Source organism: Haliotis asinina, chromosome 8, assembly GCF_037392515.1.
Source record: "Haliotis asinina isolate JCU_RB_2024 chromosome 8, JCU_Hal_asi_v2, whole genome shotgun sequence".
Classification (NCBI taxonomy): domain Eukaryota; kingdom Metazoa; phylum Mollusca; class Gastropoda; order Lepetellida; family Haliotidae; genus Haliotis; species Haliotis asinina.
The window spans coordinates 24,483,716-24,610,782 of NC_090287.1; the positions used below are offsets into that span (position 1 = coordinate 24,483,716).

The 127,067-nt window shown below is 40.0% G+C and overlaps 3 protein-coding genes across 4 annotated transcripts; all 3 read right to left on the bottom strand.

The window, feature by feature from the left end:
- Positions 1-3,360: 3,360 nt before the first annotated feature.
- Positions 3,361-69,855, bottom strand: LOC137294556 (protein cappuccino-like). Its single transcript, XM_067825601.1, has 20 exons — positions 67,870-69,855; positions 67,170-67,339; positions 49,234-49,378; positions 44,511-44,572; positions 36,963-37,638; positions 36,381-36,474; positions 34,137-34,278; positions 33,496-33,583; positions 33,032-33,093; positions 32,386-32,465; positions 31,859-31,988; positions 31,057-31,129; positions 30,650-30,723; positions 30,086-30,269; positions 29,701-29,796; positions 29,016-29,067; positions 28,025-28,174; positions 27,729-27,819; positions 25,381-25,424; positions 3,361-4,184 (listed from the first exon to the last, which is right to left on the bottom strand). The coding sequence occupies exons 1-19, from the start codon at positions 69,755-69,757 to the stop codon at positions 25,389-25,391; spliced, it is 4,293 nt and encodes a 1,430-aa protein (XP_067681702.1). The 5' UTR covers positions 69,758-69,855; the 3' UTR covers positions 3,361-4,184; positions 25,381-25,388.
- Positions 69,856-73,878: 4,023 nt separating this feature from the next.
- On the bottom strand, positions 73,879-79,098 carry LOC137294904 (C-type lectin domain family 19 member A-like). Its single transcript, XM_067826074.1, has 4 exons — positions 78,954-79,098; positions 77,916-78,124; positions 76,807-76,899; positions 73,879-75,489 (listed from the first exon to the last, which is right to left on the bottom strand). Exons 1-4 carry the CDS (start codon positions 79,025-79,027, stop codon positions 75,308-75,310), a joined length of 558 nt encoding a protein of 185 aa, XP_067682175.1. The 5' UTR covers positions 79,028-79,098; the 3' UTR covers positions 73,879-75,307.
- A 10,171-nt stretch (positions 79,099-89,269) lies between these two features.
- On the bottom strand, positions 89,270-115,611 carry LOC137295037 (glutamate receptor U1-like). Of its 2 annotated transcripts, none has more exons than XM_067826297.1 (6): positions 115,427-115,590; positions 96,675-96,704; positions 95,567-95,767; positions 94,748-95,102; positions 92,769-93,505; positions 89,270-89,410 (listed from the first exon to the last, which is right to left on the bottom strand). In XM_067826297.1, exons 1-6 carry the CDS (start codon positions 115,493-115,495, stop codon positions 89,366-89,368), a joined length of 1,437 nt encoding a protein of 478 aa, XP_067682398.1. In that variant the 5' UTR covers positions 115,496-115,590; the 3' UTR covers positions 89,270-89,365. The 2 variants fall into 2 exon arrangements, with proteins under 2 accessions (XP_067682398.1, XP_067682400.1); XM_067826299.1 differs by lacking the exon at positions 89,270-89,410 and adding an exon at positions 91,460-91,696 and having other exon boundaries at positions 115,427-115,611.
- Between the last annotated feature and the right edge of the window lie 11,456 nt (positions 115,612-127,067).

The window sequence follows — 127,067 nt, forward strand, 5'->3', positions numbered from 1 at the left end:
CATAAACCTATTTCCATCACAAGATGATTATACAATTAAATTTATGTGTAAAATAATTATAATATCCCACAAAAATAGACTTTTTCCCTTTGAAGCCTAAGAAAACAAGTAGTCAATAACACCATTCTGCCATTTTTCCTCAAGTTTTCAATGTTAACGAATTAGTGTCGAGATTCCAATGGCTACCTACTAAATCCAGGTTAAATGTCTCAACATTGCTCACTGCCTCCCTCTCTCGTCATGATGGAACTTCCTGGGTGGTCTCACTCAAATTCATTGTTTTGTGACGAAAATTAAAGAGAGAAGATAATTTGTTCCCGAAAAAAGGTACGCTTTATGGGCATGCTCCTTGGAACTTTCAATGGACTTTAAACTGCATCCACGTTATGAGACATAGCTCACAAAAACTGGAAAAACAACTAAATAACAACCTAACAAATACTCATCCTAAAATCATAGAAAACAATGGAGATGTGTTAATCAGAACTTTGTATTAGAATCCTTTCACAGTAGATTGTCTCCAGTATTGACAGGCATCTTTAGAAAATTTCAAATCAAATGAACAGTCGCTCAGACATAAGTGGCTGGACAAACTATGGATGACAATGAAACTGCCCTACCGTAAACAACACAGTAACCATCCTCAGATCGTTAATGTGGACCATTCTCCACTCTCAACATATATGCTGTAGTTTACAACTTGACACTCTGAAAACTAAATCTGAGTAAGTGGGGTAGCTACTTAACATAAGATCAATAAACATTATAAGGTTTAGTTTGCATTCAAAGTATTTAGCATAACTAGTATGATTTTAATCAAAGTGTCTAGGACTGCTAATCCATTTGGTGGTAGTCATCCTGTTTGAAGATAGGAGATAAATCTGTATGGGTAGCAGCTGTTGGGTAGATTACGGTACCAAGTTGCCACCATCACATGTTGGGAGCTCCTGTTTCTCAGTGTTTGATATGAGGGCACCTGTTGGGGACAATACAGCACTATGTCATCACCATTCATGTAGGGGCACCTGTTAGGAAGAATATTGTCCTGGGTTTATTACTACGGTCTCTCATTTTTTAACAGACACACCTATTGGGAAAACTATGGTAGGACAGTTTAACAAGAACAAAGCTGCTTAACTCAACGATTCACCCAGATGGTCAAAGTTGGGATGAAGTGACTATATCAGTGGCGGAGCAATCGAGTCGTTGTCATGTAAATACAGGAGAGTAAACATCAGGGAGCGGAGTGTTTGAAGCCTCAACCACAGTTCCGACTCCCAGTCTCCAGCCACTGACAAAATGTCGACCCAACAAGCTCTGTAATTACAGGAAATTAGCACGCTACAACAACGTAATTTGTACTTTTCTCCCTTCTGCAATCAATTAGTGCATGAATCTATACTGCAGTCAGTGTTTTTATGTGAGGGAGGGTCTTTAAGTAGCACCAACCATTCCCTCTCTCACATCCTTCCCTCTCTCATGACTCCTCCTTCTCTCACAACCCTTCCTTCCATATTTTAAGATTCCCTGTCTCTAATCACATCTTATCTTAAATTAAGATTAGAAAAATTAAATTCATACATTGGTGTTTTTTCTCTAATTAGATAGATATGATATAGACATATAGATAGAATTAGCTTTTTTTCCAAAAAGAGAACTGATAAGTTTTTTTAAAACTGAAAATGAATTTGTCATATTTTCTTTAAGATCCAAGGCAACAGGTATCAACTGAAAATAACATCTGGCAAAAAACCAACATCATAGTCTGACACTGCCCGAACAAACTGATATCATTTTCCATAAGTTCGAAATAAGTCTGAAACAAACATATTTTAAAGGAAAATCAATCACATCTAAAAAAACATCAACAAAGTAAGCACATGGAAAAAGGACAAAGTAACATTTCCCAGATAATTGGCAATATCTTCTTTGGTTTGGAACAGACTGAATGTAGATCTGTGTGATGTTCTTAAGCTGTTAAGGACATAATTATAGAAAGGCCTGAGGGTAATCTGACAAGCCGATAAAACTAACCAGATGAGGCTTCCAACAAAACTTCCACGCTATCTGACCACTTTCATGAAAATGAAGGGTGTCCAATTAAGGATTAATAGAATTTTGTCAGCCTGTTGAGAAAAACATATCTACAAAACATCAGTTCAACACAGGATGCAAGTTGTTAGACTTTTTTTACACACTGGCAAAAGGAAACTCCACACCCTCCTATTACAGAATTTCTTTCTTTGAAAGAATCTATGTGATACTTGAAAAGGGTAAATCACTCCTCTACAGTAGTACTTATCTGTAAATTCTAGTTCACCTATAGACACCTTTCAATGAGGTCTTAAAAATAAAGAAACTAACAGCTGATACTGATAAACATTCCACAGAAAAGTAACAGCAACTAATTCAAAGGAAAGATGTCAAGATTTTGTTGAAAAGTTTTCATGTAAGACGAATTCTGTTCACAATGAAGATAAAATTTGATTATCTCAAAAGCAAACACAACTGAAAATCTAGCACAAGTTGACATTAAGAAAGCACCAGCATAAAAGAAATGAAGTGAAGAGAGTTTCAGACAATTATCTTTCTCTATCAGCACATAGACACATATCTTGTATCATTAATACACTTTCATATACAACTGTTAACGATCTCAACAAAAGTTGTTTGTACAATTTTATTTTACAGATAAATCAAAGCATTCTATCTGATCCTCTCTGCACACAATCTCAGCTGTGAATATCATCCTCCAGCCTCCAGATCAGACTCCAGATAAAACTGTCTGCCATATTTATTTACAAACAGGAAAACATAATCCTGAATTGCCTCCATCCAGTCTCTGAGCAGCCCCTGTTATCTGGTCCCCCTTCATTTGATGCAAAAACAAAACAAGACAAGCAGCAAATTAAAGGGCACTCCTACACAATAGTGAGTCTGCTGAGACAGCCGTGTGTTTGAGAGGGTGATCAGTTGTGAGGTGATCAGCACTGGCGGTATGGGCTCGTTAGACTTTGTTTGCCAACATCCCACCCTTGACTAGCTGGAGTCAGGACTTGCTGATGCTGGCGAGAAGCCCTCTCACCCAGTCCCGTCCCCCTCAAATTCCCCTACTAGCCCTCTCCATTTCTCCTAACACCTCCCACCACACACACACTTCTTATAACACCAACCGGATATCATAACAACTCGTCTATTATTCCATACCCCTTAATGTCTCATATCCCTCTGTTTCGCCTACTCCACTGCTCTCTCATACCCTCACACTCATTTCCATTCGTAAAAACACCACCCAGCTTTTTTCATAGCACCAATTCATCATCCCTTTCATCAGCTCTTGTAAAGCATTCTCTGTTCTTCTTCCTTGAAGCTTCGACTATTTCATATATTTTCTCCTCTTTCAGAAGTGTTCTTTTCTTGGATCATGTCTTCAGCTTAAGCCATTTTTCACAGATCCTCTTGAAACCCTTACTTCTTCTTTCTTCTATGAACAACAGTTTACTGTCAATGTAGATGTGGTTTTACAACAAACTGATGTTTTCATGAAGTTCTACTTACAAGATATAAAGCAGATGTCTATCAGGTTTCCAAGATCTCTCTCTACCTGGTAGAATCCTGAACTGATCTCAGAAGACTTTACACTCATCACCATGCTTCATAATGTGACAACTCCATATCTAAATGTGTCTGCGAAGTATGACTAACATTCAATTTAATATGCATGGGTCAAAATTAAAAAAACAGAGCGTCAGGGAACTGTTCTGTAAACAATACAGAGCATTGTATGTTAACTTAACATCATTCCGACCTCATCGACCTCCCTGTTCAGAATGACATCATCCATCACCCTCCACCTACTCTGTCTCTTCCTCCACAGGTAGTCTCTCATCTCTTCCTCCTTAAGACTCTTCTCCATGTACCAATCAGGTAAAACCATTTGACATCTTCAATCTTCATTTTCCCAGCTTCCCAGTCACGAACCACCTAATCCCTCATCCCAAATCCATGTTTCTGTTGTATCAATTGTCATGAGAATCTTGTCATCACCATCGTTTTGCACTGCTCCCATCTTCATATTCCTCATCTTGCATCCCACCCCCTTCACCCAATCATCACCCTTATTGCCCCTCATCCTCTTCACACCCTTGATGCTCTCTCCTCCTGACTGGAGTCCAGGCAATCATCTGTGAAAGAGAATATAGATCAGTGACTTCAACAAGTTAATGAGGACCAGCTAGGTAGGCCAGGTACAATTAACGGCACACACAAGCTGTGAGTGGCTCCACTCGGCTCTGTCCCGTAGATAAATTTGGCAAGGAGAAGCAAATAACAATAATCACACAGTCTGCCTTAAAAACCCAGTCCCTACTTCCATATAATCAGGAAATCATATCTCATGTTTTAGGGGCACAGCATGATTGATACACAGCATTAATTTACTGATATTGCATGCATGTTCAACACTATCACATATTAGGATCATCATTTCTGAAACAAAATGGGAGTTAATTGGCTGTATTGGTAATAATACAGAGGTAGCTGCAGCCCAGCTTGCAGTCTCCCCTTCCTAGTGCGGAACAGTCAAGTATCAAATCAACTCCTCATCACACAGTGCAGAGAAGGTAATGCATTAAGCGACGGTGCTCTGTTGGGATAACAATGTCTAGAGGAACAGCCCCAGTCCCCTGCAGTCTGCTAATAGGTGAGATGGGTTCAAGTCTCTACTGATGGTATTTCAGTCACAACACAACAATTTACTGTCCATGAACAATATTTCTGCAAAATCTTGTTGTAAATATGCTTAAAAGATTTCGAAATCTCCATATTACTGAAACTCCTTTCGTATCTCAAAATAAAAGAAATTATACATTTTTCAGAGAAAAAGCGTTTATCTCTATGTCTCATAATCAGCAAGTATAATGTCTAAGTTTTCTTTTAGTCTTGGTAACTAAACTAATGTAGTTCAAATATTAAAACTAAAATCTACACAGAGGTCCAGATAAACCTTTGACCATGTGAGTATGATACCCATGCATATGAGTGGGTATCTCCAAGTTCATGTGGGTATCTATACTTTTTACACCCACCATATTTTCAAAATCTGGGTATTTATTTCAAATAAGTATAACAGTTGCAACATTGATTTAATTATTAACTATTAATAGCATAAGACAAAATCCACCCCAAAATGCCAAATAATAGCAATTACAGCTTTATCCGAATGTGCTGTAAGAAACTCTACATCCATAATGGTGTTAAACAATATACCAAGATGGGTATTAGACAACATAACAGCCAAGTCTAATGGTTACTTATTTTCAAAACCTTGTTCCCATCATGTTCTTTCACTTCCCCGCCATGAAAAGCTAAGGTTACAAGTTCATCTAAATATCACCAGCAATTCATTCTGATTGTGTAACACAATACTAAAGCAATGCCTATTAATGCATCTATCACTCCTCTCATGAAGTTGTTATCTGTTTGTAAAATGTAAAAAACTAGATCTTTTCCTTTGAGTGTGTGGAATCTTTCGATGACACTTCTCATCATTATCCATTTGTTTACAGAAAGAAAACAGCTATTTGATTGGTCGCTATTTACAGATGGGTAAAACAGTGAAGTGTTGATAAACCACGTTTGGTATTCTATTTCTGTTGCACATTTTAATTGCGGTTAAAAATTATTTCTTTACAAATTTATCACGAATATTTAGAGATTGAAAAATTTTCCTTTGGATTGATACAATATTCAAGAAGATTTTGATGCACTGGGTAAAAATGCATTGCTATTTTGACATAGCGCAATGCAAAGATTTAGAGTGTTTTGATACCCTGGCATATATATTTCTTGTGTATTTCAACTTTTCCATAGCCTATTTTAAGCAAATACACAGCTTATCTGTAGCCCTGATAAGCTGGTACTGGTTGTTTAACACTGCACTCAGCAATATACCAGCAATATGAAAATCAAGTTGGGACCAGACAATCCTGTGATGATCATTAACTACACAAATGACAAATGGTATACAATGACATGGGTCAACCATGTCAGCGAGTCTGATCACCCATTTGTCTTAGTCACCTCTTACAGCTAGCATGGGCTAGAAGGTTTTATGGGTTTGGTACAGTGAGTGAGTGAGTGAGTGAGTTCCACACTTAGCAATACTCCAGCTATATGGCAGCGGTTTGTAAATTTTGACCAGAAAATCCACATATCAACAACATGAGCATCATTCTAAGCAACTATGATACCAATGACATGTGTCAACCAAGTCAGCGAGGATGGCCACCCGATCCTCTTAGTCGCCTTACAAAAAGTGTGAGTTAATGAAGATCAATTCTAACCTGGGTCTTCCTGGGTAGGTTTGGTACAGATTATTGACAAACACTGCATAGCTCAAATTAAGGGGATCCTAAGGACTCTAAGGTCTTCTATGGTATTTTGGCAACCACCTACACTTCAATACTATGGTGAATATGTGACTTTGGTTCAACATTGCTGGGAACACCATTCCAGTTATAACATGGAGTCCTCTGTCTCTTACTATTGTCGCTATGATGGTGACCCCTATTTCTGATCAGAACTGAGGACCATAATTAGGGTGGATCTGAACACTGCACTGCTGTGAGAAGCACCTGAACCGTACATTGCACAGAGTTTATGATTAGACTGTGTTATGTATTAACAGCGCATAACACTAAGGAGAATGAAATATGACTCTTATCAGAACACATCTGTCTGTGTCTCTATGTAATGCAGAATGACTGTCTAAGACTATTTATTATCACAAGATAATGAATCCTGTAATTTCCCATATGGACCTGTGAAGACACAGTTAAGATTTGGTACAATTCCTACGTTTTCCCTTGACAGTGAAATAACTTAACTCTGCCACAATACCCATGACTTCCTTTGATGTGAAGTAAGTTACCTCTGCCACAATACCCATGACTTCCCCTGATGTGAAGTAAGTTAACTCTGCCACAATACCCATGACTTCCCCTGATGTGAAGTAAGTTAACTCTGCCACAATACCCATGACTTCCCCTGATGTGAAGTAAGTTAACTCTGCCACAATACCCATGACTTCCCTTGTTGTGAAGTAAGTTAACTCTGCCACAATACCCATGTCTTCCCTTGTTGTGAAGTAAGTTACCTCTGCCACAATACCCATGACTTCCCTTGTTGTGAAGTAAGTTAACTCTGCCACAATACCCATGACTTCCTTTGATGTGAAGTAAGTTAACTCTGCCACAATACCCATGACTTCCTTTGATGTGAAGTAAGTTAACTCTGCCACAATACCCATGACTTCCCTTGTTGTGAAGAAAGTGAACTCTGCCACAATAACCATGACTTCCCTTGATGTGAAGTAATTTAACTCTGCCACAATACCCATGACTTCCCTTGTTGTGAAGTAAGTTAACTCTGCCACAATACCCATGTCTTCCCTTGTTGTGAAGTAAGTTAACTCTGCCACAATACCCATGACTTCCCTTGTTGTGAAGTAAGTTAACTCTGCCACAATACCCATGACTTCCCTTGTTGTGAAGTAAGTTAACTCTGCCAAAATACCTATGTCTTCCCTTGATGTGAAGTAAGTTAACTCTGCCACAATACCCATGACTTCCCCTGATGTGAAGTAAATTAACTGCCACAATACCCATGTCTTCCCTTGTTGTGAAGTAAGTTAACTCTGCCACAATACCCATGACTTCCCTTGTTGTGAAGTAAGTTAACTGGCACAATACCCATGACTTCCCCTGATGTGAAGTAAGTTAACTCTGCCACAATACCCATGACTTCCCCTGATGTGAAGTAAGTTAACTCTGCCACAATACCCATGACTTCCCTTGATAGTGAAATAAGTTAACTCTGCCACAATACCCATGTCTTCCCTTGATGTGAAGTAAGTTAACTCTGCCACAATACCAATGTCTTCCCTTGATAGTGAAATAAGTCAACTCTGCCACAATAACCATGTCTTCCCTTGATGTGAAGTAAGTTAAATGTCACAATACCCATGTCTTACCCTGATGTGAATTAAGTTAACTCTGCCAAAATACCCATGTCTTCCCTTGTTGTGAAGTAAGTTAACTCTGCCAAAATACCCATGTCTTCCCTTGATGTGAAGTAAGTTAACTCTGCCACAATACCCATGACTTCCCTTGATGTGAAGTAAGTTAACTCTGCCACAATACCCATGACTTCCCTTGATGTGAAGTAAGTTAACTCTGCCACAATACCCATGACTTCCCTTGATGTGAAGTAAGTTAACTCTGCCACAATACCCATGACTTCCTTTGATGTGAAGTAAGTTAACTCTGCCACAATACCCATGTCTTTCCCTGATGTGAAGTAAGTTAACTGCCACAATACCCATGTCTTCCCTTGATGTGAAGTAAGTTAACTCTGCCACAATACCAATGTCTTCCCTTGATAGTGAAATAAGTCAACTCTGCCACAATAACCATGTCTTCCCTTGATGTGAAGTAAGTTAAATGTCACAATACCCATGTCTTCCCCTGATGTGAAGTAAGTTAACTGCCACAATACCAATGTCTTCCCTTGATAGTGAAATAAGTTAACTCTGCCACAATACCCATGTCTTCCCTTGATGTGAAGTAAGTTAACTCTGCCACAATAACCATGTCTTCCCTTGATGGTGATCTACGTTTACTCTGCCATAATACTTTCTTATATTGACCATGCAACGAGAAGCTGATATGGACACAATATCCCTGATGGCTGGGCAGACAGAGAAGGCAGTTTGATACAGTAATATCTCACAGTGATAGTGTCTGCTAGTGTATCACAATACTGATGAGGGTGTAACTAGCTGCCACTGAATGTGATACAGGAGGTGCTAAACTGCCCTGGGGTTTAACAGATTTGAGTGTGGGGGATTATTCTGCGAGTCTCAGCATCCAGTATGCCAGAAGGCAAGTCACTGAGAAATCTGGAAATAAATTCCTTACATTAAATACAGGATTTATTGGCCTCATTAATTTTCACAGCACTGGCTCGAAGCTATAAACATGACAAAATGCTGATTCCATTCCTCCTCAAGTGAATGAACCAAAAAGAAAGGACATTATATGTGTGCATGAATAAACATCATCCATGCCAACTCACCCTTACATCCATGCAATTAAGAGAATAAAAGTAGTACTCTCATTTACAATTAGAGGATGTAAAGTCATGGTTATCGATTAATATTACCCATCAAATAAACTTATAAAATATTTAGCATTCAGTTACAATATAACTGTGCATGTAAGATATAGATAGTTTAAATACAAGACACACACATATATTGCCAACACTCACAGAGAGATCATCAGGTGGAATGAATGATAATTGATTTGCATAGCGGGTGGTTTCCAGATTAAACATGACTGCTTAACGCTACTTGTTGAAGTAAGTGGCAAAAACATATGTCTTCAGATGAGTTCGAAAAGATTCTTTTGTTTGACAAGTTCTAATTTCCAGGGGTAGAGCATTCCAAAGTTTTGAAGCTGCAAAGGCACTTCACCCATCTTTGTTTTTGCATTAAGAACTTGACCTAACTTATAATTAGCTGATCTTAATGCTAACCTTGTGGATTGGTAGAGAGTACTGAAAGGTTTTAAAAGTTAAGGTCCTGAAATGAGCACAACCTCTAATTTCAGTCTAAGTCAAAATTCTTGCCATGGAAGCGCCAAAATATTATAATCAGAATTAGAAAATGACCAAAAGGCTCCTGTACACCAGTAGACCATGCTATGTACCAAGTTTGGTGAAGAAAAAAGGAACGGTTTTTGAGTTCTGCTTTGAAAAAGAGCACTACCATCAATTTCAGTCAAAGTCAAACTCGTTGCCATGGAACCGCCTAAAATAATTTATTCAGAATTCCAAAACTACCAAAAGGCACCACTACACCACCAGATCTATCTACGTGTCAAGTTTGGTCAAGAAACATTGAATTGGTTTGAGAGTTCTGATCAGGAAAAGATCATTACCAACAATTTCAGCCTAAGTCAAACTTGTTGCCATGGAATCACCAAAAACATCTTATTCAGAATTCCAAAACTACCAAAAGGCACCAGTACACCACTAGACCAATCTATGTGTCAAGTCTGGTGAAGAAATATTGAACGGTTTTAAAGTTCTGGATCAGAAAAGATAAATGTGCATGGACAGAGCACATTTTAATACCCCTGCAAAATGTGTTGCAGCAAATAACTAGTATCAACAGCAATGAGCGACACAAACTGTATCCATACTGGGAATAGAACCCAGGTCTCAAGAGTGAGTAAGACACAAGTATTTGTCACTTGACATAATTTCATAGACTTACATGTACATGTTAATTTAATGTACCATAAATACTTGTGAATTCTCACATTTGAGGACTTAACTCAGCTACAAGCACATAATTGCAGTTCAATTGTTTGTTGCTTATTCCTTGAATAGGCATACAATCAACAAGTTAAATATTTTAAGATCAATGTAAAACATCACCTCATCAGATAGGTAGGCAAAGGATATGTCAATAGTTAAATAACTGACAGAAACTTTAACTAACATTACCTACTTCATACTGAAATGATTCAAAATCAACCTGCAATGTTTAACAGCAATCCAACCAAAATTCAATTAAAGAACAAATTCATGCACGAAACCATCCACCAATCCACCCCGATTCTTGAAATCAAGATATATCAGTTATTACTCCCCTTTGTTTAAGGACTTTTTCTGACATTAAATGTCTTTGAAACTAGATATTGGTGATATTTATATACTCACTTAAATTTTAAATGTATGCTAAATTTTAGTATATCCATGAAAAAAGAAGTTTAAGACTCATTGTTTCATCATGAAAACTGACAACTGGAAGTGAAGAACCTTCAGCGAAGTATTGTGTACGGAACTGATTTGTATTGGTATTATGCAAATCTTGCTAGTGTTGGCATTCCCGTCTTTCTCGATATCTATGGTAGAACACAGCATCATAGAAGAAATGTGACATTGTAGCATTGTTCATGACGTCACTTTAGCATTGTATGAGAAATATGAAGCCCAATATTTTCACCCTTGTAGGTAATGAAAAATGAAATTTAACTATGCAGTAATCATACCACACAAAGTAAATAGGGGGTAGCTGAGTAAGCAACAGTCCGTCCATAAATGAGTCCTTCCCCACAGTAACACTGGAAAAATGACCAATGATGTGTTATGTCCCATGAAATGCCAGGAAAATAAAGGGGGATAAATCACATGTGTATTCAACATGTATAACATCAATGCCACACAATCAATAGCCTTAAAATGAAAACCACATTCAACTGTGCGTAAAAGAAAATAGCACTGAAAATAATATGGACATACTAAAGTACCACTGAAAAACAACAACACAGAGTTAGTAATGAAGTATATTAGATTCAGTGTAACTTTCACTGGTGGCTGTGCAGTAATGGAGCAATGTCTTTATTCCACACACCCACAAAACAAAAAAAGTGTTGTGTTAATCAAAACTACAAAGACCAAGATACACTTTGTTGACAGTTTACAAAAAAACTGGGTAACACAGCTTAGCCAGGTCTTTCTCAACTTTCAAGATTACCTACAAAAGAGACAAAGAGGAAAAAAAAACCAATATCCAAGATGGCTGCTAATAGGTCCCATTGTGAACTCTGAGACCTAAATTCAATCTGAGCTTTTAAAATGGAACCTCAAAGTAATGATGTGCTGAACTTGTTTTCCTAGGTGTATGATCCTCACTCGGTAAATATACCATCGGAACTACAAACAAATACAACTGTCTCATTTCCCGTAGCACCTTCTGGTAATGGTGGCTGCAGACTCCCAGATCATGGTACCAGGATATCATTGCCAAATGCTCAAGGAGGCAAGCTGGTACAACACTCACAATTTTACAAATTTAACCTCTTTTATGACTCTCTTCAGATGTTGACAGCATGACTTTCAAATTGTGAGGCAAATTACATGGAGAAAGACAACACCCTGATAGGTTACCTCTAACTTCATAAAATCATTTTCCATAATCTTCAAACATACTAATTAACTTTTAACAGTCAAAACAATTCATGATGATGAGTGAAAAATAAATGTGTGTCAGCTTCCATATTGACAATTAAGATGGATAAGCTTTTTACAACAGTTATGAAATATGGCAGTTTTACAAGATGGTGGTCACATTCCCTCACCATCAGCATGTCAGCCTTGTATAATCCCCACCAACAAGACACCCACAAGACACCCACTCTCCCTCCCTGTGATCAAGCTGTCGACATATGCTTCTGTTTACATGTGGATGCATGTGGGGGGTCCCATCTCCTCCTCTGTAGTAGGGTGGCGGGGCATAACAGGTGGGATGCTACTCACTCAGCAATTAAGACAGGTAGGCACTTCCAGGCCCACAAGGATCAAATCATTTGCAGAGGCAATCATGTTAATGGTAATATTACTACAAACACAAAATTTGTCAATGACTGGTTTATGTGATAAAGTTTTTCAAAAGTTGATGCTTAAATACAACCTTTACAACCTATACAAACATGTCTTTAAACCTGGAAAAATAAGGTTATGTCTTGTTACTGAACAATAAATAATAGCAGATAAAGCAATCTCATTCAGATTTTCCATATACTGTAGATGTTTGCAAGGGTGGTGATTTTGAGACTTACCTTTTAGTCAGACATGGGTGGGAAAGGTTGTGGGGGCAGGGTACAACATAATAAACACAATTCCATATTAGATCACATCTAGAATCTTTCTGAAAATATCAAACTCATAAATATGAGATTGTACTAGATTTGGAGGACAATAGTGGGTTTGAGGGTCACAAGGAATGAGGATGTGGACGAGGATTGGGGTTGAGGGGCACAGAAGCTGTGCTGGGAACAAGGGTGGGCAACAAGGGTTGGTGTTGGGGGTCAGGGGGACTGAGGGTGGCGGACAAAGGTAGGTGTTGAGGGACAGAGACATTCAGGGTGGGGGACAAAGGCAGATGTTGAAGGACAGAGGGATTGAGGGTGGGAGAAGAGAAGGGTGTTGATGGTCAGAGGTTTTGAGGACAGTGAGGAATGTTGGGGCTGACTGTCACAGCAGCTAATGGTGGGAACAAGTGAGATGGGTTAGGGCTGAAGGTTAGAGCGGCTGAAGGTGGGAATAAGAGTGGTGACGGAGGGTAAGTGAGATGGGTTAGGGCTGAAGGTTAGAGCAGCTGAAGGTGAGAATAAGAGTGGTGACAGAGTGTAAGTGAGATGGGTTAGGGCTGAAGGTTAGAGCGGCTGAAGGTGAGAATAAGAGCGGTGACGGAGGGTAGGTGAGATGGGTTAGGGCTGAAGGTTAGAGCGGCTGAAGGTGAGAATAAGAGTGGTGACGGAGAGTAAGTGAGATGGGTTAGGGCTGAAGGTTAGAGGGGCTGAAGGTGAGAATAAGAGCGGTGACTGAGGGTAGGTGAGATGGGTTAGGGCTGAAGGTTAGAGCGGCTGAAGGTGGGAATAAGAGTGGTGACTGAGGGTAGGTGAGATGGGTTAGGGCTGAAGGTTAGAGTGGCTGAAGGTGAGAATAAGAGTGGTGACTGAGGGTAGGTGAGATGGGTTAGGGCTGAAGGTTAGAGCAGCTGAAGGTGGGAATAAGAGTGGTGACTGAGGGTAGGTGAGATGGGTTGGGACTGAAGGTTAGAGCAGCTGAAGGTGGGAATAAGAGTGGTGACTGAGGGTAGGTGAGATGGGTTAGGGCTGAAGGTTAGAGGGGCTGAAGGTGAGAATAAGAGCGGTGACTGAGGGTAGGTGAGATGGGTTAGGGCTGAAGGTTAGAGCAGCTGAAGGTGAGAATAAGAGTGGTGACTGAAGGTAGGTGAGATGGGTTAGGGCTGAAGGTTAGAGCGGCTGAAGGTTGGAATAAGAGTGGTGACTGAGGGTAGGTGAGATGGGTTGGGGCTGAAGGTTAGAGTGGCTGAAGGTGGGAATAAGAGTGGTGACGGAGGGTAAGTGAGATGAGTTGGGGCTGAAGGTTAGAGTGGCTGAAGGTGAGAATAAAAGTGGTGACGGAGGGTAAGTGAGATGGGTTAGGGCTGAAGGTTAGAGCGGCTGAAGGTGGGAATAAGAGTGGTGACTGAGGGTAGGTGAGATGGGTTAGGGCTGAAGGTTAGAGCGGCTGAAGGTGGGAATAAGAGTGGTGACTGAGGGTAGGTGAGAAGGGTTGGGGCTGAAGGTTAGAGCGGCTGAAGGTGGGAATAAGAGTGGTGACTGAGGGTAGGTGAGAAGGGTTGGGGCTGAAGGTTAGAGTGACTGAAGGTGGGAAGAAGGGTGGTGATGGAAGGTAGGTGAGAAGGGTTGGGGCTGGAGTCCTGGGTCAAGGGTGGTGGAGGTCATGGAGGAACTAAGGGTGAGATCAGATGTAGAGGATGAAAGGTATGAGCAATTCAAAACATTCACAAAACATTTTGTTCAGAATAAACATTTGACATATATCTCAACCAAATCAGAACCTGAGGCATTTCCCAAGCATTTGATAACAAAGGCTGCATATGTGTTGCAAGGAAGGGTTATGTCCAAATGGCTACTTGGGCCCATACAGAGATGGGCTGTGGTGGAGGCGATGATGAATGTATCTAGAAGGTGAACCTACACCTAGCTGACTGATAACAGTAGCAGCAAAATGTTCTTCCTGTTTCATTATCAGCACAAGACAAACATAAACCATTTGGGACTGAAAGAAACAGATAACGCTATATCTCTTTCCACATGGTTCATAATATGTCTCTCTGACACTTTTCTTTGTAAACTACAATACAGGAAATACTACTGGTGTCAGTAAAGATGTTGAATGCTGACGATGAGTTGAATTAAGATAATAGTATCCTGCCCGCAATGTGTTCTGATAAAATGCGGCACTTTTTAAGAATTTGTACTTTGGCTGTTCTTTTTCCCCAAGAAATTGTAACATATTTTGTAACACACCTAAATTAAGTAGATATCAAACCAGCAAGTGTTCCATTAAAAATGTCCAGATTTGTGCATTTCTTAAAAGCATGTTCACAAACTGAATACTTTCACTGATGCTCTATAGAGACACTAACTCAGGGGTAAAAAATAACTCTGGATACGTTCTAATGCATGATGGTCTAATCCAGGCATTTTTGTTTAACTTTTGTTTATCTTCACAAAATCAAGACAAAATTCTATTGGGACCAGTACTGCTGAGGTTACAGGGTAATGGTGTCAAGAAACAGTTGTAGATGGTACTTTAGGTTGACATCAAGATAGAGTTCTAGGTAGGATCAGCACTGTAGGCTGAGACTAAGATAGAGTTCTAGGTAGGACCAGCACTGTAGCTTGAGATCAAGACAGAGTTCCAGGCAGGACCAGCACTGTAGCTTGAGATCAAGATAGAGATTAAGGCAGAATCAGCATAGTAGGCTCAGCTGAAAATTGAGTTCTAGGGGATACCAGGGCTGTAGGGTGAGATCAAGACAGAGATCTAGGTGGAACCAGAGCTGAAAAATTATGGTTACACAGATGTGAGATGAAAAGAGAGTTCTAAGTGGTACAGGTGCTGAAGTTACAAAAAGGTGAAATAGAAAGCGCTGTAAGTGCAACCAGCAGTGGACGTTGAAATTAGAAAGCGGATATCAAGATCAAGAGAGAGTTCCAGGGGGGGACCAGCACTGTAGGTTACATGGAGGAGGGATCAAGATCATTCTAGATGAGACCAACAGTACTGGTTGAAGTTCAACAGAGCTGAAGTCAACATGGAGTTCTTGGTGGGACCAATGATGTACTGGTAGGCAGGGGTGACAGAGCAGTGGGGGCAAAGATGGGGATCTAGATAATGTTGTATGAGGGTTGGGTGAGGCAGTTGAGTAAAATTACCACTTACACTGATTTATGTAAAGATAATCTGATTTTGCTATTGATATACAGAAAGGATGGGAAAATTCAAACACCAACTCAGACATCTTGGCGTATGTCATCCATACATGCATAATAAATGTGGTTTAAAGTATACTTAAGGAGAGTTTATGAGATCTCAGTTTATCAGCAGGATAATTGCATTATGTCAGAAGATAACACATATGTCAAGGATACAGTTTGTTAGCACAATATTTCATTGACTTAAGAGAACATACTCCTGATAAAATGGGAAAATGTTGATAACAGGGACATTTAAGAAGATGGGCAATAAGTATCTTGGGGCATTTGAATTTGACGACTACAGTCGATAAGCCTTGTATTTTAAGAAATACCACTTTTCATGGTTGACGTATCGTTTGATGAAATGTTTTCAAAGAAAAAAAATGCCATTTTGAGAAAAACATCATTAAAATGTTAGTTAATCACAACTATGTGAAAAAGAATAAGATGGACCGATATCTAGACTAAATATAAATACATTTACCTGAACTAGATTTGATAAAATGAATCACTGAATTTGTGTATCTGATCATTATTGGCATTGTACCAGTCAGTGTGTTCAGACCTCTTCATTTTCTTTTGTTGCAGAAGGAAAGGTGCTTGAATTTGCAGTGGCCACAGATTTTAGCATTAGATTTCAAAATATCATGGCCATTAATAGAGTTCTATTCATTGTGTTCATAAAAAATGGGTAAATAGGTGACAAATCATTGCCTCCATTAACTGACTGATAAACAGTATTTTTGGTTGCGCTTTATAATAATTGTTTTTACCTTTCTAATTCTTAAAAACAGATGAGACACACAATGTATATTAAATCTAACAAGTTTCGTTGAATTTTACTGTTGAATTTTCTTGTTGTTGATCAGTTAATCAAGAAACAAAGAGGCTGTCTGCTTGAACAGTAGCAGATGTGCTGAGACTGTTTGCACTTCACAAACCTGGGATGTCCTGGGATCTAGTGCTGCAAAGATACTACTTATATACAGTGATTATGGTAGGTTTTCTACGAGTGTGTGCAGAAATCAAATTATAAATATGCAGTCCAAATCTTTTGCATGCAAAATTTTCAGTATAATCCCAAATCATGTTAAAATTTATTGATTGTCTCTATGTTGCAGCTTTAAGGTACTTTTTGAAATTATGTAGATCAGAATCTATGCGTCCAAAACATACGCACAAAATAGTTTTTTGCGTGATAAGGGCATGTTTCTGTGTTAGTGCGACCACTGATATACCTACAACAACTGTTCATCTGTTGGTATGTACATCACACATCTTATCATATGAAACAGGTCTTGTTACATAAGAACTTTGTAGTGAGCCACTCAGATTGAGACATAATGTAATGAGACGTAACTCATGTATACACCAACCCCTGAGGACAGTCTGTCTCAGAACCCATCCCTTTCTGTAATGTTAAAAAGCTGAATAAAACAAGTCTAAATTTCCTCCGCTTCAGGTTTTCATAATCGTTTAAAAGCTGTCAGCTGGTTCAAACAAACTGATATATACTGAGAGACAAAGCATAAGTCACTGCATGGGGACTACACAGCATTCTGCTCATGACACCAGAGAGTAGTGAAGATACATTACAAGATCAAATATGGGCATGCAGACAACAGAAAACAAGTTTGTTGAAGCAATACATGTGCAACATAATTATTCTTCCACAGCATTAAATAGACTTTGGCTGCATGGGTTTGAATTATCATAAGCCATAAATTCTTTGATGCCCATGCGTTACTAAACTCTATTCCTCACTGTTTCTTTCACTAAACCCATACACCATCTACAAACATCCTTACCAATTTCCAGCGAGACAGGACCTTCCCTAAGAGCAACTGACACATATACCGACAATTTTACCACAAACCACAATTGCAGAGTATTTTGACAAAGCTAATCTCCAGTGATAACATTAAACAAGATTGCACAAGAAGGATTATCAAGATAGCCCTGTTCTATAAACAAATGCTACCATGATAGAGGCTCCAGTTTATGACGGCTGTCTCAGGTTGGGATGTTTTACTTTATATCCACCTCTACATGACAACTTTACATCTGCAGTAATCGGTTAATAGGACCGGTGGCTCCAGTCGGCATTTGGAAGAGCTTGTCTACTTCATACAGGACCCTCTAATGTCTTTCTTTAACCTACTACAAAAACAAAGATTATCTCTTTGTAAATACTACATAATACAAATCCTGTCTCTTTAAAAACTTCCAAAGGGCTGTTCCCTCTGCTATTATGATTTTTTTTACAGATTCTGAGCCTCTAATAAAAATTTGGATATGGATGTCAGACAATTTACTTTTGAAAGTATATGATCAATAAATGACAAATCTACCATCAAAAGGAAGAGCAGATAAGACAGTTTAAATAACTATCCTGTTTTCAAATAAAATAAATGTCAGAGAGGCAGGAATAATCAGCTAATTCACTCAAAGAAGATCTAAATACTTTTAACAGTTCAAGACAATGGCGTGAAGGTCATTTTAAGGGTATTTACTTAATATTATGAAGTTTTAATAAAAGATAAGTGTGTAGAAATGTCAAGAATGTTTCTATGCAGACAGAGGCCTCATTCAGTAGGCTACATTAATCTTGCTGACTGTGAGACAGAGGCATGGGTTTGTGGCTCCTGGCGGGTCATCTAATTAACTTCTGTAAGGACGAAGAGTTCCTCCCATACTGTCACACGGACTAACAGATAAATCAGTTAACATTTATTTATCTGTTAACTCCATTCAATTAATCAAAATCACTAAAGACAGACACAATGACAATGACAAATTACGCATCTGGATGCCACATCTGGTTCAGTTTGATGAAGACTTAAGGAACTGTGGTCTATTGAATGCATTACCAACAACAACTCAAGGGAATTGGTCAGGATTTTGCATGACAAGGAGTACTATATGTTAGATGTGATTTTTATCGCAAATACTCTAAATTGCAGTTACAGCCACTCATACTCTGTATTATAACATTTCAATAAACAGAATGTTCATCAAGGGTTTACACAGAAATTCAAGCTCATAGGTTCTTTCAAGGGTAAAATCTTATATACCTGGTGAATATTTTGAGAAGGAACAGTTTGGAAGCATTATGAACATGAAACTGCCATCAGTTTTTCCATGAAGGAGTTCTTAGACCGCCTGGAGGAAGCATTCTTTGTGAAAGGGATCAAGGAAATCCAAATCTTGAGTAGAAGTGAATGGAAAAAGACAGCTAGCACTCACACATTACTACCACCAGTGATCCCCCACCAGCAGTAAGCTATGATGTCATGACGTCACAGACAGAAAACATCATGTGACGTCACAAACAACACTGCCACTGAGATGTTTCTCTATATAACGGCTCACATGCTCACAGTATCTTTGTCTCATGAGTACACACTATACGAAATGCGTCACGAGATACACCCCATGCCTACCTGGCCTTGTGTAGCCTTTTCTACTAGAAGTGAATGCAGTTAAAATGGGATAATGTGGAAATAAAACAACCAAACAAAACAATTGCATCAACTCCTGCCATCATGCAGGTGGTGGGGGATACCCTTGTGCTACATTTTTACTGAAAATTATGTTTCAATTCCCTATGGGTACAGAGAATGAAGGCGATATTTGGTGTACCTCTGCTGTGATCTTGCTAGAATACTAACAAAGTTGCATAAAACCTTACTCTCTTGTTCACTTACTGACTCACTCAATCTTAGTCTTTTAATGTGTATGTGTGATAATTCAACATTTGTTTTTGGAATAGTCAGTAGTTCTAAAAGCAACATCTAACACAAAACAAGCACCTCATATCCATCTTCAGAACTGAGTGAGTGAGTGAGTGAGTTTGTTTAGTTTAGTTTTACGCCGCACTTAGCAATAGTCCAGCTATATGGTGGCAGTCTGTAAATAATTGAGTCTGGACCAGACAATTCAGTGACCAACAACACGAGCATCGATCTGCGCAATTGGGAACCGATGACATGTATGAACCAAGTTAGCGAGCCTGACCACCTGATCCCGTTAGTTGCCTCTAACGACATGCATAGTGGCCTATAATGACAAGCATGGGTTGCTGAGGCCTATTCTACCAAGGGGCCTTCATGGGTTGATTAAACAGTCAAGGATAACAGGACTAGTTTTGTTTTGTTGCTGAGAAATAACCACATATTTATCAGTTATACAAAAATGACCACAAGCATCTCACACATGCACCTTCCAGGTAAACATGTAACACTGAAGACACATGTAGAAGTGACAGATGAGCACCATGTTCAGAGCAGTTAACTCTATCTCCTGGGGTCTCACAACCTGCTGTCAGAGGAACTCTTACTAATAGAACCGTTCAGACTGATGTATAGTTTGAGGCAGAAAGAATGTAAGTTTGCCTCACAGCCCTTTGCCTGATCAAGACATGACCCTGGCACCCCATCACTTCTCTCACGTTATCAAACTGCTGCTCATGGACCTCTGCCCCATGTGAGAATGATTTGTCTCTGTGTGAAGACTCCCACATTAGGTGATGTTTATGAATGGGAGTGCACTCAACTGCAAGCTAATTAGTCTATCTTTGATGTATCAGGAGCAATACTTCTCCCGATATGCTCCCACCTCCTAGACACTGACTGATCACACCTGCTACAATAGGGGTCAGTGGCGGGCACAAAGGGAGGTAACTGTACAGTACTGGCATATGGAATTGTTCCCTCTGTTACAACAGCCAGTTGGTGGGAGTTGCAAGGAGGGGTGTGAAGGTGTTGGGTTAGAGTAGTCAGGATGAGGAGGGTATTGGTCCGAAAGATGAGGAGTGGGCGAGTTTAGTTTTATGCCACACTTCGCAATTTCAGCTATATGGTGAAAGTCTATAAATAATCAAGTCTGACCAGACAATCCAGAGATCAATAGCATGAGCATCGTTCTGTGCATTTAGGAACCAATGACATGTGTCAATCAAGTCAGCAAGCAAGATCACCCGATCCCATTAGTCGCCTCTTACAACAAGCATAGTCACTTTTTGTGGCAAGTATGGGTTGCTGAAGCCCTATTCTACCCCTGATCATCACGGACTGGGAAGTATGAGGAAGATAGGAAGGATCAAGAAGAAGGTGTAGTTATTAGTCTGAGAGTAGAGGGGAGGGTAGTAGGTGTCATGCAGGGTTAAGGGTCCATAGGAAATAGGTAACAGGAATTTAAGCCCCGGGGCTTTAACAGAGTCAAAGTGAGGACAGTGGTAGGTGTCAGGTAAGGTAGGAATGAGAGTTGTGATCACCAGGTAGGAAGAAGGGTAATGGGTGTACTCATCAGAGTGACGACAGTGGGTGTTAGGTCAGGTCAAGTTGGAGGGTTGTGATCACCAAGTGGAAATGAGGGTAATGGGTCTACTTGTCACAGTGAAGATAGTGGGTGTCAGGTCGGGTCCAGTTGGAGGGTTGTGATCACCAAGTGGAAATGAGGGTAATGGGTCTACTTGTCACAGTGAAGATAGTGGGTGTCAGGTCAGGTCCAGCTGGAGGGTTATGAGTGTATAGGTAGCACTAAGGGTAGTGGGCATCATGATAGGATGAGGATAGTCTGTGTCAGGCAAAAATGAAGGTAGTGGATCTCAGGATAAGAGGAAGGGTGGTGAGTGATTAGGTAGGAATGATGGTATAGATCTAAGGATCAGAAGAAAGGTAGTGGGTGACTGTTTAAGAATGATGGTAGTAGGTCTAAGGATAAGAAGGATTAGGTAGCAGGTGACCAGTTTGAAACGAGGGAAGCGGGTCTAAGGATAAGGAGGAAGATAATGGGTGTATGAGAAGAGCAAGAGAGAAGAAGATACTGGGACTAGGATAAGGAGTAGGATAAGGTATTGTGCGGTTGGGTATGCCAAGAGAGTATTAGGGAATTAGGGTAGAGTACTGGTTGTGAGAATAGGTACAAAGATGTGAAGAGTGGTAGAGAAGAGGAGCTAGGTTACCTTGTATCGGGGAAGGACAGAATACTGGGTGTAAGGAATAAAGGAGGTATCTAGTGGATAAGTGAGTGAGTTCAGTTTTACGCTGCTTTTAGCAGTATTCCAGCAATGTCGAAATGGGCTTCACACATTGTTCCCATGTGGGGAATCAAACCCAGGTCTTGATTCATTGGAATAGAATAGGCAATGGAATAGAAACAGGGACCTTGGAGAAGGGTATCGGGTAGGGACAGGTTCTGAATATAGCACATGGGGGTGGGGCAGGATGTTTGGTGTAGGCAGCGGAATAGAAATAGGGACCTTGGGGCAGGGTACTGGGCAGGGACAGGTTCTGAATATAGCACATGGGGGTGGGGTTGCGGCTGGTGTAGGCAATGTGACACTGGTTAAATATTCGACAGGGTACCTGATGTAGCAAGGGATCAGTGTCTCCAGGTTCCAGCCATTTAAATGAGTGAGTGAGTGAGTAGTGAGTGAGTGAGTGAGTGAGTGAGTGAGTGAGTGAGTGAGTGAGTGAGTGAGTGAGTGAGTGAGTGAGTGAGTGAGTGAGTGAGTGAGTGTGTGTGTGAGTATGGTTTTACACCACATTTATCATTAATCCAGCAATTTCAAGGTGGGAGCACCAGAAATGGGCGTCACACATTGTACCCATGTCTTTGGTAAGATAAGCAAATGCCTTAACCACTTGTCCACCCTTCTACCCCAGGTATTTAAAGGAAACATCTGAATATAAAAAGAAAAGAGAATATATTCATTCAAATATATATGCATAACCTAGATGCTATTATCCTCAAATTCAATGCAAATCAAAATGAGTCCCAAATGTTCCTGGGACAGGACAAATTCAAATGCCAGTAGTTATGGAGATCACATACACGAACAAGACAAACAATCTCTTTGGTTTAGATGCCACTGACATATGCAATATATCCCCTAGTTTCTCCGCTCTGACAGCAATGAGTGGAGTCAAACTGAGAGTTCACTCGGTGCATGTACACTTAATGTGTTTCTCCAGTCCTGACATACCCCACGTACAAAGCCCTCTACATGCCGCAGCATTGTCCTCACTGACATCCTCCCATACACACAAGTCATAATATAAGTATGGATACTTGGTGGACTGACGATCATGATCTGAGTTCAGTGCAATGATTAACACAGCCAAGTCATCCCATCAGTTTATCTGCACTGAATGTACTTATAGTCACCAAGAGGATTTACTTGTACCTAGTAATTTTACTGATGACCCCATTATCCAAACTATCATCATATTCAGAATAAAAATGTTACCTTCCTATTTGGCAAAAGATGACTCAATTAACAATACTGGCATTTTATGAGAATTGGTATTACTTGTGATAAAGGTATTGGGGGAGATGGGAAAAAAGTCATGAGTCAAACCAATTAGTTAGTCAAACAATTCACAGTAATCCATTGATCTCCCCTTCAATCTTTTATTAACCATCTATTAAATATGCCATCAATCCATTCATCTGCACACAGTAATCAATATATCTCCCCTTAAATCTTTCCTCAACCATCTATTAAATATGCCATCAATCCATTCATCTGCATATATCTCACCTTTAATCTTTCATCAACCATCTATCAAATGTGTCATCAATCTATTTATCAATCCATACATCTGCACACCAATCAATTCAATTATTAATTAGGCAATCTATCTATCCATCAATCAAATCATCAATCAGCCCACAAATCACTTCAAACCAATCATATGATCATTCTACTACATAACCATCCATTCAGAATTGAATCATCGATTTACATAACCATCTATCAAATCACTGATCCATGCATCTACACACCCATCGATGAAACTATAATTCAACAAATCAATCTATTAAATCATTTATCCATCTATCTACATAACCATCAGTCATCCTAAATCATTACTCCATCCATCATTACACTCAGCTACACATCTATCAACTGAATCATTATTCCACCTATCATTGAAATCCTTAACTGAGTCATCAACACAAACATCATTGAAATCTTTGACTGATTCATCTACATGCACATCATTGAAATCCTTAACTGAGTCATCAACACAAACATCATTGAAATCTTTAACTGATTCATCTACATGCACATCATTGAAATCCTTAACTGAGTCATCAACACAAACATCATTGAAATCTTTAACTGATTCATCTACATGCACATCATTGAAATCCTTAACTGAGTCATCAACACAAACATCATTGAAATCTTTGACTGATTCATCTACATGCACATCATTGAAATCCTTAACTGAGTCATCAACACAAACATCATTGAAATCTTTAACTGATTCATCTACATGCACATCATTGAAATCCTTAACTGAGTCATCAACACAAACATCACTGAAATCTTTGACTGATTCATCTACATGCACATCATTGAAATCTTTAACTGATTCATCTACACACACATCATTGAAATCTTTAACTGATTCATCTGCACACACATCATTGGAATCTTTAACTGATTCATCTATACACCTATCATTGAAATCTTTGACTGATTCATCTACATCCACATCACTGAAATCTTTAACTGATTCATCTACACACACATCATTGAAATCTTTAACTGACTCATCTACACACACATCACTCATCATTGAAATCTTTGACTGATTCATCAACGCACTCATTATTGAAATCTTTAACTGATTCATCAACACATGCATCATTGAAATCTAACTGATTCATCTACACTCACATCACTCATCATTGAAACCTTTAACCGATTCATCAACACACACATCATTTTTCAACTTTAATCCAAATCAATAATCCATTCATCAGGCAATTCATGGATCTACTCTTCTAAACATTGATTAATTTTTTTAAATGCAAGCATGTACACACCCATCACTTACATCATGAAACCATTCATCTCTACATCCATGAATCAAACTATTATTGTATCAGCGCGTACATGTGCATGCACACGCACGCATGCACACATTTAAACAAAGTATGCATACATGAGTGGTAACTGTCAATACTACTCTTGTCATTATCATAATATTCATTGATCATTTTTACTTCTGTCCACATAAATTACAAAACCAAATCCTACTGTTCGTGAACAAAGTGAATAAGTTAGCAAAGTGACAAAAGTTATCTCCCTTGACTAATTATCGCTCTCTGATCCCCACCCAGTACATCATGTGTAGGAAAATAAAAAGGACATCAAACATAAAGAAAGTTAAAGCCATAGGCTTTGTATGCTATCTAACTTTTTTATGTCCCAGGAATTTCTAAAAAATCAGATAAAACACAAATAAAACCATCAGATGAATTACCTTTTCAACATGGCAGGAATGCCATGAGAAAATGAAAATGTTCTGTGCTGCAGGTAAAATGTTCTGTACTGCAGGTAATGATAATATGTGGAAAAACAACAATAACAACTTAAGCTTTTCAACATATTTGTAAACAATCATTCTTATCAAATAATGTAAGAAGATCTTACCATGAATTTCAACCCAGCAATCCTTTCTGTGCTAGCCTGTCTTTCTGAAAACATAAAACATGTCATATTGTAGAGGGTGGCACCAGGAGTTCCAGACAAAATCCTTTGATCAACAACCTTACACTTGTACCCTGATGGTGGTAACAGATCAAATCATAGCTAAAACAAATCTGGTATTAATACCCATATTCTCTAGCACTGGCAGGACATGGCTCCACACAGCTAGGAGTAGACATATAACCTCTGGGTCAGTTGCACCCCTAAACAGACGGGACTTGTTACAGTTGAAAGTGAAAGTCATTTAGAATGGATTATAGGACACATTTTAGAATGCTTCAAATCAACTACTTCAGACAAATAATATTATCATAACAAGAAATTCATATCTTCTTTGAAAGGCACTTTAGAAGTTGTATAGATGAAGGAAAACCAAGTTCTGTGGATAGTCAACTTCTTTATTGCAATGGATACAACGTTTCAGTGTAGGTACTAACACCGTTATCGAGCAAAGGATGAAAACGGTGTTAGTTCCTACACCAAAATGTCGCATTCATTGCAATAAAGAAGTTGACTATCCATAGAACTTGGTTTTCCTTAGAAAATCATATTTGGTTTCTTTAAAACACAATCTGGTATTGTACATACATTTTGGAACAGAGTCAAGGACTTTGCTTTAAATAATATCCATGAAAACTGTGATTTCCTAATTTCAGCTCATGAATGACCATTGATCTACATTTAGATGAGAACGCATCAACCGGCCTATCTGACAAAGGGAGACAACTCTTCAGGGCATATTACTTCCTGCATCAGGCTTGACATAAACCTTACAAGAAGTTTAAGAATATCATTTATGTCTCATTTTGCTTCACAGATACATGCTGGAAGCAATAAATTAATAGTAACCTTATCTAATGTTTGCCATATATAGCTGTAAAATTTCACATGAGGCATTATACTACCAGTATGTAACCCACTCATTTGTCATGTTGATTAATAAGCAAAATTTAATAAAAATTGGTGAGATGGTCATGAGGTAGCGGAGAGCTATTCTGACCTAGAATCTAGAGGGGTTACAAGCATTGGATACTTGACATCCCTTGAAAGTCCAGTGTGAGTCACACACCTGGTACTGTTAACCTCTTCAGCGTAGGAAATCCATAAAATAGAAATCCACAAATATAGTATACAACATCTTTGATATCTCTATGGCATATGTCTATGCTGAGAAGTTGAGCGAACAAATCACAACGCATTTTTGCTTTCTAAATCATCTACCTGATTAAACGTATCAACACAAACCATGCCGAGGTTCTCTTCTTGCACGCATTTTTAAAAAAGTTTCAGACCTATCAAGTTGTCTGTATTATTTCCCCCAAATCTGATGGGAACTGTGAACAAACTTTCCCAGCTGCAACCGCTATCTCTGTTGATACTCATATATAAAGGCAGCTTAGCAGATTGGCTACTGTGAAATACGGAGCCGGTAATAAAGGGAGGTAATAAAATTATCGGGCCAACCCATAGATGCAACCAGGGTACAGTGGAGATTCATGAGAACGTATACCCTGGGGATATCCAGGATGATATACAAGACACCTTTCCTGGCCAAAATCTGTAATGAGAGGCTAATATGATATGTACTGGAGACCTATCCTGTCATCACATAATAGGGACCTATTTAGACCTTGAAGTGAGAGGATGGGAATCTGCAGCTGGTACCTAAGGACCATATTCCCAAAGAAAACTACAGAGAGGAGACAAATACAGAGTACCAGGGATCTATTCTATCTAAGGACCATATCCCCTAAGGAAACTACAAAGAGGAGACAAAGATAGAGTACCAGGGACCTTTTCTATCTGCACATTTGCAGTATCGGCAGCCAAATCAGAGGGGTTAGGAGCACTAGACACTGGGAACCAATAATATCACACAGTGTCCAGGGCACCTATTCTTGTTTGTATTTTGTGCATTCTCACTTGCCTTCCCAGAGGGACTACAAGTGTTAGTTATAGGATCTAGGGGACCTAAAACACAGCATCAGCAGGTCTTGTTCTTCTCAGCATATTGTGTACTCTTGATGGCTTCACCGGCAGGGTTACACTGAGTTTGGTTTTACACGTCTCTCAGCAATATTCCTGCAACATCACAACATGGGCACCAGAAATGGGCTTCACACATTGTACCCAGGTGGGGATTTGAACTCAGGTCTTCGGCATGATGAACCAATGCTTTAACCACTGGGCTACCCCACTGCCCCAGAGGGGCTACAAGCATTGGGACCTATCACACAGTGCCCAGTGACTTGTATTTTGTATTCTATTTTTGAAAATATCAGTTGTCTTACCAGTCCTCCTGCTTTACGAGCCATCTTCGGGGGAGCAGCAGCTGTTTTGTTTCCCATGATCTTCTGAACCTTATTTTCACTATCTTTTATCCTGGAAAAATACACCCAACTTAACCATCATTTTTGCAAAATCTGATACTTGCGCAATATGCTGAACTATTCACTGACAAAAAGTATTTTCTACAACCTGAATTACTAAATGGTACATTTACTATATTTTCAGGACTTTAGTTTGCATTAGAAGCATCACCAATTGTTGACTATTAATTCCACACAGCATGTGTGTGCATCCTCACCTCTGTTTGATGATACGCTGTTGTTCTCTCTTCCAAAAATCCTTAAATTCCTTGCAGAATCCCAACCAAAATGAAAACAGATATTCAGGGGTCACAGCGGAGTCACCTCCCTTGGGCTTAACACAGAAAAACTGTACCATTTCTTTAAACCTGATAAAAAACAAAAATCCAACTTACTTTGCAAACAAAAACATGAAACACTCATATGTATTTCACCAACTGACGATGGATTCATTATAATTTCAAGTTAAATCAGTTCTATTGCCACCTTAAAGGAACATGAGCAGACACAGCGTATGAAATAGCACCTGCCTGACAGCCTGCTGCTTGCTCATTACATGTTGGGCTTACAACTTTATTTTACAGCCAGCCCGATGGGCCAATACTTTTTCCAAGGGTATATATTTGATCATGTCACTGACTACGGGAAATGTTTCAATAATGATTTACAACAGTGGTTGCTAGAGACATCTGTACCGTTCATGATCAAACCATAACTTCCACATATCAGCCTACCCTAGAGAATGCTTTCAGCCAATTAACAATGTTTTTCCTTTTTGATTCAGATGGCAGTGACAATGAATGAATCAACAGAGACCACCAAGTTATGTTGGGTTTTTTTTCTTTTGTACATGTTGAAGTTTACATCACTACAAGTTATTCCTTAATTACATTATTTTAATAGTAATAACACCTTATCTCTGTTTCCTATTTTAAATAACAGGGCTGGTTACATGTTAATAGGGCCAGCAAGATTTTTCATTTATCAGCGCTGTGGGCTTCCTCTTTTATTTAGGAGTTTCATACACTTCCACTCACCATATAAACCCACAAACAAATTTCATGATGTTGCACATAACTATCAAAATGAATATGCTATTATAACTGTGGAAAATTAAAATATTTCAAAATCTGATCTGGATGGTATAAACCTTCCAAGAGAATCCCACAAACATCCACAGAGGTAAAATGTCAATAGATGTGGACTCACTTCTGTTGACACTCTGAGAGGTTTTCCTGTTGATCCACAAAGTCCTGCTGACCTGTAATGATCAACAGACTGTTCAGTCCTCAGTTGTGTACATATGGATATGTTCCCTGCATGTGTCAGGGACTAGCTAGACCAAGACTCAGTGTTCCAGTCATGTAACAGAGGGAAAACAAAGAGGGACTGGTGTAACAATGTAAGATAAAGAGAAATGATTCCTTTCAACTTGAAAGAGCCCAACTGAGACGGATTGTTCAGAACCTTAGGAAAATGTAGTCTTGCTTCATTTAGGGATTTCACATAGCTGAAAGGGCTGGGTGGAAGAGAAAATACTGTTTATGGACTGTGAGACAAATAATTCATTCCCCCAATGTTCACTGTAAGACTGGCTAGTATTCAGCTCATACAGCTTAAGATGGGCCCATATCTACTTCCTGTCATTTCATGGATCAGTCAAAGATTGCTACACAGGATTTTTAAATAATGGGGAACAAGGAACCATTTAACTTCAATAAAAACAATTACACTGTACAAATGGGGACATGAAGCTTTGTGCATTTTGCTTATCATGCAAGAAAAAAATTCTCCCAGCAATCCCTGAGATGCTCCAACATTATGATGAGGTGACATTATTAAGAACCTGTACTACACATTAATTACCGGTAGAATATATTTGTCTTCTACTAACCTTTGGCAAAGAACTCTGTCATGATATCTTTAAAGGGCTGTTGGTGGTTGGCAGAAGCTTCCGATTTTAACACTTTCTGAAATCTTGTCTCTGCAGCTGAAAAGAAAATGTTACATTAAAATAACATAATTCATTCACCCAGTAACCAGTAATTATGGTAATGATTTATGCTATGTATTAAATCTAACAAATTCAAGTGCCCCTTTAATTTCAAGTACTGGGCCCCATTCCTCAAAGCAGTCGTAGCTCAAAGCAATCTTAGTGCTACGACTGTCATAAGTCTATATTAAAGCATGGGAGTTACAATCATCTTAGTGCTACAATCACTTGGTAGAAAAGCACCCTGCGAATCAGATGGAATACTGGTATCTTACATAATACTTACAATCAAAATCTTTTTTAATTCTCTTGATTTCTTTCTGCAGTTCATCAAAGTTAACAAGGGCTGCCTGGTTGATATCACTGGGGTCAGGGAGAGGTAGCTTGGCTTGGTCAGTGCCTGCCTTGTCGCCCTCCACTGTTTTCACATACTGCATTACAACATACTGCAGCAGGCTTGTCCGGTTGTCCTGAAGATAGGGAGAGAAATCAGAGCAAAACCCAATGAGGAAATGGGTGTGTACCTGTGATGGTGGCGATTTTTTATTTTGATAAGCAAAAATATTTTTTCACACCAAAGCAAAGGGAAGTATGTTGCCAACCTTTGCTCGCTCCGCTCGCATACATGAAGACTGGCCATTTTCTATCTGTTGCGCAACCCTATTTTTGCTACAGTTTGCCTGTGGGTTAACAAAGATCAATTCTAACTCAAATCTTCACAGGATACAACTAAAATTGTCACAAGACATTCTCCAGGATCCAAAAGCTACAAAGATGCATGCATATCTAACAATTACTCAAACTGCACAAGTTTTCAGCTGTAAATAAACAGCATACGGGCATCCATTACCTTTCCCTTGACATCCTTGAGTTTGGGTAAAATCTCCAGGCCAAACCCATCCGCCTGGCCACGCGTTCTGCTGCCTGAAACAAGTGAACAGCAAATCATAGGAAATGACAGAGCAGAATTTGAGCAATTTTAGTGTAATAATACAAACCAATACGTTTGATATGGGAATGGTTACACAGTGGTTGGTCAATTCTTAGAAAACACTTAACACAAACATACAAACAAATGTTTTCGAATGACATTTTTTGACAAGTTATGACAAGTTAGTTCCATTTGTTGATTCTAATCAGCTTGAAGAGCCTTTTTATCAAAGAGATTAGCTATTTAAAGTTCCCTCATGATCTCAGCTGCATATTAAAGATTAATCATTATATGTAAAAGTCAAATGATTCCAGACTCCCACATACCTCCATTCATATAATTCCCAAAGACAAGAATGATGCCAAATATCTGCTTGATATTATCATCTGCTACAAGAGTCTGAAATACAAGGACAGAGGGTAACTTTGTAATCCCAACATTTTGAGCACAGAGGAACACTATTCTACAAACATCATGGCAGGAGAACAATATATGGATGAACATCTTTTATATTGTCACTTTATCACTTGCTTGATAACAGTGTTAGAACCTACACCATGTCACACCCACAGCAATAAAGAAGTTGTTCATCCATATATTGTTATCATTCCTTAGTGTTCCAGCTTCTGAATAACTTTCAAACAAGTTAAACAAGCACCATGTTCATAAGTTCAAAAGCTAAATCTTTCACAACTACTTTTCATACTTCAATCCTTTACTGTTGATTTAACCTTTACAAATTCGAGAGAATAACCAGGATCATAGGTCAACAAAATGTTATACAAATTTCATTTGTATATCTACCCTCAATAACTTCACATACATAATATTTTAAGATGTCAAACTGCTTGAGCATAAAGGAATTATGAGCATAACTTGACTTTGAAGAGTGAGTAAGTTCGGTTTCAAGCAGTTTTTAGCAATGTTCCATCAATTTCATGATGGGGGACACCAGAAATGGGCTTCACACATTGTACCCATGTCGGGAATCGAACCAGGTCTTTGGCATGATCAGCAAACACTTCAACCACTAGGCTACCCCAATACCCCTGACCCGGAGGAAGCAAAGGAAGCTCATCTGAATATCATACAATCTACATGGTTCAGTTTATATAAACTGGGTTTCACCTTGCACGTCATCTTGAGGTTATTCAGCTTGGAATCAATCACAGACATGCTTTCTTCAAAAGTAGACTGGAAGATGAAACAGAAGATCCGACTGTCGTAGTCAGGGATCTGCGTCAGATCATGGAAAAATCTGCAATGGAATTAATCCAACTAATGTTAGCTATCACAGGATGTCTCCTAAGGCAAGGGAACACAGTGCAGTAGTCCTGGTCAGCAAACAATCAAGAACTACAAGGTCTGACAGATTTGTTAATGAATGCTTGTACAGCAAATTCCTTATCAGCTTGCAGTCTGTTTAGAGATCTACTCACTTGGACCAATTCTTTCATATTTCCATTGTTAATCTGTCTTGTCATGACACACATACCCCCCCCAAACCAGTAAACATTAGGTAGATTACCATGGTCAACTTGGATTCTCTTCTGAATGCCTTAGACTCCTACATTACCCAGACTGACCGACCGACTGACCCAGGTTAACACCAAATAAAGCTACAGCAACAATAACTGAAGCATTGCTCCACTCACTGTTCTGGTTTGTCTAGGGGCGCATCAGGATTCTTCTCAAAATGCTTCTTGATCTTCTTCAATTCGTCATCATCTGGTCTCTGAAATAAAAAAAGGATTAATGATTAAATTGCAGGGCAAAGACTCAGCTACATTCCTCACACTGTGAAGAGTAGCATCCCTTGTAAGCCTGAAACCTACAATCATGGGTTCAAACTTTTGTTACCAATAATGGAGTGTCAACAATGTAACTGTGTTTGTGGGTTTCACCAGAGTGGTAAATATCTAGCACCAGAATCACTTTGGGTCCAGACTGGAAAACTCCAGCAAGGTGCATTACACCCAACTCATACTCTCAAACCAAGCTGTCTATAAATACTGACATCACGAGTTTTAATAGAAAGGTTATGCAAACAGTTAACACCACTTTATTAATCATCCAAGCTACCATTTTCTGAAATAAATTGCAAATTCCAGCCATTTCACACAATTCCTGATACTGGCTCCACAATTTGTACACCTGAAGATAATCCTTGTACATGAAGTGTAAGTGTATCTTTATCAGTAAGATGAGTTACCGTTACTGGAAAACATTCATGGACCACTGTTACAAATGACACACACATATGGTTACAGAGCAAGAAAAAGTCTTCAGTTTAATACTTACACTATCATACATTGCTTTGAGTTTCTCTTGGTCTAGCACGGAAGTGTCCAGATTCAAAATGGCTGAAAACAGAATGGTTTAGAAGTTAGCACGTACTCTCAAGTTTCCGCATACATTACATTTTGTATTTTTTGTTACCTTAATTGCAAAATGAATTCTCCATGTTTCTTGCAAACAGTATTGCAAAAATTACCAAACTAAGCAAAGAGGAAATATCTGGAAATTAACAACTTTCTTTAGGTCTAAATCTCATGGAGAACTTTCATTATCCATTGTACGAAGCAAAGCACATGGAACAAGCACCTTAAGAGATTTCTGAAAACAGGACCTGGACTAATTTTTGTTTGATTCTCAAAATCTGGAGCACTCTGAATGAAGATACTGAATCATTCATTCTTGGATATGATGATAAGTTTAACTTGATGAGTATATATCTGGTTCAGACGAAGATTTATGAAACTGACCGTTTTCAATATCCGACATTTCCATTCTGAGACTGGACAGAAATATGCCAACTGCCTGTGACCTCTTGGCATCCAACAGCTTCACCACCTGAAGACATCACAAGGAATACAGTTCAATAACAATCAGTTAGAAATAAACGCAACAAAACCTTCTCCATAACTATGAGAAATCTCTGATAAAAGCAGATTAGATTGCAGCATTATCATAAGTATGTGTTTACGGATCACAGTCAAATCTTGCTAGTGACAAGATACTTGCTAAAAGGTGAGTGTACCTTGCCTTACAACTACCTTGAATCCTATCCAACATTGTATGTGATCAACATGCTAAAACCACAACCAAATAGTTCCAAGGCTTTACATGATGCAGAAGTGTTGGTCTAGTAGTTACAGAATGGAGACAAAACATACAAAAAATATACTAATTGTGTCCTGAAGGATCTAGTAACTATGTACTGCATCAAAATCTTGAAAGAAACATAAGGATCCTACAATTAAAGTACTGGTACTTATGAAATCCTTTCAGTACACTACATCATCTTGTTACTTGTACGACTCTCGCATTTTCTGTAAGTACCCTTGTAGTAAATAACTTCAGGTCCTGTGGCCCAGTTTGGTTCTCATCTAAAACTTGATTTTACCTCTTTCTTTGCCTTTTCCTTTGGTTTGGATGCGGCCTTCTTCTTAGGTTCTAATGGCTTCTTGGCAAACATGTCATCAAAGTCATCAAAGTCCACTTTGGGTTCTTTGACTTTCTCCCAGAACAGATTCCTGTCCTTCAATCTACAAGACAGATTTGAATTAGTACAATATCTCCACTTAGAGGCTGATTGAAGTTACCCACTACTGTCACAAAGCTACGCCAAAGAAAAACAAGTCTCTACATTAGACCAAAACAGACTCTAGTGGGAAAGATTAAAATATGACATTTTGTTCACTGAAAAATTGGCTAAACTGTTAATTAATCTTGTGTTGTTTTTTCTTTAAATTTAGCAAAATTACGAGTTTCCTGAGTTTCATCTTAAGAAACAGAAGCTATGGCAGTGCAGGCTAAATGCACTGCAGGCAAAGGATGCAAACTCAACCTCTTATTGGCAGTACAGGCTAAATGCACTGCAGGCAAAGGATGCAAACTCAACCTCTTATTGGCAGTACAGGCTAAATGCACTGCAGGCAAAGGATGCAAACTCAACCTCTTATTGGCAGGCAAAGGATGCAAACTCAACCTCTTATTGGCAGTGCAGGCTAAATGCACTGCAGGCAAAGGATGCAAACTCAACCTCTTATTGGCAGTACAGGCTAAATGCACTGCAGGCAAAGGATGCAAACTCAACCTCTTATTGGCAGTGCAGGCTAAATGCACCGCAGGCAAAGGATGCAAACTCAACCTCTTATTGGCAGTGCAGGCTAAATGCACCGCAGGCAAAGGATGCAAACTCAACCTCTTATTGGCAGTGCAGGCTAAATGCACCGCAGGCAAAGGATGCAAACTCAACCTCTTATTGGCAGTGCAGGCTAAATGCACCGCAGGCAAAGGATGCAAACTCAACCTCTTATTGGCAGTGCAGGCTAAATGCACCGCAGGCAAAGGATGCAAACTCAACCTCTTATTGGCAGTGCAGGCTAAATGCACCGCAGGCAAAGGATGCAAACTCAACCTCTTATTGGCAGTGCAGGCTAAATGCACCGCAGGCAAAGGATGCAAACTCAACCTCTTATTGGCAGTGCAGGCTAAATGCACCGCAGGCAAAGGATGCAAACTCAACCTCTTATTGGCAGTGCAGGCTAAATGCACCGCAGGCAAAGGATGCAAACTCAACCTCTTATTGGCAGTGCAGGCTAAATGCACCGCAGGCAAAGGATGCAAACTCAACCTCTTATTGGCAGTGCAGGCTAAATGCACCGCAGGCAAAGGATGCAAACTCAACCTCTTATTGGCAGTGCAGGCTAAATGCACTGCAGGCAAAGGATGCAAACTCAACCTCTTATTGGCAGTACAGGCTAAATGCACTGCAGGCAAAGGATGCAAACTCAACCTCTTATTGGCAGTACAGGCTAAATGCACTGCAGGCAAAGGATGCAAACTCAACCTCTTATTGGCAGTACAGGCTAAATGCACTGCAGGCAAAGGATGCAAACTCAACCTCTTATTGGCAGTGCAGGCTAAATGCACTGCAGGCAAAGGATGCAAACTCAACCTCTTATTGGCAGTACAGGCTAAATGCACTGCAGGCAAAGGATGCAAACTAAACACTTTATAGTACTGCTCATATATGGCCAAACCTTTACACAGTACTGTAAAAAGCATGTGACATTTCTCTCTGGAGAAGGAATGTATTTGTATCTCTGAGGCTCTTATCAAAGAATCTGGGCCCGATTTCTCAAAACAAAATTAATTTTTAACTCAAATCTCAAACTGAGTTCAACAATTTGAAACAGCTGAATTTTTATCTTAACTGCATTTTTTAGACTTAAAAAGTCCAAACAACTGAAGAAATCTGTCCATCAAATTCAGATTGTCTACTATCTTTGAACTGGATACCAATTTCCTTTCATTCTGGAAAATGCATGTTCCTGCCTTTTCTCAAATTTGAGTAAAAACTCAAACTTAAGTCAAAACTCAGACTTAAGTTTGTTTTGAAAAATCGGGGCCTGTTCAAACTATAAAGCCAGCTAATCTTGATGGACATGTTCATGTTAGCTTTAATATTCATACATATTACATGTACATGCATTTGATGTTGATGCCATGAGTGGAACATATTTCAAAATATAGCTTCCATCAATACATAAACCAGTACATAAACCTAGTGTATATTGCTGATATCATAATGAGTGGCTATAGTGAACTCATTATATTTGCACATTATCCTATTCATACATACTCCTTGTGTTTGTTCTTGATGTCATGGACCTGTAGTCTCTGCCAGAACAGAGGCTTCATCGGTGACTTTGGGCTGACAACTGGCTTCATCGGACCTGGCCAGGTGGGCATTACAAATTTACAGACTATACACAACAAAAAATTAAGTTATCATGGTAAGAGAAAAGGGTCTTTGAAATTGATTTGAGGTATATTATAACATAACAGACTTCATGAAAAAGTAAGCCCAACATGACCCAGGTGAGAAATGTTATGAAAGTTCATAATATGACTGAAAACAAGATTACCATTCATTTCAACACCTGCATGCATTGGACATTCATTGTAACTAATGTATGTCTGAATCAAACTTTGGAGAGTATACCAATCTTACACATTTTAAGGAAGTATTTTTTCTGTATATCCCAAGTTTCATTTCTTAAGGCATGTCAAAAGTCTTATTGTAACCAATTTATCTTGGAACAACAAGGTGCTAGAGCCAGATTTTCTCTTGAAATCTTTTTTTCTCTCATTTTAGCCATTCTTATTTACGTAATGCCAGATGTCAAAACCTTGTAATTGTAATACAAAAAATTGAACTCACCTTTCTTGATAGCCATTCCAGGAGCTGGGGGTGGGGGTGGAGGAGCCATCCCTGGTCCAGGAGGGGGTGGGGGAGGGGGTGGCGGGCCACCACCTGGTGGTGGAGGAGGAGGGGGAGGTGGGGGTGGTCCACCTACTCCTGGGGGTGGTGGAGGTGGTGGTGGTGGAGGAGGAGGAGGAGGAGGCGGACCCCCAGGAGCAGCAGACGCTTCAGCAGGAGGATGGGGTCTTGGAGGAGTGTCCTCATCTAGTCCAACCCCTTGGGGCGAAGGCACAAGTTCTGATGGGGGGTGTAAGGTTCCAGTGTTTTCTGGAGATGGTTCCGACAAAAACTGCACAGGCTGATCCTTCCCAAGGCACTCAGGTGTAGCTGCAGGGGTGTGATATGTGGAGGGTGTCTGTTGGGGGGTTCCCGTCACAGCAATGATCCTCTCACTCACGCCATCTTCGGGTGAGAGGAAGCCATTGGTGAGATGAAGGCTTGACCTGTCCCCCAAACCTGCTTCCTTCCTTGCAGCCTCAGCCTCGGAAAGAGCAGCCTGAGTGAGTTCTTCAATTCCTGCCAGGACTTGATACTTTTCCACCTCCTGCTGGAGATGTAGGATCTTTGTCTGACACTCCTGAATCTGACGCTCATAGTCATGTTTGAACTTCTCTAGTTCCACTTGGTGCTCCTTCTGCAGAAAAAGCACAAAGTTAGGACAGATGAGAGATTGATGACAAATGCCCAAAGATACCAACTCTAAACAGGTGCAGTTGGGAATCTGAGCTCCTAAGATAAAAAATATTAGAAGTTTTCCCAACAAATTAGCCATCCCTATAAATTGTTTCACTCAAGGAATGAAACATGTCAATGCAATTACACATAGCAATCCTTTTAAAGAATGCATGGAATTTATCAGGCAGGTAGCATGTTATACAATTTGGTTACATTGTAATGCTTTTTGTACAATGTAACAGTGTAAAACTGACCACATAGCCAGCTGACAGCCAGGCAACATGTTCATTAAAACAGTAGCCTGCGTATATACCTGGACGATGTGAAATGGGTCTAATAAGGTGTAACGGCGTGTCGCTTATCATTTGGGCACAAATGAGGTCATTTACAAGGGACTTAAGAAGCCATGGTATGTTCATTATGGACATAGAACTCTTGGGTAAAGTAGAAACTTTGAATCGATATAATGCAAAAAATAAATTAGTTACTTGATATATGTGTTTTGTTTTGGCTATGAAACTACTTGATAAACATTTATTATAATGAAAAAGTGAGAGACAAAAAGTTTAAATTTTAAGCTAGTTTTATAGTCCTAGCTCACTGAGATACCATGCCACAGTTGAGCATAAATATCCCATTCAGACACAATATAATGACTTTGAGCCAACCAGTCCTTCTTGTACCCATTAAAACCAAGCGCCAGACAGTGACCATAAAGTGCCATGTTTTAGCATCGTCTGGTATGATAACTCCAGAGATCAAACCTGCAACCTTCCTCTCTCCAGGCAGATGCTCTAATCAGTAGACCAATATAGCAACATAAGATTCATGAATACTGAATAAGGAAAATAAGGTAAAGCACCTTGCTCAATGATTGAAATGATTGTGTCAGTCACATTCAACAAATGTCATGTGAACATAAAGTGTCAAGTGTTTTATGTAAAGCATTACTTGAACCAAGTTTTTATGAGACATAAAGTAAATGAATGTATTACAACTCTTTAACAATGACCGAACTAGTGAAACTGAAATGTTTGATTTTATGGTCCATTTTCAGCATCTTACTTAAAAACTTATTTCATGTGATTGTTTATTGACAAACTGAATGAATGAGGCTTTACTCTGCTCTAATCAATATTCCAGCAATACTATGGCAAGAGACATGGACTTCATACACTACCTACATATGGAATAAATGCTTTAACAAAAAAGTTACACAACTGCCCTTGACTGGTAAATACACAAATTAATTGTAAACAACATGCCAACATACAGGCCAGAAATTTCCAAATACAAACTGAATCAGTATGTGCGCAGTTAAACATACCTAACACAAAGATTCACTGAATTAATAAACTGCAGAGCTGACCCTTTCTAAATCTGTAACATCCTACAAATCAATACCGAACACGTTCAGCCTGTCCCAGCTGCTGGCATGCTGTGTTGCCCTGTACACGTTGTACACTGCAACTTACTGTTGTCTACTCTCTTTCACAATCACTCAGCTGGAAAAATATACAGCACATACTAATAAACATGGACAGATATTTTGTATCAATGACAGATGTTTAGGTCACCTTGTTTGACTGCTTATCGATGATACACTAAGCAATACTCCAGCTATATGAGAATGGTAAATGTTCCGAGTTGGTTAACAACACAGTGATTGATGCTATGAGCAATGATCCAGACCATGACGGTTATATGAGTTGTAAGGAGGGGCAGCAGGATAGCATTTGCTTAGAAGACCAGGGTTCGATTCTCCACATGGGTACAATGTGTAAAGCCTGTTTCTTGTGTTTCCCAAGATATTGCTGGAATATTTCTAAAACCAGAGTAAAACTGTACTCACTCACATGCAATGACCCAAGTCAGTAAATCTGACCACCTAATATAATCCATCATTTTGGGGTTACATGCCAACAGCTGGCTCACAGTATGAGGAGAAAAAATAAACAACTATCTCCATGGTTACCCAGGGATTTACCTTGAGTCCTGTATTTGAGGATCTATGGGATGCATACTCTTATTTCGGGGGTGCTGGACTACAAAATAGGGGTCCCAGACACTTAAATATTATTAATACTATGTTATAATATTGTTGCAATTCAGTTACTGTTTTTGTATTGTACTGTATGATGGTCATCAGAGTAATTACACTGCAAATAATACCATAGCCAGGCTTGTAGCAGACTCAGTGATAACTTATTGTTACTTGATCAACATTTAAAAAAGAGTATTTGAACCAGGGTAGCCTAGTGGTTAAAGCATTTGCTTGTCATGCCAACTAAACTTAGGCGTGTTGCTGGACAGTGTTCATCAGCATTTCCATGTTATTTTATTACTCAGATAGATCAACTAGTTCGAAAACAACAGGTCCTTGAAGCATACTGGGGCATACATGAGTACAGTGTGAGAGATACCGAGGGCTGGAGTTTCTGATTTTACATGACAATGCTTCATCTCACACCTCGCGATTGGAAAAGTCTGCAGAACATCGAAGAACTTCCTCTTCCTCCATATTCACCTAACCCCAAGTGATTTTCAATTGTTTCCAAAACTGAAGTAACATCTCCATGGAAAACGCTATGCTGGTAATGACTCAAATCTGTTGTACTCGTTTGTATACCCCAGTATGCTTCAAGGACCTGTTGCTTCCAAACTAGTTGATCTATTTGAGTAAAATAACTGGAAATGCCAATGAAGAACACTGTCCAACAACACGCCTAAGATTAAATGGTGTCACCAGTCTAGAAATTATTTAGGCTTAGAACTTTTTGAGCAGCCCTCATAACATCTAGCTCTGTGACAACACAACAGCAATTTTAAAATGTCATCTATATCTGTCAAATCCATCCATCTACGAAAACCCATCAAGATTAAAGACAAAAACTCATCCACAAAAACGTCACCTTAATCTACAAAAAGCTTCCCCCTTAATTCTGTCAGTGAAGATGAAAGTCATAAATCCTCCCCGCATGCTGTTATGTTCATGCACAACCAACACAAACCTGCACAGCCTTTCCCTTCCCACAACACAAGCCCATGCTGGCTGTATGGGAGTACACTCAAGGCCACAGAATCACAGAACTGCTTCACGGGACGCCACCATTTCCTGTAATCTCCTTACTGATTCCAACCTAAATTAAAGATCATCTACAAAGATACATGACTGCCTGTGTAGGACCATATCCTCAAAACTAAAACCGATGGAAAAACTAAACCATGCAGTCTATGCTAGCTCTGTGCTGACTGTACAATAACTTAGTTATAGCTTCTACTGTAGAGGAAATTACACAACAGCGGAGTAATTCCCGAATCTTCTTCTCCTCCCACTGGCACTGACAATCCATTGATCAAGAAAGTCAATAATGATACCTTCCAACTCACAGGACATGATGCCCGCAGACAGAGATTTGTAACCTATCCACGACAAAAAGTCGACCATAATCATGATAATGGAGACTTTCAGAAACATGATACAGGACAGGAAGAGCTTCTATTAACACAGTACACCAAATCATAATGAATTTATAAATAATACAAAATTATATATCAATAAACATACCATAGAAAAAACAAACAACATTGTATTCATGTTTACAGAATCTTGATGGTGATGGTGTTACCATAGTTTAGATTAAGGTCCATCTATTCTGGTTTAGAACCTTCTTTTCAAAATGAAAAAGGCTTGTGGTATACACTTCTAACTTTAATTAACTTTTCATAATATAGTTACATAGTTAAATACAGACAACAAGAAAAGGCCTGACAAAGAGTTACTTCCCTTCCTTTATCAATCATCAACTAATTAAAAGGATTTTGTCACCACTGAAATATATCTACACCTGAAAATAAAAAAATGCTTGTCACAAAATTATAAAATGATCCTTGTAAACGGTCAGCATATTCAAAACATGAAAAACAAAAAATGCCTAAGTAATTAAACAAAACTGAATTTAAAACATGTGGAACACAACCTGAGTAAAATATCAGGAAACCTTACTCCATCCTCACCAACTCTGTTTATACTGAAATATGATATGATAACACACCACCACTAAGAATACAGTGAATCATTCCGCATAACTGTGACCAATTTACTCATTTCAGTGACAACAGACTGTTACTATTCAACAACGGTAAAAACATAGCCGACATACCTGTATCTGGAGAAATTTACTGTTTTGTATTCCCATGCTAATCCTAAACAAGGTTCACGTATTTGACATACAACGGAATCGGACCAGTGCCCTTAGCAATGAAAGTCCAACCCTGGACACAGAACTGTCTGAGGTATAGATAGGATCTGTCATTAACCACATCAGGTGGTAGGCAACAGGTGTTCTGATGCTTCAGATTAACTACATTAACCCTTAAACAGCTCAACCACATATCATTCCAATCTGCATGTATTCACATTTATACAGTTGACTCTTGTTATCTCAAACTTGATTTCTATATCATTTCCAATGATGTTACAGAAGCTGATGCAGCTTCTCGTGGTAGCTTATTACGAGGAGATACATTCTTCATAAACAAAGACATGGTGCACTGAAGGAAGACAGGTACATGTCCGCTGTGATACCTCCCTCCATCATTAAATCCTGATCAGCTTAAAAGATTATCTAATTTAAGGATACATAAAAGTTGGATGATTGAAACAGACTAGCCATCAATGGTTAGACCATATATGGCTTGACATTGTTCGACACAGTTAACATTTTTCTCTCATTTAAATTCAACTATTAGGATTAGTTAGGGGTTTTTTTATCAACCTATCATCTGACAAGCCTGAAAAGACATTCTGAACCAATACATATTATTATCATTATTCATTTAATAAACAAAACATTAAAGTGTACAAAACTCATCCTCTTTATAACGAGTGCTTACATTTCACTAAACATGTATACATCAACTTCCACACCCAGTCCTTTAGTCTCATGATCTGAAATTATCTACTCTTCCATTGGCTACTTTCATTAGCCTTTTTGATTTGCTATGCTACTCAGTTAAATAGACCAATCAGAATTTGAGTTACAAGCGACTTCTGTTGGCTGGTGTTGAGTCCTGCCTGTACAATTTCTGGTTCCCTTATCAAAACTGTGTATTGGTCAGTAAAATGTTGATGCATATCGCACCAAAATGGCAATGAACACTGAAATCTGGCTCAGTCATAGGACAGTTTACAAATAACAGGAGTCAACTGTATATGTCTATATGTATATAATACATCCAAGGCACAGTACAAAAAACAAGAGAACCAAACAGAGCCAAACAAACACAGACTGCTATTCATGAGAACCTACCTGGAAGCACCTCCTACTATGATGCAGGAAGATGTGACACACTAACTCTGTCTATTTAACCATGATCATCTCTAGAACATACCAACCAACACAACAACCCTACGGAAACAATGATCACACAAACAATCCAAGCTTCCACATATTCTGAGTGCAATCCAAACTGTCTCTGCTAATGTTTAATCCAAAAGAACCTTTCCTCAAATTAGTCCTCCCAATCTTCAGAATCAGAGGAATAAATGACAATATTGCCTCCTAGCACCAAGGAAATATGCAAACTCAATGAGATAATTGACATAATGAGAGTTATTAATCTCTGACAGACCAATATATAGTTAATGTCTGCAGTATGAATCATGAAGGGCGCAACAACCGAATTACACTCATTAGGTCACATGACTCCTAGACCTAATTGAACTAGCATGTAACTAAGGCAACGGAACATGGCATTTACATATAGCAATGCAGTAACTTGTCTTGTTTCAATAAATATTATCTGACAAACATTGACTGCCAATATCAAAATGGGACGCATATCAAGATAAAATATTTTCAGTAATTCACACTTAATATAGATATTTCTAGTCCATTTTCACTTTGCCTGGCTGGCTAATTTGTATGAAGAATCCCTTTGTTTTCAGTTTGCCCAATGGTCCAAGCAATGTGATGCCATATTAAACAATCACTGCCCATCTCTGTTCATGAAGTTAGCACTGGTATGTCTATATGTGAATGAAAACACCCATTCACTGTGGAGGACATATCAAATAATATCGTCACTACTTGACAAAATAGATTATTTGCCCCTCATAAAAAATATTCGCTTGAGAAAGTCAAAATAGAATTGTCAACTGCCACAGGGATAGTCTGACAAACATGGAATCAATTAATAACAGAATTCAACTCAAGAATGATATGACAGGTCCAGGTTGAGGTCCATAATTAGGCATTATTCTAAGTGGCATTCAGCTTATGCTTTACATTTTTAAAGATCTTTCAATATGACAACTATCAAGTCAGTCAACTTTACATGAACACTCCTTACACAAAAACAATTTCAATTTCCTTATTTAGTTTATACATTGAGGTTTCTTGAATATCTGTGTCTTCCATCATATTCATGTGTATATGAATTCATTTGTTCTCCTCAGGAATTACTGATAAGTTCAAGAATCATACTAACTCTTTTCAGAACCCTGAGTGCTCAAAGAAGTGAATTTAGTAAACAGGCTAATGCTTTACATGGCAACATGAAAATACAAACAAATATATAATATCCATTTTGCATTGAAAAAGTGTACCTGTGAAAAAATGCTTGAAAATTTATACAACTAGATGACTAATGTGTTAATAATTTGCAATAATAATTTCATATCAGCTGGTAGCCATGGTGATGGTGCATCAACTTGTCACAGCCATCCACCAAGGTGTACCATTACCATCTGGCCTCTATTGTATCAGATGTTCATATAAAACCATAATACACACATCACTCTAGCTAGAGTGTAACAGTGAAACTTACCTTGACCAGTTCTATGTCTTCCTTATAGTCATGACGCATCTGAACCATGGCTGCCTGGTGTTCTGGAACATATAGAACATGACAGCTAGCAAAATCCTGGTTTTAACTGGTCTTCAGCAACCTAGGTTTGTTGTTAGAGGTGACTAAAAAGGCCATGTACAGGCTATGCATGGGATCAAGTGATCACACCGTTGGTTGACAGCATGAACAACAAATCCTTGGTGCTGAAACAACTATAGCCAGTTAGCTGTAAGCAGTTACTAGGCTACTACTCCCCAGGAATTGCCAAGCAGAGATCAAATCAGGATCCCAATGCAAGGTCAGGCTATAGGGTTCAATGCTGCTTTAACAATTAAAACAATAAAATCCCTGCAACTTCATGATCAAGGAATTTACAAATTGATGTAGGATGTAGATGTTTTCACTTGTAATTAGACCCACAAACACTACGATTGTTTGATTCAAACATCCATGGTGCCAAATCCTGGTATCAAAGTGACAAAACTCTGCAGGGTAAACTGCAGTGCTTTACACCATTCGGCCAGTGTCAGGTAACTTTGAGAAGCAGTATCCTAGAGTATAAGTGTGATGAGTATATGAGCGGCAGAAGTTCTGACTACCTGGAGCATCTGGAGGGTCTGGTGGGTCTGGTGGGTCTGTAGTCGCAACGTCATGAACAATCTCATGCACTACCTCACGCACAGACTGTGTCCATTGGATGTTTCTCACTAGAGTCTCTACCACCACCTGGCTGGTCATCTTGACCTCTCCCGGACACCCTGACCCAGTCGCCTGGTTTACCATTGGTGGAGGACTCATCAACAGTCACAGACTGAATACATTCTTCCAATCTTTTGTTTCCGTTTGATCATCTCAGTGTATGAAAATATTTCCCAATCAATTTCATATACTTAACAACTCCTAACAGCTCACACATTACCTAAGAAAACACTGCTTAGGTCAATGCATCAGATTACAGGTAGGCAAATTTCAACAAACTAAAATTATCACTTCTTCCTCACGCCCTTATGTTAAAGTTTTCCTAGTAATGACTATGTAATCAGGATATAATAACAACACATGATTAATTGATCCATATCTAATCTCAGTGTCCCATTCAAATTCTAAATGACACCAGATCTGGATCTCAATAATTAAGAAAGGAAACATATAGGTTGTCACTCAAACACTTCCAAATCCCAGACATGTCTCTGTTATCATAGCTGCAGATCTCATCCCAGTATCCCAGAGTTCTAACACAATGACACTGCACACATCAATTATTCCATGACAACTTTGAAACCAATTACAATTTCCCACAAATGTAAAATTCTCGGCCTTCACATAAAGTCCAAAGACATCCGTAATTTAACTAGTATCAGGAAGTAAGTATGCCCATCAATGACCAGGAACTTTTTGTCTGCTTTCTCACATATCAACAATCAATACAGTCACATAAACTTGTTGCACAAAGACACAAAGTTCCAGAGTACAGTAAATGGTTCCTTGTATGATCCTGTTTTGATTCCTGCTGGTAGTCTCCCAGGTATATAAATCCTACACTGCACAGCCTGCTAGCATATTTCAGGCTAACACAAACAGCACATCTCTGTCATCGTAAACTTCCAAACAACTTCCCGTTTAGTATTGACTCCCCCGCCACGACAGCCATGTACCACAGACAAATCCTACCCAACCTACTATAATTAGGTAAATTACAGCCGATTATGTGCAATTTGTCCCTTGAAGAGCACCGTTACACTGTTGAATGATGGTGTTGTAAGCACTGTTACAGACAAGCTCTGAAATGGGTCAACCACCCAAGAGACACACTCTCACACCACTGGGTGATATATCACTGTGATATGCCCTTTATTGCCTTACCATCCTTGTCTATCATTATTGTACAGTGACTGTATCTTTAAGGGCCTCTGGCTAATTGTTTAACTGCAAAGATTGAAATAAAAGTAAATTCCAGCTGTGGTTCCGCACCCATGACACTGTGAACATCAGTGCTCTTATCATGCACTTTATCTTTGTGATAGGGGAAGTATGAAACTTTTTGTCAATGTCAAAGGCTCTTTTTGTGTATTGGTTGGCCAGATCATGAAGCGAGTGTGTTGGATTTAACCACTTTAAAGAGCATTTCAGAAAAATTGCAGTTTCTCAGTTTAATAAGTAAGGTAGCACTAGGTGAGACCAGTGGTTAAAGTGTTCGCTCACCTTAAAGGCATGGTTCAGTTCCATTTGATTCAATGATTACAGTCTATCACACCCATTTCTGGTGTCCCTCACCTTCATTTAGGTGAAATACTGCTAATATCATACTCATCCACTCACTCACTCACTCACTAATGAGGGAGAAAATCCTGAAGCTAGCATGTCGTGGACATTTTCAGAATATTTTTTCCACTTTATCCCAATACCAATCCCTACCAAGTGATGGATGAACCATATGCTGCTGTTAAGCAGTTGTGAATACAGAACTTTGTGATGAATTCATAAGTATTTGTTACTGGATATCATGTCAGCCGTGGTTTGTACTTATTGTCCATAATACATATTGCCAAAACATAATACATGTTGCCTACACCCTTCCTGTTAACATATACTGTCAAAAGTGATGATTACCCTGAACACACTGCATCCAATTCAAACCATCTATACATTACAGTGAAAACCTACAGGAACCATTAAACCTGCAATAAGCCATAACCCAAAACAACAGGAATCTCTCTTTGTCCTCCAAACTGACAAGCAACAGGAAACCTGTCAAGGTCCCTGGGTAGAATAGGCCTTCAGCAACCCATGCTTGCCATAAAAGGCCACTATGCTTGTCGAAACAGGTGGCTAATGGGATCAGTTGGTCAGGCTCACTGACTTGGTTGACACATGTCATCAGTTCCCAATTGTGCAGATCGATGCTCATGTTGTTGGTCACTGGATTGTCTATTATTTACAGACCGCCGCCATACTGCTGGAATATTGCTGAGTGCAGCATAAAACTAAACTCACTCACTCACCCAAGCAACAGGAAGCTCCCATAGTCCCCCAACCTACCATCTACCATCACCCTAAACAACAGGAATCTTCCATTGTCCACCAACCTGCCCCATCTATCATAATCCCAAACAACAGGAATCTCCCACTGTCCCCCAACTTGCTACCAACCATAACCCCAAACAACAGGAATCTCCCACTGTCCCCCAACTTGCTACCAACCATAACCCCAAACAACAGGAATCTCCCACTGTCCCCCAACCTGCTACCAACCATAACCCCAAACAGGAATCTCCCACTGTCCCCCAACCTGCCATCTACCATAACCCCAAACAACAGGAATCTCCCACTGTCCCCCAACCTGCCATCTACCATAACCCCAAACAACAGGAATCTCCCACTGTCCCCCAACCTGCCATCTACCATAACCCCAAACAACAGGAATCTCCCACTGTCCCCCAACTTGCTACCAACCATAACCCCAAACAACAGGAATCTCCCACTGTCCCCCAGCCTGCCATCTACCATAACCCCAAACAACAGGAATCTCCCACTGTCCCCCAACCTGCCATCTACGATAACCCCAAACAACAGGAATCTCCCACTGTCCCCCAACCTGCCATCTACCATAACCCCAAACAACAGGAATCTCCCACTGTCCCCCAACCTGCCATCTATCATAACCCCAAACAACAGGAATCTCCCACTGTCCCCCAACCTGCCATCTACCATAACCCCAAACAACAGGAATCTCCCACTGTCCCCCAACCTGCCATCTACCATAACCCCAAACAACAGGAATCTCCCACTGTCCCCCAACCTGCCATCTACCATAACCCAAACAACAGGAATCTCCCACTGTCCCCCAACCTGCCATCTATCATAAACCCAAACAACAGGAATATCCCACTGTCACCCAACCTACCATCTATCATAATCCCAAACAACAGGAATCTCCCACTGTCCCCCAACTTGCCATCTACCATAATCCCAAACAACAGGAATCTCCCACTGTCCCCCAACTTGCCATCTATCATAACCCCAAACAACAGGAATCTCCCACTGTCCCCCAACCTGCCATCTACCATAACCCCAAACAACAGGAATCTCCCACTGTCCCCCAACCTGCCATCTATCATAACCCCAAACAACAGGAATCTCCCACTGTCCCCCAACCTGCCATCTACCATAACCCCAAACAACAGGAATCTCCCACTGTCCCCCAACCTGCCATCTACCATAACCCCAAACAACAGGAATCTCCCACTGTCCCCCAAACTGCCATCTACCATAACCCCAAACAACAGGAATCTCCCACTGTCCCCCAACCTGCCATCTATCATAACCCCAAACAACAGGAATCTCCCACTGTCCCCCAACCTGCCATCTACCATAACCCCAAACAACAGGAATCTCCCACTGTCCCCCAACCTGCCATCTACCATAACCCCAAACAACAGGAATCTCCCACTGTCCCCCAACCTGCCATCTATCATAATCCCAAACAACAGGAATCTCCCACTGTCCCCCAAATTGCTACCTACCATAACCCCAATTCACAGAAGACAAATGAACAACCACCCATTGCCCTCCAACCTGCCATCAACTTCAAAAATACAGGAATCCCTCATTGTCCTCTTACCTGGCACCAACTATAACTGTGAACCCAATTCCCCGAGGGAAACAGAAACAATAGCAAAGGGTCAGTGATGGCATCACTCACCTGGCTCTGTATATTTGAGGGATGGCCTTGTGCTGTGGTCACTGTCGTCAGCCTGTGGTGGCCACATGGGCATCAACTTCCCTGGCGATTCAGTCTGGCTGGGGGGCGGGGCCTCCAGGTGTGTCCAGTAGTACATACATAGTGGCTGGAATCAAAAGAAAGAAGAAATTAATGTATGTTCAACAAACATTTCAGTAGGGGAATAAGAGATTTCAAGGTCGTAAACCTGAAACCATAGCACATTGCAAGAGGCAAGAATATAAGTATATCTCATGTACACCAGTGGAGAAGTGGACATGGTCTCACACCTCAAACCATAAGGTATTAACAGAGGCAAGAATAAGAAGAAAGAATGAACTACACTAGTGGAAGCAGTCTAACAGTGGACATGGCCTAAAGCCTGAAGGTGTATCTAGTAGGACATAGACAGAGGTTGAATAAGGAAGACTATTTAGATGATATGCAATCTAGAAGGAAGATTACTGGAGTAGGCAGAATCTTCAAGTTTGTCTGGTAAGACACACCAAAGCTGCATTCAGAATGGATGGAATAAACAGGTGTCTAACTGCATTATATCAGAATCTTGGACTGTGTGAAACGGTATACTGAGTTATGTTACATTCAGGAGTTGTCTAAGTGGTTGGGTAGAGCTAGGGGTTGTCTCTCGATGTTCATACAGTTTGGTTAGATTTAGGCTGGGATTCCTAATTCCTATTCCAGCAATATGGTGGCAGTCTGTAAATAATCGAGTCAGCACCAGACAATCCAATGATCAATAGCATGAGCATCGATCTGTGCAGCTGGGATCCAATGACATGTACCAACCAAGTCAGCAAGCCTGACCACCCAATCTCATTAGTCGCCTCTTCCGACAAGCACAGTCGCCTTTTATGGCAAGCATGGGTTGCTGAAGGCCTATTCTATCCCAAACCTTCATGGGTCTAAAACAAGCAAGCAATATAGATTACATTAACAATTGCATAGATCAAAGATTAGAGCATAACTAGAAAGAAAGTTCTCTTAGCATATGAATCTCTAAAGTTACCATGTTGCAACATTATTCTATCTGTTTCTATGTATAGTAATACTGTTGGCATGGCTACCTTGTACAAAACTTTAACTTGGGGAATATATATCAGTTATTTTCTTATTGACCAATAGCATTTTACCATCTACAATGCATCATCCTGTGTCAACATTGTGTGGTTGAGACTTCAAGTCAGTATTATCATAATGTCGCAAGTGCTGCAACTGTTTTCTCACTAAAATGTTTGGCTCCTAATTTCTATTTTGTTCCATGCTGAAGAAGACCATCCAGATCAATGTGTAACAATTACCTTGAGGTTATCAAGTCTAAAAGTTACTCAACTTAGATGGTATTTTTATAAAAATTTAAACAGAATTACCATGGCAGAGGTAACGAGAAAGGATTAAATCTATTACATGTATGGGTAATACCAAACTTGCCCCAATCTGACAAATGTACTAATGTACCAATGATCAAATATTCCCTTATCCCAGAATCAGGAAAATCATCCCATTTCCTAATATTCTATTTAGTGCAGCAAGTTAACATTCCAACAAACAATTAACATCCCTTATCCTTCATCATACATGTTCTGACTGTGGCATAATTGTCACTTCCACTTCTAGCTGTAATATACAAGCTGTTGCTGACTGTCAGAACATGGCAGCTGTATTCTGCATGGCCAGTCCTGATGATGTGAAGGTGCTCACACTGGCAATGGTGGATAAGTGGGCATATTACCGTGTGATTCATGTGATCACCCTCAAATCGTCTCTAAATGTTACAGGTATGTTCAACTACTATGGAGCATCTAGTTTGACTATAATTGGTATGCCATTTTACAACTAAACATGCTACATGTTAGTACATAGGTACACAGACAGACAGAGAGACAGAGAGATAGACAGGCAGACAGACAGACAGGGACATGTTTGGACAGGTAATTCTGACCTGTGAATATGTCAGTCTATCATTCCTCTACCCTCTTAAAAATGTTTCAATAGATACTACATTACTTCCTAATTTGAATAAAAACCTACATTTTCCATTATTAAGAAACAAAAGCTGTCCTCTGAACAAACTGAAGGCCAAATATTGTGTTTTCCCTGACATGTGTTCCAGCTTCCCAATGAATCAATACACATGGCTTCCATGCAGTGACCACATGTGGTGTTGCTGCACTTGACCCGACTGCCCATAGTACATTACAATGCCTCCCACATGGAGGAAGGTCATGTCAGGTTACACCTAGGGTCATAGTTAGTGGCACTGATCACAAACAAGTGTCCTCAATGAAGTGGTTGAACTAGTCCAGGTACAAGTCTAGTTCTGAACATTTAAAACATAACAATTTTGGAGAAAACAGTAGAGTTTTTCAAGGGTCTGTAATTCATAACAGTTTTAATGACCATGCATGTCTTAGGCACGTAAGCGAGTGAGTAATCCACTCACTCACTCACTCACTCACTCACTCACTCACTCACTCACTCACTCACTCACTCACTCACTCACTCACTCACGAGTAAGTCAGTTTGTCACTCTGGGTTTTCCACAAGGATAAAACACATTCTGACCAGGAAACTCTTAGAAGAAGTCACAGGCATGACTACAGAACCAGATACCTCAAAAGAGTACAAGTTCAAGTCATCAGAAAACTTTATATGTCAGAAAATATATTATATTTCATATGTTAGTAAACATATGAAATATGAAGGGTGCTATGTAATTGCATTGCTTACAAATTTATTACAAATCCTATTTACACATACTCATAAATACATAACACTTTACATCAAACAAATCAATCTAATCTGTATCCTCATACCATTGGATATCTATAGATTCCATCTCCCAGTTATGTGAAAAAAGTTATGAAAATGATATGCAGCATTTATCTCAGTGCCCACATATTTGTATGAGAGTCCAAAAATATCTTCACAAGATAAATCAATAACTACTTTTTTTATGGTATTACTATGAATCATTATCCCTGCATGCATGAACATAAAAAGGGAAAACAGTTTGCTGAATAATATTTCATGCATGGATGACTTTATGTCCATTAAACAATAGCTCTCAGTGCCCCCAGTAAACAAACACAGTGAAATTCTTGTGTTGTTTCCAGTGAAGCATGAAATATTGTATTCCTTAAACAACCACTTCAGCATTCCCGAGCATCACATGACCAACGGTACTGTCACATGATCACAACAGTCCAGTTATGTGCGTGTCTGTCCGTGATATAAAAAACGTATGACCAAGCATAACCTACAAGAATGTTCATGCCAGAAGTCACGCCAACACAAATGTCATCAGGCTCAAATTACACAACATTAGCTGTCCAAATGATAAACTGTAAATGTATATATATACATATAAGTATTATTTTGGACAAAACAAATAGAGACATTGTTACACTAGATTAGTTGCCTTAAACAAAAACAAAATGTCCCATGAATTTCAAAGTAGAAAGTATGGTTGAAACAAATGCTGGATCAATAGAAAATGTGAACAGTACATTCAGGTGCTTGTTTCCAGATATTCGTTTTCTCACAGTAACATTTTTTCACTTCAATACCTTTCCTGACAAACAATCTTTTGCAGGCAAGGTGCTTACATGTATTTCTTGCCTTTTCATCTGTGAAGCACAATGCATCAACCAACATTTTTGTTTGTTGTTTTAAGATGCAATCAACAATAGTCAGGTAATATGATGGTAGTCTGTATATAATTGCAGTCTCGATCACACAATCCAGTGATCAATGCTCCATGTCATCAGTTTATGATGACATACAATTGAACAAGTTTGCATGTCTGACCATCCATCCCTTTAAGTGCCTGTATCACATGCATGTTTTGTAAATTCTAAACTGGACCTTCATGGAATACAAGAAGCAATTCACACTTACTGAAATATTTTACTTAGGATATTATTACTTCAAACACATTAAAATTTGTAAATGTCAGCAATATCTTGCTAACATAATTTGACAAGTAAATACAGGTAATTATTTGGTAATGGGGATATCACAAGCTGCAGCATCCTTCATTCCTGCTGCACTAACATGTCACTGTGACAGCCTAGTCTACCCTGCAAGTCCCCATCACACTGTACGTATGTATGTATGTCATGTGTACAGTCTACATCAAACTGTGTACACACCTTAATTCCAATGTTGTACAAACACCACATGAAAAGATCACTCTCTCTGTCCAAATGTCACGATGACAATCTAAACCTTGACAGTTTCGCCATTACGAGGATGATACACGTATCTCAACAATGAATAACCATGTGCTCTGAAATTCAAAATACACCTGATAATAGAGAAATGATGAGTTTCAGAGTCAAACCTTGTAAGATATCTGACCCATACTGACAAGGATGTTTGCATTTTCCACCATCGCATCTACTGCATTAAGAGTGTTTCAAATCATCATGATGTACCTATGATAATCAGGGTGCAAACTACCTTCAGCAACCCATGCATGTTGTATGAGGCAACTACGACGATTAGGTGGTCAGGTGTGCTGACTTGGTTGAAACATGTCATTGTATCCAAACCGCATGCATTGATGTTCATGATGTTGAACTTATTGTGGAGTGTGCCGTTCAGCAAAGAAAGAAAAACAAACCCATTAAAATGATAAAAATCTAAAGTATATCATACAAGATCTACTACTGTAACTTAAATCACTATGAACACATATTTCAATACATTCAGGCTGTGAACAATCCAAACTGAACAACCATTTCAGGTGATCCAATCCTGGTCATGCTGATCATCAGATCACAAATGATTACAACAAAAACCATTTCATCCTTATGTTCGATTAACAACTGATCAATTCTACATCTGATAATAGATTGGATTTGAGGCTCAACACTACACTAACTAGACTTAAGTGTCTTTGTTGTATATATAAGCAGGACATTCTGAACTGGTTCACTTTAAAAAAAATGCACAGTGCAAATAATAACTACATACATATGTCAGAACACAAAAAACACGTGTCCATCAACATAGTGAATGACTGTAAGTCAACTTTTGATCAAAATGATTAATACAGAAGAAAACACAAAAAGTGAAATTGTCATGGCTGGTGTGCTGGTTGGTATATAACATAAGAAACACCACTGGTTTTTGCTGTGTGAGACATTTCAAATGACACACTCAAATGTTTATGTTAAAATTACTTTCAATAAAACTAATTGTGACTTGCAACAAGTTTTAAAAAAAATTGTCATCAAAAACATCCAGACACTATAATTCCAGAAAGGTTTTCAGATGTAATGTCTTCTGCTCCTTTCTGAGTGCCTGAAGGTCAAGAAACACTCCACTGAGACCCATTTGCAAGCATCAAAGCAGTAGTGGCCTACCCACACATCCCAGGCATCCACTCCAGTGTGTGTCCCCATGTTATAAGTAAACTTATAATTAACTGAGAGGAGACACAAGCTGACCTTGTGGAACAACTTATCTCTGACACCTTCCTCTAAACCTTCTCTCCCCTTAATTAACACAAGCTGATATTTGATACAGCCATTTGTACCTTGAGTCAACCTCAGCACTCTTTCCGTCCACCCTAAAATCCACAATTTCCTCACTGGAATTAATTCAGGCTGATATTGGATACAAACAGTCACACCTTTACTCCAGCCTTGTAGATAAGGTTTCTCCTCCCCCTACCATTCCTACCATCTACAGCTCCCCCCCACCCCCCATGAACTCTCATTTACACCACATCCCATATATCCTCCCATTTTCACTCCTTACCCCCTTGAAAACACAAGAAACCATTATGAGGTACATTTCTCCCATCACTTCCAATCCCACACCTTCTTCTAGTGTGGCCCCTTTATACCCCCTAAAATATTCATTCATTCAAGATCCCCTGTACACCCCCTGTGTCACGTTTATCCTGGCTCTACCTTTGCCCCACCCCCTCCTCCCAGTTATAACAACATAGAACAAGGTTCAGAGAGGGTAACAGTGAAAGCATTTTCCCCAAACTAAAAGCTCTAAAGAGGTAGGGTGGGAATTAACAATTCTCTGGCTGTTATCCATAAATACAGACCAGATCTAAATCCCAATGTGCATTTATACCTTGATAACTTGAAAACATGTATGCAGAGGACCATGTATGTACCTTGAGCATAAACCTGTAACTACTGTCATAGAAACAAGTTATCCATCGTCTACACTAATATTTATTTCACAAGGTTGCACTACACCATGCATGTCTAGAACAAAGGTTATGCTCTATTCACTTTACTGTAACTACAAACAATAAGATGTTAATCCCCAGATGTTAATCCCCTTGCCCAATACATTATACATTCACTTTCAGCCAATGAGGAACAAGATTTACATCAATGTTGTCAATGGCATTGTTTATATGTATGAGTTAATCATCAGCATGTTCTGGGCTTTTTGTGGATGGTGGAGGAGTTCATGTATTTGTATGATATACTGAATGATTCAACATCTTGAATAAATATTTTCCAACAATTAATCCTGCACACTATTCAAGGATAGGATTACATAATGCCATTTAAAAAGTGGTGAAATGTAACGCGTATGTTATATTTCTGATTCTCTTTAGAAAATGTAATTCAAAATTTTATATATGCTATAATCAGTGACTGGTACCTTAATACCATACACTATTTACCTGCTGTTCTGAATTAAAATGGTTCTGGGATCTTCTAGTGACTGAGTGAACAAACTAAGCTTTAGGCTGCAGTCTGCAATATTGCACCTATATGTTGTCCTTTGAGCCTTTTAGTACTACAATGCAATCTCAATTCAGATTTCCCCATTTTTTTTAGATTTTAAGTATTAGGGGCCTGATAATAAATAGGACCCCTACATTTTCCTTTTCTGATTTCAATACTGTAATCAATGCTGTTTCACATACAGTCAGTCATCACTCATTAGAAGTGCATTTAGGTCTCAGTATTCACACACAGACACTAAATCTTTGTAAACAACATATGTATGAGAACACAAAGACTGTTATATATACCAGTCAGGTAGGCAGACATTCCTAACAAGGGATGAATCACAGATGTGTCATCCCTACACAGTGTGGTATAAACTTGTTATCAACCATCTGCTTAACTGTCACTCTGTCTAAGAACCTGATCCTATCTGACTACCACTACTTTTGATAATATGATAATATTTGCTGAAGAAAAATAATCACTACCTATAAAGGCATGATTGACAGAAAGTGGTTTAAAATAACATGATAATTTGCTTTTGTTTACTGTCATCATGGACATTGATTGAATAAAATCTGTGACAATAAACAAAATAACATGACTTGACATGATATGAAAATGTGCAGTGTTCCCTCTTAAACAAGATCAAAGGACTGTCTACACAGGTTATAATGCCATCATTTGCCCAAGAGAAAATATGGTATTTTATCAAGGTGGCATTATAACCAGGAAATACTGTACATGTGTGTTTCATGGGCCAGTGTGTATCATGATACTGTACTATTGTTGTGTTTAGTCAGCATTATTCCAGTTATACTATTTTACAGAGTACTGATATATATTTTAAGTCATGGAGAGGAAATCCAGTGAGTGAAATCATGAGCAGCAATTCACACTGAGGGACAGAGACACGCTATCATCCAAGTCTGACAACAACGTATTGGTTAAGTCTCATCACAGTCCTGGAAACTGGAGAAAACATTGTACTATGTGGAAAGAACAGGAACAAACACGTTTTCTTGTTTTAAAATGTACATACTGTTTTGAGACAGTCCATGTACTAGCTGGAAGTAATCTCATTAATTCTGGTGCCAATTATATCAGTTGTTTTACCTCTCCCTTTGCACCATGTTTACAACAATGTTTAGTCAACTGTAACAGACCATAAGATCAAGAATACATTAGGGAGTTCCACTGATCAATTTTGTTTGACTAAACAAAATGAGAACGGTGTATTACAAGATAGACAGCAGGAAGACAAAATCTATAGCTAGTCATCTACTTGCAGCAAAGTGACTGACCATACATTCTTTTCAATACAGGGAGGTGGGGCAGCCTAGTGGTTAAAGTGTTTGCTCCTCTTGTCAAAGCTCTGGGGTCAATTCCCCATATGAACACAATTTGTGAAGCATATTTCTGGTTTCCCCCAGCGTCATATTGCTGGAATATTGCTAAAAGCGGCGTAAAACCCGACTCACTCACTCTTTTCAATATACTTTTAAAATACAGTGGACAGTAACATCCTTAAGAATCACTTGAATCCACACCCACCTAGCACATTGTGAATAGGGCAGTCTTAAAGAATGATACCCACACAAGTTTTTCATTCAACATAACAAAAGTACAAAAAACTACATTCAAAATGACACAAAATATGAAGACAATATGAAACATTTTTCAAGATAAGAAATGTGGAATTTGTGGGTTATTTAGTTGTCCTCTGAAATATATTAAAAATATCATGTTATTAAATATATAATGACTAAACTGAAAACCTTGAAAAAAGACAGAAAAGAATACTTATTCCATGTCCAAGCACTTGTAAGCAAAATGATATGCTTTTGTATATTCTTGGTGAAGCATGCGTAATAGCATTATATTAATCAATCTTCAAGATGACAGGCTGATATATTACAAATACCTTCAGACAAAGCTACAATGATTACCAGCAGTTATGATTCTTCACTTGGTGTAGTTCAAATTGTCAACTGTTTGTTCATTCATATGTAAATAAGTATAATATTGTCTAAAATTTCAAACTTGTACCTTACACATTTTTTAATTACAAGTCAGTGGAATGCAGACTCAAATTATGTCCAATGTGCTGAAACAATTTCAACACTAAGAAAACACTGGGTGGCTGACAAAGCACTCTGACAGCGATCTGTAAACACTAGGATCATATCAACATTCCACTATCATCTACCCATTAAAGGGGATTACAGGCTTGAGGCCTGAATTCTCTCATAATCAAGATGAATAACCATACCATCTGAGAATGACATGTCATGATGTGAGCCATCACCATGCTATTACTTAAAGGGGCCCTCTGCGGTCAGTATGGCAGCACAGGCTACTTTAAGAAGACAATAACAGCATGAATAACAGGTGGGTCTTTCAGTTTCAGGCATAACCTACAGCAAGCAGTTGTAAGCACACAGCATCATGATGTGAGCCATCATCAAGGTACATGTATCACTGAAATGAGATCTCTGTGCTCAGTGGCACTGGCCAGTGGCAGCATAGTTTACAATAAGGAGATGGTAAAGTCAGTACATTTCAGGTGAGCCATACAGTTTCAGTTGAAAGGTCATGTGGTCAGGCTGGTGGTATAACCTACAGCAAGCAGGTGTAAGAACCTGACAACTGACATCATGATGTGAGCCTTCAGCAAGGCATCACTTAAAGGGACTCTGTGTGGTCCCTGTGTCAGCCTGTTACATTAAGAAGACAATAAGGGCATGGCATTTCAGGTGAGCCTTTTAATTTCAATAAAAAGGTAAAAGAAACAACCTGCATGTGAGGATGTGGCATGAAAATGTAAATCATCAGAATGATTTTATTACAAGAGGATTAACATTAAGGTCCCAAATTTACCTTCCTTATTTACATCAACTAAAAGGTGTCTCAGAGGTGTCGGGAGGGTTAACCACCATTATTTGTATCAAGGGAAAGGGTGTCTAAGAGGTGTCGAGAGGTTATGCAGGTCACAAATTTACCACCATTATTTACATCAACTAAAAGGTATCTCATGCTGACCTCTCATTCCAAAACTATTTGCTGAAATCAGGTTTCTGTCCAAATCAAACTGCTAACATAGTCACAGCCATCTACACAGATACCACTGTAGCGATAGTGAAGATGAGTGACATTTGTCTGTTCCTGCCATGTGTGCTGGTGAGCCCTAAGATAACCATGTACCTTGTTACCATCCCAGTACAGTTCATGAATGGGCAGCATGGCAGGTCTGATAAATATTTGGTACACTATCCTTCGCCTTCTCCTGTAGACTCCACATTAGGAGAAAACTCTTCATAGAAATGTACCAACTGTATGTTCCTCACTCAATAAAACCTCACATAAACAGAGGATACTAAATGACATTCCGTGTAATACCATTTTTATCATATAAGTGAATGATGTGCTACATCTTGATACTAAATCTTTCACAAGTTTAATGGAAGTGTTATTTCACGGAAGCGAGTTTAGTATTCTGTTTATTCCTTCCAACACAAGTTGATAGAAACTGTGGCTACAGTGTGAAGACACCCAGTTTTCCTCAAGTCCAACAAAGCCCGGTACCACTGCAACAGCAGCACTAGCATTGTGACATCATATCTCTGAACCCTTATGACATCATACATCTAGCAGTATTACACTAGTGTAATATTGTGATTACACAATGCCATTTAGAAAGTGGTCAAATGCAACATATGTCAAATTTGGGATTTCACTTTCTTAGTAAAGTACAAATTCTAGTACTTTGTTTTGGTTGAATTTGACAAGAGTAGAATTTGTACTTTACTAAGAAAGTGAAATCCCAAATATGACATATGTTGCATTTGACCACTTTCTAAATGGCATTGTGTAATCATAGCTTTCGGCCATAGGAGCCGTGCCAATTTACACTTATCAGAAGGGTACACAAAGTATGCAGTCTAGACTACCAGTTGCTCGACTTTCATTTTTTGTGGAAGTTGCAGTGGCTGAGCAGGCTAGGCAGCTGACTTTGTGTGTTGGTGATTAGATGCCTGACTCTGAGGGTGCAGGTTTGAATCCCGGATGGGACTCAACCGAAAAAAGTACTAAATATTGGACTTCACGCCAGATGGAACTGATATGTTATAGATATCATATAAAGGTGACATAACCAAGAGACACTTCAAAGCAACTCACTTACTGTATATCAGTTCCTCTAAGTGTATCCATCTGGTTGCCAAGAACTATCTCATCTCTACAAACTTTATCTCTTAACATAGTCTTAAAATTCTCACCATTATCAAGTACCACTGTGGAGAACATACCAAACAAAACAGACAACTTTCTTATGTGAAAGTGAAAACAGGGATCTACAGTTTTATGTGAAGGTAAGCCATAATTCCATCACACTGTCAATAACGATAATAACAAGAGTTTGCTTGCATTATCCATCAGACACTTCCCTTCCTGGTTTGAATCATGAACTATTTATACTCCACTGCACATTAAAGTTGCAAGCACTGAAATGCCCAATAATACAGTTGCTTGTTAACACAATCAATGAGGTAGATGATCAATAATGTGTTAACAAACACCTGACACAGAAAGAATTAATAGAAGATTACTCACTTTGCATTCATGGCTAACTGATTACAATTATGAAGCATTTTCACTCATCCATTTCTTAGGTGGACCAAGAGTGGGGATACAGGGGGTCCATCCTTACCTGCCCTTACACCAATCACTAACCACCATTCAGATACACTTCGGCCTTTATTAACATGTGTGTCAATCAATACACTTCATGTAGCAAATGTGTTTGAACCCCGGTTTATGATACCCGGAATCTACAAAACAGAACAGCAACTAAATATAAGCTCCAAACAAGGTCAGTTTTAGAGCTTCCTCAAATTTGTCTTGCCCAGCATATTACTTACTTGTCATTCATGGCTGGTCCGTTAAAGTTGAAGTTTCAGAAATCCTTATACAAAGGCACACCAAAAGGTCACACAGCTATGTAAAAGTTAATCTTAATATCAATCCTTGAATTTGAAATCATCCATGTCTGTAAACATAAGCCTTGCAATGACAAACCTTATCAGTTTCAACTGTTACTCATTTCCTCCTTAAGACTGTGTCGACTGATTCATTCATCTCCAGGTTATATCTGCACAGGAATGTCATCAAAGTATAATTACTGTTAATATTTCACACGGAAGTCAAGGTCTGAGCATTGTCAAAACACTTGGAACAACAGATCCAAAACACCTGTATTTTCTTCTTTGTGAAAATAATCCCGTTACACACTTCACCTAACTCCTGGAGACAATACATAGTCTGAAAGACACAAATTCCTGTGTAAGCGAGTCCTGTGAAGCTGTATCAGAGTGTCACCCCCGAATATCGCCTTACACCCACACCGCACCACACTCCTTCCTTGCCAATGCCATTAACCTCATCAAATGGGTGTTTACATAGGTAATCATCTTTCATCTCGGCAACATCCAGCCTCAGGCCAATAAGAAAACATCCCTGTGTTCTAGATCCTCCCTCTGCTATGACAGGTAGGCTAGCCCACGCTGCTTTAATTAGACTGCAGGTGACCCGACACGACCCTGCTCGGTGATGGTATCAGAACAAGGTATTTGCATCTGTGAGAGCTAGATCTACCCCTGGGCTGTGGTCATACTGCCCTATATAGGTGGACATAGAGCTGTAACAATGTCAGGTAAGTGGGGAATGATTACTTAGTTGATTACGAGGTATTCATTGATTACAAGGAATCAATGGTTAATGGTTAATCGACTAAGACATTCTTTGTTATGTAGTGGAAGACCCATGTGCAGCCAAGAGAACTGGGATGATGACATTACCTAACCAGGTTTCATTGATTTTAGAAACAGTATTCAGGCTGTAATGTGTATGTCTATGTTTTTTCATGATTCTGAATGCTGCAGAAACAGATCGGTCATATACCATGTGTATCTCAAAGGATATTTATTCAGATTTGTAGAACATAACCGTTTTTGTTGTCTAAGACACGCTGCTATACTACCATGATTATCGGTGTTCAAAATTAGTCAAGTTCTGGAGCAACTGAGCTTTGTTGCTATATGACAAGGCCCTAAGGTCTTTCATGCTTAGTTTCAAACACAAATCACTCTTGATTAGTACTGACCAAGTAAACGGTGCACACCTCCTGATGAACTAAAGCATAGTATATGAAGTACTTTATTTAAGCATTATATTTCTCTAGTATTTGAAAAAAAAAAAATTCTCCATGATGAATTCATGAATAAGAAATACATCTACCTAGACTTGCCAATCTTCATGATGTGTATTAAGTAGATGGGACTTGCCATTCCTCAGTTTCAATGCAGGTCTAACTCCTGCTAACATACAGGCACACTCACATACAAGCACACTCCCAGATGTTAAACTGTAATCCCAAAGGATACAGGGCCTAGATTTTCTCTTAGCACTAAGATAGCCGTAAGTTAATGTTAATGAATGGCACTTACGACTATCTTAGCGCTAAGAGAACTTCAAAAATCTGGGCACAGGTCATCAGCACCCTGGTTTGACACAAGTGTGTTGTTAGAGCTGAACCAAACGTAGGATGTTTCAAATGTGAGGGAGAGAGTTAAGTTTTGCGCCATACTCAGCAATATTCCAGTAATATGGCAGTGGTCTGTAAATAAAGTCTGGACCAGACAATCCAGTGATCAACAGAATGAGCATTGATCTGTGCAAATAGGGACCGATGACATGTATCAACCAAGTCAGCAAGCCTGACCACCCCATCCTGTTTGTCGCTTCTTATGATAAGCATGGGATACTGAAGGCCAATATTCAAACCCAGACCTTCAGGGTAGTTGAAAAAGAAAGGTTGCGTGTCATCATGCTCCAAAAGAAAGGACTGTTGCTCATGCTATCAGTCACTTGTTCAATAGGCCATAATTTAAATTTTACAGATTGCCATGATCATAATGAAGTAGCAGACAGAATATTCATGACTGTTAGTTAACAACTCTCAAGCAACGCTGCACACTTGCTTTCACCTCTAGTATTACATCTGACATTTAACAACATCCCTGTACATGAAGTGTAAACATTGTAAAGTCTGTGTGGTTTTGGTTACTGAGGCAAGTCAACAAGGTGAGAGAAGGGGAATGCAATTGGAACTAAACAAACCATATGTCCAATGTAGTGCTAGCTAAACTACACATTTCACTGTGCTATCTCTAAAAAGGTACAGCTAATGGTTAACATTATCCAGCAAAATGTTGGTAATCATGGTGACATAGAACAGTGAAATGTTATATTGCCATGGATAGCAGAAACAATACTTGTACAATATTACAGTTTTGTCATGACTGCCTAAGTAGAGAAACCTGGTCAAGACCAACCAGGAGATAAAAGAGTGAACATTGCTCCTCTAAACCACAATTACCCCAAAAAGCTTCATCCCACACCAGTCTCATTCAAGGATAAATCTGACTCATACTCAGTAACACAAGAAGATCCGGGCCAGAATTGGTCTTCAGTGACCCATACTTGTCATAAGAAGTAACTAACGGGATCGGGGAGTCAGGCTCACTGACTTGATTGTTGCCACAACCAAGTCCCAGTTCCATAAATTGATGGCCATGATGTTGATGCTGGAGTGTCTGGTCCAGACTTGATTTTTTCGCAGACTGATGCCATAGAGCTGAAATATGGCTGAGTGCAGCATCAAACATCAAACAATGACATGCAACAAGTCACCATGTGAATGTGATGATGACAGACTAAAGAAATAAGTATCAGTTCCACAAGCCTACTCGCATACACTTTGTCTGTAAACTCAACCAAGATACCTTTCAGTTTTAGAAATGAACTTGGTAAGTGATTATATGTAGAATTTTAAAAGTAACGTTTCCATTGAGGCACCAATGGGTATTCCTATGCAGAACAGACTCTTAGGCCTAGATATTCAGAGAATTGATGATGAGGTTTTGTTATTTTGTCTGTTGTTAAACATGGCATTGATTTTGTCAATGACATGCAGGGGGTCGCTCAAGCATAACTGTGACAAGAAGAACATCCTATTCATGTGTTATTCATTATTCTATACAAGAAGACAAAGTCATCAATAACCCCCACAATGGCAAAATATCCTTTATGAACATGTCTACAGGTTACAATTATGCCAAATGTTTTGGTATGCATATAGGAAAGTGGAAGGAGAGTAATGAAAGGTTTTAAAAGATGGCTCCTGAAAGGGTCACAACCACCCATTTCTGTCTATGTCACACCTGTTGCCTGGGAAACCCAAAATATTTTAATCAGAATTAAAAAATTACCAGTACACCACTAGACCAAGCTATGTGCCAAGTTTGGTGAAGAAATAGTGAACAGTTTTGAGTTCTGCTCTGGAAAAGAGCACTACCACCAATTTCAGTCAAAGTCAAAGCAGTTGCCATTCAAACGCCAAAAATATTTCATTCAGAATTCCCAAATTACCAAAAGCCACCATTACACCACCAGATCTGTCTGTGTGCCAAGTTTGGTGAGGAAATATTGAACGGTTTTAGAGTTCTGCTTCGGAAAGGATAAATGTGCAAAGATGGGCAGACAGGTGGACGGATGCACAGACGCACAGGCGCACAGAGTGCAGTTTAACATCCCACATTGTTACCAGATGACCCTATGTTCCAAGAAAAATTTGCTTTGTTTGCTGGGCTTCTCATTTTCAAAACAAAAGGATCACTTTTTTGTTCACTGAAGGTCTCTAAGGTCCCTTTCAGCATACTTCAATGAGCACAACTTACTCACAAAAACAACCAGCTGAACAAATAAAGCACATAGTGTTTTAGCGGTAAAAGTCAACAACTGACTCTTACCATCTTCACACAATCTTAACTACTAAAAAATTACACTTCCCTCTACCTAGAGAAGCATTCACCACCCTGACAAGGACAACTGCCACCACTACAGAGGTGTATAGCTTGTTGACATACCAAGACACACACAGAATGGTCCATCAAGTTAGACAGGGCACACAAATCCAGGGTCAAGCACCTATATACTAGTGGGGCCAATCTCCAGTTTGTCACCTTGGGGAAAGTACAGGCCAGATAGACGCGTGATACGGTCATAGACTACCCAGGGTCAAGCATTTATATCTACTGATGTTGCCAATATCCATTATGTCCCCATGAGAGGTAAATTATATACCTGTCACCTGTGTGTATTATACCTGCAATAAAGGCCATAGGCTACATGTGGTCAAGAGCCATTCTGTGTTGATGTGACACCCTCTACAGATTCTGAAAGGTGTTAAGTGATCTACTTGCACACAGATCATGCTGATCTCAGCATTATAACTCCAAAGAAGATAAGGACAGTGTTATGATAAATGATCTGTAGTAATGTAATTGAAATAGGCGATCCTTTACTTTTTGTGAGTAGCATACATATATGAAACATGTCAAGAGGCACTCCAACCACTTGGAGTAGAATTAATGTGGAGTACAGCAAGTTATTTCAGCAGATATTTGTTCAGTGGATTGTTCAACCTCACACTGCAATATTCAGATTTTGTGGATGTAGAATGGTTATGCCTTGATCAGTCCCAAATCTCTGACTTTACAAACAGTGGCTAAAGAGATGCCATTTATCCCCTGATGAAAAGTTTGTTGAACAGTTGTGTTGTTGTTTACTCCAGAGTCAACGATTTTCCAAGTATGTGGCTGTGGTCTGTAAATGTAAATAATCAAGCCTGAACAAACACCCAGTGATCAACAGCATGAGCATCACTCTACACAACTGGGACGTGATGATATGTGTCAATCATGTCAGTGAGCCTGACCACTCGATTCCTTTAGTTACGTCTAACGACAAGCATGTGTTGCTGAAGACCAACTCTAGCCTGGATCTTCATGAGGCCCCCTGTTAAAAGGAAACCAGCACCTGTATATTTTACTGAGGGTACCAAAAGGATAACAGGAACGCTTGAATTTTCCTGCAACCCTGTATTTGTTTCTCTCAGTATATATCCTGAACCCTGGTCAGTCTCAGTCCTCTTCATTCACCACAACTCATTACGCTCAAAGCAATACACATTGTACGGAATCATATCACTGATGCTGCAATTTCCCAACAAAATCAGTGAGAAAAGCAGTGCCTCAACGGGATCCTAACTGCTCAAACTCGAGGTCCAGATGTCCTTGTCAAAACCCCAGTGGAACAAGTTAAGATGTTGGGGTCCCTAGATTTAAACACCATAGGAGGAAACCAATTTCCACCACTGAACTACATGAACTAGCCTCCCTTGAGCATGCTGACCTTGATGAAAGAACCATCAGACAGCAGAGAGATGACACTGGGTAGTCATGTTTGCATCAGGCTTTAAACAACTCAACAGGTGTTTGGTAAACATCTTTATGTAAAGTAATTCACACTCTGGTGGTCTAGCTGATTCTACTAGGGCTCACTTGTGTTACTTCGGAGCAACTGAATTGCATGACTACATTATACAACGTGCTTAACTTTGTTAACATTTAACAAATCCAGAAAAGAAAAGAAAAGTTGTTTCCAATTCATAGCATTCAAGGGTGAAAAAATAATATATAAAACATCAAGCCATCCCTGGTCATAATGTGGGTCTTGGGGGTCCATTAATGCCTCTCCGCATTATCTATGGAAGTCATGGATAACCTTCAGTTTAACAGCGGTGTCGCGAAGAGCTTTTTTGAGAGGGATGGATATATATGAGTGGATTACTGAAAATCGGTAATGACACCAGGTGTTCTTAACCCTGGAAAGTTACATGTTGACATGCACATGAAAAACGTAGACTTATTCTGCTTTGTTGTTTATTGTCTATGATGACACATTTTTTATTGTGGAGGAATATTTTTGCAAGTAAAGTTCTTTGAACTACAAATGATGTGAACTACAAATGTATTGAAGAAATGTGAGGAATGTAATAAATTAGAGGTTAGTTAAATCAAATCCAGTGAACAGATCCATGTTTGTAGGTAGGTATCATGAGTGTGTCACACGAGTTGTTTCCTTCAAAAAATAGTTTTAATTTGGACAACAAATTTCAAGGTTGTATCTGCAATAAAAAGGGAACAGGATAGAAACTGTTTTTGGACGCATCAATCAGATCACACCATGACTGTGATTTCCACATTTTTCAACAGGTTCTCCTACCTTGAAGACAGTTTCAATAGCTTGCTTTTCCTGTGACTTCATAACTCCGGCTGCCAGCAGATGGGTACAGAACTGATACACCAACACCCTCAGGTCATGCTTTGTCAAGAATGTGTGCAGGTAGTGGGTGTCATCAAACCATGATGTCAGCCACTGTGCCAGCATCTGGCCTGGAATAGTGGGGAGTAAAACCAGTAGTATACTATGGCAATGTAGGAACATGAATGAATACACAATGTCATTTAGAAAGTGGTCAAATGTTATACTTAAGACTACAGTAATGTAATTTTCTTGGTGTGATTCTCATCAAGGATTTGAACCTCAAACTCCCTCAAGTCCAATGAAAGCACTAGAATATGTACTTTACTTGGACAGAGAAATCCTATATAAAACATTTGCTAAAGACGAAAAAGTAGATGCATCCACCCAAATCAACTAGAAAATATCATTAGTCTGAAAAATTCCTTATAAAAAGGAGGACTCATTGCCTTATTAGCCTATATACAGACAGACAAATGTTGAACATGCATCCTGACAGTACTATGTGACTGACAGATGAACATTGTGTATTTTTCTTAGAGTATGTGTAATTTCTACAATGTTTAGGACACAACTGTTTTTCAAAGGGCAAAATTATATTTACATGGGATCAAGACTCAGTAGACCCCAGTCACTGTAACATTCTGTCATCCAAACCTACCTTCAAATACCTCCATTTGTGAGAAATCCAATTTGCCAGGAATGGTTCTGGGGTACTTGACTGCATCATCAAAATTGACTGGTTTGTATGAATCTCCTGTAGAGCTCTGTTTTGATGGAGTTGTTATCTTGGGGCTGGACTTGTCTGAGTCTGTAGTAGACTCTCCAGGCACACCTGCCACTTGGATGTTGGTGACGAACTTTTTGTCACCTGGTTCATCATCAATGTCTGTTTCCATATCATGAGGTACAGATTTTGGTTTCAGGGAGACCTCATCTTTCTTTGAGGGTGTATTAAACCAAGCTCGCAGTCTCTTTTCATCCAGATCTCGAGCAGCTTGGTCTAGATCAGTTGCCACTGGTCCCCTTGGACCTCGTGTTGGCCGTCTTGACGTGTAGTGCAACTTTGGCAAATGCTTCTGTTGCAGCAGTAAATGTTCCCCACTCAGAGACAAACTTCGTGGAGGGGCTCCACCTGAAACACCATCTATTTCTTCATCATCCAGAGGAATATCACTTGCAGACATAGTTCGAGAAGTTCGGGGAGAGACTGATCTTGTTGAGGACTTTTCAGACGATTGGGTCAAGCTTCTTGGAGAATGATGAGACAGTTCTCCAATAGCAATATCACTACTTGACAAAGTCCTTGACGATCTCCTCGATGGCTGTTCAGATATAGTCTTAGCTGAGCTGATCAATCTAGCTTCTGAAAGTATAGTGGTAGGATCCTTATTAGATGACGTTTCTGATTGTGGTTGATCAAGTGCTGAATTAGATAGACTCTGAAAGGACAAATCAGATGATTCAGTTTCTACTGAACTGGAAATCTGAGAAGAGTCAGACTTGGAAGTCTTTGGGGGTGAATCTTGCTTGTCAGCCATATTTGTGATTGAAAGACTCTTAAACTGAGAGATAATATCTTCAGCAGCATCAGTATTTTCTAAAGATGATGATTTCTCTGCTGCAACTTCTTTTGTAACAGTCTTTGGCGAAGTATTTTCAGGTTCTTTTTCCAAAGGCTTAACAGTCTGTAACGCTCTTGCAGCTGGTCTTTGTCGCCTAGGTCCAGAACTTGAGGATACTGAACGAGCAGCAGGAAGTCCCACGATGGAATCTGTTGGTGTTTCAGTTACAAGCTCCTTATCCATAGATGTTCTTCTTGGTGACATTGGGGCACTAAAATCAATTGAAACTGGTGGAGGCATTGGATGAGATGGGATACTAATTGGTTGAGAGAGAAGAGTTTTCAGGGCATCCTCAGTTAAACTTCGTGATGCATGTTCAATCGGTGGTGGCCTTCTCCGAGAGGTTTGTGATGGTGGCTCATCAGTACTGGTTGGGACACTTGTTGATCGGGACAGAGGGGTGGTTGTTGAATGTACAGGAGCATTTGCTTCATCCTCATGGCGAGATCTCCTTCTTGGAGACTGAGATATAGATTCATCTGGCAGGGGAGGAGGTGGTTCTGATGGAAGACCAGGAGGTTGAGAATCAGAGGATTCACTTTTATTTGAAGAGAATTTGGACTGACTTGTAATCCTTGACCTCCAACGCTGAGATCTCGATGCTGAACTTGGCTCTGATGGTTGGGATCTTGGACTTGTATCAGCAGGCATTGGTGGAGGAGGATCTGAGGGTAGAACAGGGGGCACATCTCGGTCACCAGAAACATCTTTCCTAGCTGAACGCCATCGGGATTCCCTTGATGAGCTGCCTCCAGTCTGAGTTTTGTCCGAAAGGAGTATTGGTTCATTGGGTACAGCATCATTAAAAGTTATATCCCTGATCCTTGATCTTGATGTACTGTGGATTTTAGGCTGAGATTCATCACTTAATCGTCTCCTGCGAGTTCTGGTAGATTCTGTTTTGTCTTTCTCCTCCTCCATCATGAAAGGATATGAAATAGGTATATGATATGACTAATTATCACAGCAGAACATGATATGTGGAATGAAGGAAATACTTGATGGTCAGATCATTCTTTCTTGCCACCAATCTCTATGTTTGAGACTGGGTCCGCCCTCTTCCAGCCTACACTGAAATACATAGAAAAATACATGATTAACAGATTATAATATATATATATAAACATCACTGTTATATGACTAAAAATTCTGTCTCTGTAAACATGAACAATAAGTGAGCAGTTATCACATGAAATCATACAGATTTCCATTAGGAATTTTCTACAAGAATTTCTTAAATTCAATCATTAGTTTTCTTAACTGTACATAAGATCCTGAACAATGCTTGCTTACAAAATTAGTATTCAGTATTTGAATATATCAGTAACAAGACAGCTCTTACAAAAGACAACTAGTACGATATCGTGACCAAAAAAAAGAATACAGATTGATAATGCAAAAGAAATCCCAGTCTCATCTGTCCTCAAAAACAAATTCCACTTGGTGTAAAGGAAAAAATACTTAGTAATTGTCACCATTATTTGAATAGACCACTGAGAATCAATGATGACACCAGGTGTTTATGGTGTGCATATCCTTCACCTTCACAAACGTATAAACTTGGTCACATTGACATATGCATGAAATAATGCATAATGCAACATTAAACTTTAACTCACGAATTTGCATGTTAATTAATTATCTGTAATTAGTTTCTGCACACTTCAAGATGGGGCATGTCCTTTATTTGGCTACCATAAACTTTCTATTCTGTTCTCTCAGCACATAATCAATAATTACTTACAGCATATACATGATGTGGAGGTCACTTTATAGAATTAATGTCACGATTGTCAGGGGAATTAGTTCAGAACTTATGACTTAACATATGAAAAACAAATATTCTGTATCATAATTAAATCATTTCATAACACATTCCATAAGAGATGATTCCAGTTTTAACATGCATCTCACTACCAACATTTTGTAAAAATAACACAATACATATGAAACTATCCCATGCATGTTGACATCTATAAAATTATGCTAACATATTTACAACAACAGTTTGGCATTTGTCTGAAATTGTCTGTCTTTTTATGAACTTTGGATTACTGTCAGTCTCACACAGATCCTAATTACTAACACTAGCTTGATCTGTGTGAGCAATATGAAATCAGGTTTGTTTTGTCACAGGTTGAACAGTGGAGAGTATTTTATGAGTGTTTCAACATTTTCATGCATTTCCACAAAAAATAGTCAGTGCATATGTTACAATGCATATTCATCATGCAAATTATCATTATCATTTCATGTACATCATATATTCAATCACATTTGCAATATCATCCTGTCATAAGGTTCATACAAGATCATATTTGCAATGTAATACGTTCAACATATTGTTAATGCAAAGCATCAATACTTTTAGTTTTTAACAGATGTAGGCTACCTGTTTCAAAAAAAAGTATAGCAATTAATTAGATGCGTTCTGCATTGAAAAAGAAACATTGCTCAAGACATAATCATATCTAACAGAACACTTCTTTATAACATGGAACATTCATTAGAACTGCTGAACTTAACATTTCAGTTTTTCACATGGGATCCTGTAACAGCAAACAGCATGATAACAATGGTTAAAGCTGCCAAATCAGACTTCAGAGTTCATGAGTTGTGGAGAACACTGACTTTGTTATTGTGAACTGGTTACGGGATCATCTTTTATAACATTGCCATATATATCATAGGTCTGTTATGTCTAAGCAACATATACTTTCTTTTGTAATGCATAAAATTACAAAATGAATAAAACATATATTATCACTTTTCTCGTGAGTGTTGAATATTTTCATTAACGTGCTGCCTCATATAGCTCATCTGGCCATGACTAACAAAATGACTGCTTTCTTTAACACTGTCTGACATTTTCAGCGTGAAAGAGACAGCTTTCACCTCATATTTTCGTTGTTCAAATTGGGTTCCACTTTGCAATTATAAATCCGTTTGTATTCTGAATCTATATGCAAGAATGTGCAGGGGCAGTAGAATCGTGGTTTGGTTGATGGATATTTTGACAATGAAAAATATCTTTCAATGATTTGGCACAGTTAATCGATAACCATAAACCACCAAATTTTTAATTTCAACAGCAGTCTAAACATTGCACGTGCGATTTTCATCTGGAACAAACAATCGAGTCAATGGATACGTTTCAGGAAATGGGAATATATACCGTGTAACTTGTGTTACAGATAGCCAAGCTTCGGGGTAAGAAAGATGGCATCTACACTCTGAAACCATCCAAAACTTCAATACATACGTTTTACTTTTGAGTAACTACAACATAGTTCATTGTGCACCTTTAATCAAATTACCATGGGATTCCATAATCAAATAAGCGTCTCAGCTGAGCTGTCAAATGTCATTAATGAATTATTCGTATCATCAACCGTCCCAATGTCACTTTAAAAATCAGTTATTTTGCCCATATTTACATACTGTTTTGCAAGCATTGGATTGAAATGGGTACTTCACGCAGACATTCATTTTCCCACGCCCATCGAATCAAATACCTGTTTTTATTAGTATTCCGCCATGTTTTGTGACTGCAAACAAAGGGCGCATAACTCTAATTTATTATCGTTGTCAAATAACAGTGCTTATCTCCCTTCGACATTCCCTCACATGTGGGAAGCCCACTTGTCAAGTTCATGTTTCCTTCCCTCATTGAACGCAAAGTTGCCCGATTTTGACTTTTTATTTTTTACTATGAATACACTCAAACGTTGGAATTTTCAGATCAAACACTATTTGGTCGAACGAGAGACCAAACTCTGCAGAATCACCAGCCTGACACTGACAAGTATAAATATAGTTTTGAAGCGTAGTACAATACGGGGTTGATGCGCTACATCCTGATATCACATTTTCAAGACCAGCTAATTTTTTTATAGACTCATGGTGACGAAATACATTACCTGTTTCCCCTCGCCACAATCTGTGTCGATATTTATGCCGTTTCGGGATGCTATGACCTTCACTACGCTCGACGACCGGGCGCTCTCGTAGCTGATAAGCTCGTTTTGTTTCCATTTCAAACAATTGGTTTTCCGTTACGGAGCGTTTGTTACGGCAGGGTGACTATATACAGATTATAGATTGTAGACAGGTTTTAGATTATCCCTGGTTTCGGTGTTAGAGGATATTAATTGTGTGTTGCAGTTTTGGAAGCTTATTTACCTATTTTGGTGATTTTTTTCATCTGTTCAGGGTGTATGTGAGTTCAGTTTTTATGATATAGACCCATTTCCCTTATTTCGCAGTTGCTCGAAATGCATTGATTTAATATTGAAGATGACTGAGCCCCATTTATGAACGCTCACTTGTTGATAGCTGTTCTGTTGAATTGTTCGCTATTTGCGTGGTAGGCCTGTTTCTGGTGTGGTCCGCCATGGTATTGCTGGAATATTGCTGAAAGTGACGTAAAGCTGAACTCACTCACTCTTGCGATGTATATAAAACATATTACCAACTACGTATGCAGTATATCTGTAGGTATATAATTATAATCTAAATGAAATCCAAGTCAAGACTTTGTTATTGTTACTTCGGAAGTTTTCTTCATTACAACATGTCAACACATACTGATCGGGTTGACAGTTTGAAAAAAGGTGGCAGATGATTTTAGTGGGATGAAAAGAATATCTTTAGTTTCATTGAGGTAGGAGTTTATGGGAATTCAGTATTTTTCCTTCCCTAGGAATGAGCTGAGCATCAACCGAAATGACTGCTTAGATTTTATCAAATACATCTGGAGATACAAAACGCACGCCACTAATCGCGTAACTCAAAGTTCCAGCTGTTTGATAGCAGTGAGTAAATATGATTGACTCTGGTCCCGACAATCCTGTGATTCATATGACGTGGAGCGACTCAATGACACGCTGTCAGCCAAGCCATTGGGTCGCCTCTGGAACTAGCACAGACTAGCAAGAGCTTAGTTGTATGTCGGAATCCCCTGCGGACTCTTTCAAAAGGAGGAGCGAAAGAAAGCACGACGTTAACCCCATTTTACCTTAAAGGATTAGCCCAATTCAAATGCGACCAAGAACTAATTTTATTTTCAAAACAATACTGAACAATTTCTGACTGGAATACACAATTGCTTTCAAAAACATCTTACTGACATTTCACAAAGCACAAATTTCATTCGGACTGATGATAAACAATATGTGTGTCTGAGTTTGTTTTGGTTTGTGTCATGTCTGTGGGGCACTGCATCCAGTAACCTTGCTCGCTCGTTACATCGGAGGCTTGGGTACGATTCCCCCCCATGGGCACCACGTCTGAAGCCCATTTCTCGTGTGTCACCGGTCGTGATATTGCTAGAATATTGGTAAAAGCACTAACTGCACCACTATGGGGCTGTGCGTGTGATTTAAACAGCCCAGCCCAAAGGGGGTGCCTCCGACATGTCTACCATCACCGCTGCCGTAATGCAAGTATAATCTACAACCAACATGGAATTCTTTGTTAAACAATATGAGATTCTGATTTCATTTCCTCATTACTTATACATAAGTTCTTCCATACATATGTGGGGATTCGAATCCTTGCCTTTTGTATGCAGAGCGATTATTGTGCTGTCCTAACAACATGAACGTTTTGTAAACGTGAGCACTACTTTCAGACAACTGTTTACTAATTAACAGAATTACGGTGCATTCGTTTGCTGGAACTATTACAGTCTTTAACGACAATTACAACCGCAGCTATTAATCAGACAATTACAACCGCAGCTGAACATGGACTAAGGAGTGTACCTACCCAGTGCATGTGAAGTCAATTAGATCTTTACTTGCTTCTACCCATATCTGCTAATCCCTTGTCCCTTGTGAAAAATCTTCCCTTGTGTAAACAATATACCCTTTTTCTGTACACCTCGTCCTTTCATCACGTTTCTTATTCATTTATTGTATATACGTGCAACACTGACTTCTTGTACAGATTAGAATATATAGTCATTGATGGATCTTGTTTGTATCAGTTCACCTGGCGAAGGAGCAGGGAATAGCCCAGAAACGTTGTCACATACAATGTACAGGAAGTTGTCATCCATATTATTTGTCTTTTAATCGGCGGTTTTACTCAACACATGGACGATAAAGACACCTAAAGGTAAGCACTGCATTGACGGCATGTAAAGTAATCCGAAGTCAAGTACTGCTCTGACGACATGTAAAGTAATGAAAGATCAAGCATTGCACTGACGACATGTAAAGTAATCGACGACCAAGCAGTGCACTGACGACATGTGAAGTCATGAAAGGTCAAAGACTGCAATATCCGACGTTTGAAATTTTCGAATGTCAAGTACACTATTGCCAACAGAGAGCAAGCGTTGTGTAAGCGACATGTATCATCAAAGTTGAAGTACTGTGAATCCACATACGGCGTCAGCAAAGACGAAACACTGTATACCAGAAATGTTGAGTGGAGTTCAGACACTGAATAGGTAAGATTGAGCCAGCGTTACAAGCCGTACAGACGACACGTGAAGTCATCGAAGTAGGTCACGTGATTGCATCCGGGCGTTTCCAGGCACATGAGCGTGCAGTCTTCTATGGGAGATAGCTCTATATCCCCGAAATATGTCCAGTCCGTGGAGTTGGGGAACACAAACCTACCATCAATGAAGTCGTTCTGAACCTTTCCTGTGAAAAAAAAACAACATGCAATCATGACTATATATACCGTGAATTATGATATCACAATCGACGTTCTTTCTGGACTACCGCAGTGGTCAAATGGAGAGAATTCCCGTGCCCCAAGTATCTCAATCCACAATGTCTCCATCGCTATCATATCGGTTCGACACACATTTTACCACATTGCGAACCCTGGATTTGTTTGCTTGTTGTGTAACGCCGGTCCTTTCCAGCCATATGAGAGCTGTCCGTACATAATCAAACCTTGATCAGACAATCCAGTGATTTGATACGATGATATGCAAGTGGCAGTAAGCATGTTCAACATGGGCGGATCCAGCGGGGGATGCGGCGCGCAGGGGTGCGTCCCCCCCGCCCCCCCTCCCCAACCCCCACAATTTTTATCCTGAAATTTTGTTAAATGGCCATTGAAACACGGGTGAAAATGAAGTAACCCCCAGTGACCGAAGTCTCGTACAACTGGTTGACTTCCCCCGTGGTGTACCTTGAATGTTACTGACAGCGACTGTCAAGTATCGTAGAAGTACCACAGATTTTACGAGCTCTTCAGATTGTTAATCCATCCTCGTAGTTGACAGAGTATCTGCCTGCATAACATCCTATTGTGGAGACTTATCGGAACGTATACCCTGGAGATATTGAGGATGCATTAATAGGAGAAGGTCGTGGTTTGACCACCAAACCGGGTCATACCGCGAAAGTAAGGAACTTGTTGTTGCCCTGCCCTGTAGCCCGTACACTGTATCTGAGCTTCATATCCATATTAAACTGATATTTCAGAAGTGCAGCACTGCAAAACCGACATTTGTCCGGAATCATACAAACACCAAACGTACATGCGGATAGATGTAGCTATGCACATGCAGTATTCTTGAACCGATAGTTAAATCGCTTTTCAAACCTGTTACGAGAGTATGGCTCAATGTGAGTGACGAACATTTTACAACATAGGATCCATTATTACCCCTGAACTTCCGGGTTAGAATTGCTTTTCAGCAACCCATGCTTGTAAAAGGTGACTAATGGGATCGGGTTTTCAGGCTCGCTGACTTGGCTGACACATGTCACAGTATCCCGATTGAGTAGATCGTTGCTAATGATTTTGATCACTGGATTGTCTAGTTCATACCTGTTTATTTACGGATCGCCGCCATATAGCTGGAATACTGCTGTTTGTTGCAAATTGCGTTAAACAACAAACGAAGAAACCTTTAGCACAACCACAGAGAACCATATCATTTAGTATGCAACATATCAACCAAATGATGGACGGTTTAAGTGAATGAATTGTAACATGTCTACCTCCAGGGCCAACTCTAGTGTCCGACAGCGCAAAGTCTTTGATTGTCTTTGGGCAGTTCCCCGCAGGGGTGAAGGTCTGAGCAGTCGGGGTATCTGTATCCAAGAGGAGCAGAGGTTGTTACAGAGCCGGGGGTGCTGTTGTGAAACTCAGTGTCATTCTTTATTACTACAACATACAGTTATGAGAGACAAAAAAATGAATATGAATTTTTGTGAGCCGACTTGTTCTGACGCAGCGCTATGTCATAAACTTACATGAATATATTGTTTTCAGAACTACATATTATCGACATCGGGACCGACTTGCTAAAGTTTAGTCAGTTCTTGTATCTCCCTCAGAATATTAAAAGAACATTGCTGAAACCAGCCTTAACCTCCATTCGTTCATCCACACCTGACAAATTATGAATTATTAACTTGACAAAGTTTTTTTTCTCCAGTTGGTTCCTGTTTTCTTTGCATGCATCGAGTGAGTGAATGAGTTTAGTTTTACGCCGCACTCAGCAATAGTCCAGCTATATGGCGACGGTCTGTAAATAATCGAGTCTGGACCAGACAATCCAGTGATTAACAACATGAGCATCGATCTGCGCAATTGGGAACCGATGCCAGCGAGCCTGACCACCCGATCCCGTTAGTCGCCTCTTAAGACAAGCACAGTCGCCTTTTATGGCAAGCATGGGTTGCTGAAGGCCTATTCTACCCCTGGACCTTGACGGGTCTTGCATGTATCGAAGACACGGTTGTCAATTTCTACATTTTCGGTCGTAATATTTCGAATCAGTAAGAAATCGTATATGCCACGAAAGATTAAATAAATCCACAGTACGCTTGCACAAACATCAGTGAGTGAGTAGTTTTCCACCGCACTCAGCAATATTCCAGCAAAATGGCGGCGGTCTGTAAATAATAATGAAGTCTGGACCAGAGAATCCAGTGATCAACAGCATGAGCATCGATCTACGCAACTGGGATCCAATGACATGAGTCAACCAAGTCAGCGGGCCTGACCACCCGAACTCGTTATTCGCCTCTAACGACAACCATGGGTTACTGAAGATCATTTCTAACCCGGAAATTCACGGGTCGCACAAACATCAACACAGTACCTGGAATCTCACACACATAAGGATAAGCAGTGTCACATCTGTGGGCATCCCACTGTATGTCGCCTGGCACGAAGCGGCCACTCACACATGCGTGACCACTTGGTTCAGCAGGTGCCCACACTGAGCACGTGACCGGCGTTTCGTCACGCCACATGTAAGTGCCCGCAGTTGAATTGTGGAGTGCACCAGTCCAGATGTAATAACCACCACTGAAACGACAAGCATGCACTTGCAGGTTCTCTGTAGAAGGACTTGTACGTTTTCCGAGCACTGTAGCAGCCGAATGATTAAAGTGTTCGCATGTCTCGCGTAACTACACTTGTATGAACTGTGCGCGTCTCCGCTGCCAAGTTATTGCCTGGATAGTGATAACGATGGCCCAAAGTCTTACTATTAGAACAGAAATAGAAGATCATGCAATGCCAAAACTGGATTGTTTTATGCACAAACTTTTGGTTCCCCAGTATAATATAAACAGTGTCATGAGAAATATACATTTTGGGAAGTAGACAATTAATTCCTGTACTTACTAATCGACCGGCATATTCGGGTGATTTAACCCGGTATGTATACATTTTGTATAATTTTATTCTGTGTTATTAAGTATACAGCACCCTGCCAAGGGCGAATGGATTGTCAGACTGCCTTAATTAACTATAGTGTAATAATAATAGGCCAAATCATGCTCAGTCTCTTTCGACGTTTTCCGGGATCCCTCGCAGGAAAGACTGGTGTTCAAGTTGTTCAGTCGGACAAACCAGGTTCGATTCCACAAATGGGAGAAGTGTGTGAAGCCCATTTTAATGTCTTCTTAACATTTCTAAAGCGCTCGCTCGTGACGCCAAAGACCCAAGATCGATTTCAAAAACGGGAACTGCGAGGCCCATTTTTTGTGTTCCCCGCTGCTATACAGCTGTAATATTGCTATAAACTGCGTAGAACTAAACTCGCTCATTCACTCCTAGTGTGTTACTAAAAAAACGCCAACGTTTCCACGACGACCATGGTGAAAGACTAACATCGATCTGATGTACTTACTCAAAAGTGATTTTCTGGACCATGTCGTAGATCCAACTGTTTTCCTCAGGTGTTTCAATCTTGACCAACTCCATGTTATGGGTCCGGCAACATGCACGTGCCAGAGTCCATGGATACCAGGTATCACTCAGGAACAAGTATTGTCCGTGACCTTCAACCGAGTACTTTTCTTCAGATAGACGCAAAACATTACGACAATTTAAAATCATCAATAAGACATAAATGTAATGCTTTATCTTTAAACTAAACCAACAAACAAAAGAAAGCACTCAGGTGTAATTGTTGCTGCAATCCAAAATTTGCGTTCTAACTCTTAGAATCATTGAAGAACACTGATTGTACAGAACGCATCCATCATGTTTCATCTGCCAAAATGCAACCTAAAACATTTGTACGTGTTTTGTAGGAAATTTCGCAAAATTGCGATTACTGTCCTCTGCACGAGCACATATTCGTACTGAGGGTATAAAACCTGTTTATCTGTGAAGACGGAACAATCATTTGGCAAAAATGTCACGATAACATACCAAGATTGATCGCAATCTACGGGTTATTCCCCTACGCAACCGGATGTTGACGGTGACGTCATTAGCAGACACGTCACTGGGTCGCCGAGTGACCCGATTCACAGTCACAAGCCGACTTTGTACTGCTGGCATATCGGCCTACCGACCGATACGTGGAATGACCTTGATCTTCCAGCATGTTAGGAATCCCCTGCAGTGGTCATCACTGCATCGCTGTTTGTTGTTACAATGTCATTTTGCTGACAAAACACATGTATTGCAGTCTACTTCAACATACATTTTCCATTTCATCAAATGGTTTCGTTACTTTTTTATCTTATTGGAAGAAACACAACCTGTGTACTTTGTTTGCTCGTCAGTTTACAAAAATAAAAACTGAAATGTGAATTAGTAGAAATTTAAAATAAGACATATAAATGACAACAAATGGATAATATTACTTGTAATCTTTTACGTTCATTCAGAGATCTATTTGTATATTTGAGATTTTGCGAATATTTTGTATTCTAGCCGCACTCAGCAATCAGTCACGTGACAGCGGTCCAATATTCCAGTGTGGACCAGACAATCCGGTGATCAATATCATGAGCATCGATCACCCGATCCGTCAGTCGCCTTTTATGACAAGCATGGGTTGCCGAAAACAATTCTAACCCGGATCTTCACGTGTATCAGATAATGTACCTTCATAAAGTAGCACATTATATTTTCTGAAAGATATCTGAGGGACAATTTCATTACATAAAACACATGTGTTACCTCTCGCACAAATGCTGATCAACACGAAGCCGAATATTACCCGACCGACGTCAGCCATGGCACTGTCACTGTCCAATGCCCCTCTTGCACAACAGCATGCCTGATAGGTTCTCCCAGTAACGGTCTCCAAGGATACACGTGCCAAACATTCAGAAAGTAAATATTGAACAATATCACATTCTCATCTTTAATTGGGTGTTTCTACGAATATTTATTCCGTTTATCAATTTGGGTCGAATCGTCCAATCCCCCCAAGCTCAATACAAACAACTGAAAGATAAATTCTTCGCCTTTATTACAGTCATTGACTGCTTTCGCTATTAGGTTTTATCAATGCTCACTAAAGGATTTCCCGTAGGTAATACTGTCTGTTAATGAACAATAACGTTTATGCAGACATTCCTTGAAAAAATTAATTGCGTGATTTAAATTTTCCGCCTTGTGTGTTATTGATGGTTAATGGTTTTCACCGACATGTTTCAATATGACACCCACTGATTTTGTTAGTGTTAACATTACCCCAATCATCGCATCGTGATTGGCCGTTGACTTCTGCCGATTCATTCCCTTCACATTTCCTTTGGGGATGAGAAAAATATATTATCCCATAATTACTATATGATCTTATTTATTTTATTTATGTTGTAGGATGTCGATGGGATGCGGGGTTGAGCGCGCGCACGCCCCTCACCCCTCTTTCCTCCTCCTCAGATATCCCTGAGGATCGGGGGAACGGGGGATAAAGAAACTCTTAAAGAATACCAACACGTTAGAAATGAATACCGACGTGTGTGCAGAAAAAAGAAAAGTGTATATGAAGATGACTGTGTAAATGATCTCGTGGCCACCAGTAATAACGGTAAATTATTTTGGAGAAAGCTCAAATCGTTAACTCAGACAAAGGATAAGACAAATAGAGATAATATCCCCCCCGGAGAAGCTGACTGAGTACTTTAAACGAGTTCTTAATCTGACGGATATTCAAGTGGACCCTGATAATATGGAGTCTGCAACTTTATATGAATGCAACCACACTGAGGAGAACTGTAACTTCTGTCAAGACGTAACCTTAAATAGCATTTTGAACTCAGATATATCAGAGAGTGAAGTATATAGTGCCATAAACAGGCTAAAATGCGGGACTGCACCTGGACAAGATGGTCTACCGCCGGAAATAATTATGAAATGTTGTAGTACTTTAGTTCCATATTTGACAGTATTATTTAATTGTATCATGCGTACGGGAGTGTTTCCTTCTACGTGGGCTAAAAGTATTATTATACCTTTACATAAGAAGGGAAGTGTGAAAGATGTTAATAATTATAGAGATATATCCTTGATGGACACGCTAGGAAAATGTTTGACTGCGGTTATGAATGACAGATTAGCTCAGTTTTCCGATTTGTATGAGAAGATCCCAGAAGCACACGCTGGATTTAGACGCGGATACTCTACTGTAGATAATATTTTTACTCTACAATGTTTGGTTCAAAAATATCTATCTAAGAAGGGCATGAGATTTTATTGCATTTTTGTAGATTTCAAAAAGGCTTTTGACTCTATTAACAGGAAACTTCTTTGGGACTCCATAATGAAGAATGGTGTTCATGGTCGTATACTTGTTTTGTTAAAGAACTAAAATTCTAAAATTCAGTGTGCCGTTAAACTCTCTAACACTACAGTGTCGGAGTTCTTTGATTCATTAAGTGGTGTTCGTCAAGGGTGTATAAAATAGCCCAACGTTATTTTCCATGTTTATGTTAGAACTTCAGAATATGATAGAATCGTCCACTCTAAGAGGTATATCAGTTGGCCAAGAGTTTATGGAAATATTATTATTACTATATGCAGATGATTTGTGTTTAGTTGATGACAGTACCATTGGACTGCAGCGGAAGATAGATATTCTTGGTAGTTTTTGCGATAAGTGGGGTCTTCAAGTTAATTTAGATAAAACGGAAGTCATGGTTTTCAGAAATGGTGGTATATTAAGACGTTATGAAAAATGGTTCTTTAGTGGCTCTCAGATAAAGGTTACTACGTATTATAATTATTTGGGCATTTTGTTTTCAAATAGATTGTCTTGGTCAAAGTGTGTAGACACGTTAGCTGTCAAAGGCAACAAGACGCTGTTTTTCATCAAAAAGTTACTTTTTATGCTCCCGGGATTGCCAGCTAATATTGCATTTAAACTATTCGACATTAAAATTAAGCCTGTGTTGCTATATGGTGCTGAAGTCTGGGGATTTCAGAGATATTCAGTGTTAGAATCATTACATTCTAATTTCTGTAAGTTTGTGCTGGGCGTTAGCAAATATAATTCTAGTAATGCTGTTTTGGCAGAGTGTGGTAGACATCGATTGTATATAGATTATCATGTTAAATGTGTTAAGTATTGGTGCAAACTTTTGAGGATGGATAATAGCAGATATCCCAGGCAGTGTTATCTTTTAATGAAACAACTCGATGAATCTGGCAGGACAACATGGGCGAGTGGTCTAAGGCAGCTACTTTTCAGGTTTGGATTTGGTGATGTGTGGTGGTTTCAGGATATTGGCGATATGGATAGGTTTTCAATGCTGTTTAAGCAACGCATATGTGAGTGTAATGTGCAAGTAATGTTTGCTGACAAAAGTACATCTTATAGGTTAAAACATTATCTCCAGTTAAAATCATGCTTTGATACATAATATTGATGGCCTAAAAAACGATAAAAAACGATACATGAGGAACATTTCCCCTAACTGGACTTCATTACTTATGTGCACTGTTTCCCTGATGACAAACCTCTAGCAATCTGCCACTCATCCCCAGTTGCAAAATACTGTTTGAGTAAATGAGTCAGTTGGGTTTGACACCACCTCTAACAATACTCCAGCAATATCACGGCGGGGACACCGGAAATGGGCTTCACGTGTTGTACCCATGTGGGAAATCGAACCCGGAGCTTCGGCGTGACGAGTCAACGCTTTACCACCGAGCCACCAGGCTAGCAGACTACCCTACTGTCCAAGCTGCATATCGGCGTTCCATAGTTCGATCAGTGTATACTACATGCACTTGCTTAACACGAACCCATTGATGGAAGAGTGTTTGGCATGGCATCATACATATTTTGTACAATATATTATTGATTACACTTATCGATCCTTTCAATTACCGCATGTGGTTTAATGTGGCCGTGTTTTCCAGGACAAAGACGTTTTAAATATACATTGTTATTTACATATTTTTCAGTTATCATCGTTACTATCGTTACATCAATCTTATCTTCTACGTTTGTTGTATAGATAGTGAAAACGTCCAAGGACATTCAAGCATAATTGATATTTTTTCTGTGTTCTTTTGTGGCTTTTCTAAACACTTCCGAAACTCATTTCTCTGAAATAATGTGTCTTTTCAGATTTAATTCTCTAAATTCCTTAAGTTATTTGTCCTCTAAAATGAGGTCTTCTGAAGTAGTAATGATGATATTACAGACATTATAACGTCATTGAACTGTCAAAATGCAGATCAAGATAAGCAGTGAGACAGACGCACGGACGCACGTAGACGCCCTTTAGTCATGCGTGAGCTCTGTTATAAAATTGTTTTTGATTGAGGTGTAAAGGTGTAAGGCTTCATTAAACAGGAATGTCACCTGATGCACACCTTAACATAACAAATCTTTAATATCGTTTACAAGCGGTGTATGTAAATAAATATCCATCAAGGCCTGTGGGACAGCCAAGTTTGTAAAGCGTTCGTTCGTCTTGCCGAAGAGCCGATTCCGATTCCCCACATGGGTGCAAAAGGCTATGGAAATTTCTGGTGTCACCTGCCATGATGTTGTCTAACATTGTTCAAAGCGCCATAAAACTATACTCGCTCACTGAATAATATCCCTCTAAGGCCCAAGTATTTTGTATGTTGCGGGGTGTTTTTTTTTGTTTTTTTGTTGTTTTTTTTGGGTTTTTTTGTTGTTGTTGTGGTTGTTGTTGTTGTTGTTGTTTAACGCCGAACTCAATAATATAAATGTATGGCAGTCTGTAAATCATCGAGTATGACCCAGATAACCCAGTGACTGACACCATGACCATCCATCTATGGAAGTGGGGTGTATTGCCAAGTCAACGAGCCTAATAATGCACCAACATTGGTAGCAGCTCCTTACAAAACAGGTTCTAACCCGGATATTCAAGGATTCCTATGTTGGGGTGACTTAGTAATAATCTCCTTCAGTCTTTTACGTGTCAATGTTGTATAAATTCGGGGACACAATATACTATCTCATATTATCTCACGTATCCTATAAGTGGTTTGTCTATTTTTTAATGTATGCTCTTCCAAAGAAAAAAATGTAACTTGACATTGGAAAAGTTTTAATTTTAAGAAAATATTTGACACAAACCAGTCCATGCTGAATCCCAACATGTTGGAGAATGGTTGAATGGTTGCCGGCGTTAAAACGTCTCAAAATAGAAACGTTGAACAAAAACATAACGTTACACTCACCTATGTAGTGAATCGCTAAAACGCGCCTTCATGCAAGCGCAACATGAAATAGTGTATCACCTTGGGCTGAAGTCTATGACTGAAAAGACTGACAGAAACCCAACGACACAAAGCCATCGGCCGTTAATAAAGACGGGCATCGCAGCATGAGATGATAAGGCACTTCGGCGTGTCCAGACAGACAATCTCAAACCTATGGACCCGATGCAACAATACTGGGAACGTTAATGACAGACCCAAGTCAGTTTGACCTACAGTTACCATCGCCGCCCAGGATCGCTACACCCGCATGAAACATCTTCGTTCAAACATCACGACCGCATCATCCACAATAAAGCAAATTCCTGGACTGCGCCGAATCTTCAACCAGACAGTGAGCTAATGGCTATGAGAATACAGACTTTTTGCCGGAAGTCCAGGTCAACGTCACATCGTTCCTTTCATCAACGTCAACGGTTGATCTGTGGAGCATGAAAATCATCGATCTCACGTTGCATCTGTTTGACACGACTTCCTCCAGCAAAACAATGTTCAAGTGTCACCTTGGCCTTCTCGATCACCCGATTTGTCCCCCACTGAACGTCTATGGGATACTCTTGATCGACGCTTGCACCAGTGTAATCCGCGGTCTCAGACAATACAAGAGCTGCGCACAGCACTTCAGCAAGGCAGTATTCGGTATCTCCTTTCTTCTATGGCTCACCACTGCCATGTTGTTATCAATGCTCCTGGCGGTCACACCGGATATTGACATTTTACTCAGACTAAGTGGATTTGATAACCAACTGTGGAATGATTACACAATGTCACTTAGAAAGTGATCAAATGCAACATATGTCATATTTGGGATTTCATTTTCTTAGTAAAATACAAATTCTAGTACCTTTTGGGTTGAGTCCCATCCGGGATTCGAACCCGCACCCTCAGAGTCAGGCACCTAATCGCCAGCACACAAAGTCAGCCGCCTAGCCAGCTCAGCCACCGCGACTTCCACATAAAATGGAAGTCGGACAACTGGTAGTCTAGACTGCGTACTTTTGTGTACCCCTCTGATAAGTGTAATTGGCAAGTGGCAAGGCGGCTGACTTTGTTGGCGATTAATTGCCTGACTCTGGGGGTACTCGTTCGAATCCCGGATGGGACTCCACCCAAAAAAGAACTAGAATTTGTACTTGACTAAGAAAGTGAAATCCCAAATATGACATATGTTGCAACTGTGGATTTACCAAACTCTTCACTTGACAATCATGTTGTGGTAATTTGTAAAGTGATGAGTTTACTGTACATGTAATTGAACAATGATGTTATGTTTGATTCAGTTATATGCACTCAGTAAGTACCAATGATAATATGGATCTAAAATTTTAAACATGTGTTTGTACTGAAGGGAATACGTTACCAATACATACGTAACTACAGAAAATACGTTAATGATACATACTATTGATGTGGGATATGTTATTACTAATGGCATACGTCAGGGTGCAACAGTTACATAGGGCATGTTACCTATGCATACGTTACTAAAGGTGGAGATACATTACCGATCAAAACGTTATTAGTAATAGGTATAGCTAAGCATTATTTAATTTGCAAGATAGTTGTAAACTCCAACGTGTCTCCGGTATATCAAGTCGAGTAACTGGCCTCCAACGTGTCTCCGGTATATCAAGCCGAGTAACTGAAGACAAATGTGTTTCTAAAATATCAAGACAAATAACTGGACTCTGACGTGTCTCTGGTATATCAAATCAAGTCACTGACATCCAATGTGTCCCTCGTTGGTCAAGTCAGGTCACTCGACTTTAATGTGTATCGGGTATATGAAGTTAGGTTACTGAACTGAAGATAATATATCTCTAGTATATCAGCCCACGTTGTTTAGCAATGTCTATGATCTGACATCGTTCAAACATGGGCAAAAAGCCTATTCCATGCCATTGAATTACTCACCTCAGCTAAATCTAAGAGCACAGCGAAACCGTTTTGTAATGAGAGGGTTTTACTTCATATATCCATTTGTCAGTTTCTCTTTATGCAGAACAATATCCAAGCAGCCTCAGCCTTCGGTGTCTGCCTCAACCCTGTATTTAGACTTGTACCACTTGTTCTTCAAGTGAACAGTCACTTGCTTTTGCGTGTGTTTTGTTGATGGGGGCGGTGTGTGCTACTTTTGACGAGTGAGTGGGTTTACTTTTATGCCGCGCTCAGCAATATTGAAGCTATATGGCGGCGGTCTGTAAATAATCGAGTCTGGACCAGGCAATCCAGTGATCAACATCCATGAACATCGACCTGCGCAATTGGGAACCGATCACGTGTTTCAGCCAAGTCAGCTTGCATGATCCCGACCCAATTCCCCTTAGTCGCCTCTTACGGCAAGCATGGGTTACTGAAGGATCAATATTCTGACCAGTACCTTTACGGTAGATTATTATTATGTCACTGTTGGACATTAATTCATAAACACATGTTGATGATCGCAAAATCGACTGTGCTTCCTAAAGATCATGGACATTGTTTTGTTGCTTTGATTGTATATTATTGGTTCCCGTGTAGTGACTACAAATGTTTGTGGAATGCTGCATAGAAAATGTCTCCACAGCTCCAATTAAATCAGGAGCTGTTTCACTTTGAAAAAAAACTATTATTGTCTCACCTAATGCACGCAATCAAAAGAGAACGCCTTTAAACATTTTATTTCAAAAGGGTACGACAAACGACCACACATATCATATTAAAGTTGTTAAAGGCATAAACAAAATATCATCATAAATAAATACAACAGGTAACCTCACTCCCTTTAACCAGGATGTGGTCTCTCAAAGTATATGTACAAACATAGGGTCAGAACAATTGAGTATATCAGTGGCGAATCTGCGGAGATATTAACAGAATGTCGGTGACAGTATGACAACCTCCCCCCAAAACAGATCTCTTTACAACTTCTGAAATGCCTCTCTAAGAAAATCTGAACTATCCGTATCTTTAACACATACGTGTATCTTTCTGGTTCTCGTTCTACAATTAACAATACACATAAGAATATATCAAAACAAGGGGGCGATTCCCTCTTTGTTGGGACTGTGATGTTGAAAACAAAGGGGCATAACTCTCATTTGACCAATGTTCAGAGCGCCATCTGAATTTCAGAACGATTTGTAACACGCTCATAGATATAATTCATGGAACACAAAGTCTTCCAACGTTCTGTTTTACACTTGAGACTCTTTCCACAAAGGGACCTTAATGTTTTCGTAAGTCAATGTTAGGGTACGTAAGTTACGGTCACCCTAGACGTAATATCGCTGTGTGGAGCGGGCGAAAGTAGAGCGCGGCTAAACGCATCAACCCATCCTTGTTAGATTTTGTAATAACACAGTTGGCTTCCCGTGCTAATACATGTGAATAATACTGACATTCAGGCAATACATGACTGGACGTATACGGTACAATGGACAGAAGGTTCGCAATATGTTACAAAACATTTCAATCCATTTCGTCGCCTCAGATTAGACCAGAGATCTAGCCGGAACTCCTCGCGGGATCACGACTGCCAGTAAAGAGAAAGTATACGCTTTAAGTGCGTGAGTATTACGTGAGTGGGTTTTACGCCTCTATTAGCAATATTCCAGCAATGACTGGGGATACCAGAAATGAGCTTCACATATTGTACCCATGGATTGGAACCCCAGTAAACCCCAGCCACCAGGCTACACTCCAAAAACCGGGGTTCTTCCCAAAAATCATCACCGTTTTCAAAACGTTACGCGACTGAAAACAATTGCCGACACACTGCAACTTAAGGTGCAAAACACAGTATGATACTCTTACTGAATACATCCCCGTCCAAAAATCATTATTTGCATTCTCATTAAACATGGGCGTATACCTTCTTTCGCCGTTAGTTTAGATCGTCAGCCCGGACTGGTTTTAGAATGATATAGCCTGGTTATTGCTTCAGTTCAGGACAAACACTATTGTGTTAGTTTCCCGTTTCAGCCATTGTAAGTTAGGATCGAGGTAGTTTGACATGTTTTTGTCATTTTCACTCCTTTTGACTGAATGGCTTGGTTAAACAATAGTGACGACCCGAAGAAAGTTACCACATGTTGTATTGATACTAGTATATATTTGAGTATATGAGAGTTGGAATGACTCGGGGTTCGATTGAGAAAAATACCTAACACAAATTCAGCCATATACATAATGAATGAAGTTACCAAACACCGAATCATTAAGAAAAGAAAAACCACTAAGAGGCCTCAAGGCCTCTAAAGTTATTAATATTGAATTCTTTCTGGAAAATTGATGTTATCTCTACCGATGTTGACAACTGCTGCCTTTGGTTCTCAAATAACAGATGATTCTGATTGATGTTATGTATATGTAGACTGGTCGCCATGACAACAATAGAGTACATTTCACAGCAAATAGAACGAGAAATACCATTCCATTCGTCATGAAAGTGAATATGAAAAAATATGAAACATCATTTTTAGACAGACACATGATAAGGCAAACAGATGCATAAAGTTAGAAATGTTAGTATGACAGAGGTTTTTGTCGTGAAAAATACTGATTGAAGGGAATCCGTGCATGGAGGGTCTTTCATGACGCCGATGGTGAGTTTTATGAGTTCTGCCGCTCCATCTCGCTCCCGTCACTAGAGTATTCCTGAAGAAGTAAATTAGTAATTTGTCTGTGAGAAAGGAAAGTTAATGTTTCAATATTTTTCGTTTTTCGAATGAGAAACCCCGCCGTCCCATAAACTATTACCTAACCATTCACCCTGTACAAAGTAACCGTATCAGTGACGAGACGATCAAATGTAGCCATGTGCATTGACAAGCCTCACAGCTAATTGTTATTCATAACAAATTACCAATTATCTATACGAGTAACGTAATTGGTGACTGGCGTGCAGCAAATGGGGCATGGCATACACTCACACTCACAACAACGCACGCGCACGCGCACGCGCACACACACACACGCACACACAGAATGGGGTGTATCGCTAAGAAACAGTTTTGGCTGGAATTTATAAACGAATTTAAAGGTGAGGTTTCGCTGCCTTGGATGATCCATGATTTTTGCGTGGAATTGCGGAGGTAGCTGTTTTCGGCGTGTAACTTTTCATATAATGATCCGATTGTGACCACTTATAGCTCATTGGGGTCTTAAAAATATTTTGCGAGGTGAAATGCAACTTCGACTGAGGAGGCGGTGGTTCCGCAGTTACATTCTTTTTTCTAACACTAATTCTAAGCGATACACGCCCATGTGCACCCACGCACACACCCACACCCAGGCGCACACACACACACGCAACCCATAACACACACGCATGCTTGTTAATCGATTGTCATGTTTGAAAGGTTTGGGCGATTTTTTAGTGCATTTTATAACTTATGCAGAGTCCGAGTATTTTTCTCCACTACGTTTGATGTTGTTTGAACACATCATGAGGCAAGTACATTGATAGATCAATCGACGCAACTGAGATCGAGACTAGAACGTGCTTGGATCCTATGTGTCGGTCGGTGACAATCTTCACTCTCAACAAGCGTCACAAGAAAGGCCATTCAATGGTCAGACAATGTCATCATGAGGTGACAACTAAACACCACTACAATGAGTCATGCTGAGAGATGCAGTTGTTAGAGATGCCTGGAAACAAGTGGAGGATTAGTGATTAGATTGGAAAACCAGGAGCTGCAAGGGCGTAAAGGATTAGAAGCGGAGAAGTTAAGTGACCACCGCTGCACTCTGTCCAGTCCAAGCCGGAAGGATGGTATATTCAAACCATAAAATATATTCAAACCATAAACAAATAATTCTTGGTTCTTTGGATTTTGTCGCTATTTATTTTTTGGACAATTCGCAACACACATTGCTTTGAAAGGCTGAAAAAAAACGGTTCTTCTTGCCAGGCGTCAAAACATCTTTTCGAAATTGGATTCTTTACTTCTGGGAATTAGCTAATGTTTGTGGCTAATATTCAAATATTCTACTTTCATGAACAGGCAATTTTAGTTCCATATTCAGAAAGTTACTATCAACAATACTGTTCAAACCTATGAAAAGGAGGAAGGCACTCTGAAGAACACCTCATTATGTTATTGTGACTTTATGAAACTGGCATTATGTCTAGAATACAGCAACATTAGCGGCAGGTGATAACTCTTGCCGTCATGGGTGTGTATTTCCTTCTATGTAATATTTACAAAATAATGCAGGAAAACATCATAGATCTTATGTTCCTACACGTCTTCACTCTACCTAAGACCTGGACTGGGGGTACAATGCAACGATGCTGACCAAACGAGGGAAAGGCGGAAGATGTGAGGTAGGGGCATGAACAATGTTCCGTCCGTAATTCTATATAAGTAGCAGTTCGAGCCATTTGTTTGGAGGTGCCCAAGAGAAGATTGTCAAATATCAAAACCAAGTTAAACTGTCGTATTCTAAGACTCCTTTTGTGTTTTTATGACAAAACTGTTTCAGGAATACCCAGTGTTGTGATGGATATTCTTGTTACTTCCGGTGCGTAACTTTACTGTGATTATGTGTATGTTGTACGTCACATCTACAAACAGCACAACAGGTTATGATCGACAGTTAGCAAGAAAGGAGAGAAAACATTATACATCAATACTTGTTGGACGCCAAGAAACAAAGCACAAACCATCGCTTTTTTTAAATTAAAAAAGGTAAACAAAACCGTACAAACAATTTTTTTCTGTTTTAAGTTACAATTTGTAAAACTGGGCGCGGGTAGATATACCCGTAAAACCATTGGCTGCTGTCTTAACGTAAGCACCATCTTTATTAGGTTTCTGATAGAGTATTGTTATTCGGGGTAGCTGTAGAGGGTTTGGTTTAAACTTTTGTCTGTGCTGTCTGGGATAAGGGTTGTTCGTTCTCAGCAACCAGCTCTTCACGTGCTTCTGTCTTTGGCTGAAATAGAAGGTGGTCAAACATTATTTCCTAATCTTCATCTGTGCCGCTTACTGTCTGTGGTTTATATGTGATGAGTGATCGAGAGGATGCGTGAGTATTTCCCCAATTAATCAGGGCTACGGCAACAGTGAACAAGGACTTCCGGTCTGCAGTCAGAGCACGTTTGTCAGGTCACAGATTGTATGTTGTCTTCACATGAAAATACTGGCGAACGTGTTCCTCTATATAACAGTACTTTACAGCAATTATCATTATATACGTTATGATTCGCCCGGATCAATCAAACTAGTTCTTCGTTCCATAGCGTCAGACGCACTCTTATAACACTGATTCTAGATAGGAACATTGAGGAGAATCTAGTGGTACTATGTTATTCGTAACTACTCGTGTCATTCCGGCAAGTCGGTTACGGAAAGAGACGAGTAGTTACGAATGGGTACTATGTCTTAAATACGGCACAGATCATTCGGCCACAACGGCCACATTCTGTCTAAAATAGGCATGTCTGTATCTGCCTCTGCTTAAAATGACAAAAAAACTCGGTCACACCAGGTACGCCGACTGCGCATTTTCAGCTCGAACATCCGGATGATAGCTGAGTAAATGGCTCAAGTTCGTCATTGAAAATAACAGGATTAAAGCCCGACTAGCATTTGTGTTTGCGAAATGCGACAAGAACATGAGACTTCTTTTTCCTTTCAAGAATCGAAAAGGGGCACAACTCTGGCAATACAGTTGCACGAATCTTATGCACACCTATCAAAATGAGCCATTAATTGTTACTACTACGTGAAATGTGTGTGGACTGTTGGTTGGTTGGTAGTTGACAGTAATGCGTGTGTTTGGAAAAACACGAACACACTGAGATAACACGATCGGTAACACTGATATCCTACCTAGACAACGAGTCTATCAGTCCTTGCCGTGTCCTATTGAGGCAACATAAGGGGTTATCAGTTTGTGAAATGTCGGAATCGAACAGCCTCCGTCCACTCTCCGGGAAAACGCTTTATCCACTAGACCCTCCTCATATTATATATACCTTAAATATCTGTAACGGTCAACTCACCAGCTCCACCTTCCTGTATATGACGACCTCGACGACAGTAACGACAGCTCCCAACAACACCCCAATCAGGAGAAGAATGAGTGCCCCTGAGAAAGACCCCAAGTCCACAGTGTAGTACGGTGGGAGGTTGAAGACGTCGTCTTGGGAAGGGTTGATCATGAAGCCATGACATTTACCAGCAAACCACTTCTCCTCGATCAAACGTAAAATTCCATTCTCACGGAGAAGAAGAATTGCTATATCTAGCTCCTTCGTGTGTTCCCAGTATTTTCTATATGCAAATGAGTATGAACTAGTGGTTGTAAAATCTCCCACGAAAAACAAGTCGCATGGTTCTTGTTTGCTATAGTACTTCGCCATGGTTGATTCCATGATGAAGGCATAGTCTTTCCGCCATGACGTTCTAACTCGTTTTATCCCGTCTGATATAGTTTTCTCCAGAACGTCAGGATTCTCATTGACAATCTCGTGTATACGTCTTAAATTTGGAACTTTGGCGTTCTCAAAATATTGGTATGTTGATCCGTCTTGGAGCATGCCGAACTCAATATTTGTTTGTTCTATGAGGTCATCCAGGCTGCGAATTCTTGTGAATTCCCTGACGTCTTCCGGAGTCGGACCCAGCCTCAACATGTTGGTGAGACTGGCCGTAAATGTCAACACGAACATCATGATATATACCCACCATGACATCACGACGATTCGACCCCCTAAAGACCGTGGCGCCCGAACGTAACCTGCCATAATGCAAAATACATCCAGTTAAGATCTGGCTCAGTGTTTTGCCCCTCCTGCTAGCTCAACAGCAGGAACTATGGGGTTCTATAACGGATAAAGCGATTACCAACTCACAGAAGTATTGATATTCCCCAAATAAGTAAACTTAGCCTCAGAACTTATCGTTACACTCCACTACTGAGTCTAACAAAACCTTATGGGAGGTCGCGTCAGGTAACCTTTGAGATTGACCAATCAGAACACAGTTTACCAAATCGCAAAAGTGGACATTCGCACATACATTTTGAACTTTTTACCTCGAAAATGTTCATACTCGAACGACTGCGAGTGCTAGTTAGCGTACTTTCGCTTCCGGGTGATGCACAAGGCGCACGTTACAACCATGGCAACGGAGAGTAAACAGTCGCTGAAAATAGTGTTTTTGGCAATATTCAAGGATGTCATATTGCTGAAATATTAGCTAATAGTAATCATGTCAACAGAAACCCCAAGGCGTATATACTGCAGAGCAAATTACTGTGTTCTATGCGGATTTTTGTTTGTGGAGAAATCTGTGTCAGTGACATGAATATTTTGTAGGTCCCTCCGATTCCTAACTAGTATCCGTTGTCTGACTGGTTAAATTAATCAACCGTCTCGCAATTGATTGGACGGTCATAGGTCGCTCAAAGGCTACCTGACGCGACCTTCTGCTAGGGTTTGTTAGCCTAAGTGGTGGAGTGTAACGAAATACACTGAGACTGGTTTACTTAGACTGCAAATATGTATTGTTATAACGCTGACACTTAATGATGAATAAAACCACAAATCATGAACTCACTAACTTAAGCACTATTGCGTGACTCTACCAGAAACCTAGCAATGTTACGGCGATATTGTCATTGTAAAGAATCGCTTCTTTGTGAAGACTTTATCCACTAAGCTACCAGTGTGTCACCGGCAGTGGATTGTTGTGGGGAATTCTTGTGAACTGTTATCCTAATACATCAGTAAGTGATAACAACAATAAGAATAATCATTACCGTCCTCATCATCATCCGGAGAAGAGGTTTATCATTAAAAACTTGTCTGAAAATCTGAATGGTATGTCAAGAAACCGATTATTGCGCATAGCCTTAGTTTTCATTATTCAGTCATACCTAAAGCCTAAAAGAATTTCTGTAGTCACACAACGCGAATGGATTCGAAGTGTCAGCCTAAGGCTCGATGAAGATGAGGAGGAGGAGGAGGAGGTTACCCACCTTGCCAGGCCCATGCACTGATAAGGAACCAGAACGAGTTGTAGCAGGTGAATGACTCGGCTTCACGAACAGTGGCTTCGCCGTCCTTCGCCATCCGCCGCCATTCGTAGGGGTTGCAGTGGCAGATGACATAGACGATCGTGCTGACGGCAAGGTAGGCGAGGAAGGACAGGAGCCATACACTCTGGTCAAGCGGCGTGAAGACACGTGACAAACGATCTCCCAAACTCGGTTGATAAGCCGTTGGTTTTTTCATTACAATGACCGGTCCAAAGTTCTGGATAGGTATTGAGAAATCCAAATCTTCCCTCCTGTTGGACGTTACAGTCAGCGGGGCTGCTGCCATGTCAACTTCCTGGAAGAATAATCCAAGATCACAACCGCCATAATTCCCCTAATGTAATTTATAATCATCAGCGTATGTTTCAAAAGAAATTATACCATGAAATAATTATTACACCAGCACGTAATCCTGTAACGGAAAACAACATTTGCAAAGCAATACGGTTAACAACAATGAAATTCATTTAAAAATAATGTAGTTGGTTAAACACGGTTGAAACGTTTAGTCACAACTGATTTTAATAGTCTATCTAGACGATACACCGGGATATATTTAGGCAGCCATGAAAAATTTAACATTTTTATAATTGTCTTATAACCTACATGCACACTTTGACATATATCTCTTATTTTGATGCTGAATTTTATTGTCTGTGTCATTACACGGAGATATTTTTCTAATTTGAAATTTTAAAACACAGTCCCTCATTCCACATACCAGGGAATCAACAAAAATGTATTTTGAAATCTGCTCACATTATTCACAACTTCACCAACGATGCCGTCCCAAGTTCCATTCCGGCGTGTCCCAAATATCCCGTGATCGGGTACATGCAGTGTGTAGTTGAATGGCACGAGCTTGCTCATCTCGTCCAGGACATCCTTCATGAACCCCTCATAGTTGTTGGGGTCGCTGGATCCGGCGACGCCGCTCACCCGCCGCAGGTACGGAGGCACCTGTACAAGTTTGCTAGTGTTTCACATTGTTTAACGCCACACTCAGCAATATTCTAGGTAAACGTCGGCGGTCTGTAAATTATCGAGTCTGGACAAGACAGTCCAGTGATCAACATCATGAACGATATACGCAATTGGGATTCAGTGACATGTTTAAGACTGACTACCCGATCGATCCCACCAGTCGCCTCTTACGACAAGCATGGAGTACTGGAGACAAATTCGGATCTTCAATGGTGACGTGCGAGATAAAAGATAGCAGGTGTTTAACCAACTCGCACAAACTGTTTGTGACTGAAGTCATAAGCAAAGTCATAACAGAGGAGGTAGTGTATACTTCTTTGGCATGTCGGTTTATTGAAAATATACTGCGGAATCGGGTTGTAGTGTTTTTGGGTTTTTTTCTTTTCTTTTTTTTCCTTTTGTTTCGTTTTTTATGGGAAAAGATCTGTGGCAGAGAACACAGAGATTTCCGCATCGACAATACAGCATATAGATCTCAACTGTCAGTGTCATATCACCGTTATCGTGAAGACAATTTGTAGTCAGTAATTTTGTTCGATTCGTTATGTTAGCGTCTGAATTTGATAGACAGAGTGTGAATGCTCCAATACTATCATGTCAAGCTTATCGCTTCATACCCGTAACTGCATCAATACACCTCCATCACTGATAAACTCTTGAAAGAAACACAGACCACACAAATACACATCTGGTTCAACCAAAAGTTAAACAACGTCATCGCCATGTGCCACACGCTATATAGACCAAATACATATGCAGTTCAACTCTGTGGCCTTCCATTCTATAAACATTTGAATGCCAGTTGTATTTGGAAGGTTTTTACATGTACAGTGTTACAAGAATGAAGACGAAGAGACTACGGAGAAGATGGGAGTAAGCTTACCAGAAGAGACGAGATGTTTAGCCTCAAGCCCTGAAACGAAAACAACATACATTATTAATGGGAATATTTTAGGTAAACATAAAATGATAGCACGAAGGAATACATAGCCGTCAGTAGCGTCAGAAATAAAACCAGTGATCACACAGTGTTCGCGAAAACACCCTGTCCTACCGGTAGCACTGATTGACACACTTTGCCTTAAACTGCCACACATTGGACGGGTATAGTGAATGTTGTTATCCCCGGCGTGAGAAAGATGTTTGGTGCCAAGGACGACCTCACTGGAATTCAAGAGCAAGTGTCAAGAGCAAGTGTCTTCTGGTCGGACGAAAGTCGATTTCTGTTGTCCTGAGGGTCGAAATACAGCATATGCACAGCGGGTTATCCTTGAACAAGTACCGTTTTGGGGAGATTCATTGATAGGATGGGGCATGTCTCTCTTAGATGACAGTAAACCTCACATTGTAACGATGAACGTGTGTGAGTGAGTTTGGTTTTATGCCGCTTTAAGCAACACTTAAACAGTATCACGACGGAGGGAACCAGAAATGTGCTTAACATATTGTGCCCATAAGGGCAATCGAACCCGGGTCTTCAGCGTGCTGAGTGAACCACTACACTACCCCGCCGCCCCGGTGATGATGTGACAAAATGTGAATGAACAACTTACATTGTGCTCGATTATTGAAACCTATGTGATTTCTTGAGGATTGTATGCCAGACTCTTGAAAATGTTATAACGTCAGACGTCCACAAGAAGTACAGAATGTACCAGTATGTACTGCTTGCTTCTCTGAATATTCTAGTAGACAATATTCCATTTAAGTATTACTTGCGGGGCAGTTTATTCAGTTAGAAAGTTGATTTGAGAATTCGCTTATTCGCTGAGGTTTACATATTTGCATATGAACAAAGCACTTCTAGGTTATCAAACCAGATGAAGACCAATACATCAGGAAATATGAGGTAAGCAGTAGTGTATAATTAAGACGTCAGAATACGCTTCAAACCTATCATCATTATCATGGGTTTAAAGAATGACATAGGTCCTACCAATCTCCAAAGGCTGAAACGATTAACGACAGAGGCAAGCAGATGATGAGGTGCAATACTCAGCACTCTTCGGCAACATGTTTAACTTCAATGCAAGAAATTAACGCAAGCAAGAATGTATTAGCTGGAAGAGAAGTCCTGAAGCTGTAGCTCAAGGCGATAGTGAGGCTGTTTTGTGGTTAGACTCAGAAAGGATCTGGGATCCCTTCAAAAACCGCCACAGGAGAAGTTGAGCAACTTGTTATGTGGACTTGTTCATGTTAGCCAGGGGGAGAGGTGTCCAGACACAACAATATTGTTGTAAACAAGAACAAGGGTTACAGTGATCTCTGGGTCTCTTCGCTGATCATCGCAGTGAAGATCGTGAGGATCCTGACTACAGAAAACTACTGAGGGGGTATCCACATGATTTTCTCATATTCCTGCCGCGGAGAAAAGAGCAGCATGAGAGGCAGTCAATCTGTATGACCTTATGTGCCCAGACTGCCTCCTTACATGGGCCATCCACGTTGAAGTGAAGGACGTGAGCATTTTGACGGAACATCTTCTGAGGCTTTCGACACCTGCAGTGGAGTAGAGTAAGGATGTGCACTTGCCTAAGTCCCGTTCCTAGAACCTTTGTCACACTCATGCCTTTAAAACCCAACGCTGTCGATCTCTACATGAGACAAGAGGCTGTATTATCTGGCTCGCCCGAAGGCAAAAGCGAACCCTCATCAAAGACATGGGTTTTTTCTCTAAATGACCCGGCTGTGGCAACACATTCAGACAAGGTACGATATACGCCCCTGCCAAAGGGCACCTTCAAATCCATGTATAACCAGTACTTGAGGTCACTGTTAAAATATACAGTTCGATTTTCTCCGTTAACCAATAGTCAAAAAAGCCTGAACTCAAAGAGCCTGAACTGAAAAAAAACCCAAAAAACATTAATAACAAACACCTCTCACACCACAAACTACCTCCCACCTACAAATGTAAACTCGGCACAGAGTACCACACCACACTAATGGGCGCTATTGATCACTGGATTGTCTGGTCGAGACTCGACTATTTACAGACCGCCACCATATTGCTGAGTGCGGTGTAAAACTAAACTCACTCACTCTGATATAAAATAAATAGGGAATCATGTCAGGTTTCTGCAGTTTCAATCCTCAGTTTGGGGGAATTGTGAAGATATATTGATATGTGCAATTCAATACTGCCAAGCATTGGTCACCAGTTACGCCAGTGTACAGGGCAGACTGTGTCGCGGAACAGGCTTTGCAGTATTGATCAGCTCACATAACAATTGGCTTAACTTACACGACTGCACACCCTTAACATCAGATAACGCCTCATGTCCGTAGAGGGCTGGAGGCAATCACTCAATTTACGTAGGATCTAACCCTAGACCTCTTTACTTATTTTCCATGTACAAAAACGACTTTCATGAAACATTATACACTCAGGCAGATGATACTGTGCGGTTTCAAGAAACAGTAATTCCAGGACCAAGACTTTCGGTGCATCAATTGATTTCAGGCGATTTTAATATAACACCTTCAGAGACAGAAGTTAAATCTTTGCTCATTCCGTGTTACTTTCAAGAATAATGACACAATCAAGCAGACGATTCTGAGTTGTTGAAGGGAAAGGTCGCTTTTTCAAGAAACGACCCCGAGGCAAGATTGTTTTGGCGCATCCATTGCTTTCTGACAAGGCGGCGGTTAAGTCGAGCAGGTGATGCAGTGACTACCGTATTTATAATGCAGGGCCCTGTTTCACAAAGCTGTCGAAAGCCTAAGGTTTCGTATCTTTTCTTGTAGCAATCGCACTTCCTATACTGTAACATAGGATGTAAGAGTGTTACAAGAAAAGATACGAAACCTTAGGCTTACATTTTGAAACTTGGCATAATGCTATCATCAGTACTCGAAATAGCTGTACATTGCAGGTGAGCATCTTTTACAGCCCTTTTGGTATATTTCCAAATTTCACATAATAGAAGACACATCTGTGTGCCAAACATATCAGAATACAGTTTTCACAACAACATTTGTCACGCGTTATTTTACTGGACGGTGGATAACGCTCTTCAAACTGCTCTTTTCAACAAATGTTACAGTTCAGTTTCAGTTGCCTACGTTGAATTGTGCAAAATGTATTAAAGAAGATATCGGCCAAAGAACTGAATTGGTTACAAATTCATAAAAGTAATATAAATTGAATCATGTTAGCAGCTTTAATGTAATTTTCTGTCTTCATTACATTTGTGTTATGAAATGCTGTAGTATTAAACCATAGAAGGAGAGGCACTGAGGTACTGTAAAAAGAAGAATTTACTGAAGCATTGTGAAGGATTTATTGTGGGATTAATAAAACCAGAGACAATATAAAAACGCAAGTGCACCCCAAGCGAACCAGATTGAATGTGGCAGGCTGTAGACAGCATTGATTACATACGAGAACGAGTGATGTCAGACCTGGAATCATATACAGGGATGAGAAATTTCCGCGGATCCGCGGAAATCCGCGTTTTTTTACATCCCCAGGGTCATTTTTCTGAAACGTCTAACTATATATACAGTGTTAATATTGATTTTAGAAGCCATATTTAGTGTGTAAAATGCCAAAATCCCAGGAGCTTCCGGGGGGCTTCGCCCCCCTGGGCCCCCGACCAGGCTCCGCCCTGGACCTGGCTAGACCCCCGACTAGTTTTCAGCTGTAAATGAAAATTTCCATTCTCATCCCTGCATATATGATTGGGATTTTGGCTCGTCTAGTCGCACAATTCAAGGGACTTCCTTAACAATTAACGATGATTTGTCAAGACCTGCGACATACGACATAGTTCCACATTTACGTACACGATACATACAAAAAAGCCAACTGATTTAAGTACTTAGAAACATCCTCTCCGTTTTATGGACATGGCAAACTGGTAATAGGTGTGTACTGGAAAGGCGATGCTGGAAACTGTTAGTCACCGGAACATTTTGACAACCATCATTGTAAACTAATTGTATATTTATGTTCCCTGTCTGCATGTTTATGCATGTGCTTCGCCAGACTACTTTTACCGGCATAAGTGCCAGTGCCGTTTTATCTCTTCCACATGCGTGCTCAGATAAATAGTAGTATGGAAAATAGTATTTCAATGAGCTCCTTGCAGCGATATTTTGACTGACGGATTACTGGGTAGCACGCGCAACCATCGTCCCGATGTTCTTTGACTTCCTGTACCACAGGTGCTCGTGTGTGTCTGCCTGCCAGGAATATTTGAAGAGACTGGTCAGAATGCCTTGTCCAAACACACGTGTGTTCTTTGTTTGCATCGGATCAGACAATACACCGTTTGTATATAGCTTTAAAATTGAGACTGCTTGCTCCAACGTTCTTCGAATAATATATCATAAGCTCCTCGTATTCGCACATGAATGTATGTGTCGATGAAATTCCTACAAACGTGTGCGGAAAGACGGGCGTATCCTGTCCTATAAAAGGCATGTTAATTGAAAGCCTGAAAAAAACGGGGTGCTTTTGCAAAAAACAAGGTAGAGAACTGCACCGGAAATCCTTTTTGTGATTGATGTTTTGGGAAAGTGTGGACATGTTACATAAATCGAACAATTTAACACGATTTTAATCCCACAAAAAGTGATCCACACTTCTAACTCAACTAAAAATACCAGAAATATTTCCCTGCCGAAACCTTAATGGATTTCATTATCTTTTCACACTGCCGATGCCACTGATAAACGAAGAATGGTAACTCCATTAACTCATTCACAAGCAGCCAAACTAGCAGCGTATAAACTGCAAAACAGTTTGATCCCTTCCAAACCTTGAAACAAAATGTGTGAATCTGTGGTAACAGCACTTGGAATATCCTGAACTAACATCTGGGGGGAACATAAGGGGTTAAAGACATGCTTGGCGTACATCTCCTACTAACTGTTCAACCTTATACCGAAGGTCAAGACAAGCGCACCTGGCAAGCACAGGAACGGAGTGTTTGAGATTTGCTTCATCACGCGGCACGAAGCTAGTGTTAAACTGACAGCGATAGTTGTGAACTTGTGTGTTTTAAGGACGTGTGGCTGTTAAGGAACTTCACACATGGGACTGATGATGGCATCTTAAAGAATGCGTGAGGTACATTATTCAGACTGTATGTAGTCTGTCTTACAGTCACTAGACCCCATTGTTTTCGTTACTCCCTGCAATGCTAAAGCCGTAAATGAAGCAATTCTAGACTACCCCACTTTCATGAAATTCACACATGACTGGGATTCCTTTTCAAGTTTAATGGGTATATTTGTTACTACCAAAGTTATATATATTCAGAGACTTGACACCAGCCGAACTGTATTTGGTACAAGGTTGTCCCCAAGGTGCCAGATCTGTCATCTCGAAGGTTGTAGTAGTAATGTCGACCCAAAGCCAAGCATATTAAAGGGAAATGATGGTGAGGGGGTATTCAGGCCTAACATGAATAAGAGTTCGCTTGATCATAGATTTACATCCGTAGACGATTTGCCCAAAGTACATTTTATGGTCTTTCAGAACTTTTGACAATACTTTTCCACTCACACTCCGCTCGTATAGCGCTGTAACCCCAGCCAACCCACATGGTGCGTCTTGGATACCTATTGTAAAAATGACTAGAATGCATCTGATTTAGTTTGCCGGGCCTCTTAGCAGCCTGTTCTGTTTTCTAGCGCTAGTATAGCACTATGTTTAATGATGGCGTCTCTGCATAGATGCCGGTATTGGTTTGGCGTTTAACCACATCAGTGCCAGCCAGTCTGGAAAGAAATCGAATCCTTGTGGACTTGAGAATGCAATTTAAGTGAACATTAATCCGTTGATCGCCTTTGCACAATGTCGTGTGTGGAGTCTTACATAGAGGGCAACACTTCAATCAAACTGTTTTTAGACATCCCCCATGCACCTCGCTGTGCATCCTCGATATCTTCAGGCCATACGTTCCGATGAATCTCCACAATACCCTGGATGCATCTACGGGTCGGCCCGGTAATTTATTGTACCTCCCTTCGCTGGCTCCACATTCTCACAGTAGCCAATAATCTAAGGCGCCATTACAACCGATTATTTGGAGGAAATCATACAGACAGGCCCGAAAACATATATGCAAGAACTCCTTCCACCTCTTTCAGAGAACCTCTGCATGGCTTGTGTTGCCAAGTTTAATCGGTTAGATAATTAGAAAGGCGAAAGTGTTCCCAGCGTTGTGATTGCTACGCTCAACTTCTGGCTTCTTCTCTTACTTACAATGAAAACATATAACAATACACACACAGCCAGAGTTATTCTGATTACTTACATATCATATTTATGCTCAAACGGCACCTTAATCGAGGTAGGAATCCTCGCAAAATCCTGTGTACCCTTGTCAGCGGTGCCGCCATTTTGTAAGAAATCGGTCATCGGTAGTGATGTCATACGTCAACCTTGTTGTACATCTTATGGCCATTTCTTTGAGGTGAAGGTCGGATGGACAAGAGTAAACAAAAAGGTTTCCGATAACACTTTCAGTACTATGATGTATATTTTACTTATGGTCCAGCTATTTTTTCATGAAACCAATTTCAGTATCTACCTTTATCCTTGTTCAATGTCACATCAAAGATTTCGAAGCTCTCTTAGCGTTCTAAGATAATCGCAAGTTAATGTTAATGTATGGCACTTACGACTGTCTTTACTCTAAGAGAGCTTCGAAAATCTAAGCCTATATTGGTTAAAAAAAACAACCAAGGGAGGTAACAAATTCATCAGGCTGAGTCGTAGATGCTTCCAGGGTATAGTGGAGATTCATCGGAACGCATGCCTTGGAGATATCGAGGATGCTCGCAGTGTTATCATCACAAATTGTACAGCCAAGTTCATACTTCCTGCCAGACTGCCAGAGACCGTTACCAGGTGCTGGGGATTATGAGAACGAGGCAGGCCGCTCCAACAGGAAGTGCACCACAAAAAGGCCTCATCAATAGACTAACACTTTATCTCTGAATATATGATTTTGACTGTAACAAATAAACCCATTTAAATTGAAAAGGAGACCAGAGATTCAGGACATGATCCTGAGGAAATCTAGACTTGCTTCATTTAGGGATTTGGAGTTGCAGGGAGGGCTTAACATTACGGGAAATAATGTAGTTCAGGAACTGTGAGACAGACCTGTCAATAGCCTGTCAGTACTTTACAAACCGGTTCGTGTGAATTTATGTGCCATGGTATTTAAAATCCTAAGACCATGTCCACCCTATGTGCGACTGTTAATTTATCTTCTATGCAGAATGCAATCTGGTTACTACCTGGCACTGACGGCGAACATTTACCATGTCTGTAATTAAATAATGGTCTGGTCGGAACACCGATGTAGCCAGCAGAGATTAGTTAAATTCCAGGTTCATTTTTATCAGATTTTTGCACTTACCAAAGGGTTAAATGTGTACATTTGTCAAATATCACCAGCTTGAGTTGAGTTTAACGCCGCACTGATCAGTTCATCAGTAGGCATGGCTATTGATGGTGAAAGTACTATTGCGATAGCGATAGTCTATTGCGACCAACTATTGCAAAACTATTGCAATGTTATATTCTCCTTGAAATGTGTCATTTGAAGTAACTTCCCACATGAATGTATAGTTTATATGAAATAAAAACGAGATGAAGTAGTTTCAGTCTCTTTTAATAACTGACAAGGAACTTGAAACCCAAATCAAGTAAACAGTTAACAGGTCACAGGAGAGGATAACTTAAAATCAAAGTGAACGAATATGGTACTTCCTGTAATTTGCGCTGCGCATTTATCAACGGAGGTCACTTCTTAAGCTATCGATAGCCCAACGTTATCGATGCAACGATAGTTTTTTTGTTTCTGCTATCGATTATTTGCAACCCATCGATAGTTCGGTGCATCGTTACCGCGCTATTCATCAATTATGCGGGATGGACATTGGAAATGGTTCGTGGAAGACGTCTATGACCTTCGCGAAGCCAACGACAACAACGATGTGGCGCTGACGAACCTCAAACACTTTTCTGGGCTAATCCACGATAATGTGTTTCAAGTACGGCTGAAGTATGGAACTAGCCAAAGCCACTTGTGTACCTTTCACCATCATGAAGCTGCCATACAGTAATATACAAAAGTCTGTTCAAACAGAATTTTACATGTAACACGAACATTCCAAACTACTGAACAAAAGGCTGTCTACTTGATTTACATGTGATCTGTCTGGTAACTGCTCCATCCTTGTTAAAGATCTTCACTATTTTAAGCCCACTCGCTAGACTATTGGCAAAGAATTCCATTCTATCGACAAACCACCTTTTAAGTTCTCCAAGACTGCGCAACAGGATATGCCTGCTTAACCCATCACGATTCCAAGCCTCAGTCACAACACTGCAGATTGAAAGAAACCCCAACATGTGTGCTGCTATAAAGCTTGTTCAGTTTATACTGTATAATTACTTTCTACCTGTAATTATAGCTTGAACATTGATGACCCATTGCATGTAGATTCTTTGAACTCGCCAATTACACAGCCGAAACAGAACATGCTCTACAGTAGAGTGCTCTTTCCACACTTCCTTTAGGTGCATCCTCAGCAATAATTGACTGTTTCATCTGAAAGTTGGATTTTCTTATTCTAGAGGCAAGCAGATCTTGGTGCTGTCAAGAGTGAAAACGCTAGACAGCGCAAAACAGCGTCTTCGAAAACTTAGCCACCCCTACCCAAAATGAGCCACTCATTCAAACCTTAACATCAACTTACCTATACATCACACAGCATCGGCGTAGACACCGAGCTGCAATTATCCATATAATGTGCAGCCAAATAGTTATATTATAGAGCAAAAACAAGAAATAATTGCATCAATGTGCCGGCGTTACTAACCTATGAAGACACCTCTAGTACATAAATTACATGTGATTTACTGATATCGTCACGTTAGTGTTAGCTTAGAGTGTTTCATGTGAAAGTTGTGTATACAAAAATAACCTTTTGCAGGAACGCCGACGATATGCAGAGTTCATGTTCTGATCTTCGCCTGGATCGCCCGACGTGTTCCGCCATTATAATGAAGAAGTACGCTTTCTGCTTTATCTACGAGCCCCGGCACACACATAATACACAAACAGTTTATCTCTAACGGACATAATGGCCTCTGTCTAGCCCATGACTGTCTGTACAGATGTATTTTGAGTTTTCACTTTCCGATCAATTTAGAAACAGTTGGTTGTCACTGCCCGTGTGGCAGACTGCCAAATATGAGTTCACTCTAAGCCTGCCGAATTGCTTTCACGAAGATATGTTCTGATTGAGTTGTTTGAAACCTTCCGTGAAATCTGACTTAATATATAATCGATTGTGCTTTCATCGAGGCTACTAAGTGACAATTGCTCTACAACTGTATTAAACGCCCTCATGCTGTGCAACAATTAAACTTCTTTACCGTAAACCTTCGGGTTCTTGTACTCGTTTTAAAATGCTCCTTGATATTATTTAACTGACTATTAAATTAGTAATCTACCTCATTCAAATATGTCCTGTTTGTGCTGGAAATACATTTGGCCTAACGACTTCCCGGGCCTGGACCTTTGTCGTTTTCCTTTGTTGAAGATTGACGTGTAATCGATTATTTACGGTATTCCTAACTCTGCTGGTTATTTCATTGATCTGGAACAGACCTTCAATTTCTTGTCCTGTCCATCTGATTGTGTGGCGGTCTGAATGAAAACTGAGACTCGATTGCCTGGAAACAACAATTTGGACACTCTGCTCGACAGAGAATTACACATTTTTGTTTTCAGTTGCTTCAAAACTGCCGCGTGTTATATTCTCATTCTAAAACCTGATGCTAACCATTGTTATGCTATCTTTACAATTAATTATACCCTGTACGGGATTCTCAACTGTAGAGGGAGTCAACTATGCATAATGCAACACAACCATTGTGAAAGCGAAGAATGGGTGGAACCGAAACCGGTTCAGTTATGTGTTGGTAGAACCCTAAAACCGCTTTCTGTGGCTACCAGCATTAATGAAAAAGCGTTTATATCTTCTTTTTCATGGAAGTTCTGAAATCCAATAAAGATGGTGAATGAAACAATTTGACTTTACTATCGGTCCTCGCCATTACAGTCGGAACCTCTGGTCTAGTAGAAGAGCGCCTGCACGGAAGTACGGTCGTTCTGTCCCCTGATCCCGCTCAACAAGAGGTGCTTGTTGTTTTCCTTCCTGGTGCGGGGACGGTGGGGTAGCCTGGTGGTTAAAGCGTTCGCTCGTCACACCGGAGACCCAGGTTCGATTCCCCATTTGGGTACAATGTGTTAACCCCATTTCTGATGTCCCCCACCGTGATATTGCTGGGATATAGCTAAAATCCAATCCACTCACTCCTGGCGTGTGGTATTAGAGGAATACACGAGGAAGGTGGGGATCAGTATTATCATAGAATGACTGTTCACAAACATAGTTCTATACAGAAATACTCGCGCATTAAGGGGTTCTAAAGTTTCAACTGAGAGTGTTGAGAATCATATGCAGGGTCATGATATGGAAAACGAAAAATTGCACCAATGTCTGGATTCTGTTGCAACCACTGTTCGGCTCCTGGCCATTAGTTCTGCTAGCTCTATGAGGTCAATCTCCGGCCTGCCTATTACTGTCGAGCGTGACGGGCATTAAGCCAGTGCTTGAGATAGGAAGAGGGAATATCAACATAGTCTGGCGTGTCATAGCCAATTTATCAACATATGGAAGTCAAACAGCTTCACTACATTCTGTGTAGGCTGACCCCCAGTCTCTGAAAGTATTTAGTCACGACAGAAACAAGCATCTCCTTGTAAACTGAAATGAAATCTTAGTGAACCTGTATAAACCCAAGGCTTGCTTCATTCAGGGTCGTACCGTTGCAGTAACGTCTGGGGTGATGGGAAAATGTTTCTGGGGAAACAGACTGCATTGTGTGTACGACTGCTGAATCCGGGCATTCGTTGGCTCAAAACACCTGTATGGTTTGGTGAAAGGAATTACGGTATAATGAAATATTTTTAATGGTACTCCCAGGTTGCAGTTGTCACGGGTGGAAGCTGTCCACGAGGAAATTGTTCAAGGAGGGAATTGTCACAAACTAAAACTGTCCAAGGAGGGAATTAATCGGGTGGAAATTGTTCAAGGGGGAAATTGTCACGAGCTGAAACTGTCCAAAGAGGGAATTGCCACGAGTTGAAACTATCGAAGGAGGGAACTGTCCGGGTGGAAATTGTCCAAGGGGGGAATTGCCCAGGTAGAAACTATCCAAGTAGGGAATTTTTCAGGTGGAAATTGTCTGGGTGGAAACTGTTCAAGGAGGGTATTGTCCGAGGAGGGAATTGTCCGTGTCGATAATTGCTCATTATTCTTAGTCACTGGTTTACCTGGGTCCCCAGCCACAAAACGTTCGTAGCGGTATAACATTCATAAGCCTATGGTAAACGATAAAGTTACGACAGGTCATAAGCCTATGGTAAACGATAAAGTTACGACAGGTCGAACTCTTTGTGGATCGGGATCCTGGTTCAGATCCGACCATTTACTGGCTTGGTACATGACGAACCTAAATATTTGGTAAAACATGCCAGCTTACATACTTCTTTGTGCTGTAATTTCAGAGCAAGACAAAATACCAATTGCATGACAGCTGTTGGCGCTGACCTAAAGTTAGTGCTTGCTACGGCGCTGGTGTAAACAAATCCAGGGTGTGTTTTTTGGTCAGGTTACGCCCGCAGCTATGGAATCCAGGCTATATATAAAGGCAGCTTGGAGTAAACGTCGTCGTTGTACAGTGAGGCACATATAGCTCCCGTATCAATCTCTGACAGAAATTGTTGTCATTGACTTCTCATACATACTCATCTGTCCAATCAGGCTCTATCGTCCCAAAAGAACCATTATTGTCATTTAGACCTGTGTTGGAGAGCGTGTGGGCGTTTGTGCGTGCGTGCGTGCGAGTGTTTAAGGGAGGGGGAAAGGATATTATTGTATATACATATACTATCACGAAAGGAGGAACCAGAAATGTGCTTCACACATTGCACCCATGTAGGGATTCGAACCCATGTTCGTTGGAATGCCTTAACTTCTAGGCTATCAACGTTCGTATACAACATGACAAGATCATACACCAGAAGGAAGTGCACCTCGTGTTTGTCAGCTCATGAGGACTGCGGATGTTTTACACAAAGTCAGTGTTTCCTGGCCTTCAGTGACCGGTAGGTCTGCTGAGGCAGCACGTTACTTCAGATCTGTGTCCGGTCGTTATGAGTTCCAACCCCAGATTAATAACGATTGCGATGGATGATTTATCAGCACCATGTCGGAAGATATATCCAATAGATCACCAACAATACCTCAGTCCTGTTAATATCTTCAAGGTAACAATGGTTGGTTGAATTGTGTTTTTCGAGATAACAGACGTAAAGTACCTCATCACTGAAAAGGACCTAATCGGAAAACACTACTTCCTCCCAACACAAGTTCCATGGAGATCCTGGTTAGAATTGCTCAACAACAATCCATCCTTGTCGTAAAAGGCGAATAACGGAATCGGGTGGTCAGATTCGCTGACACATGTCATCGTATCCCAGTTAAGTAGAACGATGCTCATGCTGTTCATCACTTGATTGTCTGGAGCACACTTGATTATGCACAGACAGTCGCCATACAGATGGAATATTGCTGAGTGTTGCGCTAAACAACCAACCAACAAACCCTCAAAGCCGGAGACGAAAGTGTATTAGGTTGCTGAGATCCTGAAAATTTTACAGAAATATTCCTGCCACGACGTGTCGTTGTGGGAGTAACTCGACAAGATCCACTTCTACGAATATGTTTCGTGTACAGTATAAAGCAGGTTTCTTGTCAGTGAATCATCTCAACTTACGTTCAGTCATTCTTCTCATCCCGCCAAAGCGTAGGCAGAATTGTCGTGGGATTAATTCGACACCGCTCTTCTTCCTGAAGTGGCGTCAAACAAATCTAATCTTTCATTTGAAAAGTGATTGCTCGTCTGTATCACCTGCTCGTTCCTATTCCACACATCTCTCACTTTCTGCCGACTCCGACGAAGTCTGGTCTGAGGCTGTTGCAGTGTTCAAGCAAGGAACTAAGACAATGGGCTCGTCTGTTGTACCCGTCCACGTCTTCAGCGTCAAAACTTTCCTCATGATCCACCAGTCGCCACAGTACCAGATGTAGCCTAACGCTTATTTTCTGAACCTGGAGTATTCTAGACTTGCTTCATTTGGGGTTTTAACATTGTCGGGAGGGCTAGACTGTAAGGGAAATAATGTGGTTCAAGGACTGACTAAACCAGATGGTAAAACAGCATATGTTAAGAAAAATGATTCCTGTGGGTTTCAGGTGTTTTTCGCCTTGAAGAGCCTATCATCACCCGATTCCAATTTGTTTACACTTTTAAACGAAGTAGTGTCGGGTTTCACGAAAAGTGAATCTTTTTTCCTGGAGAAGACTCGACGTAGAGATCCTGGCAGTATTCTCATACACTCAGAGAGCGGAGTGAGCCCTATGACTGAAGCATCGCCAGGTCCATGGGTTAACTTCGAAAAAGTGGGGTCTCTATGACTGTAGTAGTTCCGGGTTCGTGAATAAACTTCGATATAGAGGGAGATCTATGGGTAAAGCACTGCAGGGTCCATGGAATAACTTCGATATAGAGGGATCTCTATGACTGTAGTACTATCGAGTCAGTCGACAGAGGCGGGGTTTGTTGATTATATTGGTGTCGAGGCCACGGGTTAACTTCGATAGAGGCGGGTTTGTTTACAATATTGCTGCCGGGACCATTGATTAACTTAGATACAGAAGATGTGTTGTGACTACAATGTGTTTTTATTTAAACGTGATCAACATAAAGACAACGAGACGCCTATATTACTCAAATTATGAAAGAGAAGACTCAACACCCAGGAATAATGTCCAAAGACATCACACAACAAATCAGTTTATCATAGCTGTAATTTACAGCTCTCAAACAAAGAGTTAAACAAAGTTGTATATCCCGTGACATCGGCGAGAGGACATCCGAGACATGAAGTCGGCCGCTGATCGATCTGAATCCCAGTGGCAACGATAAAACGAGGCCAAATCCTCGCGCATTCTGATGCCAACTTCTGTACTTATGTGAGCGGAAACCCATCGCCGTCAAGTAGCTCATACCTCATAATGCCACGGGCTTCTGCATGCATGAAATGCAGAGCAAGGACAGTTGTTATTCCATCAGTAATGCATCCCCTCACAAATTAAGCCGCTGGTAAGCATTATAGATGCTTGTGGAGGCGACCTGAGAGGTCATGTCAGAACAATATATCGAACTGACTGGTATTATGCTCCCCTTCTCTCGGTATTTTCAGTGTGGAAGAGATTATGATTACCAATTCCAAGTGACCATTGTCGTTTCCTTTGAACTGCTGCAAGTGACGTCTTTCATGAATGGGAATTAAGGAGAACCTTGAGGCTACGGGCTTCCCCGCTATTGAAGATGATTCGAATACAGACAGGACCTCCAACAATAGCTAAGACCTGGATGAATCGTTCTTTACAAACATTCACGAGAAAAAGTGTGGTGAAGATAAAACGGATGAATCCAGGATTCGAATCCTAAAATTAACGGACTCACCATGTCCGACAAGATGTGCACTGCTTTGCAAAAATGCCTTTCATCATCAACGAAGTATCGCCTTGACTGATATTAAAGAGATTAGTAAGGAGAATCGGGGCTATGGTAGTCAGTCATTAGGCCTAATGTGATATACGATATAAAATATAAACGAAGGATGTTTCCACTACTCTCCAAATGACACATCGAATTCATTTAATCGGCTTCAATTTCAAAGAATAAATGAGATTCAAAAGTAGTTTCATCCTGCACCATCAAGATCGTCCGTTTCCTCCCAACGCGAATGGAAATTCAGTTTTCAAGGTCAGATTGCCTCAGCTCTAACAGAATAAGATTCTAAGCTGGCATCAGAAAAGGTATTTTGTTTTATATAAGATCGCTACATATCTTTGATAAAATACCTGTACACGTCGCCATGAAGTCAGCATTACCAGCAGTTAATTGGGTTTTGTCCTTTTGAAGCTGCCTCATTTGGAGGCGAACAAACACTCGCGTGCAGATCGAGTTATCTTGCTTTGTTTTTGAACACGTTTTACGGATATTCCACTTTATTGTTCTAGACAGGACGTTTCGTTGCTTGATAACGACGTTATGATCTACACCGAAACTTTGGATATTGTGCAATAAAGAAGTTGGCAATACATGATAATTGTCCTTTTCATCATTCATGCCTCTAAATACCACTTAAAGAAACTAATATTGTTTTCCCGAGTCTATTATTCATATGAGTTTAGCAGTCAGTGTCGACCATGTTTCACAGAGATAATGTCTCAGTTTCACATATCACTAATTAAAACGTCCAGACATTGAATGGCTCTTGGTCGCCATTTCAAGGTCAACGACCACATTATTAAAACGGTTTTAACAAGTTTTAAGAACATCTTTAGATAACAAATATGGCAATGATGCAGAGGAGTCCCAACATCTGGGAATAATTGGTGGCACGGTGTACACACGATGATGGTAGTTGATTGTGATAACAACGATTGGAATGTTCTCAAACTGGATTAATAATCCTCCACCAGCACGACCAGCCCTGAACATCTGAGGGTGACTATGGTAAAGGAGATGCTACAAGAACGCCTAATGTACCTCCTTCGGGAGTCAGGCGTAATTCCATACTACGTTCCAACTGCTAATGTGATACATTAACGACGGAGAAGTCTTTGGGTGGCCTTTAGAAGCGATACACATAAAGGTGAAAACTTATGCGTGTAACCTTCTGTAATCTGAGGGCCCACCCTGGAGGATTACTGTGTCTACATATGCCCATCCCGGAAGATCACGGTGTCTGTATATGCCTACTCTTGGAGGTTACAGTGCCTATATGCGCCTACACTACAAGGTCACAGTGCCTACTGTGGAGGGTCACAGTGTATACGCCAAATCTGGAGGCTCACAGAGTCTGTATATGCCTACTCTTGAACGTTACAAGCTACATATGCCCATCCAGGAAGATCACGGTGTCTGTATATGCCTACTCTTGGAGGTTACTCTTGCGCCTACACTACAAGGTCAACGTGCCTCCTCTGGATGGTCAGAGTGTAACCGCCTACTCTGGAGGGTCACAGTGTATACGTCTACTCTGGAGGGTCACAGTGTCTGCATATGCCTACTCTTGAACGTTACAGTCTGTATATGCCTACTCTGGAAGAAGCTTTAAGGAGGGGTCACATCTTCACTGCAATGGGAATTGGCCAGTCTCCTTCAAACACATCAAAACGATATTACATACAAACATACTTGTGGACGACAAACATTACATTGCTGTATAATCAAACTGGATGAAACTTGAAAACTTGAAACATAAAACCACGTGTTTAAACTCGTTTCCTGCAACAGAAATTCACCCAGTCCAACTAATACAGTTATAAAAAGGATAGTTATAAAAAGCAACAGTCTGTTCTAGGATCAAGTCAGTATTTACATAATGTGAGTCAGTCTTATATCAACAGGCCGTGTCTCGCCCCTTGGGGTCCCATCTGCTGCCTATAATGTCTGACTGAATCCCTAGGGGGTGACCTTTTAGTAGCTATGCTAGGAATCCTAAATAGTTGTAACTGGGTTTCCTTTTACGCCATTCAATACCTCATAGGTTACAAATCTCTCGTTAGCGACTTCAAGTTAATCTGAAGGAACTGCTCTGTATACAGATCTCGTTTGTCCAGCATTTACAACCATGGATACAGCGGTAGAGAGATTAAAGGTAAAAACATTTAAATGTAAACATGATATTCTTAGCTTGCAAAAGGCACTTTTCTTGAGGATACATGCAGTTGGCTTCAGTTTAAACGTTCATATGAAGTCACACATTGATGCTGTTGGTACAAATAAGAACGAAAGAGTGTAAATTCAATTTGAAATACTTAAAATAAACAACAGGAAACAAAAAACAATGCTCGTATGAAATAGGTTGTCTAAGGTCTGGGGTGGTGTCAGTACTCATCCGCTTATGGTTGATGTCCGTTGTGAGTGAGTTTAGGTTTATGCCGCTTTTAGCAATATTGCAGCAATATCACAGCGAGGGACGCCACAAATGGTTTTAGATACTGTACCCATGTGGGTAATCGAACCCAGGTCTTCGGTGTGATGAGCAAACACTTTAACCACTTGCCTACCCCACAGCCTCGTGTTGAGGTAGTCGGGGGTGGGTGGGTGCAAATTTGTTCTCCGGGACTATGTTTGTCCATAATAAAAATCCCCCAGCAGGTCGGTGAACTGAATATGTGGTTTAAGCCACATTGCAATAACGCCTTTCCGTACGTTATCGAACATCTTCACCCCCTTGTATGGAACTACGAGTAACTCGATAACTTCTCCAAATCATGGTGAATTCACATTCGTGTTTTTCACTGTTACATCACTCATCGCCACCCTAGCTTGACTGAAGACACATGGAATCAAGCATTACCCCTGTCTGTCTCACATTCCTTAAACCCCACTCCAGGTCCGGCCAGGCTGTAACACTACAGCTGAAGGGGTAGTTGTCGGCACGGATACTACAGATGTATACTCCAGGTACGTTTCTGTATACAGACACATCCCTTGCCAAATTCAAAATACAGAAAAGTACCCAAAGACGAGTCCATATACCCCATTGTGTCGTTTTCCTGATCGGCAAACTGTTCTAGTAGATACCTTTGATTGCGTTATATAAGAAATGAGGCAGTAATAAATACTTCGTGTTGCACAACAACACTCGCAATCAGGTGAACGGTGACAACCACATGCGGTTTCGGCTTGTTTGTGTGGAATATGGACTTGAATCGCGTTTAAGGCATTTCTGCATTTTAACTTTGTTTAGTGTGAATTTCTGTATTGAGAAGCGTGCCAGGGATACATAACTGTAGTACCTCTGCTGACGATGACTCCTTCAGTTATACCAAAGTCCTAAATTTAGATGTGTTGCCATCTCACTCGTGTCCTTATCAAAATAAAAAGCATTGCATGATTCTGTTAAAATAATATATTTTGAAAGACCAAGAGTTGGTCGTACATCACTCCTAAAACATTGGTATAATGGCGACTGACGCTTCAGGGTAGCATCCCCGACGTCAGAAACTCCATTAGCTTATATCAGTATCATCAGCTCTGTGTCATCCCATCTACCGGGTTACTACTCCTGATGACTACTCTATCACTCAGACCAAGGAAGGACGTACCCCGGGGCGACAGTGACGATGATGTACATTATTCACTGTGTTGGGCTCAATTCCCATATCAACAGTTAAGAAACAATACAGCCATTAATCTCGCCATTGTAATATAAACACAGTTGGAAAAATCCATCACTCAGCTAGCAATACTATAAAAACACCAGTGTTTTGACCCAAAATATTTACAATCGATAAAGAACTAATATCATCCCCATATGCCGGAGTCAATGTATGGGTCTGTTGATTTGTGCTGCTGGAGATTCCCGCGTCCTGTAAACACAACGCCAGCTTATCTCAGTTACACTGCAACGGGTTAGGGCAATGGTGTCCTTTGCTTCCACTTACCTCACAAGATGCCAACAGGACACTGATAATCCCAAGTAAACTGTATCCACACTGTATCAAGCCCGGCATTTTGCTTCCACTATTGTTACCACAGTGCTGGTGAGAGATGATCGTGAAGCGGACTACTGAATCAGGTTGAGTTCCATCAGCCCGATTTGGTAGGGATCTTGTTACTCGGGAGCGAGTTACACTCCATTTACTGCGCTCCTCGTCCCCGTTTTAAAGCAGCTTCTCGTCTGCTAATATCGTCTGCTGCTACTTGCACTCCGAGCGGCGACGACGCGCGTCACTGTAGTGCCAATTAATTGGTCAGGGTAGTACTCGGTTCTGTTGAACACTGCCTTGACCTGCTTCGGTCCCCACAATCAGGACGCGTCTCCTGCCCTCGTTGGGAACTACTTATTGGCATTTGTCAACTTTATTGATTGCCTATTAGTGCAAAAACCTTCACGGCAACCTTCAACAGGTGGCAGTTAGTGGAATGTGGCGGGAAATTGCCGGTGTAATTTTTCAATTAACGGATCCGAGATTCGAAAAATTGCGAGAAAGGGATTTGTAATTATATTCTTGTCACCCCCTCCTTTCAGTTTTTACAAGTGGGGAAAACATCCTTTAACAGAAATCCTTCTAGTTACAACAAGTCACAATGAAAATATGAATTTGAATTGTTTCGGAATTGTGGACAGAACATCTCACCAATACCTCATGTAGAGATCGTGAAAATATTAGCTATCAACAAGTGAGCGTTCATAAGTGGGCTCAGTTATATCTTCTGCTATTGTTAAAGGCGACATATGCATCTGCACTATATTAAAGGAAATGGGTGCAGGTTATGGATTTTCTAAGCTCATTAAGAGCTAAGACAGTGGTAAGTGCCATACACTAACTTACGACTATCTTAGCACTAAGAGAGCTCCGATAATCTACCTCCAGATCCACAGTGCGTTCGTAATGTTACGACCTGTCCTAACGAATATTTGTCCTAGACCAGGGACTTTTAAGGCTAAATAGAAAAAAAATAAATGTTTCTCGGGCATCGGCGAGGCACTTTTCTTTGTGAGCGTAAGAATTTTTATTGCCATTTAAAAAGAATAATTTTGACTTGCCCGCGTCAAGATCGTCAAATTGTCCACTATAAGAATGAGTGTCTGCAAGAACGAGTGTGACTGAATCTACAACTCACCAACACGTGCTAAACATTCCAAACTATTTCTGAGGGGAAAAAATGAGAATGTGTTCCACACTCGTCACTTTTGAAAACAATGTGCCCAAGAAACATTTATCTGTTTTTTTTATGCAGTCTAATTATCCTTGGTGATATTGATAATGCCGGAAAACGTCACACAGTCGATGTGCATGCATACTGTTTCCAAATATCACACACACGCCATTAAATGATAATTCTGCACATAGACTGCGTTAGGGTACTTGTTGATTATTTGCTTGGTAACACTGATTACCTACCAACTGATACCGTTCACGCTTTGGAGACAGGGGTTTATGACATTTACAACATTTTGCTTGTAACAGCTTTGATGGTCCTGCGTGTGAATCATGAAAGCCTCAAACTCAGCAAAAGAAAAAATGTCTGAGACCGATTACATTCAGAAAAAAGATTCTGGACCAAATTAGTCAAGTCACCATGATAATTAGCAATGGCAAGAGAACTGTAGGACAGGTCGTAGCTGACTAGAGACATCTGCATCAAATCCAGCAGAGCATACACACCATGGAAACTTGAATTACACCCAGAGGACTTTGCCGACTTTGCTAGACTTGCAGACACAGGGTAATGCTCAAAACAGGCTAAACAATGCAAGAAGACATCTTGAAATCGGTGGAAGCGAAAACAGTACCTTTAATTTGTATGTATTTATACGCAGCGAAAAGTCTTGCAATTACCGGAATGAATCGAATACCATTTGATTCCGTTTTTCAGTCAGTCAGATTAGAGAAAGAAAGTAAGAAAGTGACCTTTGGTTTACAATCAGAATTTTACCATCAACTCTGCTTTTATCGGGTATTTCTAAGGGATGTAGAAAGTGAGTGAGCGAGTTCAGTTTTACGCTGCTTTCAGCAATATTTAAGCAATATCACACTGGGGACACCAGAAATGGGCATCACACATGGATGTAGAAAGGGCTTTGTCGCTTCTGTTTTGTCATGTCAAATCTACCTCACGAGAAAGACTTGCCCTTTCTCTTTAACCTGCTTTACGTAATGTTAACACATTTGCAGATATATGGGAAGATGAAGATGACAGGCTTTTGTCTACGTAGTTTCGGGATACACTTAGACATATTTTACTGAAAAACGTTCATAGTGAAAAACAATTAAAATGAAATGGAGAACTGAGACTTTTTTCATTTTCCTGAAATTATAGAAATCTAGACTTGCGTGGGCTTTCTTGGATATATTTACCTCAGAGTTTGTACGACAGACTATCTTAAACTGTTATACACTGCTGTGGGAATCAGTGATGTACCACTACCGCTGCCACTAACTACTGCTACAAAATAATTCTGCATTTCGTAAGCTGTAATATCCATATCACTGAATAAATAAATAAATACATAAATAACATCTGGCTGTGGGCCACGTTCTGTTGTAAAATATGTTTTACATTTGTTGCACAAATTGTCTGTATTTGAATTTGCAAGTAAATTAGGTCACGTTTTAAGTGGTATATGTACAAATGTGGAGATGAAACAATTAGGTCATGATGCACTATCGGGGAAAGTCAACGAGGAATTAGATCAAAGTGGAGACAAAAGAGTCCAAATATACACATAAAATTAATAATAGAAATAATTCCATGCCTCTTTTCCGTTTGTGCCATGACTCTTTTCCGTTTGTGCCAGGAGTCTACTTCCAATATTCCTGGACACACGCACGCACGCACGCACACACATACACCAAAAAAGCAAAGCAAAAAATCACACATACACTTGCATCCGCCCATGCAGTAATTGTATATCTACATGAATAGTGACAGGGACCGTGCCGGCATCTATCCCTACTTTGCACATTAGACAATAAGCCTATTAGTAGAAAACATCGAAATCTCTCCGAAGCGACATTTAAATTCATCTGCAACATATTTGCATTTGGCGATGGGCTTTTCCGTTGCTATAAATCGCCATGCCTACCTCCCGCGCGTTCCTGTAGCCCATCGCCCATTAAATGTATAGCGTTCTATAGTAATAACATCGTGTAGGTATATTCATGACAGTATGTTGCCAGGGAGACAAAAATCATTAACTATATTAGAGCGTCGTGTATGACAGAATGATCGGGATCTCACGCCCTGTATTATAGGCACCTGCATCCACGCAGTACACGACTAGGTTCGCGTGTCGGGGACGACTCTGTAGCACTATAAACTACAAACCAAGCATAACCTGTAAACAACTCCGACAGTAATTTTGGTTACGTTATTCCTCTTTTTACACCGATCTATGAGAATAGCATTAGTTGCTAGAAGCGTTGTTGGAAGGGTGAATTAGAGACAGGTAAACCATTCCTTGTGATTGACTGAGTTACCGCCCCTGGTGATTCAGGTAAAGGGCTGGTCACATGTTATTTGTCCTTGTCGATGGAGGCGACATTAATTTTTTGTCGATCCGGTTGTGAGTCTCGGCGACTTGAATACCTGTCACTGTGCTCCATGACGGCGATGTTATGGCTCTAATATCACTGGATTGCCGGATAGTTACAGATCAAAATTCTTTACACTTTGATTGTAGGCACATCAAAGATGGCGGACGGGCAGCCATACTGATTTTTGTTTAATAAAAGACATATATCTCTTTAGGAGTTCACAATTATGTTTGATATTTTGGGCAATTCTGGAGACGTTGAAAAACTTCCATGTTGAGGAATGATTCAATCACAAGGAATAAATGCTTACATGTGCTTGGATCAGGTGAGCTAAGAACGCTTGTTTCTTCAAGGGTTTCGCCGCAAGTTTTTCCAGGTTTGGTAAACTTTGCACCTCCCTCTTTGATGAAACAGCGTTGAGTTTATACCGTTATCAGACAAGAGATGCAGTTTTTCACTAACCTAACATTGTTCTCACTCTGTGAGATGTGCTACAAGATTCAGTGAGTGAGACTGTACAGGAGGGAGGCTAAGGTGTTCCTGAAGATGTACAACAGCTGCTGGGAAGCTCTATCACGTGATAACACAGGAATGTCGAGAATCTGTGTCACCATCACACTGATAGCGCACACGTGCACACAGATAACGGGGGAACATAATAGCCGATATAGAGTTTCACGCAGAAATACAAACATGTAGAGAAGATGTAGACAATATTATCGTCAAAAATTCCAATTTAAATTTAACAAATATTTCAAACATTCCAATCAAAGTACAGGGCGGTTCTTTTAAAAGACATTAATGAGGAAAATTCTCATACGGTTTTGCTTCAAACGAATGTCGGTACGAAATGTACTGGCGTAGACAGTTAAAGGCTGTGAGTAACTTAGATATATTATATAATCAAATTTGGACCGCACAGTCCAGCGACTGACATTATGAGCACCGATCTACTAAACCGGCATGTGATGACATGCATTAACGAAGTCAGCGTGCCTGGAGAAAGATCCAGTTTGTCGCTGCTCACAAGGCCAGTCTGAAACAGATCTTCAATGGTTCAAACCGAGTAGAGAAGAAATGAAAAGCTGTGCATATAGGGTAAGTTATTTGACCTTTTCAGTTATTTCCTTTAAAAGCATAAAATGCGTAGTAGTTTCACTAATATCATTTGATTCGGGGTGTTATCAAGAAGAATAAATCACACATTCTTTCTGCAACAAGGATAGATACCAGAGATACCCAAAACTCAAACTGAAAAATATCCGAAGTGGTTTGGTGAGCACAGTGCACGGATGGAACCAAGGTAGAACATATCACAAGTTGCGTGTATCTCAACTATAACATAGTGTCAGGGTTAAATTAGACTCATAAAATGAGCGAGTCATGACCAGACAAACAAATGAATGACACCGTCTCGGTCACGAGAACGCGGAGGGGTACCAGCAGGCCGACAATCAAGTTAAATTGGTATATTAAAATAGACATTTTAATGCTTATATGTACCTCAGGGAGGACTACTTCTGGAAAAGCATGCTCATGTTAGGTAGACAGTCGGCCTGGTGCAACATTTTATTTACCCTTACCAACACACTCTCCTACCATGTGCCAGAGTATGGAGAACATACAATCAGGGATGTCACTAGGCTTGACCACCCCATCATACACGCTCCAGCTACGAGCAAACGTTTGTCACGGGGACCTGTTACAAATCTTGAAAACCCATTCAGGCAACTTAGGATGGAAGCGAGTCGGAATACGTACATTTTATGACGGAAGGCTTAAATGAGACTGAAATGGGTTTCTAACGTTCACGTGAAAGAGGACCTTACATAAAGATTTTACGGCTGATTCTTCATCTCTAATGGAACCTCTGGAAAGAAGAGATTAGATTAGATTAGATTATCTTTATTTCCTCCAGGTGTGTGAAGATTGTTACATAATACAAGATTATGTCAAGTTACATATGCAATGAATCAATAAACAATTAATTGTGCAGATATTTTAGAGTGACAGACAGACATAAAATCAGCCACTAATAACATTACTTTTCCCACTGTTTCCCATAAGCAAACCAGATTTTTCTATATACCCTTGAATTGGCAATTGACCCAGGGTATCTATAACCACAGGAGAAGCAGTGCGTTTGGTCAGGTCTTGTTCCTTTCGTTGTTACCTTTGCGTTGACTCCAACATGTCCATTTCTTTTGATGTTAAGCTGCTCCAGACAGTGCAGCCGTATAAAGCACATGGTAAAATGACATAGTTCCATATACGACAAACACAAACAGGATTGAGTGGACCATAGCACAAGCCAAGGTCATGATACATATTAACTAGTTTCCGGGCTTTTTCACATGATGACATTGTTCTATCACAAGACTTATTACATGAAGACAGCTGAACCCCACCATACGTAACAGACAGCATGAGAGGGATGGCCGCAGAACCAAGGTACAGACTAACTGGTGAAAGAGATCTGTCTGTATTGAATACAGTCAAGGCGCTTTTGCTGACGTTATCCTTCAACTTCCACTTCGTACCATAATCACATACAACTTCTAGAAGAGTCTGGGAATTACGTGGATTGCTGGAAGTTAAAGTAGTATCGTCGACAAGAAGAATACCTGGACAGTGTCCCCATGGAAGCTGGAGACCTAGCCCTGAGTTATCTAAACTCTGTATTAGATCGTTGATGTATAGGCTGAATAACGAAGCTGAAATCACTCTCCCCTGCCCTACACCCTGCATAATTCTAAAGACATCAGACAGGAAGCCAGCATAGGAAACACATGATTGCATGGACAAGTACGACATTGGAAGTAGTCTCCAGATTTTACCTCTCAGCCCGAGATTATACAGTTTAAGAAACAATCCAACCACACTCGGTCAAAGGCCTTTTCATTATCAAGAAATATGCAAAAGACTGGAGTTTTTCTTTCTCTAAAGTAAGTATGGTTTCTATCAAGGTCAGTGCGGCTGTACCAGCTCCAAGAATTTTCCGAAACCCAAACTGGAGGCGATGTCGATAGCTACTTAGCTTAAGTGAAGCCCATCTTTCAATACTAGACAAAATGACACGTTCAGATTGTTGATGTAAGGGTTATCCTGCGGTAATTGGAGGGGTCACATTTACTTTTCCCTTTCCCTTTATGTATTGGTATGATATGTCCAATATTATATATCTTTGGGACATACTCATTCTTCAAGATGTTATTAAACAGAACACAGAGCTGGGATGTCAAGGACCTGCCTGCATACTTTAGTGCTCATTACACATGAGATCAGGGCCAGGAGATTTGCCATTCGTAAGGTGTTTCAATGAAAAGACGATTTCATCACTTGTAAATGCAGTATCCAATATTTCTTGAAAAATATCTTGCTTGTTACGAACAATAGCAGAAATTTCCTCACAGACATCCTTGTCAAAGTCATGATCATAATCGTCTAGTTCAGGTTTTGCTAGTTTACTGAAATGTTTGCCAAATGAATTACATATCTCTTGAGAAGTGCTGCTAATTTGAGATTTAAAAGTTAATGTTCTTACGTGCCCCTTTTTATTTCTCAATCGTTTGGTTGTTCTAAAAAGTCGTTTATGTCCAATTCAGCAGCATTATAAACTTCTTGTATCTTTTCAATTTCAGATTTTCGCTTAGATGTTCTAAACATTCTTCTGAACATAGACTTAGCTTGTTTATATTGTACATATGTAACATTTTATCTTTTGAGCGAGGTTTACCATTTTCTTCCCGTCTTAAGCTTTCTACACATATCAACATGAAAAGGTTTGATATTGTCTCTCTTCCAGCCAGGGTTAAGACATGGTCGAAAAGACGTTACTGGAATGTATGTAACAGCTGCTGCTAGAAGACACTAGGTTATGTGCTCATTGTGTGCTTCAATACAGTCACTTATACATGGATAACTACTAGGATTAAAATCTCGTCCACAGAAATAGTTTTCTGTTTCATAGTGGTAGAGAGTCTTTTCATCACTGCTTTCTTTACGCCAATTCAGTCTATATCCACTAGAATGAGCTGGTTCTGGTAGAACATGGAAGGTCATCATCACAGGCAGGTGCTCGGAATCAAGAGTTGGTATCTATGCAGTGGGTTAACACACTGCTCATGTTGTCCTCTCTCATGAATATGTAGTCATCTGTCCTTTCCCATTCGTAAATAATCTTCTAGATAAGTAACAGTAGACAAACTGAAAGCATAATCACTTTCATCTCTAAAGGCACTTAAAAGTTGTCAAATTTTCAGTTCATTATTCCAAGGTCATCATAGATGTTAAACAGAAGCAATAAACAAGAAGCACAAGCTATGTTAATGTGCCTTCAAATTTATTAACTTAAATGTACAAAAATATCACACATACACACAAAGTCTGACCATGTCTGTACAAATCGTGCTGTAGGCACATGACTGTCACATGTCATCAGGCTACTAGCAAATGTGCCAGATCAGCATAAGGGTCATACAGAATACAGCTGTTCAAACTATTGAGGTATTCCAGGCAACAAATAGCCCATCAAATACTACTTATTACTGTGTCATGTGATTAAAGGTGTAAGTTTACAAATAGTGACAGTTAAAATTGAAACAATTGTGTTATCAACTTTCTTTTAATCTATGCAACACAGAAACCTCCCCCCAAAACAAGGATTTTCAGAGTGATTAACAAATGTTACTCACATATATATTCACACAATAATTACTAAATTCTTGGCTCATGAATATGTATAAAGTAGACTTGAAATACATCCTTGTAGTTTACAGTCTACAAAGTGGTGGCTTATAGGCCCTTAATGTTCATAAACAACTTTATCAAATGTCACTAGTAATTAATAGGCCGCCACCTTAACTACTACATAATAGGTTAGAAATGCCAAATAATGAATCAATGATGCTTGAAATGCCTCAGCTGTTTGACGGAAACAAAAATGACAAAATATAACTCTGTAAGTGTAATGTAGTTTTAGTTGAATATATTACTGTCAGAATTAGTAGTTTTAGTTGCAGATACAATGCTACATTCTGTATACAGACACTCACATCCAGCCATACATACAGAGACACACACAACACCGCAACTGGTCAAGGCAGAGTTTGGCAGATAGATTGCATTGAACAATATTTATACACCATTGAAGTTATTTATACTGCATTGATACATATAACATCAATCTCTGGTCGGTCAGCTTATGACATCCTGGATAAACTTGGAGATGATCCATGAGGATATTCTTGTCACAGAATGGAAGGATATGCCATGTGAATGGGCAAGTTGGATCTTGTGCCATTTATAGGTATATTCCTGCAATATCATAGTTGGGGACATGGAAATGGGTTTCAGACATTGTTCCCATGTGGGGAATAGTGCCAGGGTTTTCAGTTTCACCACCAAACACTTCAACCTCTAGCCTACCCCACCATCCCTTATCAACTGAGAACCATCACACAAGCTGTTTCCATGGTTCTGTCAATGGGACTAACATCAAAGATGGAGAGAGTCTTGACAATGTAGTCAGAACATACAGTGAACAGTTCTATCACCTTTGCCCAATCACATTTAGTAAACCTGCTTTTTTCCTTTGTTAACCAAAAATGACCTGTATTACAAAATTGATTATAAATACGGATCCCTCACTTATTTACTGAAGTGTAATTTTAGTGTGACAGGAATTGCCTCAATGATCAACCCAGCCAGATCCAGCTAAGCTTCTGCATAGAAGTACAACATCAAGAGCACGTTGACACACTGATGCATTGTTAACAAGTGAAATGGACTTTTCCTGCACCGAACACATACTTCTACAATATCCTGACACCCCTACATAGTATAGCAGAATGAACCCACCATGTCCTGACACAATAATGATGATGCTTATGGACAATGATAGGTGTCATCTTACTGATTTGGTGAAGAAATTGGGAAGAAACACATTTCTGGTTGGCAAAATGAGTTCATTTGACATTTTGACAATATTATTCTTTTCTAATGCCCTGAAAGCACAAGCCAGCATTGTAGGCTTGAAGCAGGTAACAATATCTGCTCTCTGGTATCTTCTATTGGGCTTGCACACACAACCTATCTCACATACACACACAGCCTTACCACACACAAATCATTATATAATAGAGATTGTGTCCTCACTACATAATCACATGAGCAGGGGGCAATATAGGAGTTATACACCAGAACTATGCTCATACATAATAGGACTTGCTTAACACCAACCATTTGAAACAATACACCTTAGCTGCAATCCTACTTTGAGATTCAACCACTGAAAACATTTAGAAGACCGATACAGAAGCTCACCTTCAGAGGAACACTTTACCATGGAATGAATCTATCCTTCCAAGCATGGTTTACAAATTTCAGATACAGTAATCTATCTTGAGGCACACTTTTTCTTCACCAATAAGTGCTTTAATATTAGAGTAATGGTATATCGTGTAACAATATGAAGATGATTTCAATCATGACATCTTTATGCAATTGTGAACCTGAGTCCTGATATATGTCCTGACAATTACAAAGCAAATTTTCTCAAGGTTTAGGATGAAAAGTACAGAAGAAAATATGTAAAATTAACTAAACTAAAACACTGGTGGCAGTGGGCCCAGTGAAATAATTATCTTGATAATGATATGCCAAGTACGTTTGAGGAAAAAGTTTTTTTCAAAAGCACTCCTTACAAATGGAAGGTGAACAGAGAGATGGTAGAACTCCTACGTATACCTACAAAGCACCAAAGCAATTCTAAACATTAATCTCTACAAAAACCCTCTTCACCAACTGAACTGAAACGAATGATAACAATATAATGGATAATAAAAAAACCTCTATTGGTTTTAAGACAAAATATGTTATCATACTGTCCAATTAAATTTCATTCCACACAGCATTACAGTTTTGCCTGGACAGGGATTTACCTTTCCCCATAACCAGAATCAGATCTTACTGTGCCTTGATTAGTAGCCTTGTGCTAATATCCATACTGCCCCCTGGTGAATAACTATATACAATTTGTTCATGTTGAGGAGATGTCAATATGACAGTTATACAACCATCACATAGTCTTTCTACATACAATACTGACCCAGACTGATACACAATAACTTGACCAAAACATTCTAGTTTACATCTGTCAATGGAAAGAACGCTCATCCTTGCACAAAGACTACCAGCTCAAGGACTTGTACAGACAGTGACAACTACATTTCATCTACATTCCCTTGACAATGAGATCTTTCCTTTGGTCGGATGTATCTAATAATGCATTTTGGCAACTGGTCTGAGGTCTTGTGATCAGCTGGGTCCCACCCCACACACATAGACTGCTGCACACAAGGAGTACTATATACACTGCAGCAGTCTAGTACATTCATACTATCACTGGGAACAGGATCAGGGCATAGGCTCAACATATGTACATGTGCTGATGAAGGTGCAGGATGCTGATGCAGTCCAGTCTTCATTTTCGTGTAGCCATGGAGATAGAGGGTGTGGTCAGTGATGTGATGCATGTGTTGACTCAGTAATGAGCAAACTGTGGTATGTGCATGGTAAGTATTGAACATTTTAGTTAAATTTGTTGAAGGTCCTCCAATAAAAATCAGGATACTAACCATAAAAGTGAAAGGGACATTTGAGGTTGGATACTAATTTTACAATATTTCAGTTAATAACAAAATGGTACGAATGCTGTACAACCTTGTAACCTATCACACCTAGCATATCACCCCCTATCAGGTATCAACTGTATTTGTACTATGGTCTCCCAGTCTTAAATTATACCCGCAGACTCAAGAGTGCCTAGTATGTGGTTGCAGTGCAGATGAAGTGGTTTGTTTTAGTTTGTGGTTTTTGTGACAGTAAGAGATATAGTGTTGTGCATGGCTGTAAAGTAAAGACAGTGAGAGCATTGGCTGAAGAAGCCTACACCCTGATCACCTACATCCAATCCACACAGCTAGACAGCAGCAGCTAGACTGCAGCAGCTAACGAAGACAGAGTGTTTGACACTGTAAAT

Coding starts and splice junctions, on each gene's coding strand:
- LOC137294556 (XM_067825601.1), bottom strand. CDS start 69,757: ATGATGGAGGAGGAGAAAGACAAAACAGAATCTACCAGAACTCGCAGG. Junction 44,573..49,233: donor CCTCAAATATACAGAGCCAG/GTGAGTGATGCC, acceptor TATATGTTCCAG/AACACCAGGCAGCCATGGTT. Junction 36,475..36,962: donor TGGAATGGCTATCAAGAAAG/GTGAGTTCAATT, acceptor CCACCTGGCCAG/GTCCGATGAAGCCAGTTGTC.
- LOC137294904 (XM_067826074.1), bottom strand. CDS start 79,027: ATGGAGTTGGTCAAGATTGAAACACCTGAGGAAAACAGTTGGATCTAC. Junction 78,125..78,953: donor GTCCAGAAAATCACTTTTGA/GTAAGTACATCA, acceptor TTGTCGTTTCAG/TGGTGGTTATTACATCTGGA. Junction 76,900..77,915: donor TTATGTGTGTGAGATTCCAG/GTACTGTGTTGA, acceptor TCTTGGATACAG/ATACCCCGACTGCTCAGACC.
- LOC137295037 (XM_067826299.1), bottom strand. CDS start 115,495: ATGCCGGGCTTGATACAGTGTGGATACAGTTTACTTGGGATTATCAGT. Junction 95,768..96,674: donor TAAACATCTCGTCTCTTCTG/GTAAGCTTACTC, acceptor AAACTTGTACAG/GTGCCTCCGTACCTGCGGCG. Junction 93,506..94,747: donor CAGTGCATGGGCCTGGCAAG/GTGGGTAACCTC, acceptor GCATTATGGCAG/GTTACGTTCGGGCGCCACGG.